This window comes from Ixodes scapularis, unplaced genomic scaffold (assembly GCF_016920785.2).
Source record: "Ixodes scapularis isolate PalLabHiFi unplaced genomic scaffold, ASM1692078v2 PGA_scaffold0__279_contigs__length_252992795, whole genome shotgun sequence".
NCBI classification, from domain to species: domain Eukaryota; kingdom Metazoa; phylum Arthropoda; class Arachnida; order Ixodida; family Ixodidae; genus Ixodes; species Ixodes scapularis.
Window position 1 is genome coordinate 38,075,637 of NW_024609835.1, and position 140,949 is coordinate 38,216,585.

General features: G+C 42.7%; 4 protein-coding genes and 1 non-coding gene across 11 annotated transcripts; 1 reads left to right on the forward strand and 4 right to left on the reverse strand.

Annotated features, from left to right (window-relative positions):
• Positions 1-11,365: 11,365 nt before the first annotated feature.
• LOC8052453 (cytochrome P450 3A11) lies at positions 11,366-54,655 on the reverse strand. Its single transcript, XM_040208483.2, has 14 exons — positions 54,460-54,655; positions 53,279-53,375; positions 51,835-51,887; positions 51,657-51,753; positions 50,340-50,456; positions 50,139-50,227; positions 20,712-20,857; positions 20,522-20,649; positions 19,673-19,811; positions 19,345-19,505; positions 18,547-18,638; positions 18,280-18,423; positions 14,872-15,034; positions 11,366-11,663 (listed from the first exon to the last, which is right to left on the reverse strand). The coding sequence occupies exons 1-14, from the start codon at positions 54,531-54,533 to the stop codon at positions 11,589-11,591; spliced, it is 1,575 nt and encodes a 524-aa protein (XP_040064417.1). The 5' UTR covers positions 54,534-54,655; the 3' UTR covers positions 11,366-11,588.
• Trnas-cga lies at positions 23,251-23,332 on the forward strand. Its single transcript has one exon. It is a non-coding gene; the product is annotated as a tRNA-Ser (tRNA).
• On the reverse strand, positions 28,128-39,638 carry LOC120838525. Of its 6 annotated transcripts, none has more exons than XM_042293461.1 (7): positions 39,449-39,638; positions 35,570-35,728; positions 35,310-35,425; positions 32,266-32,353; positions 29,386-29,475; positions 28,318-28,353; positions 28,205-28,223 (listed from the first exon to the last, which is right to left on the reverse strand). In XM_042293461.1, exons 1-7 carry the CDS (start codon positions 39,568-39,570, stop codon positions 28,220-28,222), a joined length of 615 nt encoding a protein of 204 aa, XP_042149395.1. In that variant the 5' UTR covers positions 39,571-39,638; the 3' UTR covers positions 28,205-28,219. The 6 variants fall into 6 exon arrangements, 5 of the variants coding, with proteins under 5 accessions (XP_040064425.1, XP_040064430.1, XP_042149395.1 ...); XR_005715129.3 differs by having other exon boundaries at positions 28,206-28,223; positions 28,318-28,542; XM_040208490.2 differs by lacking the exon at positions 28,205-28,223 and adding an exon at positions 28,474-28,542.
• Positions 54,656-59,693: 5,038 nt separating the features above from the next.
• LOC8025483 (cytochrome P450 3A11) lies at positions 59,694-91,248 on the reverse strand. The gene is made up of 14 exons (XM_040208497.3): positions 91,091-91,248; positions 87,952-88,048; positions 86,794-86,846; positions 86,615-86,711; positions 85,673-85,789; positions 81,247-81,335; positions 68,845-68,990; positions 68,655-68,782; positions 67,335-67,473; positions 67,016-67,176; positions 66,153-66,244; positions 65,885-66,028; positions 62,918-63,080; positions 59,694-59,870 (listed from the first exon to the last, which is right to left on the reverse strand). The coding sequence occupies exons 1-14, from the start codon at positions 91,162-91,164 to the stop codon at positions 59,796-59,798; spliced, it is 1,575 nt and encodes a 524-aa protein (XP_040064431.1). The 5' UTR covers positions 91,165-91,248; the 3' UTR covers positions 59,694-59,795.
• Positions 91,249-99,341: 8,093 nt separating this feature from the next.
• Positions 99,342-127,542, reverse strand: LOC115316523 (cytochrome P450 3A24). Of its 2 annotated transcripts, XM_040208488.3 has the most exons (15): positions 127,324-127,542; positions 125,819-125,915; positions 122,752-122,804; positions 122,592-122,688; positions 121,336-121,452; positions 115,029-115,117; positions 114,724-114,869; positions 113,873-113,988; positions 113,671-113,812; positions 112,663-112,823; positions 112,027-112,118; positions 111,648-111,791; positions 108,360-108,522; positions 102,278-102,378; positions 99,342-99,866 (listed from the first exon to the last, which is right to left on the reverse strand). In XM_040208488.3, exons 1-14 carry the CDS (start codon positions 127,395-127,397, stop codon positions 102,298-102,300), a joined length of 1,572 nt encoding a protein of 523 aa, XP_040064422.1. In that variant the 5' UTR covers positions 127,398-127,542; the 3' UTR covers positions 99,342-99,866; positions 102,278-102,297. The 2 variants fall into 2 exon arrangements, with proteins under 2 accessions (XP_040064422.1, XP_040064421.1); XM_040208487.3 differs by having other exon boundaries at positions 99,342-102,378; positions 127,324-127,541.
• Between the last annotated feature and the right edge of the window lie 13,407 nt (positions 127,543-140,949).

The following is a 140,949-nucleotide window of genomic DNA, read 5'->3' on the forward strand; positions in this document are numbered from 1 at the left end:
AAACGTCGTTCAATGAACTGACTGCCCCCCCATATTTCAGTATCAGGATTTCTCCTTCAAATAAAACGTATTTAAAGATACCTTGTCACCTATTTTTTTGGTCACACATATTCGAGTTGTTTTGCAATGCTCTTTTTATAAATGAATTTTAGTATCAGTACTTTAGCTGTCACTGCTGTGTATTCCAGTATTCGTCATTTCAAATGCTTTTTAGGTTATATCTGCCCAACCTTGTCACTCAATGAACAGCATTCCAGAGGCATCATGAATGCCTGGCTACCAATAACATGGAAGATAACATCTCGTCACAAGGGGCATGTCGGGAGGCACTCACTTGATCGAATGACGTTTTAGCGAACGCCCACGTTTCATCGAACGACACTTTAGCGAATACTCGGACGCCGCGAAGCGGCGTTTTCGGGTGGGCCAAGAGAGTTAATATTTTTGTAATGAGTTGCCGCAGACTGTCGCCGCGAAGCGGCGTAAAGCGCAGCGCGACGGATGGGTTAACGCGCGCCCCCGTTATTCGCTAAAACGACCATTCGCTCAAATGTCGCCATTCGCTAAAATGTCATTCGCTCTTGTGATATGGACCCGTAACGCCGAGGGCAACACCTTCCGTACTGGTAGGCGGTTCAGGGACAGCCTCTCATCCTCCCTGGCATGCCCGAAAGGCCCACCTCGTGGCACCAGCTTGAATACGAGCACGTGGCTCGCCAGGCCTTTCAGGGTGGACACAAGCTCCTGAAAAGTGGAAAGGACATTGACTTATGCATAGGACTAAGCAAAACTACCGTAAAATCCCGTAAGGATGCCCACCCAAAATGAAGAGATAAATTGGGAAAAACATGGGGTGGGCTATCCTTAAGAATACGACAGCAAAATTTATTAAAAAGAAACGCGATAAGCCACTGGGCTATCCGCTACAAACCACATAAAACGGGAACTGATACCGCGGATTGCGGACACGGCACATTTGCATTTATGATGCGATAAACACACAAGACTTTGCTAAGACATCCAGTGTCATGGTAAAAGGGGTTGAGGACGCAGCAGATTCGCTTTGCCGTGTTTTCACGATTTTAACGCGCAGGCTGATTCAGCTTTCAGATATTGGCCGGTTCTACTGCGCAGGTAAAATAATGAAGATTGAACACATACCTTATAGAACGGGTTTTATGAAACGAACGCCAACAAAGTTGTCACAGTGCGACGATGTTTCTTCGCTGTCCACAGAGGTGATCGCTTGCGCATGTACGTGCGAGTGCGCGTCGTCGGCTTTGGGAGGGTCGTCTTCCGAGCACCACTGCGAGCTCGTCGGGTCGCTGGGATTGCGAGGCCACGTAGTGCTGCTCAGTCCGTTATCTTTTCCCGCCAGCGGGACTTTGGTTTAAATAAGCCTCCAAGTGGATTTGCCATGACTCCCGTTGAAACAGTTCAAACCTGTGGTTCAAACAGTTCAAACAAGCCGCCCCGGCAACCTGAGAACCGTTGAAAACAGCGAGGCCAGTGTGGCGCCAGTGGGCAAGTCATTCGTGAAGCTATCATGATATAGGATGGTCGAGAAATAAACCAGTTAGCTGGGTTTGAGACGTCCCTTTTTGTGTCCGATCTTTCTACTAAAATGTTTCCAATTTCTTCGACCACAGTCTCAGGTGTTATATGACATAATTATCATCATCATCACCACTACGCGAACGGATTCCCTACGAGCGGTTTTCCCTACGCTGGCGTTGTCCCCAGATCTAGGCACGGGCAGATCTCTGGATAGGCGCTCGCCCGGGGCGGGTGCCACTTCCGAACTTCCGGTTTATCACTCTAAGCCCCTCTACCTCGTTGACGCCTGCACTGAAATGGCTTGGCGAAGAAACTAAATAAACGACGACGTGAGCCATCGACATCAGTGACAGCAACATCATATCGGAACTCCAGCAGTCCTTGTCGGAGGTCACACCTAGAGCACTATATAGCTCCTTCGGAGCAGAGAAGCGCAATCTAGAACGCCGCCTCTCGGCGACTAGCGGCGAACGCCCAGAGGTTCCAACTGCGGTCAGAAATGCATGGAGAACGTGAGAAAATTGTTGTTTCTCCACTATATTAGGAATGTACGGAACCGCAATCATTTTTGACATAATAATGGAACACTTCAGAATAATTTGCGCTAAGTTTTGTGCCCCGCAAGGACCTGACTTTTTTAAAAAAATTACTTGAGCGGCATCATGCAGCAGACGACATGGCGACGTCACACCATTCACGTGACCCGCTCCGGCCAACCCGAAAAGCCCATCTCCGCTGCGAGCAAAAATCGTCTGCTTCAAACGCCACTGCCTTGGAAATTGCCTTCTCAAAATTTGCACACGCATCCGATATTGTTAAAACTTTGATAAAGTGTTTAGTGCTTTACTAACTTCACGACAGACTAGTTTTGAAAAGTGTGAACTCGCCGTTCATTTTTTAATCAGCCGTGTTGTGTCGATCTCCATGTATTCTCCCATAGGGCGGGCCGCCTCCTGGAACCCTGAGTACCACGTGACTCGCGCCGAGCCGCTCTGTCGGCCATGTTGTCGAAAAAACACGGGGTTCAAAGGATTGCGTTACTCTGCTCCGTAGGAGCTATATAGTGCACTAGTCACACCAACTCATGTTTACAAACAAACCGGAGCGCCCCTAGCGGACGGCACTGGCGCCGCGCATGCGCGATGGGGGTGCGGGCAAGAAGCTCGCCGTCGCCCATAAACAAACCATTGAAATGCGATGTTGTCGGCGTCGGTGTGAGTCCCCGCGCTCTTTTTCGCGTTGGAATTGTTGATTCTACGTCTTCCTAACGATGTCTGACTACTTGAGCGGCGTCAGCGAAATTAACGAGGCTTGTTACACCGCAAAACTTCGCGTGAATAATCTGACATGCGGCGATTCATTCCGCGTGGACGCCGCAGAATGTACCCTAAAGCCTGATTCACATGATGAGATTTCGCTCACAATTTTCAGTAGCGACGTCGCTCGGACTGCAAAAGCGTGATTCGTAGCTGAGATGGTCGACGTCGATACTGAAAATCGCAAGCAGAAGCTAACCAAGTGAATCAGGCATAACATGTCGGTGTTGGCCTCTGGTAACAATGATCGACATCTCCTTGTATCTACTGTTTACGTCCAGCCTGCTTACCAACCTTCAAACTTAAGTCTTTTGAGGCCTGCACTTACTTCTTATCGCAAGTACCGGCCCCACGTTTGGTCTACGGGCCGGTGTCCTCTAAATGAGCAGACGACAAGCAGAAACGTTTGAAAGAGCTGACGACAGTTCGAGCGATCAGGCGACCGTTTGAACTTGAAGACGCACTGAACTTTGTCCGCAGGTGGTCCGTACAACTTGACGGTTTTCCGGCATTCATTTTGGAACAAAACAAATAAATCTGATGGCCAGAAGTATCCGTGAATTCAACCCAAAATGCTCCCGCCCAAGCAATCGTAGTCCGACGGCGTCTGGTTTTCCCTTTTCACGGCACATATCCACGTTCTCGGACGAACCGAGCGCTCGAAATCTGACCTTCAAATCTTTCTCGACACTTTTGGTACAGCCCCAGTCGCAGCAATTTGACGAGAAGGCAGGTTTTTGTCTGGTTCCTTTCAAAACAATGCAGGAATACACGTCTCACATGGGCACTTCCGCCCACAGCCTCGGACCGGAAGTGCGTCCGACGCGCCACCACCGCGGCGTGACGTAACAGAGATGAGTTTGTGAATACGGGGCAGCGACATCCGTGACGTCACTGCCGGAAACGTAAAAACAAGCAAAACTAACGACGAAAATAATCCCTGGAGAAGCCGGGGAGGAGGAAGCAGACGGCACGCTAAAGAGAGAAGGAGGTTTCCTCCTCTCTTCTCCAGCGTTCCGTCTGCTTCCTCCTCCCCGGCCCGTCTTACCCTCGCCCTTCGTTCTTAGGTTTTGCGAATCGAGCGACCTCTATCAGCCAGAAATTTCTGGCACCCACCTGAGCTGTGGAAACCGGGTGGTTTCCACAGCTCAGGTGGTTATCATTCAAGCCCGTTCTTGTTTCGCCCTTCTCACTCGGCCCTTCTCAAAACAACCATTCTCATAAAGATCTTCTCTCTTGGACCTGTCGCATTTGGTCGTTTCCCGTTTCGTCTTTCGCATTCCAACCCTCCTCATTTTGGCCCGTTCTCGTTTCGCCCTTTTCATCTGGCCCTTTTCAAAACAGCCATTCTCAAGAATATCTCGCTTTTACCCGTCGCACTTGACTCTTTCTATACCAGAATCGTTTTTTAGGGTAATATTAATAAATACATTGATATAATTTGTGTGTGTGCGTGTGCGTGCGTGCGTGCGTGCGTGCGTTCATTAGCGCGCGCGCGCGCGTGTGTGTGTGTCTGTGTGTTTGCGTGCGCGCGCGCGCCACGCTACAGGCATACTCTCTGCTAAAGATTTTAGCGGTGCGTCGAGGTCACCATGAAAAGCTACTAACTGACTATAAAACAGACCAACTATTTATCGCAGCCAGATCACATTCCAAAATGTCACGTTGTTTGAGGTCTCTCGACTTGCAACAACGCCACCACTTTTATAATCCAGTGGTTCTCAAAAGGGGGTCTGCGAAGGTATCCAAGGAGTCTGCGAAGCCCTGTCTCATCAGTCAGGCACGGCAATATTAGTCGTCTTTCTTCACGTTGAGAAGAAACGTTCCAATTTTCGGGAGAGTACTCTCGTGAGTATACCAATGAGATAAGTCTACTTCACACTAGCACTTAGTTATATCCATTCATTATATTATTATCATGATAGCCTATACCTTTCTATTCCCCTCACCCCGAACGAGTCCTCCATCATCTCCGCCTTTCTACAAAGGGTCCGCGAAACATCAATGGTTGAGAACCACTGCTATTATGTATGCTATTTCTGTTCAAACAAAATTTCCAAATTAAATGTGCATCGCTTTTTTTATTCTTATTTGCTTAGAGGAAGGGACGCAGGCGTCAATGTACGATTCTCAGCGCGTACCTCTACACATGACATATATCTAATGGTATGTTGGGGGCCCCAGCAAGATAAGGCTCATCAACAAAGCCGCGAAGGCATAGCGACGTTAGAAGCATGCCGAACTAGTGCCATTCGGTCGTAGCGCGAACGGGCATAATGAGAATGGGTCCAGTTGCGAAAAAACACGATTCGGATCTTATGAGAAAGTTGAAACCAAATGAGAATGGGTCGAAATGTGCAAGGTTCAAATGCAAATGGGACGTTTTGAGATACACCCGTGGAAACCCGGTCAGCGTGACTCCCCACTTGCATTTTGCATCCGGAGTTCGCCGGCTTTTCTTGGAAGTTTTTACTTTATTCGCCTGTCTAGGATGCTAACCTTTTGTATGTTATCCTGTGAGAACCTGGGTATACCAAGGCTCGTAGCCTACTCGGCCTTTGGAGGAAACGAACGAAGAGAGCGAACGCCAAGCAGCCCGCGACGCAGGAAGTTCGACGTTCTTGAAGGATTATTTCCGTTGGGATAATCTCCAAAAAGCCATCCCGGCTGTGTTCCGGGTCTTCGCGAAAAATAGCTAATAGGGTCGGGTCTGGGGTGTGGGGACGGAATAGACACGCTTGTTCATTTGCTTTGAAGTTGTGAAAAAAAGGAGCCCTCTCCTATATTTAGGTACATGGTTTTGCGCAAAAAAGACGGACACAAGAGAGAGAGACAAACACGAGCGCTACTATTTTACAGTACACCTCTTCTACATGTTCTCCAAAACACGCCGGATTCCGTCCGATCGTCGTGAAGTGACTATTGTCGACACCTGTATCTTGGATACGCTGTGTTATTTGAGACCTTTCTCAAATCCTGTTCTGATAACCAGGCACCGTGGGGTACGTACAATATATGTTGTTTGATTGATGAGACTCATTGAATTTCATGTTGTGGGCGGGGAATATCCATGCAGTTCGCATATCCTGTGTGGTCAAACATTTTGACCTTTATAGATTGACACGGCTGAGTGTACGGTGCCGTAAAACGATGAACATAAAATGAAACAAACATTCCAGTTGCACTTGTTCTGTCGCGCACGTACTCACCAAAACAGCTTTCCTTTCTTTGTTTTTGTTCCCAAAATAGAGCACTGCTTTCTTAAAGGGGCCCTGCAGTCATATTTAAGCGTCTACCTTTTCTGCGGTTTCCACGTCTCTTGGGGTTCGGGCAAGCCAGCGGGCACGGAGAGAGTAACTAAATATCAGTGCGTCATATTTTCACCGGGCGACGCGGAAACCTCCTCCACCGACGGGGACAACCCACGGTACCGAAAGCGCGCGAAATGTGACGTCTTTGGTCCTGGGCTTACTAGTGGTCAGAGCCGCTAGAAGCTTCTTTTTAGTCTAAATACAAAACATAAGTGGCGCGAACCGTTTCAATTATTTATAAAAGTAGTTTTTGTTCAGTATTTTAGATCAGAAAAGAAACAAATGCAGTTTATAAAGTACGGAAACAAGAAATGACTCGTCGACATAGCCGCCACCAAGCGATAAAAAAGGCGGCGCATACTAGAAAAGAGTAGTGGGATCAGGCGCCGACACGGAAAGATCCCGGTTGTACGCGGCGGCGCAACGGTCGTTTACGGACTGTAGGGAGGCTGTAGTGAGGGTGGGCGCAACTCAAAACCTGGAGAGCGTTTGCAATTTAATGGCGGCGCCAGAGGGAGAGGATTCGAGAAAGGATATGCGCCAGTGTTGCCTGCACGAGAGCAGGCGCCCGCTCTGTTGCAACTCTGTTGCTCCATGCGCCTTTCCTCCTCTCGCCTCCCATTGCAAGCAACGAGCGCCTTGGCGCAGCCTCTCTCGCTTCCTTCTCGCTCCGAGAATTGCAAACGTCGAGCGGAGAAAGCAAAGTTGCCAGACAAGCGGCAACGTCCAAGATGGCGGAATTTACCATTTTTCGCGTTAAAAAAATACTTAACCTATCGCAACAAAACTGGTGGCTATGGAAAAGTAATCATTTATACCTTGTGTAAATTATTCAAGCACCTTAATGGGCTTTTATGACCCGAGTTAGGAAAGAAAATGACTCTTTGCCCCATAGACTCCCAGCAAAATTTAGCAATTAAATGGCGTCCATGTCCCGTGATCGCCGATCTAGCAGTTGCACCCACCCTCACTTGAGCCTCCCTAACGGACTGGAAGATCCGACCGGCTCCGAGCGTTCCGAAGGCCTTCAGCGAGTAGCTTTGTCTTGCGTTTTGGCCATTTCGCGGTACGGCAGCGTGAAGTGGCTCCCATTCTGAACTGTTCTTTACCCCGTGTTTGCTGTCGTTTGTGGCCAATGAAGTGTCATGCCGAATTAGTGTTTAATCGCGCAGCAAATGCAAAGAAATGCAATGAGAGCAGCTCTGGCTGCCCGCTGTATGCAGCCTATCCAGAACACGCTTTAGTGGCGCCCTCTCGCGCCGTCGACACGCAGTGCGGCAGCCGTGAGCGCTCGTTGAGCTGACTATCCCTCCTCTAGTTCACGGCCACTCAAGCAACCAAGGACGTCATGAGGGAGGTTATTTTTTGCTTGTTTTTGTAATTTTAATTTGCCTATAACTTTTAAAATAAAGCGAAATTCGAGAAAAAAAAGGTTACATTACGTTACTACGGTCAGTGCGCTCAGGTTTGGTGCAAATTAAAAACCAGTAAAAAAGTGCTTGCAGGGCCCCTTTAAAGACCTCTATAAATTATGTTTGCCACAGAACACAAAATAAAAAAGAAAACGCGGCAACTCAGCCGCCACCAGCGTCCGGAATTGCGCCTACTCAGGCTGCCACAGCTCATTGATGAGGAACTCCACAGCTCAGCGCAGTCGGACAACACTGACGTACACTCTAAAACCAGGGACGCGCGCTGTAAATCGCTTCGTTCGAGACTGCCGCTGGAAAGTTCTATAGGTGACTGGTGCGCGACCGAAAAATCCGCCTGGTCCGGGGTCGAACCCGGGACCTCTCTATTACAGGTGGAGCGCTCTACCAACTGAGCTAACCATGGGTCAGTAGAGCAAACGGATTTTATCAGCTGCCACCAGTCGCGCACCAGTCACCTAGCTGTGTTTGGAGATTTCTGTTTGTCCTTGGTCCCTCTTGTTCCTCTGCTCCAGGGATTATTTTCGTCATTCTTGTCCAGCTCGCTTGCACCTTTGCATTTAATTGCATTATAATCATAAGCAAAACTATTTTTTTATTATTTTTTTAACGTTTTGCGGGTTGTTGTTGTGTCCAGTGTTGGGGCGGGGGGAGGCGGCGGTTGCGGCGTGTTATTGTTGCAGTGCCATGCGCTAAAGAACCGAGGACAGATTCACGAAACGATGTTACGCCAAAAATGTACGTATGACAACAGCTTCGGAGCAGTCTTTCTACGATCAAATCAACATGACCGTCAACGAAGCACAGTTACTTGGTCGCGACGACCAACGGGCATTTATTTTTCTACGTGCTCTTCCGGCGAGTCCCGATTTTAAGCAGCAAGAAAAAAGAAGGAAGTACGTGTCGCGGCTCTCCCCTGTGTCGCGCTCTCCCGTCGGCGCTCTCGTGTCGTACAGCCCAAAGATGTCAGCCTCTCGTGACCACCCCTGAGGAGGAACGAAAGGTCTCATATCCGTACCGTGACAAAAACAGAATTCGCGTTTTTTTTTTTTTTTTTTTTGTTTGATGATATGATGTGCACCATCTTAATGCAAAAAGTTATGAGCGAGTTTCAAAAATTTTAAATGGCAAAATGGTGGCCGACAATGCTTACGAATATATGGGGTTCGATGGCTCAAACTACTAAGGACGGACCCCATTTTCCTACTAAACGTTTCAGAAAATCACTTACGACTTTTGAGTAAGATAACGTTTTAACTGAGCAAATTTGGCGTCTGGTCGGAACCGCATAGCGGTACATTTGGGTTGAAGCTAGGCGTTCAACAACGAATTCTTTTCTGCGGCTAAAAAAAAAAAAAAAAAAAAAGACAAAAATACAGTTGTAAGTTTTTTTTATGGTTGATAAAACGGCGTTCGATAAAATGGAAGCGCATGAGCGGTTTTGCCGTTCTGTTGACCTAAGGGCGTACTCTCTGCTTGCTTTGCTGTTTTGACGCTGTGGTGTTCTGGGAACGTACCGTTTTGTCGCTGTGCCATGCTTCGACACTGTGCTCTCTGTCGTGGCGCCCAGATTCGTCTCTAGAACGCGTGAACATCACCGAACAGAAATGGGGCAGGCGGACGACTCCACTACCACCTGTAGGAAGCAAAGGCCTGCGCTCGACGTCGTCGTTAGTGGCTCCCCGACCCGCCCCAAGAAGCAAACAAGCCTAAGCACGACGAGAAAGCGACACACGCGTCCATCTTGGCTTCTCCACGAGCTATGCGAAGTGCAAGTTCGTCTGCTTCTTGCACAGGGGTTGCGATGATGTCAAAACGCAAAACTCTTTATGGATAGAAATTGTACTAAGATATTGAGGTGGGCTAGTTGGATATGCATGATGTAAAAATTAAATAGCGCAAAGGTTACACAAAGGACAAAGGACAGAACATGTAGGGAGTTGTGAGTTAGCGCTTGTCCTGTCTACATGTTCTGTCCTTTGTCCTTTGTGTAACCTTTGCGCTATTTAATTTTTACATCATACTTTATGGATAATTGAAAAAAAAAATATAGCGCGTAGACCTTAAGGCATTTGGCATTGGTGTATACCCACTATCCTCTCAATCAAAGCCAATCACAGCTCGGCATCGTTCTGACGTCACCACAGATCCAAGAAGCAGACGACTTGCTCTCCGCATAGCGTTGCGTTCGTTGTGAGACTTCGCAGGCTTTCTAGGTGGTGTTAGGGAGTTTTCGTAGATCGTTTTCGCCGCCCCGCAAACGGCTCTCCGCAACCCGCTACGATACCCGCAACTCTACAGTCAAGGCCATCGCCGCGCAGGCGCAGTAGCGGCTTGTTCGTTGCGGAAGGCTTAGCGGATGGGGAAACGCGGTCTACGAAAACTCGCTAATAGGGAGTTTTCGTAGACCGCGTTTGCCCCTCCGCTAAGCCCTCTGCAACGAAGAAGCCGCTACCGCGCCTGCGCGGCGATGGCCTTGACTGTAGAGTTGCGGGTATCGTAGCGGGTTGCGGAGAGCCGTTGCGGGACAGCGGAAGCGATCTACGACAACTCCCTATTGACTCCACCCGCAGTCACGGTAGGGCACTTCAAGCGATCAGGCGGATTCGAATAGAGCCATCAATTTCAGGAGAGAAGCATCGAGGATTTGTCATTTTGTCTAAAAATTGTCACCAAAAGCTTTGCAATAAATCAAGTATTAAAAAACCAAAAAAACCTAGATGAATTTTTATGGCTTTTTAGTGTTTACAGGCGAGAAAGAGAGGGGGGTTAGGTTAACGCGTTTCAGCTGTCCGTCCGGACGTAACGCCAGGCACAGTGAACCTTTATGTTACGTGGAACGTAACTTTAATTTTATTTGTGTTACGGCCGACGTAACGCTATACGCTGCCGCAAAAAAATGAGAATTTCCCTATGGACAGATGTCGAGTTGAAGCCATTTTTCAACGTATGTTAATTAGGAGTGTTGTGTTATCAGAATGTTTTATTAAATAGAAATAGAAAAGGGAATGGAAAAAAAGCTCATTCTTAAATTGCCTTTGTCTTCTGATTTAAAAAAAGAATCCTATATCAAAAGAACAAGAAGTGCAAAGCAACTTACGATCATTTTTAGAACTCTTACAAACATGTCAATAGTGAAAAATCTGTAGAAAGTGTCTTCTCCCTTTTAATATTAAAAAGAAAAGTGAGCTGTTACTGTTCAAAGCTTTCTTTCAAATTATAAAAAAGATGTCCTCAATATTGTATTAAAATAATAAAAAAAACTTCATTTTTTTTGTTTTTATAAAATATAAAAAATAAAGTAAATAATTTTGCTTAATTTTTTATAAAATCATTTAAACAAAAACACTATTAGTTGTTTTTTTATAATTTTTTTTTAGAAAATAACCTACAAAAAACGTTATTATAATTTCTTTTTATTTTTTTATAGATACACTTACAAATAATCTTTTATTTTGAAAATTTTTTTACAATAATAAAAAAAAGTGTGTTTTTAAAGAAATTCATTAGGATCCCGGAAAATCAATAAGAAGTAAAAAAAAAAAAAAACTGGTGAGGTTTGTTTTTGTAAGGGATACCCACTATATTATTTCGAACCAGAGCTCGTCGTTCTGCCGTTGCCACGCGCTCTCTTTTCCTCCTCTCCCTCAGCTTCTGAGGGAGAGGAGGAGGCGAGGTGGACGTTGGGCGATCCGCCGGAAGAGAATCTAGTCACGGAAAAATGGGAAAAACTAAAAAATAAAAGAAACAGTTTGTTTTATATAACCTTTATTTCGCACTTCCAAAAAGGAACATCCATATACAGCTACTCTCACGGTCGGTTGAACTTCTCTCCGATGACCCACTAATATACGGGATTTATCACACTTTGCATTAGAACGCTCAGAAACTCGCTGAAGTTGTGTGTCAATAAAACTGCGTATATGCAATTCTGCGAGTTTCGGCTGATACTAATCAGAACGCTGCTGGGAATATCAGCGTGGTTTTACGCCGACGATGATTTCCTTGGCCGTGAGCAGACCAAGATTTCTCGAGAATTCCAGCGGAACCTGGAACAAAAAAATCAGGAACATAAAATGTTTGGGAATTTTAAGCATAGCATCCCTAAGGTTCGTCAAGTTCCTTACATCCAAACGATGGACACGTTTAGCGGACCGACAAAGAATGGATCAGATTAAACTAACTTCGAGACACCATGCACCACAATTCGTCAAGAGAGCGGCCTATCATGATCACTCTTCTTGCTTCGCAGTCCGTTCTTCGGCGTTCTTATTGGCTGATGCAGCAGTCTCATTGGCTGATGCAGTAGTCTCATTGGCTGATGCAGCAGTCTCATTGGCTGATGCAGCAGTCTCATTGGCTGATGCAGCAGTCTCATTGGCTGATGCAGCAGTCTCATTGGCTGATGCAGCAGTCTCATTGGCTGATGCAGTAGTCTCATTGGCTGATGCAGCAGTCTCATTGGCTGATGCAGCAGTCTCATTGGCTGATGCAGCAGTCTCATTGGCTGATGCAGCAGTCTCATTGGCTGATGCAGCAGTCTCATTGGCTGATGCAGCAGTCTCAGGGGCTGATGCAGCAGTCTCATTGGCTGCGGTGCCGACGCTCAGGACACACCACATCTCGAGTTTTTTAAAAGGATACTGAACCAAGCATTTCAGTGTCTATAATAAGTGGCGCACGCTCTTTCGAAGGGCCAGCAGCCGCCGGTGTGCGCGAGCCAACGTTACTAAAACACTCAGTTGGGAAACTCGCCGTCGAAACCTGGGCCGTTGGCGTCCACCGAGACCGAGCTAAATGCGACAACAGCGCCACTCTTTGTCACTTGTTTGTACTGTGGTCACCTTGAGCTTTTTGAAAGCATGTTTTTGCGTAAAAACAAACGGAAAAGACTCTTTTTGTATGAAATTTATTGGAGTTTAGAACCAAATAATGGGCGCTTGATGTTTTTATCATCTTTAGTTCGCAAGGTTTTGCGGAACGATTACTATTGTTTTTATACAGCCATGCCTTAGCGGTCCTTTAGGGTAGCGCGTCCAGACCTAGGTGCATTTTAACTTCAGTATTTCGACGCGGCGCGTCCGCCGGGGCTAAAGGGGTGGCACCCCTGTCACCTCTTCCGCTGTATCTGTTCTAAAAGCCAAAATAGAACTCACGTGCAGTTCCTCGAGTGGCCGCTGCGGGAGGAATGGTGTCGTTGTGTTCGTCATTAGCTCGGTGCTCGGAGACAGATTGGGGCCACTTTTTCCAAGCTGTCTCTATGGGAGTTTCCCAACTGAGTGTTATAGTAACGTTGGCGCGAGCACACGCAACGAAATCGACGTCATAGTGCCCCATTTACGCTTAAGATGACAGTGAAATGTGTGGGCTTACGGGAAAAGGAGAAAAAAGACAAGCTTTTCATCTCCACAAAGTAAAAGCTACGCGCTAGTTAGATCAATTGATCGCCTATGTTTTATCACCAGAGTCCACTTTGGAGATAAAAAGCTTGTCATCATTCTCCTTTTCCTTAGAGCCCACACATTTCAATGAGCGAATGGGGCACTATGACGTCAATTTCGTTGCGTGTGCTCGCTCACACCGGCGGCTGCTGGCCCGTGGAAAGGTCGTGCGTCACTTATCATTCAGCAACGCTTTAAATTGTCGCTGACTATCACATCTATGTAGAGAACCTTCATGCTTCACAACAATGAATGGCGCCACTTTTCCCAGGATAGAGGGGCTTTACATCTATGGACAAACCGTAGTTAAAGCGAAGGTCTGCAAAGGTGGGCTCATATGAGTCGTCAATTACAGGGAGGGGGGGGGGGGGAGAGAAAAAACAAAACAAAACAACAACAACAACAAAAAACAGCATTACTAATTTAGATATTTTGATTTTTTATTACTAATATTTAGTAAGCCACGATTAATGTTTTGCCGAATATACAGTTAGGGCTAGGAAGTACTCAATTTAATCAAGAGGCAGTGTCGTTGAAGCGGCGGTCATATTCAGAAATGATCATATCGACAAATACATCGTTTGTACACGTATGAAATCATATATTTTTTATTCAATCATATTACGTTTTAGGGCCTACACAGCCGGCAGCAGGCACGCTTTGAACACAAACTGTAGCGCACTGAAACGCGATTGTTCGTGTTATATATGCGAGCAGACCTTATTAAAGGGAATTCTCGCGTTGACAACTGACGGTGAAAGATTTCGTGCCTGTTCCCATCTGTTTTTTTTTTTTTTGTTTTTATTTTGCGTGTGTATGTGTGAAATGTGACTGGAGTTTTTTATATTAATTATCCAATCGGCGCTTCTCGAAATTTAGACCAGATTACGTTCCCAGTTTTGTGATAATTGGAATTTATCAGCATTCCATTTTCTAATTCAAAAAATAAGAATGTAAAATTCATCGTGAGCATTTTTATTTACTAGGAAATTCACGGGATCACTGCTTCTGATAACATAAAAACATCACGTCCTCCTCAGAGGCAAGGAGAGATGGCCTCCCATCGTGACCCAGAAATAAAGTGACACTGACCAGTTTTCCTCGGAGGAGAAATGAGATTATATGACCTCTAATTAGGACTACCGCTGAGGCCTAAGGAAAAATGTAAAGTTTCTTTTGTTTTTTTTTCTTCTTTTTGTGTGTGTGTGTGTGCATGTGTGTGTGTGTGTGTGTGTGTGTGTGTGTGTGTGTGTGTGTGTGTGTGTGTGTGTGTGTGTGTGTGTGTGTGTGTGTGCGCGCGCGCGTGCGTGTGTGTGTGATATGGTTGAATTGACAAAAATGTTCACCGGCGGGTACGTTTTTCGGAATTTCCCGGGTTTGTCCGAAACTACGGAACCCCGCTATACGATAATGGTAACCACAGGTCTACATTAACCTATAATCAAGAGTTATGACTACAATCCCCAAACTGAAAATTATTAGGGAAACCTTTGTACGCAATGCACTTTTTCATCCGAGGGTAATTCGTTGCTATAGCTTGAAATGATTTACTTTTTTTGGAAGGCTCAGCCTGTGGCTGGTTTAGAATAGCAGGACAAGACCCTCCAACAAAGCTTTTTTGCTCTCCAATATTGGCAGTTCCCTCCTCTCCACCAGCATTCTCTTCAGCGTTCCCTTTACTAAATTGGAAAAAAAGAGGAGGTCTTTGTGGGCGGAGCTTGTTTTGCTACTCAAAACCTGCAACACACTATATGGTAACGATCTCGCAACCTGTCAAGTGACTGCAATAACACGAACTAAATTTCAGGCGGCTTACTTTGGTTCTGGGTGTGCGAACGAACTGCACGCTGTGGATGGCGTGTAGGAGACAAAGCTTGATCGTCTGCAGGGCGAACCTCATGCCGACACAGTTCCTGGGACCGGCTCCAAAAGGCAGGTATGAGTACGGTCGAATGCATCCTCGGTTTTCTTCGCTAAACCTAAACTCAAGTTTGAAGGGAAAAAAACAGACAAAAAAACACAGGTTAAGAAATTTCCCGTGACCGCCGATTTTATGTTGAAAACGCTCATATAGAATGACGATAAAAAAAAAAAAAGTAGGGGGGGGGGGAGAAAAAGAGGGAGAGTAAATGGACACCGCTATCACTCCCTCTCCATCGCCATCGCCCCGAGCGCGCGGCAACGCTGTCGCTCTTTTCCCGCGATAACTTAGGTTTTCGCGTACGAAGAGCAGAGTTCCACTCGAACAAAACCCTACCAACTACCGCCGAAAAAAAAAAAAAAAAAATAAAAATATTTATTAAAAAAAAGCAGTTTTAACAGGCAATTTTGTTAAAGCGGCAAAAAGAATAATGAATCAGTTACACCCTGCCTCATATCTTCAAATATGACTGATATAACAAGAAACATCTTCAAGATTTTGGGAAGTGGACGCTGTTTTGTAGCTTGAGGCAATCCTTCACTTTCTCTCTCTCTCTCTTTCGCCTTAATTTACCCTGATTGTATTAGCCGAAGTACAGACCATTGTAAACTTTTTATTTTAGACAAGAATATACGTTCAAAGTTCCTGACCCACGAAGGAAACACAGTGCTTGTATACAGAGCCAGACCCATCAAATTTATCAATATTAAACAAAATAGAAAAGAACACCGTGGAATAATGTGCACAACTCAATTATTTTGTTACTGTCCTCTTCACCAGTTCACCAAGAGATGATAAATGAGACTCTGACGATCTTTCTATAATAGAGCGTCGTCTCTCTTATTTTACAGTATTCTAGTGCGTAAGTTTCGAAGGAAATGAGAAATTTTTGGGTGGAACACACGAGAATCCTTTAAAGGCCGACCTACAGAATTGTCTTCTGCCGGGCAGAAAATCGGTTCCCTATTTCCTTCTCTCCATTTGCTCTCGCTCTCTTCTCTCCCCCTCTCCCCACAGGAGCGGTGCTCCGAGCTACTCTCCACAGAAAGGAGGAAGGTATCCTCCTTTCTCGAATGAAAAGGAGGAATTGAGGAGAGTTCCCTCCTTTCCGTTTGTTGGTCGGCCTTTAGAGCAAACACCACATAGAAGCAAGAAAAAAAGAAAAGCAATGTGTGTTGGCGTAGGACCGGTGCGTCTTGGAGGATGCACCCCCAGCTATGGACAAACAAGATGCTCGGTTCAGATAGACGATAGCGATGTCACGATCCGAGTTCTCATGAAGCTTTGTTCTGTTTATGACACGGTTGCTTACGTGAGGTTTGATTTTATTTGGAGGTATTGAAAGTACCGAAACAACTGCAATACGTATAAGTCGGAAGTCCTACTGAAAATTGGGCAAATAAATTGTTCGTGTTGTTTTCCTCATAACTCGTGGGTGCGTTACAGAGAGCGCAATAAGTGATACGCTGCGTGAAATGCAGTATTGAGCATGGCAAGTATCGACGCGTGCAATGTTTGTTTTTCTTTGTTTTGTAGGCTGAAATACTTGCGTGTTTGCGAGGCATACCCGTGCATATAACACGCGTTTATATTGCGTGCGATACTTTTCTTTGGGCTGTCCGCTTCGGAATCAAGAGACGCATGTATTGCTGCAGCATCATTATGCTTATATTTACCCCCTTGCGTGCAGCAAGACGGGACTTTGGCACCACCGGAACCAAATTGGCTGCACCCGGGGAGTTGCCGTGTACGTATATAAAAAGTGTGACACACTCACTATCACAAGGACAGTTTGAGATACTGCAAGAAGGCCTGAAAGCCCGCATAAAATGGGCCCTCCAGTTGTGAAACAAAAATTAGGTCGCGAAGGAGTAGTCCAAGTCCAGGATTAACGCTTGCTCATATTTTGCTCGTATATCTTCTAGTGTTCAATACTGAGCTATAGTATATAGCAATAGCAGAGCAGAATCTTCTCTGAGTTCTAGCAACTGCATTTGCTATATTTTGGTGAGGGGGAACGGGTGTAGGATCAATTGGTCCCGGAACTAATGGTCCCGAAACTAATGGTCCCGGAACACTAATGGTCCCGGAACAAATGGTCCCAGAACTAAAGGTCTCAAGTCCAAGGTAGGAAAAAATGGCCCCGTAAGAAGATTGTTTTGAAACTAAGATACCGTATATCATGCAATATACTTCACCCGTTATGCAGTCAGTGATTTCCTAAGGGAATAAAGGATCTCGTCTATATTTTAAGGACGGTTACTTCTAAGAAAGTGGTGGGGTCTTGAACTTAGTTTTATTCAAAATCGTTAGAATATTAAATGAAGTGTCCCAACTGTTATCTCCTAACTGTTAATTTAGTGACCTTATACGATATTATAGGAGTTATTACTATTTTCATATAGGACGCTTTAGAATATAATGTCAGTAGGCTCTCTTGAAACAAAAAATGAGTACCCCTAGTCCATATCACATGAGCGAATGACGTTTTAGTGAACACCGACATCCGCTAAAACGTTATTCGAAGAAGTGAGTGCCTCCCCCCCTAGTTATACTGTTCAAGCCATGAAACTCGAGTTACTCCCATCTCGTCATGACGCGTGGTGGTCGCACACATAACGACCGGAGGTCGATGCCTTTATAGGTGCATTAGGTTTCCATAGCGCAAAACATTTCTGAGCTTTCCAGAAAATTATAAAAACCGGTCGAGTTCGTACAACCGGCAGCCTCGAAGTTCGACGAGTGTTATTGGATGTCATCGGATTTATCCGAAAACGCAGAAGCCACACTGGCGATATTTATCCGGGACCATTTTTTCCGAGTTCGTACTTGGGACGATTAGTTGCAGGACGATTAGTTCCGGGACCATTTATTTAGGGACCATTTATTCCAGGACCATTCGTTCCGTTTCCCACGAGCAACATATATCTAACTGAAATGTGCCAACTAAGATCATAATTTAAAAAAAGTTAAATAGTAGGTTTGAGGTAGTTAATTTGCTAATCGACTTTACACTTTCTCTGACGTCCGCCGCGGACGGTAGCGTTATCCCAAAGGAATAATTTCTGAATTTCCAGGGTGCTTTTCGTAAAACTATTTCTTCTTAGCAGCAAAAAAAAAAAAAAAAAAAAAATCCTGTATATAAGTGTGCATTCCAAAAATACTGGTTATACCAGATATGGGCAACAGCCCTGGGCCGTTAATTACACCGCTCAATGATGAATACTCTATATCCTTTCTCTATCGGTCTGAAGCCTAAACATATGGTTTTCCGAAGTGAAATGAGAGCAGGTAGTGGGATACCTTTCTGGATCGAATTTGTAGGGATCTTCGAAGTTGCTGGGGTCGTAGTGCATCGCATAAATGGGAATGACGATCACGCAGTTCTTCGGCAATTTGATTCCCGTGTCCGTCATGACGTAATCTTCAACAGGCGATCTTTCCAGGCTGAATATAGGAGCATACTTTTATATAGAAATATATAAAAAAAATTAAGCATATAAAGCGTTAGAATGTAGTTATTCTAGAAAGCAAAAGGACCAAAAACGAGAGCGCTAGCAGCAAACATACCGAACCGCGGGTGGATACAGCCTCAAGCTTTCTGAGATGACGCAGTTGAGATAGTCTAGTTTCGACACAACGTCGAGAGTTGGCTCTGGACCCTGAAAAACAAAGCCACACAGTGCGATAAATAAAGTAATGCACGTAATACTGGCACGCTCACCGAGAAAGTTGAAGGGGAGCCTTTGGTGGGTGTCTCAAGTTATTCAGATTAAGCATACCTTCGGAGTACCAAGGCCTTGCGCTTTCCGGCATGGTATTATTTCTAAGTTCAAAATAGCTATTGAGAAAACCGCAAATGGAGGTGATGCCAAAAAAACTTCGAAAATTTCCCGCGCTCGCCATTGGGGTCCCGTACATGTATTACCTGCAAGTTAAGCAGACAACAAAAAACAAAAAAAACAACAAAAAAAAACACAATACTTTGCACATGTTTTTTGTTTGTTTGTTTTACTGGTGTGAGCTTAACCAGCATACATTTTGCACCGTCAAACTTCTTCTAACCCGTTGGAAACAAAATGTACAGCCTCTATTGTACCTTTCTACAACATTGGATTGGATTGGATTCTCCGGCTTCCAGGCTGACGTCACATTTTAAGTGTTGCTAGTAGAGCCTCTCAGCGTATTAGACCAAATCTGAAACTAATAACTTCGTAAAAAGATATTGTGACTTTTAATTTGGGTTAATAGTTCTGTCTCTTAATGTATTGAACGAAATTCGAGTCAAATCAGCAACTGTCAACACTTCGCCAAACAAGCATTTGTTAAGCGCAACGTTTAACTTGAGAAGACTAGCGGGAGCCTCACGTATTGTTCGAAGCACTCATCAACTTCGCGTCTCAGCTTCTCTTGCACATCCGGATGCAATGCCAGAAGGTAGACTGTATACGCAATCACCCAGGAGGTGGTGTCTTGGCCAGCGAGTAAGAATATGACACATTGTGCCATCGCCTCCATTTCAGTGAGAGCTGCAAGTAGTACATTGACACTCATGAGGTGCAATGACAATTGCAAAGACATTCATATTTGATTCTTAAGAAGACACACATTTGATACGTATATAAGTATCACGCGAAAGTATGGAGCCACACGAATCGTCGTCTTTACGGACAGTTTCACTCAAGTTCATACATACTTTTTCTTTGTGTTGCTACGTTGGATTTCTCATCCACGCCCAAACTGTACACATCATTTTCAGCATCTCCGGGGTCACTGGCATCCGAAAGTGCACTCTTTTGGGCATCCATCATAAGCTGAAGAAAATCGTGATGCACCTAAAACGATAAAAAAAGAGAAAAAATAAAAAAAAGAAGAAAAGGAACGCCCGAAACATTTGGTGTAAAGTGACGTAAACAACGTGCTCCCGTGCTCGTGTAGGACAAAAAAAAAAAAACAAAAAAAAAAAACAAAAAAAAACCGCATCTTTACGTGGTGAATAATGTTGATTGAGGCGAAGCTCTGGTGGTGCTTGTCTGCGTAGACGGTGAGCCACAGTATGCCGAGCCTTTCGTTCGTTGTCATCCATGTCAGAAAGAATGTGTGGTATGGAACGTGGTTATATACGCATTTGAGCATTTGACCGCAGCGTGACATGGATGAAAACGGACAAAAGGTTCGGCATGCTGCGGCTCAGCGTCTACGCAGACAAGCACCACCAGAGCTTCGCCCCAATCAAAATCATTCACCACGTGGAGATGCGGTTTTTTTTTTTTTCTGAAGCTTCCAGTGACTGTCGCAAGTTCGTCTGAATCTTTTGCAGGGGTTGCGGTGACGTCTGAACACCAAGCTCTGATTGGCTACGATTGAAGGATAATGGGTAGACCTCAAAGCAAGCTGCCTTGACGTACACCTGTTATCCTTAATCAGAGACAAGCAGAGCTCGGCGTTCTGACGTCACCACAACCTGCTGCAAAAGAAGCAGACGAACTTGCACTCTGCATCGGTGGATATGTTAAAAGCCGAGAGTGCATGGAAATATACTTACAACACCAGATTCGCGTCTTGATTTCATCATGTTTGCACACACATCCTTGAAGTACGAAAATCTCTCCGAGCTGAACAGTTTTATTTTGATGAGCTTCATCAAGAAAGGAAACATTCCGAAAATATAAACTGAAAAGTAACGAGAGGAAATTAGTTCCGCACCAAGGTGTGAAATGTCTTTGTATACTCACACATAAGTAGTAACGGAAGGTTAACGCTCATTTGGAATGCCTGGCTCGCTCTTGTGACAAATTCGTTGGTCTGGTTTGAGTGCGAGTCAAGCTTCGTTCCAAAAGCACACTTGGCAATGACGTCCAGAGTATAATGACCAAAGTACCTGAAATAATAATGTATTTATATTTTAGACTTGCCCTTGTGTTAGGAGGGAACACTAGTGGCTAAGGTTACGTAATTACGCGCAAAAATCTATTTCAAAGAAGAAAAAAAAAAAAAAAAAAACGCGAAGAGTCTCTGCGATTTGCGCGACAAAAGTGTCCCTGTGGTCGCCGTCATTTTTCCACGACTAGCCAAAGGACGGTCATTAAAATAAACTGCGAGCTGGGCTAATTGGTTCTAATACGCAAAAAAATATAAAAAATAAAAACGAGGACAGAGAAGAGAGGCACACAGGACAGGGCGTATCCGCCCTGTCCTGTGTGCCTTTCTTTTTTGTACTCAGTTTTTTTCTTTTGGCGTATTTCCGATCATGGTGCGAAAGGAGAACGCGGTAGAAATAAAACAGGAGGATAGGGGGAGGGCACGTACGTGGTCATGTGATCCTCTGACGACGTACGAAAATGGCGTCTTCTTTTGCAGGGGTCACGGTGGCGCCAGAACGCCAAGCTCTGATTAGCTCTGATTGGCTCTGATCAAAGGATAGTGGGTAGACCTCAAAGCAAGCTGCCTTGAAGTCTACCCACTATCCTTCAATCAGAGTCCATCAGAGCTCGGCGTTCTGACGCCACCAGAGCCCCTGCAAAAGAAGGAGACGAGCCTGCGCTCCGCATGAAAGAATGACGAAGTGCGTTGTTTTTCAGTCAAGACTGCACGCTTGAGCGATGTGCACCAACAACATTGTTTACAAACAAGCCTGCTCTTGCTCTGTGGCCATTGCGCGTGCGCAGAAACGAGAATCGCGTGAGGAGAAGCATCTGCGCATGCGCAGTGCCTACAGCAGCGCCACCGCAGTTGCGTGACGTCAGAGAGTTGAGTTGGTGAATAGGGATTCGAATTTCTATAACACCTGGTACGACGGTGTTGAAAGATACACTTTACTGCCGACGCTTGATAGTGAGGTATCCAGCAAACATTTATTTATGTGGGATCCGACCGATCCATATTTCCTAGAACGTCTTGAGTCAGCGCTTTTTCACATATTCTTCCATAGACCGCGGTAAGATTTGCCACTAATTAAAGTTGCCCCAGTGGTCCAATGATTCAGCAAAACCCAATGCGACTGCTCGGTGCAATCGCCGGCAGCCATGTTTGTTATCGTTTGACATCAAAGCAGAAGTAACGGTTTCGTGGTACGTTTGAAACCAATGACTCTATCAAGATCATTTTTTCTCAAACATAAATATATGTCGAACAAAAAATTGTTTTACGATGCTGAAAAATAATTTTAAAACCAACATACCAGGCGTCAATCGATCTTCAATCAATAAGAGCTGTGTAGGCGCTTATACTGTAAGCAATGGGCATTACTTAGAGAGGGCCGTGATTTCTACCTAAATTTCGTATCAGAGAGTGAATCTTTCTTTTTTTGTTCATGAATTTTTTTTTTACATACGTGTACCAACAAAATAATTTAAAAGTTTTTTTTTTTTTTTTTCACTTCATTTGAGTGTTTTCTAAGGGTGTAAAAATGTGAGAACAAAAATTACACTCCTGTATACACCCTTTTCGTACTTTTATTCTTAGTAATACATAATTTATAAACATAAGATAAGGTGCTGTGATATGGAACACCCTTCATATTTTTGAGGTGGTGATAAGGGGTGGGGATAGGACCCTTCGCATAAGGTGAAGCGAGGAGAAGAGTTTCAATTTTTGAAGAGCAATCGCCGCACTGGCACCTGCTTCAAACACATTAAGCGGAGGTTGTTTTAGCAACTATATCGGATAAGTATTACCTGCCGATGAATTTTACTTGTTAATACTTTCCTTTGACTTGAATATATTTTGTTTTACACGAAATATTGTCAAGAGCAGAGCATCATACATGAAACTTTCATAATTGCTAAGACAGTCGCCTGCGAATGGGTGTCTTTGTATTTCACGAGCATATATAACGTTGCATTAAAACTTAGGTTTGGGCTAGTTGGTCCATTACTGAATAAAAGGTTAAAAAGCGCGAACAAACGAGGACAATAAAGAAATTGAGCGCATCTCTCCACGTGGTGAATGATGTTCATTGGGGCGAAGCTCTGGTGGTGCTTGTCTGCGTAGACAGTGAGCCGCAGCATGCCGAGCCTTTCGTTCGTTTTCATCCATGTCAGAAAGAGAATGTGTGGTATGGAACGTGGTTATATACGTATTTGAGCATTTGACCGCAGCGCCCTCTCGTCTATAAACGTTGAGCTAATGCATGCAGAGTTTAACGCGATTATATACGCATTTGACCGCAGCGCTCTCTCCTGTATACATGTTGAGCGGCTACATGCAACGTGTCATCCATGACATCCTCAGCTCTTGAGTTACTACCACATCCTAGAGCCCCCTTCTCGTCCCGCAGTCGTGGCCGAGTGGTTAAGGCGATGGACTCGAAATCCATTGGGGTCTCCCCGCACAGGTTCGAATCCTGTCGACTGCGCAAACTTTTTTTTTTTCTTCATTTTTTTTATTTTTTTCTTTGCTTTACGCGAGGACGTGAGCACGTGAGCTCACGAGCACGAGCACGAGCACGAGCACGAGCACGAGCACGAGCACCAGCGAGATCGATGTGAGCACGGACGCCGGACAGACAAGGCTAGACCTTAAAGCTTCGCCCCTAAAACACGGACGACAGGACAGGCGCGTCTGACAATAAAGAAACCGGGACGACAGGACAGGCGCTTCGGACAATAAAAAAACACGGACGACAGGACAGGCGCTTCTGAAGAAGCGTCTGTCCTGTCGTCCATGTTTCTTTATTGTCCTCGTTTGTTCGCGCTTTTTAACCTTTTGTTCATATATAACGTGGTGGAGCAAAGGGTCGTCATTTTTCTTGAGTGCCGCATTGCATCTGTATTTGCTGTTTCTTTAAATGTGGGACACACATGTGGTGCTTTTTGCTTGTAAAGTCGTTGTTATCCCTCGGATGTATACATATAGATATCCCTCGGATGCTGCTAATGCTAAGGGCGTTACTTTGACACTATTACCGCGTTAGCGCTGCGGTAAGTTAACTTACACTCTTAAAGTGATTTTTTTTAGCTACTTCAACAAACTGTAATTTCTCAATCCCTGGATTTAACCCTATGCAATTTAATGTCGCGAAATTCAAGATAGTTAATGTGAAATTGTGAACCAAATAAAAATGACGCCAATACCAACTTCCATACATATCCCCGCTCTTCAGTGCCGTGACGTCAAGGCAGCCAGGCTTGCAGGTTGAGCGCGCAGTCTAAAGAATGGGCTGCTGCGCGGGTGCCACAGCGAGCTTCGAAAGCATTCATATGACACCATGAATCTGCTTGTAATTAGTTGGAAACAATTGTCATTGACCAAAGAGCGAACGCCTGCCTGCCATTTACGTCACTTTTTCATTGTTGCCAGTAGAAACTTTAAGTTTGAAAAACACGGTGAGGGCCAAAATTGCGAAATATATAACTTCGCTCAAAACGGTTATTTTGGCCGAATATCTGGGTTACTATTTCAACTATCATAGCTGATGCGTTTAGCAAATTTTCAGGCAAATCGGGGACCATAAATAAAATCCTTAAAATGCCGGAGTAGCCTTTAATGTAGATGGTCGAGCGTGTTGGTTTCTAATATACGATAACGAAAGAAGAACACTGAAGACAAACAGGCAACACAGGTTTTCGACTTTCAACAAAACGTTTAGGCGAAGCCAAGCCAGTAAACGTTTTGTGGAAAGTCGAACGCCTGTGTTGTCTGCTTGCCTTCAATGTCATTCTTTCGTTATCGTAAATTCGTCTTCTAGGGCTGTACATTTTTAGAGCGTTGTGTTGCTGCAATTGTAAGCATCGGTTATTTGTGTGCCTAGAAATATAGAATTTATAAAACTATATGTACTCATCTTGACAGCGGCGTAGACTTTCCATTTCCCGGGGAGGGGGGGGGGGGGCAGGTTGAAAAGTTTTCGGGGGGGGGGGGGGGATGTTTTTCCGCGCAATTTTTTTTTTTACACCGGCAATTATCAGTAATTTATTTGAGGGTGTACATCTTACAGCGTATGTATATCGGCATGTGTCCGTCGCTCTGTGCGTTATTCTGTTTGCATGCCACTACTAGAGGCTCGTTACATGGCACGTAAACAGCGTCTTGGTTAGGATCATAGCCCGGGGGGTGGCGCTCTGCCCCCCCTTTCCTTCCTTCCCTCCCTCTCACCCCCCTCCCCCCCCTCCCTCCCTCCCTCCCTCCCTCCCTCCCTCCCTCCCCCCCCCCCCCCCCCCCCCCCCCCCCCGGATGTCACCAGGGGGGCACGAGCCCCGATGCCCGCCGTAGTCTACACCTACGCATCTTGACGTACTAACTGGTTGCTGAGGCAATTATCTGTGTTTTAGTATAGTAAGGTCTTTAGATCAAACGTTCTTTCTTAAACTCGAAATTCGCGGGCGCGGTTGAGGCGACGAGAATGTTTCACTGATGCCCGAAAGAGATGCCCACCGTGCCCTCTGCATTTATGCCTTTTATTTTTAATGAAGTAGAAAGCATATGATTGTGTTGCACCCGAATTCCGCAAGCCTGAATTCCGAGTGCTCTGAGCAGTGAAAAAAACGTCTCGATATATTTATGTTCCATTTATCTTGTCCCCGGGGCACGGTACGACGATAAACTTTGCCAATGCCTAGCCCAGAACACAATGAGGATTGGGAACGGCCTAGCTTAAGATTGGCATTTTACTTTTTGGAGCATGGAAATAGAAGAGAGAATAACACGCAGAAACCTTTGCGTCCGTGATCCTCCCCTCCGATCTAAGATTCCGGGGCTAAACTGTACATTACGCGAGTTTGCCTGCACCCCGACTCTGACCGAGTTTTTATTGCATTCACGTTTAGAATTTTCTGACTGCTGGACAGGAAAGTGAAAAACAAATAAAATAAAAGAGGATATTTTATGGGGTTAACCGAACGAGCCTCTTTGTGTTTGTCTATTGAAGGCGGAAGGAGAGGATCATTCATCGATATAGAGTTTGATAAATATGCGTATCGTACACTGTAAAAAATAACCGTCAAATTTACGACGGTATACGCGTAATACAAACAGCGAGTACGCCGTGAAAAGGAATTACCTGAAATGCACCGTAAATGAGCAAAAAGGAGCAAGAGGACGCAAAACTTCACGGAGCAAGAAAACAGAGGGAAAAGACGTGCATCGCTAATTGTTCACCACGCTTGACCTTCTGAAGCAGGCACGGGTGCTGCGGGAACCCAGAGAGGGGTCCTCTCGCCCCTTCCCCTCCTTTCTTTGTCCTTCCTTTCAACATACGACGCCGCGCCAGGCGGCCAGGCCAACACCTCCTAGAAATAAGGCCGTAACGCTCCGAGTGGGTACGTCACAATGTCGGAGGAAGGAAGGCCATGGCGCAACTACGTGAGGAAATTTCAGCTGTCGGACGCATATCGACGTGAAAACAAATATTTCTTCTCGAGCGGCGCGTTCGTGTTCGTGTGCATGTTCGTGCGCGTTTATCCGACATTAATACACGTTTTAAAAGCGCAGTCCTGCACAATTATTTATATATATATATATATATATATATATATATATATATATATATATATATATATATATATATAACCGGCTCCGAATTTCCGATCCGACATCATCCTTCGTACGGGCTCCGACTCAGGTAAATTTACGTTGTGTGTGAGCTGCTGACTGTCTGCAAAGGAACGCTGAGACATTTCAAAAAGGTAAGGAACCGAAAAAAAAAAAAAAAAAAAAATCCAGGCATCGCCGCAGGAAGGGAGCGTACACGAGAAAGAGATGGGTCGAGAATGTTAAGCCTCTCGTCCCACACTGCTGGTGCTGCTCTCGTGTGTTTGTGTGCGTGTGTGGCTCTTTTGATCCTCTTACCCGTCGTTTTTTTTTTGTCGTCACCGCAGTCTCGGGTAGTTTTTTTTTTTTTTTTTCTCTGTGTGTGTTTGCTTGATATTACGGCATTTACGTGGATTCGCGAATCAAGTCCTGCTACGGTTTGAGTGACGTGTGTGGCAACTAGTCAACGATGACACTGGCCGATGACCTCTCTCTCTCGACAAAGAGAGACTTCTAGAAGTTCGTGTTGAAATGTTTTCGTGATTGATCGTGTGGGACATGTGGATAAGATCGACAGGTGAGGAGCAACTTTTTTTACGGGCTTTCTTGGTCATGTAAGACGCAAGTAAAGTGCTGCAGTCGATATTCTTTTTTGTTTTTTTAAATCTCGTGATAGAATGGAATTTTGTTCTTCGTCGTTATCCGTTTGCTATTGCGTCGACATTTGTAAATATGCGTGGTAATATTCTAGTTTTTACTGGAAGGTAAATAACAAGTTTGTGTGATTATTGAAAGTGCGTTATTTGTGCTTGTGTGTTTATTTATATTAATGTTATTTTGCTGCGTTTACCGCGTTTATACTAGAATAAGGTAATAGGATTTTTGTATACAAATTAGGTTATATTTTATTCTTAGGCAGCTTGAGTGTAGAGGGAGGAGTAAATTAGTTGACTGTAAATAGTAAGCACCCCTCCCCTATGAAAATGGTTAATGCCATTTGAAAGTCATATTATTGCCAAATGGCAACAGCTGTTTACAAATAGTCAATCAGCAGGCAACAGATGTTAATCGTCATTGAGACGTCACCCTGCTGACCCGGATAGCCATTTCGCCACCGTCAACTTTTTGCCGTTCTATTGGTTATTGTCGGTGTATCATCAGTGTATTTACATGTTAACGTTAAATGGCTAAAGGAGGCAATCAAAGGACTATACATTTTATAGTCTTTTGACTGCCTCCAATAGCCAATTAGCATTAGCATGTAGATACACTGGCAATGCACCGACAATAACCAATAGAACGGCAAAAAGTTGACGGTGGCGAAATGGCTATCCGGGTCAACAAGATGACATCTCAATGACGATTAACATCTGTTGCCTGTTGATTGACTGCTCTTAAACACCTGTTGCCATTTGGCAATAATACAAAATGGCATCAACCATTTTTATAAGGGCATAATTATCACATAGATGTCATTTGATCGAATTTCGTGACCATTTCGCCATTGTCAACCCCTCGTAAACTCTAAGCTGGCCAGCCGAAAAACTGCAATAGTTTACATGGCCTACCATTGATTCCATGCCTGATACACATAGTGCCGGCTTGCAATATGGGAAGAAAACAAAGATTGAAGGACAATTTAAAGACCCAAAATTTATTTATCACAATGTCATAAAAATGACGTGTTTTTTTTTCAAGACTAAGTTAATCACCCAAATGTAAACGATGAGTGAAAAAATAACCTTTCTTTGCTTCCTGACATGTCTGTAAGGTGTCAGCTGAAAGAAGAAAAACATTATAAATTAAGTGGGCATATAACCAGAAATATTCTTGCAGCACATTCAAAAATATGCACAGAAGAACCTTGCTCACATGTTTTCTCGGCTGTTATGTTCACGGAAACCGGTCCTATCGAACGTCCAAAAGTATATATGTGTTAGAATTACAGGCTTCATGAATTTCCTTCTTGGTTCTTATGCCCAAACACTGCCACTCAAGGTGGCCGGCATGACTACTAGGAACACATACCCTGTTCCTTTTGCTTTACTCCCTTTATTTTACCTCCTTGCCTCTCTGCACTGTGTTTCTTGCTTGGTCCTGTATGACAATAAGAGATTCAGGCTCTCACGACCCTCCATTTTTCTTTACCACCTCCATGCCACCATGTCCAAGCAGTGCTGATTGCATCAAGCCCCACTGCTTTGATGTGGCATGCAGGGTGCAGTGATTTGTTTGAGGCAGCTGTGGTTTACCTCGATGGGCTCAGAATTTTTGCATCCTTATATTTCAATATTTTTTTAACTGCAACTATAGACAACGCATCACTGCGATGGCGCGGCTGTCGGCACAGCACATGTACACACATGTCTGCTCACACGAATCTAGTTCCTGCCTATGCAGTGCCCATAGCTGCTGTGGGCAAACACAAGCTTGTCTGTAAACAGTGTGTTACTTATAGTTCAACCACAATTTTAAAAAGTGTTGAAAAAATTGTCAACATATAAAATAAGGCAATCTTTTTTACAGCCATAAAAGCTAAGGTAAGATAAACAGAGAATACAGCTTCCTGAAACATCTATAGCTATCCCAAGGGCATTATCAGTTGTTACATCTTCGCTCATGTCATGATCCTTTATTGTGACTGCATAAAGATGCAGCAGCAGGGTTCTACTGTATTTCACACAATGTTTGAATGTGCAATAGCTTTAACTTCCACAACACATCAGCCAACCACAGGTTGTCAAAATGTCAACTCCACAATAATGTAGTAAGTATGAATACAATAATAATCCCTGGAAAAGGGGTACAAGGGGGAGAAAGGTCAAAGAGGAAACTCCTTTGTCCCCTTGTTCCCCATTTTATTTGATGTGATTATTATCGTCATTCTTGTCTCGAATGAAAGGGTCTACTCGTGTCTCTTAAGAGAGGGAAGCAGCTTACCTGGAAGAGCATAGCGCCCCCGGGACAGAAATCGAGAGAGGCTGTCCTCGACTTGCTTCCCCACATTGCTGTACTCCGTGAAGGTGCGAGCTGAAAGAGCAAATCAGAATTGCAATTTAAAATGATAATAGCCCCTAGAAAGCTACACTCAAGTATTGGTACCCTTTTCCTCATTGTCCAGTTCTGCCAAAACGGTCATTCATCCATTTGGATGGTGAAATTCGTTCATGCGCATGCAGCTTGGGGGCACTGCCATGTTGTTATTGCGTCATTACTTGAATTTAATGAAAATATTCACTTCACCTTAGACAAAGATTTATCTATTACTTTTGATAAGATCTTTGGATGCTTGGCAATTTTAACAGCAGCCTGGGGGGCGCACTCATAGATGCACCACTCTTCAATCAGTTTGGGGAGTGCGTCTTTAAACGCTCACTCTTTTTATCGTACGGGAGGAAGCACCATCTATCCCCTAACATCGGAAATAATTTTCCTTTAGAAATTAAAGCTATGATGGTAGCACAAGAAAAGTTTCGTACAAAAAGATATAGGCAAAATAGGGACAAAAAATTTTTTTTTTGGTCATGGGTCCCCAGTCAAGAGGTCAAGAAATAAATTAATCTTGTGTGTTAACATTTTTTCCAAAGCAAAAACATGACAGGACTATGTTATCAAGGGTATAGCTCTTTTTACTGTAGTCATAATGAGCTGGCATAGCCTTTGTCATTTGCCCAATAATGCTCAACAAACACAAAACTAAAACAAAAATTCTCGCAGACCAAGAGCCATTACTACATGCAGTGCAAGTTTTGAGGGTAAACATTTTGGCAGAGGCCTGCCTGGTCGGGAGAAAGCTTAAAAACTCAAAAACATCCGTCCCCACACCCGCATCTGTGTTCCCTACATAAAGGGGACTAGCGAAGCGCTGTCATGTATGCTGGTAAAAGAAAGTATTCAGGTGTCCCACAAACCGGTATCAACACTTTGACGTATGATGCTGCGAATTAAAGGTCATCCCTCTAAACAAAGAGCGCAGGGCATTGTATATTCAATTCCATGCCACCTACATTGGAAAAACAAAGAACTTCCCAGAAAGAATTCAACAACACAAAAACAACTGCAAATTCGACCACGAGCGCAGCGCTGTTGCAGAGCACTGTGAGGACAATGAATGTCGCATCAACTTTGCCAACACCCCCATAAATGTTGAGACAAACTTCTGCCAGCAGCTTTTTATAGTCATGGCATATCCAAACAACACCAGGAAACATCAATAGGTCCACTGGCACATTGCCATCATGCTACATGAACGGACTCAGCCACCTAACAAAGTGAAAAAAAAGAGACTATCGTAGAAGAAAACGAAGCTGTTGTCCCCTATTTGGAAGCAGTCACCCCTGAAGAAAAAAACAAGCTGTTTTTGAAACGTTGGGACCTTGTTGTAGGATGTGGTTGGTGATTTTTTTCAAATTCCAATGTATGAGTTTTGCATTTGTTTGAGTCATCATTCACTTTTTTACCATATTTACCCGCATAATGAACACACCTCTTTATTCTGAAATTGACATATATTTCGGGGGTGCGTTCATTATGCAGGGTAAATTTCTGCATTTACACACTTTGTGAAAATGTAATTTTAGGTGGCAGTATGACACGGCAAAGTACTGTGGCATGTCTCCACTGACGGAGGCGCATTGACGGCTGGTCGTGGGCGCGCTACAGTAACCATGTTCTACAATTTGAAAACCTTTTTTTAGGGTGCTTTCGGTGTGCCTTCTGTCAAAGGAAAAGCGCCCTCCTAGTGAATAGTAAAAAAATCTTGCATGTAAGAAATTTAGGTGTCCAATAAAAGCATATGACCACATAAGATCATATAAAAACCTTATAAAAACGTTTAAGAACAATATAGGAAATATATAAGATTATATAAGAAGTTTTAAGAAACTGAAAAGAAGTTTCTTATAACTTCAAATATAATTTTATATTGTTCTTATATGTTTTTATAAGGTTCTTGTATTTTCTTATATGATCTTATTGGATCATACGCGTTTGTTGGACATAAAATTTTTTTATACATTTAAGATTTTTTTATTAGGGAAGCTCACTCAGCATGGTGAGTGACGCGACCGTCCTTAGGCCTAACCACTTTCACGATTTCACTGTCCGAAAGCACACTACAGATGACCGCGTGATTCACTATGCGACTCATCGTTGACATCGATGCATTCGGTGGGCGAAACATGTCCAAAGCTGGGCAATTCCTCGACCCCAGCTTTGTTACGTGTATGCGCCGCTCGGTTTCACTCTTGATCACATCCGCAACTACACACTTGCAGCCATGAAAGCATGTACCGCTATGCTTTGCCTGGTTTGAAGTGGCCTGGCCGCTTGGCGGCGAAAGAAAATTGGCTTGATGGCTAGCCGAGTTGGACGTAGTTTGAGACTCATGGAGCGAGTAGACACGGTAAATAAAAACATACTAAAAACTTCTCAGGTGTTCCTCAAGCTTTGAGTACTGTGACCTATTTAAAGCTTGAGTAATTAACATTCACCTCTAAGCTGACTGTGGTGGTAACTACGCACCCACCGAATCAATCAACCACCTTCTTCTCGTTCCTGACCCCGCCTTCTGCACATGGTTATGGGCGGGAGTGTAACACATGGCGAAAGGTAGACATATGACTGGTCCAACGAGCATGTAGCTTCTACTACGATTTCAGCTGGTCATTCAACAGAGTATAGTGATGCAGCACAAAAACATTTGTGCCATTTCAGAATGTCTGAAGGAGAACACACCCTCAAACATCCTGAAACTGTAGAGAGTTTCGTGCAAAGCCACTCGATTTGATTGGCCAAGCAGTAAATAAAAGGTACATTCACCAAAGCACTGTGTCGCCCATGATAAGCCTGCAACTCCCTTCAATAATTGGGAAACAACCAAAAAGCCACAGGAATGTAACACTGGATCCTGAAACAGAAAAAAAACAGCAGAATGCAGGAATTAACGCAATATACAAACAGCTTCGGCGAGTGACACTTAAAACTAGCTACAGTTCTTTGGGCACAGTCTTTTTATTACAGATAATTGTGAGTCCATTATTTTTCTAGCCCCGTAAACCTTTCCCATTCGAAGGTCTCCGACGTCGGTTTCGCAAACTTCATAAAATCTGCCATTGCTCCATTATCAAGTTCTAGAGCAAGTGCCAAGTTAAAATTTCAATGGTGGAGGCTCACAGACATTAAGCACCTGCTTCAAGCCCCTCGGCTGTCGAGAAAACACTATGTCAACCGCTCCGAAACATAGGTTTTGTGCAGAAGAGAGATTGAAGTATGCTACTGATTCAGTAGAACTACATCATATTCATCAACCATTGTTAGCCGATTCACTATGCGACTCATCGTGAAAACGAGACTTGGACTTGGCCAGGGCAATATGTTTTACAGAGAAATGTTTACCGATTTGACGGACGCTGTCATTTTATTAAGCAGCCTTATATATTTGCTCTTTATGGAGCAGATGAAGAGGAGCAAAACACAAATAGTGCTATGGACAACGGCAAGTTGAAGAAGTGATAGGACAAGCGCTACTTGTGGTTCTTCAACTTGTCCTCGTACTGCCATTTGTGTATCACTATTGTTTGAGCAACTTGTCAAGCGGTTCAATTTAGTACCCGTGAAGCGGCTTGTCAGTGGCCTTGTCACTAAAGCAGGGAACATGCAGCCAACAAATCACTTTGATGGTGATGACCACAACATTTTCATGTCATCTCAGAAAAATCGCCCCCCCACCCCCCCCCCCCCAAAAAAAAAAGCTGATCCTGCACTTATGTTGCAGAATGTGTGCATCGTCTGACGGCAGAGACTGGAGGGTCACACTGCAGTTCTCTTCGTGCGTTACACTCCCAGTTTCAATGCGGTGACCAATAAATGTTTCGGTGATGCAAAAAAATAGAAAGAAAAAAAAAGACATTGCTCTGAATATTTTGTTGTTCCCCTTATTTAACTTATCAAAACAAATTTCCCGTTAATTGGACCTCAAGATAAACGTGACACGCCGACCTATTAAGGATAACAGCAGTCCAGTCCTCGTCAAATTAACTGAGGGCAATAAAAAAAGAAACGAGGAGGTCATGCAATAATTTTATAGGGGAGTGGCAACGGTCCCAGGAAGATATGCTTCAGTTTGTGCAGTATCATTGATTTCCTCATTAGACAAGTGTCATCAGCTTTGGCCACTGCTCATGCATTACATTTTAGAGTGAAGCACACTGTACAATGGCATGTTTACTCCATGACACGCCAACCTTTTGCTGGGTTCCCAATTATCCTGAATAACACAAAAATTTGCAAACAAAAGAAGCAGTTAGATCAATAGGTCACAAAAGTCTATGTGAAACGAGCAGTCTAGATCAGTGCATGCAGGGTGACTCCATGTGGGGCTGTATAGGAGCTTTACAACCACCCCAATAGCTTGTTAAATGAAACCCAATTATCCTCTGCTAAATGTGTGAGCTACATGGTCTTGGTAGGCAGTTCAAATTCCTCACTTACCCCGCATATAAGTCCTAGAGTTGTATTCACACTGCTTGCATTTGCTTTGGCCTCCACCCCCCCACCCATTTTCTCCCACACTAGGTGGCAGAAACATTGTTCTTATTCTGCATGTGGCTGATTATTAAAAGCCTTTTGGCTTTTTAATTTAAGTAAATGCACATATTGAAAAGGAGCTTATTGCCTAGTAATCAGGTCTACGAGAAAATTTTGAAGTGTAGAATCTATGAAGTTTGCTAGACCTATGGCGGACAATATTTACCCTCCAAATCAAAGCAGCACCAAATGTGTCAGCCATGTGCCCATGACAACTTCAGATGAGACTAATGACAAATGCATAAAGCATATGATAATTACAGAACGACCCGATACTATGACCCAGAAAGTTGAACAAGCTTACGTGAACATGCTTACAAAAAGATATCTAGAATGCCAAAGAATCAATGGAAATAAAAATAGGAAGACTTGACTGATCCTCTATGAAGTCCCGATCTTGGTATCAATAGCATGCATCGATGCTTACAATCATGCTCTACGGTGTGGCCAGAAAACACACCTGAGTGAAGCTCCCAATCATTATGCTCTTAGGTGGACAAAAGGCTCACTTCAAACAGCTTTCAGCAATAAAAAAAAAGCATGCCAGATACTAACATAACATGGTTTCCCCAAAAATAAAACATATAAATCTCCAACATCTTTAGGGGCTAAGGAAACAACCAAGGACGCACAAAAATGAAGCACCTCATCCCAAAGTGAATGGAACGCCAAGGTGCAACACATCACTCTCCTAAGCAACTAACACTACTTACAATTTTTGAACACCTTCCTGGTAAACTAAGAGCGGGAATATTAATTATAATTACATGTGGTGCATCGCCTTCAGGATTGCTGGATGATATGAAACTCTGGAAGATCTTCAAGATTAAAGTGAGCAGAAATTTTTTACTTGGCCTGAAAATGTCTCATACTTCGTATCTTGTTCAGAGTTAAGCAATAACACCATAGCTATCTACTAACACATTACGCCTAGAAAGTATCACCTACGTAAGACAAGAATGATTCAGACACTACCTATTGTTAGCGCCATTTTGTAAAAGAGACTTGCACAGTCTGCTCACTTTCCATGTGGCACACCCATGAGTTCTTTCGCCGGGCAGATGTGCCAGACGCATATTAAGTCTCTCACACCGGCCTCCATGTCCACAACAAGGCTCTAACATTTCAGAAGTGTGGTCACGTGGCCATGCCCCTCTGCAGATTGACTGCTGCGGTGACATGTAGCTCAACAGCGGTGGACTTCTCCTACTAGAACCTCAACATGGAAGGAACGAATTCCCAAGGGCTACGGCAGAATGTGCGGAACTTGAACTGACCGGCTGTGGCAGCGAACCCTCTCCAAGTCCCAGCCACCATTTCAACAGGGACGACGGGGAGCACAGGCTTTGTCAGTAGCGACGGCACCCCCACGAGCCAAAGTCCGTGGCAGCACCTGCGACAAAGAGCCCTTGCATAATCCCTGTCACCACTCCGGCTGGGATCACAGGGAGCACAAATGATGGCGGTGGAACCACCACGAGCCAGAGCTACATGGCAGCACCTGCAGCAGCGAGGCCCCCACGAGTATACCACTCACCATCTTGAATGGGAACTCGGGGAGCGCAAGCGTTGGGAGGTGACGACAGCGCCACCACCAAAAATGATGTGGCAGCACAAGAACCAGGTTCTGATGACAACAGGCGCTGACATCCAAGTCAACTTGGTGGCTGTCCAACCAAACAGACGTGACGCGTACCTGAGAAGGCAAATAATGTTTTGTAGTGATCAAAGTGGCCAAAAAGTTGCCAAGCGAAACTCAGCATTCAACTCTAATGATGAGCCACGCTGTTTCGACTATGATCGACATATGTCCGCGAATCGCTCTAAACCGTAGAACTGTGAAGGCTGCATCAATTTTAATGGACATGGACAATTAATGGACCATTTTTGTGTGCAGGGAACAAACTGCCAGCGAAAACAGTGATGAAAACTCAAGTGAGTTACTCCGACACTGCTAAATAAATAGGACAGCTTACCATCATCTCCTATCGATATCTGCCATTAAGCCTGTACCTCGGCACTCTAGGTGATGTCAGTGGTGTCCGTTCAGGGAACTCAAACTAGTAGTTCACTGAGCAACTCCTCCTTGACCAGGCCTGCAGCGATTATGAAAATGAAGAACAGATATATTACATTACATAAATGACACAAGATAGAAAAGGCACAGACAGTACCATACCTTCCAAGTTTGGGGACACCAAATTTGGGATAATTTCTAAGCAGGGGAGGGGGGGGGGGGGTGTTTTAAAAAGAAATATTGAGAACAAATTTGCATGAAGACAACTTCATTATATTTATATATTGCACTGCCTATGCTCATGGGATTGCAGCCGTCCACAGTGATGGCAAAAACTCTTCTGTAGTACAAAAGAGAGGGGGAGGGTAATTTCTCTTTTCGGGAGGTTTTTCTGTCAATCATACAAACTGATCAAAATTTAAGAGACTTCTGGGTAATACGGGGAAGTTGGCAGGTGTGCAATACTATACAGACACAATTTGCTACCGGCAATGGCAAAAGAGAATGCAGGTTGGATCAGCTATGAATAAAGGTACAGCTGCAACGGAAAAAGAGTAGCACAAGTGACCGACGACCGGAGCGGCAAAATCGCGACACGCGGCGCTATTGTTCCCGATCGCGCCGATAGCGAGAGTGCCAGTCACGTTCCACGTCTCATTGCGGGGAGTGGCCGGCAAAAAACAGCCCATCCTAAAGCCCTAATTTTAACAGCTATCTTATCTCTCAATTTTCTGCCGGCCACCCCCGCGTTGAGACATGGAACGTGACGGTTCCCGGACATTTCATCGAACGCCGTTTCATCGAACGCCGTTTCATCGAAAAAATGGACGTTTCATCGAACGCCGTTTCAGCGAATCAATGACGGCCGTTTCATTGAATGTCTTTTAAATAAAAAGTTTGAAAGATGTTTTTGTATGCGCGGATCGAGGGCATTTTCGTGTCACTCACCCATTTCATCGTCAGGTTTTTTAATGTCCAAACTTGTAGCTGTTATAATTTATTTTGATGCAAGTAACCCATGAGGATATTTGTACCGACCTTTATGTTTGTTTCGCACATTGTGCTTATATGTTCACCCCCTCTGTATTACCCGATGGGCCTTGAGGGTATTGTAACAAATAAATAAAAAGTCGCACTCCCAGTAAGAGCGCACTCCAACTCATGGAGGCCAGAAGGCGTCTTAGGTTTTGCGCAGGTGCAACAACTTTAGCCATGCGAGCCTCCTAGCCTCTCATGTCTTTCTATTGATGCTTTTTTACTGCCCGAAGCTTGCGGGCTAGGTGCTATTTATGAAACTACAATAAAACATTGTTTTTTGTTTGTTTTTTTCGTTTTACGACTCAATGAAGTCAAAAGTAAGTACGTCACTTCAAATTTTATTTGAAAACTTTCGGGGGCTCATGTGTTCGTGCGACAGCCATTCACCGTTTCAAATGATGAGCAATTGCTCTCAAAAAGTTCCCCACAGCCATGGTCCGCGTCGGTTCTCATAAAAAAGGCGGACCTTCTCATTCCTTGCCGCTATGGCCATCTTCTGGCGAGGAGGCTCTTGGGAACTCAGCATCGCCTCCAGCTTGTCTTCCGTCAGTTGATGTTCTGTGGCGACGCAAGTCAAAAACTTCCAGAACCTGGGATGGGCACCTCCGACCAGCTTCAGGAAGCGGGAATGCCACCCTGGCGTTCGATAAAACGGCGTTCGATGAAACGGCTTCGATGAAACGGCGTTCGACGGAACGGCGTTCGATGAAATGTCCGGTCCCAGAACGTGACTGGCACTCTCGCTATCGGCGCGCTCGGGAACAATAGCGCCGCGTGTCGCGATTTTGCCGCTCCGGTCGTCGGTCACTTGTGCTACTCTTTTTCCGAAGCAGCTGTACTTTGAACAACATATACAATATAGGGTGTACTCACGCAAGGCTAGCGAGCGGTGCACTCTGGGTACATCGCCGTATTTGTGTTCGTGAAAGCAGACAGCGGAAAGCGCACAGCCTGACGGGCCACACTATGAAGCGAGCATTCTACGGTTCAGGTGACACCACGCATGAAAAAGATGTCGCTCTTGTGCGACAGTCTGCTGTTGCACAAGGAAAAAAGATGAACTGGAGAAAAAAAGACAAGGACAGCAGGCGTTGCAGACTCCCAGTTTCTGCAAATCCCGAGAGTCCGAACATGCGTGCAAAATGGTTTGGACACTCCACTTGAAACGAGAATGACTCACTAGCATCATCGGGCAAAGCCCACACAAAAATCATGACAAGTGGAGAGTATGTGAGCATGTTAGTGAAGTTAATTAGTGCCCGTCTATTTTGTGTGTCCAAATAAATAAATAAATAAATAAATAAATATATATATATATATGAGTAAAGCTATACGCACTCCGGAATGCACTTCGGACGGAAATCGCTATACGCACTCCGCTTTTCTCGCATAAAACGAGTGGTCACAACGAATTTTCTAAGCGGAGGCATGGCATAGGGGTCAAGGTGTCCGCTTCAAACGCAAGTGGACGCGGGTTCCATCCGCAGTGGGCCTGCTTCTTCTTTTTTTTTTTTTTTTTTTTTTTTTTTTTTCTCTCAAACATTTTGTTTTGTCGAGGCATTTGGCGATATTTAGGACATTTCTTTTTTTTTTTTTTGCGATAAACAGTAAAAAAAAAAAAAAAAAAATCGAATGTTGTTGAGAAACTTCGCAAAACTAAATGGTATGGGACTCCCTTTCGAGGTGCGATCGGGGACAGCGGGGCTTGGATTGCCGGCTGGACGCCGCGAAGCGGCGTGTACTGGTTACGATTTGTAATTAGCAGCCGATACTGTCGCCGCGAAGCGGCGTGAACGCAGGCGGGGGGCTGTGTTAACGAGCTCCCCAGTGATACACGCGCCGTTCTAAAAGGGTGGCCCGAGCGGCATGATCTCTCGGAGGAGCGCGTATAGCCATTTCCGTCCGAAGTGCACTCCGGAGTGCGTATAGCTTTACTCTCTCTCTATATATATAGTATAGCGCAGTAGATCAAAAGGCTCCAACCACAATGTTTTCTTTTTTTACGCGTTTCGCTCGCGTCGCTTGAGATCACCCACAGCGATAAGACGCGCGGGCCGACAAAGAAACCTGGCCAGTACAGATATGGGTAGGCAGCGATGCGTGCCGACGCGAAGTGACGACCCACGTGCGATAAAACGTTTGACAGGTCGACCGACGTGTTGGGTGACCGAATCATGGCTTCGCGATTAGAACTCGCAACCCGTCGGACGGTTTGACGAAAAGCGCGAGGAGAGATGCTCGCCTAAGGAAAATACCTGTCAGAATACACTTCTCGGGCGCGATTAGGCAAAGGCAGGGCAAGGAAACAAACCAAGGAGATGCTTGAACGGAAGCTTAGGAGGACAGAGAAAAAAGGCTTACCTTCGAGAAGCACCGAGGAATGAGCCAATTGAGCAGTGCCCATAACCTCCAGGGCTGTTCATTCTTGCTCGCGTGGTGCCTCGCCACTTATTAGTCGCAAAATCCATTCTCGGACGCGGCATATCGGATCGATATGAGTTCTACGTAAAAATAAAAGACACACCAAACCGCAACAAAGCTTCGGAAGCTTCGACGCACATGAAGTTCAGGGTGGATTGGATTGGCTTGTAAAAGACTTTGTTTCAAGGTGCATAATAAATGCGAAAATAAAAAAAGTTAACGTAACATTATTCGTAAAACAGTGGCGAACCGAAACAATAAAACGTTTTATCAAACTTAAAAAACTAAAACAAATGTATTAAAATAAAAGTTTTATACGCGATACGAAACTTCGCTTAGCAACACAACTACGACGGGATTTTAGTTTCGGTTTGGAATCGGAGGCTGCGTATTTTCGACACCGATTGGATATCCAGGGGGCATGGACAATGGCGTCACGGACGTAAAAATAGCAGCTTTTATTTTGACATCTTAGTTATTTTTACGTCAACAACACGTTTGCTTTGGATGCCGCTGACTGCATTGTGAAATGTCGGTCGCTCGGCGTGTGTGTGGCCGGGTGCTCGGCTTGGCGGCTCGGCGGTGTCCGCGCTGGTGCGTGTTGTCAACATTGCCGCCTGTACTCGTCGCGTTCTTAGGAACATCAAAATAAGCGTTCTCCATTTTCAAACTTCGCCCGGTGCCGTCCGTCACTCCTGTTGCAAATGAAGATTACGTGTACCGGAGGCGACAGAGCCCAGCCGCAGTAATTTCGTACGCAGTTTTCTGGAGCTGTACTTGTGTGCAGTACGACGGATTATCACCCTTGCATAGAATAGCTGCGAAGGCCGTGCAAGCAGCGAGCGAGTAGCCTTGACTGGCATGGCTGCACCTAGTGCCACTAAATAAGCTACGCTTCAGAGTAACGGCACTTGGCCATATTGTGTCTTAAAATCATGGTTGCCAGTTATCTGAAGCTTTATCTGAAATCACAGGAAATGCTTTTCCGCCCTCCACAAGTGTTTAAACCGTTCGCGACAGAGCAAAGCAATATTACATGACCTTCCTAACACCGAATCTAGTGCTGAGGAAGTCGCACTTTTGAATCATGACGATCGGCCGTTGCGTCTGTTCTGCATACGAGCCAAAATGGCGGCGTCCACAACAATGTCGGGGAACGGAGTGCCGATACTCTAAGCGCAGCTTATTTAGTGGCTCTAGCTGCGCCCGATGCTGGAGCGCTCGTGGCGCGCGAGCCAAAGCAACGAGCTCGCGCTTTTAGCACTGTGGTCGACATCATTTTTTTTCAGTGTTAGTCATAAAAAAGAAATGTCGTAAATATCGCCAAATGTCGCAACAAAACAAAATGTCCGAAAAAAAAAAAAAAAAAAGGCGGCCGAGGTTGAGGTTTTTAAGTGTCTATGAAGTAATTTTTTTTTTATTTATTTGTTTGCCAGTTTTTTTGCGCCCCTCTTTAAGTACTGTCGCATTTTTTTGTATTATTTTCACGTTTATTTTTCGTTGGTTTTACTTGGATATTATTTGCATAAGCATTTTTGAGCTGACTCCGCACCTGTGGATATTGTCATGATGGATTCGGGAGCCCGTATTCGGGTCTTATAAATTTTGAGCCATTGTAATTTCAACTCACTGTAAATAATTTAGGAAAAAATGAAACGTTTGTCTGTAAATATGGTTGTATTAGCGCGTGTGGATGTAGATTGTAGTCATATATTAACACTATTAAAATATTCAGATATGGCTAATTGTCATATTTTTATTTGCCTGACTAACAAAAGTGTGTCAACCAATTTTATTTTAGTGATCTGGTGTCTTCGTGTATATAAACTAATTTATTATTATTTATTGAAAATATAAGAACGTAGGATTTCATTATCCCAAATTGTTAACTTCTCTCATTAATTTCAGAAAATTTGAAAAAAAATGTACAATTCGTGACATATATTCGGCGATTCAAACATTTGGGCAAGGAATGAAGAAATGCGTTGCATCCTTAACATGTTGTTTGAAGTTATATAGACGAAAATGGTCGCTCCCAGAAATAAGTAATTGTAAAGTAATTGCATTACTTTTTGATGTAATTTGTAATTGTAATGAATTATTTTTCACATAGTAGTAGTTGTAATTATGGTTAAGCTACTTTTGGAGTGAAATGATTGTAATTGTAATTAAATTAAATTTTGGAAGAAATTTACCATGTATGGTTTTCTGCAATTTGCCGCGGAACACAAGAGCCAATTGAACCTCTAGCGTATATTATAACTATGGTTTGTACCTAAAGTTTGATTTACTTGCAGCAGAATTTGGCCGGTATTGCACTGCCACCGGGGGCGCTTGATTGACAATAGGATGAGTATAAAAAGACGATACCCGAATTCTGTATTGACACCTGCCAATAAAAAGACGCTAAAGGGTTCTTTCGCCATTTGATTGCCATTGTAGCGCCTACCACGTCAGTGCCAAACTTCAATAAAGGGGTAATACCGTGTCCATAAATTTCAAGCGAGAGCAATCGAATGGCGATAGGGGCAATAGAATGTCAGTCAGATGTATATTGAATGGCGGAAGCCATTTTTATAGGGGCTGCCACACAGAAAAGTTAATATATTTGGATTAAATAATACGGGATTTAATGAGCTCGCTGTCTTGAGTGATTATGTGAGCATCGCAAGCTGATTTGTCGGCCCCATATTGTCATTCGATCGAAATTACATTAATTTTATTTCAGCGACTGCACGCGATAACATCGCTTACATGATCGTGACACTTGTCGAGCCGGGTCCGCGTTGGCTACGTGTACCTGATTCTTAACTGATCTGTATTGCAGTGTCCAATCACTGCGTGTCTCGCCATTTTGTCGAAATATTTCTGTATAAAATATGCATTCCTACAGCAATAATCTGTGACTCAATATTTTCTGCTTAAATAAATCACATGCCTTGCACCTACGTCACATGATGACGTCGAACAGCGGTATCCAACATGCTGGTGGTTCACTCGACAGCCCTATCCACCATGCTGGTGGTTGACTCGACAGCCCTTCGCAGCGAGAGCAAAGGTAAACTGCGCCGCGCTCGGGTGTAGCAATTACTGCTTATCCTGACGATCGTCCGATCGTTTCGTCGGCAAGCCCCGCGAGACAGAGTAGCCGTGACGTTAGCGAAAGTACGAGCAGCAGGAAGGGGAGGCAGCCGCGGATTACCGAGTTTGCGGGACGCATTTCGTAACGGCGAGCGACGGCACTTTTCTACCGTTGTTTACGTTCGCGCACGCCTTTGCATCGGTTGCTGCCCGTTCGTGGTGTAGATGGCCTTTATATTTCGTTACACAACGCCGTTTCCACGCTTCGAGCGCACCGCAGAGGCTCCCGGGCCGAGCACGGGCGATTGTCGCGAAGCGAGCGCGGCCAGACGGCGATCGGTCGGCGGCGGCCCCCGTCCCGTGTGCAAGCTCGCCAAGACGCCGCCGCCGCCGCGAGGCATCGGTTTGTTCCATCCGCGAGAACGGTAATCTTAGCAAGGAGCGAAAGTATGCAGGCGAGCCGGTTAGGAAACATCATAATATAAACCCTCTATTATTTGATTTGTCCTTGTCTCAGGGATTAGATTATGACGGTAGTCTTGCGTTGTTTACCACACTCTCAAGAAAAAAGGATGTTAAAGGGTGTATCGTTACACCCTTATTCCATATAATACACCCCAAAACTTCATTTCGACGTACAGCGCCCTATAGTCGAACAGACGGCCCTAAATTTTACGAGGGGCTATATATTGTTGCGATTTAACATTTTAAATGGCTAGAATACGTATCAAACACCATATAAAGAAAACACAGAGTTTTTACAGTAGGGCCAAGAAACCCCCGTATATTTTTTTTGTAGTCAGTAACACGTATATTAGCTATTTTAATAAGTTGTACCACACGGCTATCAAGCCCCTCGTAAACTTTACGCCGTCTGTTCGACTGTAGGGTGCTGTACGCCGAATTGAAGTTTTGGAGTGTAATATATGGGACAAAGGGCGTAACGATACACCCTTTTACACCCTTTTTTCTTGAGAGTGCAATATTTCGCAAAATCGTAATACTTTTTCTACAAGCGACTCCTAGAGCCGCTCGTCAAATGTTGAAGCACGCAATTCAGCTCTTTTTTTTTTTTTTTTTTTGTGACACGAGTTTTTTATGTTTTAAAACTGCGTCGGCGACATATCGGAACTTTCTGCTCGTAGCGCCATCGCACCAATGCCGAAAAAATTCTGCATGTACTGGCTAAACGTCATCATCATAAGCTCGGCACGTTTTTCCAAGTTCACATGCAACATAACTGGTACCTTCGTTGAAAATATGGTTCATGTCAGCGCAACATCTTGGTAAGCGCATCCGCGCGGTGTGAAGTCAACCACCAGTATGGTGCGGGGCCCCGTTCTTCCCTAGCATAACGTCACTTGCAAGGCATACCTCGTGCCATTTCGCATCGATTATTTAGCGGTGTGATGTTTTTTCCGAGTAATAAAATGTTTTCTAGACCCGTTGCAAAGTGCAGCTTTCGGTTTATCTAATAAGATACGGGTATGTGACTACGACGGTCGATCCACGCGCGTTGCCTTCGCTTCGATGCACGCCCCCGATGGCCTTCCTTTGCGACGTCACGAGAAGAGCCCTACGGCCTTATTTCTAGGAGGTGTTGCGCCGCGCCAGGCCGCGCCAGGCCAGAGCCGCGCCAGGCGCGCCAACGCAGAAACGTTAACGGTAAAAAAATAAATAAAATAAGAGCAAACAACTGAGCAACAAATGGGTGAGAGACATGGAGGAAAGAAGGCGCCTGTTGGGACAACGCGGGAAAAGTGGAGGAGCTCGGTTTATTTTCCCTCTGATCTCCGCGCAATTTTTTCCTGATTCGTTCGTGGCATTCGCGGCTTTTTGTGCACCTGAAACGTTGGAGCGGAAAGCAACTGGATACTCCAGGCAGGTATTTACTATCAATCTGTTCCTTGCTTGGCAAGGATAGTGTAATGGTGGCATAACTATAAAACACCCGAATAAGCGGTTTACTCGCAGAATTTGTAGTAAGCTTACTGGTTGCGCAAGACACTTCGATGAGCACGCTTCCGTGTTTGAACGAAGGATGCTGTCGTCAGTTTGTTACGTATGATGCTCTCAGGTGTCATATTTGGAGAAGACATAGGCATTCGAACGCTTAAGGGTAAATACGGTTTGCTTCGAGGAGTTTGGAAAGCTTTCAGTGCACTTTGCTAGCATGCTTAGTCGAGTGCCGCAAAAGGGAGGCTGTGCTAAAACATGCGAATGGTCACATCACCGACGGTAATTTGGTATCGTGCCTGTGCTCCAACTGTCAGAAGGTATTCGGTGTGAAATCATAGTTCACGGCACATTTGAACTGGGCGCATTCACGAGTGACGGGTGTGTTAGGCGACGGCGCATCGCCTGAAGACCCGCTTCAGGTTGAGGACCCCTCAGTCGGCTAGTGCGGATACTACTGAAGACGGTGCTGGTAACGTGATAAATTCCACTGATGATAATCGCGACTTGTTAATGTCTCTGTCTGCGAGAAAAAAAAAACAAAAACGTAAAATACGATTTTTTTTTTTTTTTTTTTTAAATTTGAGGTTGAAGTGAAAGTTTCTTATGTCGGTATCAACAGTTAAAAAAGCCATTGAAGAATTTCAACGTCGACATCTCTTGTACAAACAATGCATGCTCGGGAGACTTGCTGAAGGCCTTCAAAACGTGCTTGGTTTAGTCGAGGCTACCCGGGTTATGCGTGACATTGAGTACAGTGACATGAACCTGAATGCTACTGTCTTTCTTCCAAAACACATAAGGTCGGCATATTTGAGAAAGCACTTTCCTTACATGGAAACAGTGGGTATGTACATGGGACGTAGCCGTGGTGAAAAGGATCGGTGTGCTCCGCATGTCCCCGTTAAGAGGACACTAACTCCCTAGAAAACAAGTCAGTGGGCCAGGTATTTACCGAGCCTCGGAACGAGTCCCACTTACCCAGTCTTTCGGAGGAATTTTGTGATTGTGTCTGTCAGTAAGGCCAGTCAGTAACTGACATGAATCAAGATGCACCACCCATCATGGTGAGCATTCACTGATCACTTTTCAAACTCAGAGTCATCAATATTGCCTATAATCTTGTGATGATTTTGAGCTACAGCAATTGTTCTGCAGTTTAGTACATTTTATACCTACCTTCACGCCCTCTGTTTTATCCTTTTTTTTTTTCTAGGGGAAAGCATCTACTCAGTCACCATGTACTCGATCTCCTTTGATGAAATAACCGTGATGGACGAAATTCCCATGTTCGACCACGCACTGGCTGCACTATTCAGCGCCTACTACGTTTTCAACATGCGTGCACAAAAGAGATTTGCACCAGCTTAAAGTTCGTTCAAAGGTATGAACTCATTTGTGCTTCTTGGCATAATTTTTTTTCCCTTTATATACTTCATCTGATCTAACATACATTTCAGCAATGGCTCCAGACGTGAGCTCCTTCTTTTAGAATGTATATTGGTTGCATGAAAACTTGTGCAGCGAGAGTTCTTATCAATGATGAGGCATACTATGGTGAGATAGTGAAGTAGAATAAAAAGCAAGTTTGATTATTTTATTTCGTGATCTCTGTCCTTCGCTTACTCAAGTATATTTAATAGTGTGCAAATACAGGCTACCAAACGATCTTTTTAATCTGTGGTACTTTTCGTTTAAAATAAAAAAAAATCTCTCCATAGCGCTGTCTCCGTTATAACTTAGGATGCGCTATATACTTTAAGAAATCACTGTACCTGCCTCACGTGCACCGGCGACTAGCCTTCGTTCAAAAAGACATAAAATGCTAATTCAATATAACGAGGCTTTTATTTCCACTTTTAATTTTTACAAAACAAAAAGACAAATCAGTTCCAAGGGCTGCTGTTGCAGCTTTAGATCCAGTAGATACATTTTTTCTGAACTTTATCATTTTCAATATCCTGAAGATGTGGAGGTCTTGTTAAAAAAGGTTCGATTGAATATTAATTTTACACAATAACAGCAGTGTGTCCATTCTGAAATGGGCAAGTTGCTTAATATAAAGACAACTAGTTTCAGAGGAATTTATTAGTGCAGAACAAGAAAAAAAAAAAGCGATCTATAGTACCGTTCTAAATCCGGTTCCCTATGTAGCAACCTTCGTTAACTGTAAAATGTTATAATGTATTACGTGTTGCTTTATAAAAGACTATAGACCTTTTCTGTGTACTCTCGTCCTCAGCCACCTAATTGGCGTATCCGGTATGGGCGAAGAAAAAATAATCCGACGTTGCAACGTGCAAATAGTAAAAAAATAAAGGGGAGGCAAAACGAGAAAGTGTGACAGTTACGCTTATATCCTTAATGCCTTCCATTGGCGTGGCAAAGGCAAAACAATGTTTTCGCCCATACTGGAAGTGACGTCAATTCAAGATGGCGGCGCACTTGCAAAAAAGGTCTATATAGTTGAGAAACGGCAGATATTCCCTTTCGTTCTTTGTTTGCATTTTACAACATCAAAATATGTAATTCGGTGAAAGGCTGTTCGGTCCTTAACCTGGTGTGAGATCGGTAAAAAAGTGTCCATGTGAATTGGGAAGTTCACATGGGGGAGTTTCATTAACCTACAAGGTTGAGTGCCAGGCTACTTAGACATCATCAAAAGATCAGTGCTTCAAAAGCTTCAGTCACTGGAGAGTTTAGGTATTTATTGTCTAATTGTTTTTTAACTGGCGTAGTATGAACTGCGGTAGTAAGAAACTACTACGTATATCTGTTCTTACAGATGTTGGAACCAACCCTGATCGAGGAACCCGAATAAGAAACAGGAAAACATACGCAAACGAAGAAGTTCTTCGGTGAATTGCCGACATGTCGGAATATAAATGGGAATGCAAATAAATATAACATATTTTTTACTTTCCTTTGACAGCACGGGTCACGAAGGTTAATGCATCGGATGCAGCAAGAACAGCCGACCTTGCCGCAGACAAAATTGTATGTGCATTACTCTTTGATCACTTTAGATGTGCGTGATTAGTCAGTTGAACAGTGCAACACAGCAACCCCCAAATACTCTGCCGAGCTTTGTTTTTTACGCTGTATGTTTTACGCTGTTCAAACGACTATAATGGTGTGGTCCAGTACCAAAGTTTTCAACGTTTTACGGTCGAATAAAGATCTACTAAAGAAAATTAAACGGTGATCGTAGAAATTTACGGCCACCGTTTAATTTTATCGTAAACCAAATTTACAGTGCACCGTTATTTTTACTGTACAATTTTGGCAGCATCAGTTGCCTGGTATTTGACCGTACATTTTACGGTCCATTTTTTACAGTGTAACTGTGGCTATACTGTAATACTTTGTACGCATTTTTCTTTTTTTTTTTTTAATTGTCTATTTGGCACATTTTGTCGTAAGGGTCGCAGGCACGAGCTGGGGTGAATATCACGCTGGGGAACTTGTGTTGAACACGTCTTCCTCCAGAAGAAACTTAATACCTTTATTAGTTACTTTTTGAAAAAAGAACGAAGATGCTTTACAGGTTTTTCTCTCAATAAGTTACTACGTAATAACTTCGTTATCAAAAATTGACTTGATACATGTAACGCATTGAATGAATAACACGTTACACACGAGTCTGGTTTGTATTGTGTGTTTTAGCGCCTGTAGCATTGGGAGGGGGACGGTGAAGCCCCATAACGTGTGCATATATTTTTGGGATATTGGAGACGCAGAACTTGTAGATGACGCAGGGAATACTACGAAACGAGATCAGATTTTTACATTAAAAAAAAAAGATGTTTAGCTTTTAGCTTTTAAGATGTGGCTCTCCTCACGGTTGAGGATTTGCTCAGCCTAGTTTGTGTTTCGCTGCGTACTGCGGCTTACAAAGCCCAGCGTTCAGCGACGAAAGGCAAAAAGAAATGAAGAGAGAGGGAAAATAATTATCTATAACAAGATAGAAAAGGCGAGGGAAATCACAAACAACTCACGCATTAAAAGCGTATCGCCACTTCGGTAAAAAAATTGTAGCAATCACGGAGGCACCTTCCAGTCTGCAGCAGCTATCGCGGATGATCTAACGGTTGTCCATGTCGTATAGCTTCCGCCACACAATATGCGTACGCCCAGAAACATCCTAATCAGTTATTCTCATCCCTCTGTTTATTATCATTAAGCTCTGCCTTGCTACAGATGAACTACTAGCCACAAGAATTACTGGAATAACCAGAATATATCGAGAAAAAAAAAGTCGCTCTTCTCGGCGCACCGCTCCAAAATTCATGCGCAGGGTATGCATAATATTTGGTATTCTAAATAGAATTGTAAATTGCGCGATAAGAGCGGCTGATTAAACGCCGTGCGAAAACTAAAGAGGAACGGTCAAAAATTTCGAGAATCGACCATTGTTCCCACCGTTTTCTTATTTGTTCCTGTCTTTTGACCGGTGTCTACGCTTTCTAGATCTTACTTAAAGGTGCAGTAAAGACGTTTCTGATATATTCTGTACTTGGTGATAACCTACCTTGCGTGCTCCAAGCATCTTATAAATCCAAAAGTTATGCTTGTGCAACGTCTATTTCCCTACTAAAAATGTGGTCGAAGTTCTAGCAACGTCCCTTTCTGAGCTAGAAAAGGACGTGGCTATAGAACTTCGATCAGATTTTTAGTAGGGAAATAGACGTGGCACAAGCATAATTTTTCGATTTCTGGGCGGCTAAGATCCCGTAGAATGAGTTATCTCCGAGAAAAGACGAACTCAGAAACGCCTTTAGTCCACCTTTAACTTACCCCAGCTCGCTTTCGCTTTGTTTTATGCTCACATGCTCATTTTCCGCTTACAAAAAGCACAAGAAAAGACGTGTCTATTAGACGAAATGTGTCACATTGATTCGAGGTCATCACGCCACCTAAGTCTCAAAGGTAACGGCGATGAAACATTAATGAAACGGAAAAGTTTACGAAATTTAGAGTCGACGTTATAATGAGCGAAATTTATATTCCTGCAAAGGTAAAAAAGAAAAAAAGTCGAGTTTCGCACTTTAGCAAAACATAGAAATATAAATTCAAGATATTATCACCGACACTCCACTGCGAAGGACAGCGAAATTGAAGAGCACATATTTGGAATCCCCTTGTTAACTTACAAATGCAGAAAAAAAAAAAAAGAAAGAAAAGAAGTTGACATTTATTCATCGGACACACCCCAGCGAAGGACAATTGAGGGATTAATGCCGACTTCATGGAAATCTTTTAAAGCGGAGCTAAAGTCTCGGTTACCACGGCGCCTTCCCTGCAATAAGGCTCCGCCAGATTACGGACACCCCGGCCGGGATTACAACCCGCCAACTGGAGATGCGGATGGATGGTAAAAACGAAGTGACTTCAGCGTTAATAACAATAAATATCATTATTAACTTCAGATTTAAATTAGTATACAGAACCGAATATAACGTGAACTAGGGGGGGAACATGTTTGGCATATAAGGACAAACGTGGGTTTTTGTTGGAGGTAAAACTTGAGGAATAGTCGAGTTTCCCGAATTGTTATATATGTTTTCAATGGATGAGTGTGAGCGGCACTTACTGCTTGGCGTCCAGCTCTTCTTCATTCCTGGCTGCTTCTTGCAGATGCTCACAGGAAACCTTGGCACATTCTTGGATCAGCTCATTCATCTTAACAACACAAAGCACATAGGGATATGTAAAGCTACATGTAGTGAAAAACTAGAATGCGATAATAATAATAATCAAAGACTCAATGACAATCACGGTGTAGGCAACACACCTTGCGCAATCTTCCGGTTGCAAAGGCAGGGCTGGCGGCCGGCCGAATTCTTCGCCATTGTTGAGCAGGAGCCTGAGTCATCGTATTATTTAGAAGGGGATCATTCAAGTCGAAGCGCTGCAAGACATGCGATTGGTGTACTCCTTGCACTGCTTTCACACAACGAAATAGACGACGGGATCTAAGAGCAAGTTCTTCACTGTACTTCGCAACCTTAGAGCGCGTCAAGGTGTTCGTCATCTTTCCTTTCGTATGTTATCCCCGAATAATCCAATCAACCGCGGAGTGCGCGCCGATGTCTTGTTGGTGCACTCCTGGCCTCTGGCTACGCACTTTGGCTTACGATGAAACGAAGCATAAGCAGAGGTAAACGCGCAAGCAGCCAGGCTCGACTGAACGCTTAGTCAGGAATTTCTTGTCAACAGAGATGATTCTATACATCGTCTCACCCTACGATGGACTAAAGGCAAAAGCTACGGACCGCGAGATCCAATCACGAGCGACTTAGAAATTGCGTATTGCGCTTTGATGCACGTATCAGTGCCCGCGTCTCGGATCACTGATGGGGATTGGCGGAGAGTGGTTCGAATCGAAATAGCACTGAGTGACTCAACAATTTTACATTGCCAAAAAGAACTGTTTGCAGTGTCGAAGCTATAGAAATGATGCAGCGTTTTTGGGTTCGGAGCATTATTCGTCCATCCCTAATAAGTGCTACGCATGTCGTAGTCTAGCGTGGAACGTGATTGGACCTGGCGGCCCGTGGCTTTGGCCTTTAGTCCATCCTAGGATGAGACAAACTATAAACGTTTTCACACACAAAAAAAGAAAACCCTAGGACAAGAACAATATATCTTGTGAGTTCATCCCAATTTCGCTTAAAATTTGTTTTACTTTTTTTTAAGTAACGAGCTTACATAAAAAATATATAAGTATTTTTTAAAGTTTTCTTTTTTCTGTGAAGAGTACAAGGTAATTACCCAAAGCAATGATTCGTAGGAACATGATTGCTCCGTCAGAGACAGCGCCTGCACTAGTATGCCCAAATCGTCGACCATCGATCGTAGCTACTGTTTGTTAATGCCATGAAGGATTACCTGCTTTACTACCATGAACTGAGTTTACTTTTCAAAGTAACGGGCTGACTTTTGTAAACACTATACAAGGCCTACTATAACGTTCCAACAACTATTTAAATTTTATAAGTGAATTTGCTTGATAAAAATGTTTTTGGATCTGTGAACTGCATCTGCCTTAATACACAATTTGAAACAAAGCGCCAGCTTTACATAAGACTACGGAACATGTGCCACGTACTCTTCTATCTGGAAGCAATGGGAAATCTTTCACAAGAACAAGCTTCACAATATCTGGTTCAGCAACGATGAGCGATGGCTGTGGTCCTTCAAACGCACTGGAATGAAATGTTTCAGCAATACTTAGTATGACTTTTGTTGAACATAGGAGCACTATTTGTGACTCAAAGTTTATTTACCCGAACAGTTTCCCGTACTTCTGGGTCATCTCCAAATCGATCTCGTGGCGTGACTGTAAAATACATGGCATTGTTAGAACGGCGTACTGACTGAAATTTACCACCCCTACAGCACTTCACTTATTTTTACTGAATGTTAATAAAACTTTACAATTCTGTCGAAGAACGAACAAATATTCGGTTTTCGAATTCATTATCAATTTTAGTAGGCGTGATCGCGAACCTACACTTCAGTGTGTGCATATCAAAGGGCAGGGCATGTGCAATAAATACAGCTTTTACGTACAAGTGACGTCAGTTCATCAGTGTTGCTTATATAAGAAAAAATTGTATCAAAGCGTGAAACAGATGCGAGGAACAGTAATCTTTACAAGCAAAAGGAGAATCTGGCCACGTGTCACGTCATTTGCACAATGCAGGATGAATATTCGTTGAGTCCTTTGTACTAAATTGACCTTTGTTGTCATGGTACTGATCAGTATGACACGAGGGTGTCCGTTTCAAAGCTATCAATTATAAGAAAAGGAATTATTCATAAGCAATGTTTCGAGGATTTTTATCTTTGCTTCACGCGGTAATATTCGAGTGCATATCAAAGTTCCGTCTTATGAGCTTTTTCAGTATCCGGCAGGTTTGCGTTGAATATAGTCTTTAGAAAACCGTATTAAAGGGAAGCTACGGAGCTTTTTGAAAAAAATATGAGTGAGAAGTGAATTCTAGTGTATTTTTACCCCGTGAACCCGAATACCCAAACCATTTGCGGCGCAAATATTGTTAAACGCAAAAAAAAAAAAAAAAAAAAAAAAAAAAAAACCACGAAAGACAGTCGCTGTCCGTGACGTCATCGACGAATCCTTTGGCTGCCCGAGGCTAGGGAGGCGGGGCTTCAGTCCTATTTTGAAATTGCTCGTATGGCTCTCCGGCGCGTCGCATTGAAATATAATTGGGGTATCTGTTATTCTAAAGGCCAAATGAACGTAATTCAAGAGTTTTTTCTGAAATGTAGAAGTGCCCCATCTTGCCTTTAACTGCCGCGTGAATCAGTTAGCAAACACTTATACAAGTGCTAACCATATCGAGTGGATTTCATCATTTGATGGTGACAAATCATTCGAAGTGGAGCGTATAGCTTTCCGACGTATCTTCTAATACTGGGATGTTGAATGCGGCAGCATCCAAGGATGGTATTTTTTCTTATGTCCATTTTGCCCTTAATTTTTGATGAAGCGACTCGATTGCAAGGACAGTACCGATATAGTTTCTGTAGTTCCTGGCAACTATTCGACCTTATGACCTTGGTTCATAGCTCAGACCAGACAATCAGATAAATCAGAATTACTAATTGTGCTTACATCAAGTGAAAGCGAGATGTGTGTGCGTCGGCCAAAAGCAAAACAGTGACTGGTATTATGCATAAAAGCAGATGCTCAAGCTTTATACACACCTTGGAGAGAAACTTCAGTAATGGTACGAAAGACAGGGAAAACTTTTGGTGTACAATGTTTTGATCTTTCCAGTAATTCTTGTTTCGAGACAAATACCTGTCAAAAATAAATAAATAATGTAAGTGCAAAACACATCTTAACCCTCCGTTGTGGTGTTTTTAAGATATCGTTCTGAAAGTTGTCATTGACTACTTTTAGTGTAGACTAGTGGTACAAAACTTGAATTCGTCACTTCTGGAAAATGATATCAGCTCACTACATAGAACTTAGACGCTCTTACAAATATCAGCTCATAGGTGTTTGTTATATTGGGCAAGAAAAAGTCAGAGTGAACAAATTCTAATTCTAATGTGTCAGCTGATGCGAATAATTGAAGAGAAGATTAATTGATTTTAGGTAATCAATTCCATAATGATCACTTTGCACTTTCTACCTAACATCCATCACGGTCAATAACATTACCCCGAAGGAATTATATTTTTATTTCAAGTGATTTTTAATTATATTAGCCGGAGGTGAGACATCCCGGTATATTGTTATTGAATGTGTACTTAATTCAGCCCTCTGCGATACACCAAGCTGAATTAAACAAGTCACTTTGGTTAACAAAATAACTCACTATCCTCAGGATACAATTATTCAGGTTCCAAAGTCTTGCCTAAGAACACGAAGTTGCTCCTAGCTAAACAAATAAAAATTAAATCTGAAAACAAAGCTGCTCGCAGGTGTTTTTTGTAACAAATTTCTTGGCTGAGACAACATGGGTGCTGATCGTTTTTTTTACATATCGTTTGCCTTTCTGCCTATCCAGAGAGCGAATATGGAAAAGCGAGGACGACCGGTTAACGGACACGCAGCTCCATCTGGTGAATACTCCAAGAAACGGAGCTAAAAGCACGCATCCTGCTGTTTCGTGCACAATGCTAGTCAAGATGTCAACTCATAGATGTCGCATGTGATAACATTCGATGCTGTCATGAAAATAAAACGTTTAGACAACAACGTTGAGGCGTCTGCAGAAACTTTGGTTTCTAGTTTATAAAAACAAGACCACAAAGAAATTGAGAGGGCGGGAAAGGACGGAACGTATCGTCATGAGAATGGACGACAGAACGGTCAGACGTAGTCGCAGAACGGTGCACTTTTACAACACACACAAAAAAAAAACAAAAAAACTTACATGTACAACAGGGTGAAAGCCGACAAAACCACAATCATCCAGTTTGGCAGAATGTAGTACCCGAGCAGCTCCATGGCTTTCCACTACCCACAAGCAGCGAAAAGAAACACGCACACGCGTCGGAGTCCTGAGCGTTTTCTACTCAAGCGTACTGTTACCCAAGCAACGGAACGGTGCGAGAAAGAAGGGTTGGGGGAAGGAGGGGGGGGGGGAACTGATGCTTTCGTTGTTCATGTAGCGCCGCGCTGTTTTCTGCCTCGAATATCCGCTTGATCTGCGCACGCGTACGTCGAGCCATTTCCTTTTATAGAGTTTTGTTACTAGCGGCTCAAGGTTTGCGGCGCTCGGGGACGCGGCCGACGCGGCGTCGCGCTTCCTAATGACTTAGGCTTGACGATGAGGGCGACCCTAGTGACGCCTTCTTTCCGACAGAGTTCCTCCACGTGAGACACTGTTGAGTAACAATGCGCTCAAGCGATGCTCGCGCGCGCGGTAGAGATGTGGTTGTGTATCGGCGGGATCAAGTCGGTCAAGCACCGAAAGGGGTTCTTTTGAAAGTTTAACAACGTCTTGTGAGAAACTTTTAGAAGATTGAACGTTTTGGCAGGCATGCGTGAGTCGGTGTATTTATTTATTTTTATTTTTATCCTCCGGGTCGGAGGGCGTTACAAAGGGGAATATGTTTCACAAAAGAGAAAAGAAAGACGAAATCATACTTTCTTTGCATATGAAAACTTTTTTAATGTGCTACTCATTTTGATTTTTTTTTTTAAATTTTACATCTACGTCGTATTGATATTAAGTGTCTTAACTAAAAATTGAGAAAACACTCTGTAATCTGCACTAAAGCGTAACTGAAGCCATGCAAACTATTTTAAATCGGGGGAAATCGACCATCGTAACCCGGCCTAGTGGCAAAATTGAGAACTGCACCGATGGGGCAGTGCTCGGCTCACGCAGCCGAACGTTGCGTCAGTGTGAGGCCAGAGCTCATGTTCAATCAGTGAAGCCGAACGCGACGCCGGGCGCAGTACTCCTAAACTCTTCATCTTTCACGACTGATCGCGGTGCAATATTGACCACGGGTCTTGCCCAATCTTTGCGTTCCGCTCAATCGGGAAAGATTAATTAAATAATCCAGTGCACATGCCTTGTGTTCGTAAACACAGAATTCTTGGGAAAACAGGCTGGACGTAGTGCCCCCTATTGTTCGATCTCCTCGCCAATATATCGCTGAACGCCGGAAAGATCCAATAAAGCCTCAAACATTGTGTAATTTACCTTAACATGCAAACTAATTTCTAATTCAAACTAATTTCTAATTTCATGTCCATTATGCATTTCGCACACCAAGATGCAAACTATCCAATATCGTGCCTGAGAAAAACCCATTCTATCACACTTCTAACTTTGATGACAGTCTTTTATTTTGTTGGGGATAACGCAAACAAACAATCACGATAATCTCTTGTTACCATCTCCTTTGCGCTCTCAACTTCAATGCTTCACGTTGTGCCACGTATAAGAACTAAAGCTCCGGGCCAGATTACTTTACATAGGTCGTGAGGCCTTAGCTTAACCTATATACATATATGAGTCAACTATTCCTCACAGAGATGCGGCAGACCTTATGATCTGGCACATCTCCGCAAGTATAAAGTGACACTAGCAGATTTCCCGCTGTAAAACGAGCCGGAAAAATCGACGCCTCCGCATAGGAAGTTCAAACTTTCGCCGAATGTGTACTGAGCAGGTTAGTTTTATCATGGGAAATTTTAAGGCCTAGTTATTTTCCTGTAAAAAATAAGACCATCAAGCTTGCCAAGTCTTTGTTAGGCGCGTTCGTAGACGAACGAGTTAGCGACACCATTAACTTGTGGCGCCATCTCCCGATAGGCAGAGCAAGCAGACGACGCACTCTCTTTGTCTGATCAAAACGATTATCGCGAGATTGCGTCATAATTTAAAAGCGTCCCTAACTCGGTCGTCAGTGAACGCGCCCAGAAAGGACTTGGAAAGTTTGTTGGTCTAAGTTTTGACCGGAAGAGAAGTACGCCTTGAAATTTCATACAACGAAACTGACCCGGTCAGTGCACATTCAGTGAAAGTTTGGGCTTTTTGAGCAGGCATCGTTGATTTTTCCGACTCATTTTACAGTGGAAGATTCGCTTGTGACGCCGCATATATTGATTTTTTTTTTTACAAAATTTTTCATATTGCAGATTATGCCACTACCGTATTTGAATATTCTTTTTTATTTCTAATGTCTTGACCTGTGTAGCCATCGTTGGGCGTCAGAAACCGCTAAAAAAGCAATAGCAAATCTGCCAGATTCCGCTAAATTCTAAAACATAACTACTAACTTTCCCCAAAAAACGTACCTTCCAAAAAAAAACAAAAAAAAAAAAACAGGGTGAGTTTTTGTATGATATAAGCCTTTATCAGTTTTGAAAGCTCACCGAAACTGTGAGAGCTGGAATAACATGTAAACGAGTTCTCGAAAGAGGGTAACTAGAATAATAGAGGCTTCAGCGCTGCGGTTGTCATCAAGCTTATCACAAATGAGGCTAAAAGTTTTAATTATTAACAATGCTGAAAAAAAAAAAAAAGAACGCACAGGTCAGGGGAAGACACACCGAGCATGTCTTCGTCGCCTGTTTTCGTCGTCTTACACCAACTCCACAAGACCGCTGGCACTTGTTAAGGGACCAGGAAAGTGACTTGGTTGCACATGTATGCGTTTCAGATGTCCCCGATAGCACTTACAACCTCAGTAAAAAGTTCTTAATCAGAACAAATTTTGTTGTGTCGATTCAGCCCGCTTTTACGGCGAGGATAGCGTTTGTTGTCTAAGGCTTCAGCATTTTCCTCAGCCTAGATTTTACAATATTAAGCTGACTGAACGTCCTCTCAACTTCGGCATTTGAGCTGGGCAGTATTATGAACGGCATGGCAAATCCGGCCAACTCGGTGAACAGGTTTTGCCACTGGCAAAAGAGTGAACGTCACGCCAAAACGACTGCGTTGACGATATTTGCTCCCATTGAACACGGGTGATTTTGCTCCACTGGTCTTGAATGTTTTTTTTTATTTATTCAGGGGAATTGACACTGCTTGAGCAGAGGAATCATGGCTCCCTCAGCACGCACAAAGTGTTTTGGACCGTTAAAAGTGAAATCATCTGGAAACTTCGACGTCGTCAAAAAGTCGCTGTCTGATTTGATATACTAGCGTGCTAATAAATCTTATGCACTTTTCTCGCATCGCAACTTGATTAGCGAGAGAAAACTCATCGGTCTTCATGTTGTCAACGTATGTCCCAGACAGGTAGCCCAGCTATAGGGTGGAATTCAAGTGGTCGTCAAGTAGGGACGTCAGAACGTCCATCTGCTGTGTCGGAATTACCCACCTTTTGAACCAAGCTTGAGAGGGAAGTCGTGATGCCTTTTAGCAGCTTTGTTTGATCGACATCTTTCGTCTGTAATGCCACGAATGACTTGTCTTGCATAGAAATCGATCGCTGTTCTGAAGACTCACGGATTTGTTTATCCATTGAGCTTCAGGGGGGAAGTATGGCTCCCGGTCGCTTGTTGGGTAAGTCTCAATTTCTCTGTTTTTAGAGGACACGGGAATTGTGTTTTGAAGGAAAATTTTTGAATTGTTGCACTGCGTGAGGCATCCGCGAGAAATACGTCAAGTATGAAAATATAATGCTAAAATATTTACTAGCCTCAAGACTCAGTTTTTCCCCGTCAGGAAAAAAAAAAAAAATCCGCTAAATTTGGGGGTTTTTGTCTTTTCAGTTAAATTCGCTGAATTGGCATTACTAGTCTTGACGCACACTAAAATTTGATGGTTTATGTTATAAGTCCAAAAAACTATCTCTTGATGATCTACGGCTTGGGAGGCCAGGGCCGTGTTTTGTTGCCCACTTAATGTTGTTGTTTTTTTGTTATTTGCGTTGTATAAGCGACGTCCCCTTTAATCATTTATCAAGTTCCATCAACACACCTTTTTTGTTTTTTTCCTCCGTAGTGCTTCTCGACGAGCAGCTAGTAAAAAGCTAAAAAAGGTGTGTTGATGGTTTGAGGTTTGGTTTTGCTGTCCATCCGGACGTAACGCCAGGCACAGCAAATGTTTATGTTTCGTCGGACGTAACTTTAATTTTATTTATGTTACGTTGGACGTAACGCTATACAGTGCCATAAAAAAAAATTAGAATTTTCCTATAGAGAGATGACGACTTAAAACCATTTTTCAGTGTGTTAGAAGTGTTGTGTTATCAGAATGTTTTATTATATAGGAACAGGGGAATGAAAAAAGGTCTTTCTTAATTTGCCTTCGTCCTTTTATTAAAAAAAAAAAGAAAAAAAAAAAAAGAATCCTAGATTAAAAGAAAAAGAAGTTCAAAGCAACTTACTATCATTTTTAGAACTCTTACAAACATGCCATCAGGGAAAATTTGTAGAAAATGTCTATTCCCTTCAATATTTAAAAAAATTGAGCTGTTGTTTTTTAAAACTCTCTTCCAAATGACAAAAAAGATAACCTCAATATTTATATTAAAAAAAACATTATTACGTTTTCTCTTTTCATAAAATATAAAAAGATAACCTCAATAATTTTTCTATAAAATAATTTAAACGAAAACATCATTAGTTGCTTTTATATTGTGTTTTTAGAAAAAAAAAACCTATAAAAAACGTCAATACAATTCTATTTTATATATATATATATATATATATATATATATATATATATATATATATATATATATATATATTTATAAATAAGTTTACAAAAATTTATAATTTTTCTTTTGAAAATTTTTTTTTTTACAATAATCAAAACGAATTGCGTGTATAAATAACTTCAGTAGGATCCCGGAACGTCAATAAGTAAAAGAAGAAGAAAAAAAAATTGTTAGGACCCTGTTTTTGTAAGGGATACCACTAATAATTCGAACCATTGCTCGTCGTTCTGACTTTCCCGCTCGCTCTCTTTTCCTCCTCTCCCTCAGGAAGAGGAGCAGGCGAGGTGGACGTTGGGCGGTCCGCCGGAAGAAAATCTAGTCACAGAAAAAAAAAAAAAAAAAAAGTAAAACAAAGGAAACATTTTGTTCTATATAACCTTTATTTCGCACCTCCAAAAGGAACATCGATATACAGCTACTCTCATGGTCGGTTGAACTTCTCTCCGACGATCCGTTAATATACGGGATTTATTACTCTTTGCGAAAGAACGCTCGGAAACTCGCTGAACTTGTGTGTAAATGAACTGCGTATATACAATTCTGCGAGTTTTGGCTGATACTAATCAGAACGCTGCTAGGAATATCAGCGCGGTTTTACTCCGACGATGATTTCCTTGGCCGTGAGCAGACCAAAATTTCTCGAGAATTCCAGCGGAACCTGGAACAAAAAATATTGGGGAATTTAAGGTATAGCGTCCCTAAGGTTCGTCGAGTTCTTTACATCTAAACGATAGACACGTTTTAGCGGACCGACAGAGAATGAATCAGATTAAACAAACTGCGAGACACCATGCACCAGAATTCGTTAAGAGAGCGGCCTATTATGATCACTCTTCTTGTTTCGCAATCCCTTTTTCGGCATTCTCATCGGCTGATGCAGCAGTCTGATCGGCTGCGGAGCCACAATAACACGCTCAAAACACGCCGCATCTTGCGTTTCTTAAAGGGGCCATGAAACGAATTTTGGGTTGGGATGAATGATTTTAAATTGGGACTTTACTAATCGCATATCGTCTAGCTGGCCAAAAGAAAGAGGCTAGAAAGTCAAAAGCCAGCTTTTCGGTACGAACATCTGAAAATATAGCGGGCTATTTTGTACCTTCTTGCCTTCGAAAGCTCTCCGCCTTTCCACTATGATACATCCGCGGTTCCAAACGCGCGTCACCGGCGCCAAACTGACGTCAGCAGTGCCCAGTTCACGCATTGGACACGAAAACTGCGTCACTCGAATGTATGCGCTCGTCAACAATCAATCCGTCGACGAATATTTGGATTCGCGTTCGTGGCCAATGAGTGCCCTGACGGAACTTATTGTCACTGGGGAAAGACAAGTTCTATGGGTGTGCATAAAAAGCACGGTGGAACCTAGGAGTCATCGCACCGGTGCCGAAGGAATGTCACGACCACGTGATTTCACAATTCGCATTTGAGTTGACGATTAAAGCTAGGGAGGAGGAAGTAGGAAAATCGTTTCATGACCCCTTTAAAGGGATACTGAAACAAACAATTCAGTGTCTCTAATAAGTGGCGCACGTTTTTTCCACGGGCCAGTAGCCACCGGTGTGCGCGAGCACACGCAACGAAATTGACGTCATTCGCGCTTAAAAGCCGGACAACCAGAGCCGAGATCCTGCAAGGCAGAAAATCGGCAACGGTGGGCGGGGTAGAAGGGGGAAAGGAGGAAGCGGGGGGAAAAGTGGAAAGCGCGGACTGGTCGTCGGTCTTTAAGATGACACTGTAATGTGTGGGCTTCGGGCCGAAAGAGCATAAATACAGGCCTTTCATCTCTGTAAGTGAAAGCTACGTGCTTGTTAGACCAATTGATGGCCTATCTTTTATCACCAGACTTCTCTGTGGAGATGAAAAGCTTGACATCATTCTCCTTTTCCTGGGAGCCCACACATTTCAATGAGCGAAGGGGGGACTATGACATCAATTTCGTTGCGTGTGCTCGTGCACGCTGGGGGCTGCCGGCTCGTGGAAAGATCGTGGGCCACTTATTACAGACACTTAAATGTTTGGTTTAGCAGCCTTTTAAATTGTCGCTGACTATCACATCTATGTAGAGCACCTTCATGCTTCACAACAATGAATGGCGCCACTTTTCCCAGGATAGAGGGGCTTTACATCTATGGACAAACCGTAGTTAAAATGAAGGTCTGCAAAGGTGGGGCTCATATAAGTCGTCAATATCAGGGGGGGGGGGGGGGGGGCGGGGGAGGGGGCGGAAGCAAAGCAACAACAACAACAACAACAACAAACAAACAAGAACAAAACAAAAACAACAAAAACAGCGTTACTAATTTAGATATTCGGATTTTTTTGATTATACTAATATTTAGTGAGCCACGATTCCTAGTTATATTGAGCCCTTCCTATCCCAGTTAGGGATAGGAAGTGCGCAATATAACAGAGAACCAGTGTCTCGTTAAATCGGCGGTCATATTCGGAAACTCACATCGACAAATACAGCGTTTGTACACGTATAAAAACATATACTTTTTATGCAATCATGATACGTTTTAGGGCTTATACAGCCGACAGCAGGCACGTTTTGAACACGACCTGTAGCTCACTGATTGTTTTTGTTATATCTACGAGCAGAGCTTATTAAAGAGCATTCTTGCGGTGAAAACTGAGGGCGAAATATTTTGTGCCTGTTCCCATCTGTTTTTTTTTTTTTGTGAAATGTGAATGGTGTTTTATATTTTAATTTTCAATTCGGCGCTTCTCGGAATTTAAATTTGATTTTGTTCCCAGTTTTGTGATAATTGGAATTTATCGGCGTTTAATTTTCTAATTATAGTTCTACTCTTTCATAATTACAAATTAAAATATCTAAAATCTCCACACAAAACCCAGAAAAGAAGAATCTAAAGTTCATCATGAGCAATTTTTAGCTGGAATTTCACGACATCATTGCTACCAATGACGTAAAAACAGCTCGTCCTTCTCAGAGGGAAGCAGAGATGGCGTAAGCTTAACTTGAAGCTGGAGTAGTCGCCTCCTATCGTGACCCAGAAATAAAGCGACACAGACGCAGTTTTCCTCTGAGGAGAAATGAGACTATATGACCTCTCATTAGGACCACCGCTAAGGCTTACGGAGAGATGTAAAGTTTCTCATATTCTTTTTTTTTTGTGTGTGTGTGTGTGTGTGTGTGCATGAATGCGTGTGTGCGCGTGTGTAAGTATAAACCTGTTTTTGTGTGATATCGTTGAATTGACAAAAAAGTTCACCTGCGGGTACGTTTTTCGGAATTTCCCGGGTTTATCCGAAACTACGGAACCCCGCTATACTATAATGGTAACCACAGGTCTACATAAACATTTAATCCAGAGTTTGACAACAATCCCGAAATTGAAAATCGTTTGGTAAACTTTTGTACGCAATGTACTTTGTCACCCGAGGGTAATTCGTTGCTATAGCTTAAAATGATTTACTTTTGATGCAAGGCGTAGCCTGTGGCAGGTTTAGAATAGCAGGACAAGACCCTCTTACAAAGACCTCCGCACGCCATGATTGGCAGTTTCCTCCTCTCCACCGGCCTTCTCCACAGCGTTCCCTCTACTAAAGTGGAAAAAAGGAGGAGGTCTTTGTGGGCGGAGTTTGTTCTGCTACTCAAAACCTGCAGCAGACTATGGTAACGATTTGGCAACCTGTCAAGTGACTGCAATAATACGAACTAAGTTTCAGGTGGCTTACTTTGGTTCTGGGTGTGCGAACGAACTGCACGCTGTGGATGGCGTGTAGGAGACAAAGCTTGATCGTCTGCAGGGCGAACCTCATGCCGACACAGTTCCTGGGACCGGCTCCAAAAGGCAGGTATGAGTACGGTCGAATGCATCCTCGGTTTTCTTCGCTAAACCTAAACTCAAGTTTGAAGGGAAAAAAAATACACACACACACACACATACACAGGTTAAAAATTTTGTCGTGACGGCTGATTTTATAGTTGAAACGCTCATGTTAAATAACCGTAAAAAAAGAGGGGGGGCGAGAGAAAGGGAGAGTTAAGTGGCAGCGCTATCACTCCCTCTCAATCGCCATCGCCCCAAGCGCGCGGCAGCGCTATCACTCTTTTTCCGCGATAACGTGGTGTGTTGCATACGAACAGCCGATTTCGCCCGAACAAACCCTAACAACTACCGCTCCCCCCCCCTCAAAAAAAGAAAAAGAACAGCAGTAGTAACAGGCTCTTTTGTTAAAGCGGCAAAAGTAATAATGAATAAGTTACACCCTGCCGCATGTTTTAAAATATGACTGAGATAACAAAAACATCTTCAAGATTTTGGTTAGTGGAAGCTGTTTTTTTTTTTTGGGGGGGGGGGGGGGGGCGGCTTTAGGCAATCCTTCACTTTCTCTCTCTTTCTTTCTCTCTCGCGCTTTAATTCTCCTTGATTGAATTAGCCTAAGCACAGACCACTGTAAACTATTTATTTTGGCAAGAATATACATTCAAAGTTCCTGACTCACGAAGGAAACACAGTGCTTGTTTGCAGAACCAGACTCATCAAATTTATCAATTTTAAACAAAATAGAAAAGAACACCGTGGAATAATGTGCACAACTCAATTATTTTGTTACTGTCCTCTTAAGTTCACCAAGATACGGTAAATGAAAAACTGACGATCTCTCTATAATAGAGCGGCGCCTCTTTTATTTTACAGTATTCTAGTACATAAGTTTCGAAGGAAAAAAGAAAATTCGTGTGTCTTTCGAACACACGAGAATCCTTTAAAGCAAACTCCACATAGAAGAAAAAAAAAAAAGAAAAAAGAAACGCCATCTGTGTTGGCACAGGGCCAGTGCGCCCTGGAGGGCACACCCAGCTATGGACGGACAAGATGCTCGATTCAATAATACGTTAGCGATGTCACGATCAGAGTTCTCATGAAGCTTTCTTCTATTTATGACGTGACGTTTGATATTATTTGGAGGGAGGAAGTACCGAAACAACTGCACTACGTATAAGTCGACGGTGCTACTGAAAATTGGGAAAATGAATTGTTTGCATTGTTTTCCTTATAACTCTTGGGTATACGTAACACAGAGCACAATAAGTGATACGCTGCGTAAAATGTAGTATTGAGCATGGCAAGTCTCGTCGCGTGCAATGTGCCTCGAACATAGTTTGTTTTGTAGGCTGAAATAATCGTGTTTGCGAGGCTTACCCATGTATGCAACACGCGTTTGTATTTCGTGTGATACTTTTCTTTGGGCTGTACGCTTCGGAATCAAGAGACGTATGCATTGCTGCACTCTAAAAAAAAAGGTGTACTGTTACACCCTTTGTCCCATATAATACACCCAAAAACTTCATTTCGACGAACAGCGCCCCATAGTCGAAAGACAGCCCCAAATTTTACGAAGGGCTTGATAACGGTGCGATATAACTTTTTAAATAGCTAAAATACATATCAAAGACCACATAAAGAAAACACTGAGTTTTCGCAGTAGGGCCAAGAAAACCCCGATTATTTTTTTTTTAGTCAGTAACAAGTACATTAGCTATTTTAATAAGTTGTACCACACGGCTGTCAAGCCCCTCGTAAAATTTGGGACCGTCTGTTCGACTATAGGGCGCTGTACGTCGAAATGACGTTTTGGGGTGTAATATATTGGACAAAGGGTGTAACATAACACCCTTCTTTTAGAGTGTGGCATGCGTCATTACACTTATATTTACCCCCTTGCGCGCAGCAAGACGGGACTTTGGCACCATCGGAACGGAATTGGCTGCACCCGGGGAATACGTATACGCACCGAAGGGTGTGGTGGGTGTTGCCGTATACGTATATAAAAAGTGACACACTCACAATCACAAGGACAGTTTAAGCTACTGCAAGAAGGCCTAAAAACCCGCATAAAATGTGCCCTCCAGTTGCAAGTGCGGTTGCGACTCGAAGCGAAAATTACGTGGTGAAGCAGCAGTCCGTATCCAGGATTAACGCTTGCTCACGTTTTGCCCGAATATCTTCTGGTGTTCAATAGGCTCCTTGCACTGACGTCACATCGCACACATTTGAACACCAAGTAAAAGGAGGAGAGGGAAGCTGCTTTTGTAAGAATTTTGAGTGACAGTTTAATCTTCTATAATCTTCTGGGAGGAGAATGGCGACGCCTGTGCAAATCCGGGAGGCACAAAGGAGGATCCTGATAAGAGGGGAGCTCCTTCTTCCCCTCTTCTCTGGAGGGCAACGGAAATGACGTCCTGTGCAAGGAGCCTATACTGAGCTATATATAGCAATAGCTGAGCAGAATCTTGAGTGAGTTCTAGCAACTGCTATGCCATATTTTGTTGACGGGCAACATATCTCTAACTGGAATGTGCCAATTATAATTTAGAAAGTGAAACAGTAGGCTTGAGGTAATTAATTCGCTAATCGACTTCACAATCCCTCTAATGTCCACCGCGGACGGTAGCGTTATCCCGAAAGAATAATTTCTGAATTCCCACTGTCCTGCTTTTCTAAACTATTTTCCTTAGAAAGAAACATCCTGTATACAGGTATACACTGAAAAATACTGGTTATATGCGTATATAAGCGCAACAGCCCTGGGCCGTTAATTACACCGCTCAATGATGAATACTCGATATCCTTTCCCTATCTATCTGATAGCCTGAACATATGGTTGCCCAAAGTGAAATGAGAGCAGGTAGTGGGATACCTTTCTGGATCGAACTTGTAGGGATCTTCGAAGTTGCTGGGGTCGTAGTGCATCGCATAAATGGGAATGACGATCACGCAGTTTTTCGGCAATTTGATTCCCGTGTCCGTCATGACGTAATCTTCAACAGGCGATCTTTCGAGACTGAAGAGGGAAACACATTTTAATATAAATATATAAAAAAAAATGTTAAGCACATTAAGCGTTAGCATATACCTATACTGGAAAGCAAAACGACCAAAAACGAGAGCGCTAGCAGCAAACATACCGAATTGCGGGTGGATACAGCCTCAAGCTTTCTGAGATGACGCAGTTGAGGTAGTCTAGTTTCGACACAACGTCGAGAGTTGGCTCTGGACCCTGAAAAACAAACAAAGCCATACAGTCCGATAAATAAAGCAATGCAGTTAATACTCGCACGCTCACCATGAACGTTGAAGGGGATGCTTCGGTGGCTTTGCGAGTTACGCAGCCTAAGCATATTTTCGGAGTGCCCAGGGCTTATTTATTTTTTATTTATTTATTTATACTACCGGCCGCCGTGGGGCGGCCGGTAGTATAAATAAATAAAAAAACCTTTCCGGCATGATATTATCTTTAAGTTTAAAATAGCTATCCCGAAAACCGCAAATGAATGTGATGCCAAAACCAACATTGCAATTTTCCCGCGCTCGTCATTGCGGTGACGTCACTGGTTGTATAACCTGCAAGTTAAGCAGGCAGTCTAAAAAAACACCATATTTTCCGCATGTCTTCGTTTGTTTTATTGGCATGAGCTTAACCAGCTTGCATTTCACACCGTCAAACGTCTTGCAACCCGTTTGAAACCAACTTTACTTCCTCTACTGCCCCTTTCTACAACATTGGATTGGATTGGATTCTTCGGCTTCCCCTCTGACGTTACATTTTACGTGTTGACAGTAGAGCCTCTCAGCCTATCAGACCAAATTTGAAACTAATAACTTCGTAAAAAAATTATTGTGACCTTTAATTTGGGATAATAGTTCTATTTCTTAATGTATTGAACGAAGTTTGAGGCAAATCAGCGACTGTCGAAAATTCGCCGAACCTTCCCTTAAAATCGTTTGTTTCGTGCAATGTTTAACTTTAGAAGAGTAGCGGGAGCCTCACGTATTGTTCGAAGCACTCATCAACTTCGCGTCTCAGCTTCTCTTGCACATCCGGATGTAATGCCAGAAGGTAGACTGTATACGCAATCACCCAGGAGGTTGTGTCTTGGCCCGCGAGTAAGAATATGACACATTGTGCCATCGCCTCCATTTCAGTGAGAGCTGCAAGTAGTACATTGACCCTCATGAGGTGCAATGACAATTGCAAAGACATTCATATTTGATTCTTAAGAAGACACACATTTGATACGTATATAAGTATCACGCGAAAGTATGGAGCGACACGAATTATCGTCTTTTCGGACAGTCTCCCTACATACTTTTTCTTTGTATTGCTACGCTGGATTTCTCATCCAAGCCCAAACTGTAGACGTCATTTTCAGCATCTCCGGGGTCACTTCCATCCGAAAGCGCCTCCTTTTGGGCATCCATCATAAGCTGAAGAAAATCGTGATGCTTCTGAAACGAAGTAAAAAAAAAAAAACAAAAAAAAAAAACGCCTGAAATATTTGGCTAAAGTGAAGTAAACAATGATCGTGGCGCTCACAATAGGCCCTTTTCGAAATCCGCGTGCCGATTGTTTGAAGATCGCAACCCCTGCTCAATGACGGAACGACTGACATCGTGCAACGTGCAAGTCATTCCATAAGCTAGCGAACGTTGGAGCGCGGCCAAGGCTAGGAGCCGACGAGCCAATGAAACAGCGTTTTCTTTTTTATGTTTTCTTCTACTCCAACCAAACGCATGCGGCGAAAACAAGGCAGCTTGCACCCTGGCTGCTTTACTGTTGTGTGATCAGAATATTTGTAGGCATAGACGTTTTCAAGTACGGCCTCTGGGCGGCGCAATCTGGCTGCTGGTGTGGGTAGATCGTCTGACTGTCAAGCATTTGCTGAGGCGTAGCCACGGCCCAGCAATGCTTGACAATCAGACGATCTACCACACCAGCAGCAAGATGGCGGCGCCCAGCTAGGCTGTACTTGCAAACGTCTATATAGTCACTGACAGCTAGCTAATAATAAACGCGGGGCGTGACGGGTCCCAATCGTCTTATTATCGCCCAACAGCCAATCAGATTGCGGAATTAACCGATAAGAACCCTGAAGAACAAATAACGACGCACGGTTTGGAGTATATTACGCCGCGCCCCGCGTTTCTGAACAACACATTTAAAAGAAAGCCTAAGTGGTGAATTTGCCGGCGTTTCTCAGAGAGACGACCGCAGATTAGACACGAGAGCTGCATCAGCGCTCGGTCGGACCTCGTGTCCAATCACCGAGGACCCCAGTCCCTGCCGAGCGCTGACGCCGCAGTCGTGTCCAACCTTCACCCTACGGTCGCCCCCTGAAGGGACGAAGAAAAATTCATCACTCAGGCTTTCTTGTCTTCGTCTGGTTCTTTTGCAGGGATTGCGGTGACGTCGAAACGTCAAGCTCTGATTGGCTACGGTTGAAGGATAGTGGGTAAACCTCAAAGCAAGCTGCCTTGAGGGCCACCTGTTATCCTTCAATCAGAGTCAAGCAGAGCTCGGTGCTCTGACGTTACCACAACCCGCTGCAAAAGAAGCAGACGATCTTGCGCTCTGCACAGGGTAAATATGTTAAAGGATGAGAGCCGTGCGTGCATGGAGACGTACTTACAACACCAGACTCTCGTCTTGATTTCATCATGTTTGCGCACACATCCTTGAAGTAAGAAAATCTCTCCGAGCTGAACAGTTTTATTTTGATGAGCTTCATCAAGAAAGGAAACATTCCGAAAATATAAACTGAAAAGTAACCCGAGGAAATTAGTTCCGCACCAAGTTTTGAAATGTATTTGTATACTCACGCATAAGAAGTAACGGAAGATTAATGCTCATTTGGAATGCCTGGCTCGCTCTTGTGACAAATTCGTTGGTCTGGTTTGAGTGCGAGTCAAGCTTCGTTCCAAAAGCGCACTTGGCAATGACGTCCAGAGTATAATGACCAAAGTACCTGAAATAATGATGTATTTATATTTTATAATTGCCCTTGTGTTAGGAGGGGAACACTCGTGGGTGAGGTTGCGTATTTACACGCAAAAATCTATTTAAAAAAGCAACAAAAAGAAAACGCGAAGGGTATCTACGATCTACGCGACAAAAATGTCCCCCCCCCCCCCCCCCCCCCCCCCTGTGGTCTGTTTTCCACAACTCGCCAAATGACGGTCATTAAAATAAACTGTGTTAAATCTGCGTGTTGGACTGGTTGGTTCTAATGCATATTGAGAAATACAAAAAAAAAAAACCGATAACAAAAAGAGAGGCACAAAGGACAGGGCGTATCCACCCTGTCCTGTGTGCCTTTCTTTTTTGTCCTTGTTTTTTTTTCTTTTGGCGTATTTCCCACCATGTGAGAAAAGAGAACGCGGTGAAAATAGAAACACGAGGATAGGAGGGGGGGGGGGGGCAAGCGCGTGGTCACGTGATCCTTGCTGCCACGTGACTTGCCCTGACGACGTGCAAAAATGGCCTCCACTTTTGCAGGGGTCAGGGTGACGCCAGAACGCCGAGCTCTGATTGGCTCTGATCAAAGTATAGTGGGTAGACCTCAAGGCAAACGCCGAGCTCTGATTGGCTCTGATCAAAGTATAGTGGGTAGACCTCAAGGCAAACGCCGAGCTCTGATTGGCTCTGATCAAAGTATAGAGGGTAGACCTCAAGACAGACGCCGAGCTCTGATTGGCTCTAATCAAAGTATAGTGGGTAGACCTCAAGGCAAACGCCGAGCCCTGATTGGCTCTGATCACAGTATAGTGGGTAGACCTCAAGGCAAACGCCGAGCTCTGATTGGCTGTGATCAAAGTATAGTGGGTAGACCTCAAGGCAAACGCCAAGCTCTGATTGGCTCTGATCAAAGTATAGTGGGTAGACCTCAAGGCAAACGCCGAGCTCTGATTGGCTCTGATCAAAGCATAGTGGGTAGACCTCAAGGCAAACGCCGAGCCCTGATTGGCTCTGATCAAAGTATAGTGGGTAGACCTCAAGGCAAACGCCGAGCTCTGATTGGCTCTGATCCAAGTATAGTGGGTAGACCTCAAGGCAAACGCCGAGCTCTGATTGGCTCTGATCAAAGTATAATGGGTAGACATCAAGGCAAACGCCGAGCTCTGATTGGCTCTGATCAAAGTATAGTGGGTAGACCTCAAGGCAAACGCCGAGCTCTGATTGGCTCTGATCAAAGTATAATGGGTAGACATCAAGGCAAACGCCGAGCTCTGATTGGCTCAGATCAAAGTATAGTGGGTAGACCTCAAGGCAAACGCCGAGCCCTGATTGGCTCTGATCAAAGTATAGTGGGTAGACCTCAAGGCAAACGCCGAGCTCTGATTGGCTCTAATCAAAGTATAGTGGGTAGACCTCAAGGCAAACGCCGAGCCTTGATTAGCTCTGATCAAAGTATAGTGGGTAGACCTCAAGGCAAACGCCGAGCTCTGATTGGCTCTGATCAAAGTATAGTGGGCAGACCTCAAGGCAAACGCCGAGCTCTGATTGGCTCTGATCAAAGTATAGTGGGTAGACCTCAAGGCAAACGCCGAGCTCTGATTGGCTCTGATCAAAGTATAGTGGGTAGACCTCAAGGCAAACGCCGAGCTCTGATTGGCTCTGATCAAAGTATAGTGGCTAGACCTCAAGGCTAACGCCGAGCTCTGATTGGCTCTGATCAAAGTATAGTGGGTAGACCTCAAGACAGACGCCGAGCTCTGATTGGTTCCGATTAAAGGATAGTAAGCAGACCTCAAGGCAAGCTGCCCCTGGGTGATTTCAGATAAGATCGACCACAGGATGGCTAGTCGACATTTTCAAATCAACTGATGTTTTTATATGTTATTGTCTAGTGTCTGGTATGAACGAATCCAAACTTAGTTTTGACTATAAAAAATACTTGGGGACAGGAAAAATCGTAAGGCATGAGGTGGTGGACAGTTGCATTAACGCGCACTGATGGAGGGGGCCCGTTTGAGAGGGAATAACTAAAGCGATAACATTAGGAGAACTCTAATACGTTTCAGGCGCAAACTATGGGTATAGCTTGCTTGTAATATAAAGTAATCATATTTATTTAAAATTTATTTATTTTTCTAAAAATTGACAAACATGCCTGCTCGAACGACAAATGGCAAACTTTGGAGGTCTGTATCTCATGAAATAATTTAATCATTATGATATAATTTGCAGATATTATTCTACTAATATATAGCTAATATTTAAAAAAATAACTAAGGTATCTGTGTGATACAATAGTTAGGATATATTTAGTCAAACATGGAAAAACAATCAAACACAGAAAAAATCCGATGCGAATAAAAAAAAAACACCACCCTCGATTTTTTTTAAATTTAGGTAACCTGTTATACTCTATTTCGGCATTCATTTCCATTAAAAACATGTTGCATCATTTTATTGAGAAAGAAGATACAACTCCCCAAAGTAGGGTCCTTTTTCAAAGCCTACACTTAGCAGTGTTTTATACAAGAACTGACTCTGAGTTCCAGTTTCATGAAACCAACACACATCTTTTATATATTTTCATTCAGATGAGGCCAATGATAACCAAAGAAATCGTTCACACACTTAAATTAAGGAGAAACTACTGTGTACAAAGAGGTATCATATTACGGACTAGTGAACCGAGAAAAGATCATGCAGCCATCGGCCACTAGGAACTTTGTTTACTTTATTCTCCTGCGACACTATATGCTATTCCCTCTTCCGCTCTACCGTCATCTCTCTCTCTCTCTCTTTCTCTCTCATATATATCCCTGATATATATCCAGAACAAAAACATGTTCAAGCATTCCCTTTCTGCGTGGTAGTGTTCTGTGGCTAGCAAAAATCATTTCCTCGCTAAGCTCACGATTATGGCAAAATAGTTGCCGGAAACCGCAGACGACACTCGTCGCTAGTTCTGGCAAAACGGCCGATACAATCTTTTTTTCGCATTTCCCCGCTCGCTGTCAAGGACAAGGGGGTTCGCTTCAACCAGCAAAACATGGCCGCCGACGCCTGTTTACTGAGCAGTCATGCCTGTCGCCATCTCACTCGCTGGCGTCACGGGCGATAATATCAGGCACAAAGGGGCACACCAACCGGCAGCATTATCCCCAAATACTCGAGCCTCGCGTAAATACATAGAGTGTAAACGCTGTCGCCATGTTATCGTAGTAAGACCGCCCCCCCCCCCCCCCTCCCCCAACGGGGGACTGCAGTACGCGACGGCGTACTAACACAACGGCGACGATATCGACATCGCGGGCTCCGAATTTTCCCATAGTTCTACTCCACGGGCATTTCTCGAAACGCTTGATATTGTGTACGGCCGCCTGGAAGGATTTCAGGCGCGTAGTTAAGATAAGGCGGTTCTCCGCGGCAAAAGAAAGCAATTTCACAAAAGCTTAAAAGCGGCGGCGACGCGTGTGCGGTGAACGCTTGTAGTTTTGGTGTAGACAGGGTGTGTGTGTTCTCGTTGTTGACACCAGCCGGCGATAAGGCACTGCAGGCGGTAGCTCAGTACAGCAAGGGCTAATCCGAGTGACCATCAACGTAACCCCACCGCCAACCCCTCGCGAACCGGTCGCCGACATGGCACAGGCTGTGTCATGAACCACGTGGTAGAAGCTCGGGTGCTTTCATATCAGCGCGTGGAGGGACGACAGTGCGATTCCGGAAAGTCTTTTTCGAAGGCCGCTGACCACAATTTTTTGTCTGGAGACTTTCCCTCTTTCTTCCTTTGACGTGGATCAAGCTTTGCCGACAGCCTCAGTTGTGACCTCTCTTTTCAAATGTACGTTTGCAGTGAGTGAGCTCCTCAGCCTCGGACTTGTCACTTGTGCACCCAGTAGTTCTTTCACTTGGCAATTATATGCCATCAGTTGAGGTTTAATTTCTATTATTTATGTATGCATTATGAAGACGTCCTGGAGCTCCGAACGAGTGTTTTGTGCAGATTACTTTTGCAAACACAAAAAGACTATACCAAAGCAGCGGAATTTTCGAAGTGTTGGCGAGTTGGACCTAAACTCGTTGAAGCAAATTCTTCCGCCTGACTGTTCCACCAAAGTGAGTGCGACGGACTACCTGTGCTACCATTGCTTCATGCACATCACTAAGGAGATCGCGATGCGAAGCTCAGAGCAGTGCCCTGACATATTTGTGCCAGCTGAAGAAGCAATTGAAGATCTAAATCGCAGCATACTACCTACAGATGTGTCGCCGCTGAGACAACCAAGCGTCGTAAGAAGTCGGGACAGGCCTGCCTATGTCAAGAGAAAGCAGACAGAACTGGAGCAGGTTGCTGTCAAGAATATACGCTCAAGGCTACGTATTGCGTACGACAGGGACGCACCATCGGGGTCGTCCGAACCAACATGCTCCACATGCACTGAGTGGGTGGACAACTTTCGGCAGGCCTTTGAAACCGCCACCTCTCTCCGGGAACGTTGTCAACTGCTTACACTCCTGCCGTCAACACTGACGAAGAATGATGTTCAAAAGATGAGTCCACAGGCCTCAATGTACCTCATCAGTAAATCCCGAAAACTCAAGGAAAAGCATGGCGTGTGGTATGAGCCGGATCCTTACACGAGGTGCAAGGTGAGCCCTGAGAACCTATCTGCTGCCCTAGAGTACTTCACGAAAGACGAGCTACAATGTTCGCGCCAAAGTCCCAACCAGAAGGACGTCATCTCTGTCATGCTCAACGGAGAGAAAACGTTCGTGCCAAAGCGCTTCATGACACGCTCAATACGAGAGGCCTTCCGTATATACAAAGACAAGCATCCCAATTCCGGCGTTGGGCTAACGAAATTTTATTCGTTGCGCCCTAGATCGGTCCAATGTATTCCACACCAGGAAGTGTGCGTTTGTGCGCGCTGCGCCAATTATTATCTTTGTATTGCCGCTCTAGAGAACGTTACAGGCTCAACATTCAACACTGGTGAAATAAACTCGGCATTTCTGTGCGACCCAGCAACAGAACTGTGCCTTCAAGGAGACTGTGATCACTGTCCGAAAGGCCAGTTTCTTACACTCCAGGAACTTGATATCCCGGAGGATGAAGAGATTGTGCTTGCAACATGGGAGTCCGGCGACCTTGTGAAAAAATCTTTGGAACCTGAGACTTTCCTAAAAGTCATCCAAGTGACGGTTGGAAGTTGGGTACTTCACAACCATATCCGGCAAACGCAAGGTAAAGCGATCTACGATGAAAAACAGTGCATGCAACGCGGGAGCATTGTCTTTCATTTTGACTTTGCTGAAAACTGGACCATCGTGCTTCCTGACGAAGTGCAAGCATATCACTGGAAAAAAAAAACAAGTTTCGATATTTACATGTGTAGTGACGACAAGAAAATCTACAAACAGCTTTGCCATCATCAGTGAGGACCTGTGTCACGACGCCGCTCACGCTTGCTTGGCTCTAGAAAAAGAGAAGGAGTGGGTTGAAGACAACGTTGCGGTATACTCGTACGTGACGTACGTAAGTGACGGCGCCGCCAGTCATTTCAAGAATCGCTACCAGCTTCACCAATTTGCAAAGGACGATTGCCCACAAGCCCAGTGGTTATTTTCTGCATCTGGACATGGGAAAAATGCATGTGACGGAGTTGGCGGACTCGTGAAGCACCAGGCCACGCTGAACAACCTGAGAGAACGTTCAGTAAGCGCAATTCAGACGGCCAGGACAATGGTGAGCGTTCTATCAAAGAAACTGAAAGGCGTGCATCTTGTATATCTGGACGAAAATGAGGTTGTTCGGTATCGTGAACAAAAAAAAAGAAGAGTGGCTGACGGTGCGCGCCTTCCCTGGCATTCAGTCTTGGCACGTGTGGCGGCTCAGCAAGTCATCAACAGAAGGGACCTGTGACGTATATGTAGCACGGACAGTCGGATCTGCTTGGAAGCAACTTTATTAAATGGGTACAGCGAGGAAAACCTTAGCGTAAAGTGCCGAATTTGATTTCCCAAGGACTGCTCATTTTGAATGCAGGGACATCTTATTTATCACATTTTTCTTCACGGGGTATTTAACCTACTGTTTTTGTTGGTGGTTACTAATAATTTTTATCTGATCACTATAAAAAAAATCCCAAAATGTTATCCTCGAGCAGGATAAAATATATCGGCTTGCCACGATTCATTCATACACCGAGAGCATCGAAGCTGCTCCAGTTAGGCACTATGGCATCCGTCACCTGAAATTGTTTGTAATCGTAAATACACAGCCAGCCTAAATATCTTACTATTATATATTTGTTTTTGTGTGTGGAAGTAAAGTTATTTATTTTACTCTAGGTGTAAAATATACCGGAAGGTACAACTTCTCACTGCATCATCTTTTCTCAAATCATTAGTCTCTAATATGATACCACTTTGTACGCTTATGTAAAATGCTGTATATAGTTTCTCCTCCCTTTACTGTGTGACCGATCGCTCTTTTTATCAATGACCTCATCTGAATAAATGTATATAAAAGATTTGTGCAAGTTTCATGAAACTGGAACTCAGAGTCACTTCTTGTATAGGACACTGCTAAGTGTAGGCTTTGAAAAAGGACCCTACTTTGGGGAGTTGTTTCTTCTTTCACAGTGCAATGATGCAACATGTTTTTAATAGAAATGAATGCCGAAATAGAGTATAACAGGGTACCCAAATTTAAAAAAAATCGAAGGTGGTGTTTTTTTTTATTCGCATTGGAATTTTTCTTTGTTTGATTTTTTTCCCATGTTTGCCTAAATATATTGTAACTATTGTGTCACTCAGATACCTTATTTATTTTTTAAATAATAGCCATATATTAGTAAAATAATGTCTGCAAGTTATGTAATAATGATTAAATTATTTCATGAGATACAGATTTCCAAAGTTTGCCATTTGTCGTTCGAGCAGGCATGTTTGGCAATTTTTAGAAAACTAAATAAATTTTTAATAAATATTATTACTTTATATTACAAGCAAGTTGTACCCATAGTTTGTTTGTAAAAAGTTTTAAAATTCTCCTAATTTTATTGTTTTAATTATTCACTTTCAAACTTGCCCCCCCCATCAGTGCGCGTTATTGCAACTGTCCACCTCTCCCTGCCTTACGATTTTTCTTGTCTCCAAATTTTTTTTTCTGGTCAAAACTAAGTGTGGATTCGTTTATACCAGTCACTAGACAATGTCATATAAAAACATCAGTTGATTTAAAAATGTCGACCAGCCACCCTTTGGTCGATCTTATCTGAAATCACCCCCCTTCAGGTCTACCAACTAACCTTCAATCAGAATCAATCAGAGCTCGGTGTTCTGACGCCACAGGAACCCCTGAAAAGGAGACAAACTTGCGCTCTGCATGGAAGAATGACGAAGTGCGTTGTTTTTCAGTCAAGACTGCACGCTTGAGCGATGTGCACCAACAACATTGTTTACAAACAAGCCTGCGCTTGCCCTGTGGGCATTGCGCGTGCGCAGAAACTAGAATCGCGTGAGGCGAAGCATCTGCGCATGCGCAGTGCCGACAGCAGCGCCACTGCAGCTGCGTGACGTCAGAGAGCTGAGTTGGTGAATTGGGATTCGAATTTCTATAACACCTGTGATGGCGGTCTTGAAAAATACTCTTTATTGCCGACGCTTAATACTGAGGTATGCAGCAAGCATTCATTTATGTAGGGATCAGACCAACACGTTTTTCCTAGAATTTTTTGAGTCAGCGCTTTTTCACATATTCTTCCATAGACCGTGGTAAGCATTGCCACTAATTAAAGTTGCCCCAGTGGTTTAATGATTTAGCAGAACCCAATGGCGACTGTTTGGTGCAATCGCCGGCAGCCGTGTTTGTTATCTTTTGACATTAAAGGAGAAGTAACGATTTCGTGATATGTTTGAAAGCCATGACTCTGTCAAGAATATTTGTTTCTCAAACATAAAAATATGGTAAACAAAAAAGTTTTACCACACTAAAAATAATTTTAAAACCAATATTCCACACGTCCATCCTCAACCAGTAAGAGCTGTGCCGGTGCTTAGAGAGGGCCGTGACCTCCACTTAAATTGCGTATCACAGAGTGAATCTTTCTTTTTTTCTTCATGGATTTTTTTACATACGTGTACCAACAAAATATTTTAAAAGGTTTTTTTTTCACTGCATTTCAGTGTCTTGCAAGGGTGTAAAAATGTGTGTTAACAAAAATTACACTCTTGTATACAGGTTTTTCGTACCCCTTAATCTTAGTAATACACCATTTATAAACATAAAATAGGGTGCTGTGATATGGAACAAACTTCATATTTTGAGGGTGTGATAAAAAGTGGGGATAGGACCCTTCGTATACGGTGAAGCGAGGAGAAGTGTTTTCATTTTTGAAGGGTAATCGCCGCACTGGCACCTTCTTCAAACACATCTAGCGGAGTTTTTTTTTTAGCAACTGTGTCCGATAAGTATTAGCTGCCGATGAATTTTGCTTGTTGATACTTTCCTTTGACTTGAATATATTATGTTTTTCTCGAAATATTGTCAAGAGCAGAACAACATACATGAAACTGATAATTGCTAAGACAGTCGCCTGCGAATTAATCTCTTCGTATTGCCCGAGTATATATAACGTGGTGGAGCAGTCAAAGGGTTGTCATTTTTCTTGAGTGGCGCATTGCATCTATATTTGCTGTTTCTTTCAGTGTAAAATCAACATGTGGTGCTTTTTGCTTGTAATTTTGCTGCTAACCCTCGGATGTATACATATAGATATCCCTCGGATGCTGCTAATGCTAAGGGTATTACTTTGACACTCTTACCGTGTTAGCCCTAGAGTAAGTTACTTTACACCCTTAAAGTGAATTTTTTTTAGCTACCTCAACAAACTGTAATTTCCCAATCCCTGGGTTGTACCCTTTCCCTCATGCCATTGACTTTCGCGAAATTCGAAATATTTATTGTGAAATTGCGAACCAAATAAAAATGACGCCAAAACCAATTTCCAAACATACCTCCGCTTTTCAGTGCCGTGACATCGACGCAGCCAGGCTTGCAGATCGAGCACGCGGTCTAAAGAATGGACTATGCCGAGCATCAGTTTCGTGCTGCTGCGCGAGTGCTAGAGCGAGCTTCCAAAGCATTGATTTGACACTATAAAACTGCTTGTAATCAGTTGGGAACAAATGTCATTGCCCAAAGAGCAAACGCCTGCCTGCCACTTGCGTCACTTTTTCATTGTTGCCAGTCGAAACTTTAAGTTCGAAAAACACGGTGAGGGCAAAAATTGCAAAATATATAACTTCGCTGAAAAAGGTTATTTTGGCCGAATATCTGGGTTACTATTTCAACTTTAATAGCTGATGCGTTTGGCAAATTTTCAGGAAGTCGGGGACCATAAATAAAACGTCGGAGTAGCCTTTAACGTAGATGATCGAGCGTGTTGGTTTCTCATTTACGATAACGAAAGAAGGACACTGAGGACAAACAGACAGCACAGGTTTTCGACTTTCAACAAAACGCTTAGACGAAGTCAAGCCAATAAACGTTTTGTTGAAAATAGAACGCCTGTGCTGTCTGTTTGCCTTCAATGTCCTTCTTTTGTTATCGTAAATTAGTCTTTTAAGGCTGTACATTTTTAGGCTGTACATTTTTGTCCGCGTGGCACGGTACGGTGATAAACTTTGCCAATGTCTAGCTAAGAGCACAATGAGGATTGGGAACGGCCTAGCTTAAGATAGGCATTTTACCCTTTGAAGCATGGAAATAGAGGAGAGAATGACACGCAGAAATCTTTCCGTTCGTGATTCTCCCCTCTGATCCAAGATGCCTTGGCTAAACTGTACATTACGCGAGTTAGCCTGCACCCTGACGCTGGCCGAGTTTTTAGTGCACTCCAGTGTAGAATTGCTTGACTGCTACACAGGAAAGTGAAAGAAAGAATGAAAGAGGATATTTCATGGGGTTAACCGAACGATCGCCTCTTTGTGTTTGCCTATTGAAGGGGAAAGAAAGGACCATTCATCGATATGGAATTTGATAAATATGTGTAGCGCGACTGTGGCTATACTGTAATACTTTGTTTGCATTTTTGTATTGTCTATCTGGCGCATTTTGCCGTGAAAGTCGCAGGCCGGAGCTGGGGTGAATATCACGCTGGGAAACTTGTGTTGACCACGTCTCCCTCCAGAAGAAACTTAATACCTTTATTAGTTACTCTTTGAAAAAGGAACAAGAGTGCTTTACTGGTTCTTTCTCTCAATAAATTACTAGCTCATCACTTCGTTACCAAAAAAAAAAAATTAGCTTGATACATGTACGCGTTGCATGTATAACACGTCACGTACGAGTCTGGTTTGGATTGTGTGTTAGTGTCTGTAGGATTGGGAGGGGGCCGGTGAAGCCCTATTATGTGTGCAATTTTTTGTGTATTGGTAGCACAGTATTTGAAAATGATGCAGGAAATATTATGGAACGAAACACGCACTTTACATTAAAAAAAGGTTCCGCTCCTAGTTTTTACGATATGGCTCTCCTTATGGTTGTGGTCTTGCTCAGCTTAGTTTGTGCTTCGTTGTGTACTGTGGCTCACAAAACCCAGCCTTCAGCGACGAAGTGAAATAAAAAATGAAGAGAGAGTGAACATAATGATTTGTAACAACATAGAAAAGCCGGAAGAAATTACGTACAAGCTCCAGCATTAAAAGCTCATTGCCACTTTGATCAAATTTGTAGCAATGACGGAGGCACCTTCCAGTATGCAGCAGCAATCGCCAGATGATCTAAGAGTTCCCCGTGTCGTAAAGCCCCAGTCACACAAAACAAAATGGGTACGTCCAGAAACATCATAATCAGTTCTTCTTGTCCCTCTCTTTAATATCAGTACGCTCCGCCTTATTATAGATGGACTACTGGCCACAAGAATTACTAAAAGAACCAGAATGTACCCCAAGAAAAAAATGTCACTCTTCTTCGGCACTCCGCTCCAAAACTCATGCGCAGGGTATCCATAATATTTGGTATTCTAAATAGAATTGTTAATTGTGCGATAAGAGCGGCTAATTAAACGCTGCGCGAAAACCAAAGAGGAACGTTAAAAAACTCCGAGAATAAGGACCATTGTTCCCAGCGTTATCTTCTTTGTCCCTGTCGTTTGACCGGTGTCTACGCTTTCTAGATCTTACTTGAAGGTGCAGTAAAGACGCCTTTGAGATAGTCTTTTCTTGGTGATAGCTTACCTTACGTGCTCTAAGCACCGTGTAAATAAAAAAAAAGACGTATGCTCGTTCCACGTATATTTCCCTACTAAAAATCTGATTGAAGTTTTAGCAACGTCCCATTTGAGCTAGAATGGGACATTGCTAGAACTTCGATCACATTTTTAGTAGAGAAAAGGACGTGGGACAAGCGTAATTTTTTTTATTTCTGGGACGTTAAGATCCCGTAGAATGAGTTATCTCCGAGAACAGACAATCTTTAGTCCACCTTTAACTTGCCCCAGCTCGCTTTCGATTCGTTTTATGCTCGCTTCAAAGGTAACGGTGATGAAACATTAATGAAAGGGAAAAGTTTACGAAATTTAGAGTCTACGTTAATAGGAGCAAAAGTTATATTTCTGCAGAGGTTAAAAAAAAAAAAGGTCAAGAGGTCTGCATTTTAGCAAAACATGCTAATATAAATCCAAAATATTTTCATCGACTCTCCACCTAGCGTAGGTAGCTGGTGACAGCGAAATCGAAGCACACACATTTGAAATTCCTTGATAGCTTACGAATTAAAAAAAAATTGACATATATTCCAGTTTATTTATACACAGATATTAGTTTCTAGCAGTCAGTAATATGAAACACGTAAAATTTGTGGGTTTTACATGCCAAACCAATGAAGGGCCTCGGGCACGCCCCAGCGAAGATTAAGGGATTAATGCCGACTTTGTGGAAATCTTTTGACGTGAGCTGGAGTCGCGGTTACATGGCGCTTTCCCTGCAATTAGGCTCTTTCAGATTACCGACAGCCCGCCGGGATTACAACCCGCCAACTGGGGATGGGGATGGATGGTAGAAACGAATTGACTTCAGCGTTAATAACTATTAACTTCAGCTTTAAATTATTATAAACGACCGAATAGTACGAAAACAAGGTAGGAACATTTTTCGCATATTAAGACAGACGTGGGCTTTTGTTGGAACTAAAACTGAAGGAATAGTCAAGTTTCCTGAATTCTTATTTATGTTTTCAATTGATGAGTGTGAGCGGCACTTACTGCTTGGCGTCCAGCTCTTCTTCATTCCTCGCTGCTTCTTGCAGATGTTCACAGGAAACCTTGGCACATGCTTGTATCAGCTCATTCATCTTAACGATAGAATGCATGTAGGGATATGTAAAGCTATATGTAATGAAAAACTAGAATGCGATTTAAGTATAATAATAATAATAATAATAATGTTTATTTACGCGTGTAGTTCACTTGATAGTGAGGCGGGTCTGTCAAAGCCAGACAAAAGGCTTGTTGGACAGGACCCTACAGTTTGTGATAAAAAAAGCGTCCCCACACCCGTAAACTTCCAAGCTCAACATACATCACAATATAAACGATGATGGTCACACAAACACATGCACATACACAGCACAGTTAAACACTTGCACTTATACATCGGAGCATTTGTTTCAGTTTGTTTAGTGAGTCCACAGTGTAAACATCGTCCGGAGGCTATTAAATATATAAGGAACATAAAAATTCCGAATTCTTTTCCCGTATTTTGTCACAACAAAAGGCATTTCATAGCGCTCGGTGTGTCGTAGCGATCTAGATACGACATGGGGTACTCTGAAATTATCACACCAAAGGTGTTTCAATACATCGGTCTGAACCAATAAGGAGTGGAACAGTGGCAAGCCCAAGACTGCTATGATCTGTTCTTCAGTTTGCGATATGGAACCATAAACAATGCTTTTAAATATTCCTTTTAAGACTGAGTCTATTTTTTGACCCCATCGTCCTGGGCTGTGACCAAAAATAGTTATTCCTTAACGCAAAACACTGTATGCCAAAGCGAGAGCTATTGTCTTTTTCGTTGAATAAGGTATTAAAGATCTGGTATTGTACAGTAAACAAGAACATTTCTCAGTCGTTTACAAAGTTTTGAAAGATGAGAATTCCACGACAAATCACTTTCGAATTGAATTCCTAAATATTTAACTTGATCTACATAAGATATGGGACAACAGTTACAAGATGTACAAAGAGAGGTATGCATATATATAGGATGATTGGGCTTAAGAGGATTACGAAAGCAGACAAGCTGAGTTTTAGGTGCATTTATCGTAAGACAATTTGTCTTAAACCAGTCATGAAGTTGACAAGTGGCCTCTTGGAGTAATGCGATTGCAACAGAATAATCAAGATGTTTTGAAAGCAACAGTGTGTCATCCGCTTGTTAAAACAGAAGTTCGGGCGAGTTGGTAGTTCATGACGCACCAGGATACAGCGCACCCGTAACAAACACTAGGACAACGTTCACAGTCACACCAAAAGAAAGGGACACTTACACAGCGCTGACTTCAACTCTTTGTATATTCCCGCCTTTTCTCTTCTTTCACGTCTAATGCATAACCTAGGCCTCATCTTTTTCTTTCTTTGCTAAAGGTTAACTGTAAAAGTTTTAAGCCAGAAATTGAAAATTAAAAATTAAAAGGAAAAATTAAATGAAAAATTAAAATTGAAATTACTGTAGATCAATGATGCAAAGCTAAGTAATCCAGCTCTTTTTGTGACAGCGCTATAGATGGATTACTAATACACCTGCCGTTTTGCCTGGCAATGTTCTCCGCTTCTATTATTTCCCTTGTGAGCTGGTCTCGACTCCTTGCCAACACCACACACTTGTCAAGTTCCGCTGTGCACCCACAGTCCCGAATGTGTATGCCAACATGTCCAGAGTTCTTGTTGATGGTGGACAGGTTGTGTTCTCTAAGGCGGTGGTTTAAACACCTACCCGTCTGTCCGATATATGTTCTTCCACAGGACAGGGGGAAGGAGTAGACCACGTTTTCAGTGCATCGAACGAACTTATTTCTGTGATTCGTTGTGCAGGACGTCGGTGTTCTTGAAGGAGTGTTTACCCTCTTGCACAGGCTGTAGAGCTTGTTCGGAGCGGAGAAAATAACGTCCGTGCCTACTTTGTTTGCTATTTTCTTGAGGCCATGAGAAAAATGATGGAGATATGGCACAATCACTGGTCTTTTTGCCCTGTCCCGATGACTTTTCTTAAATCGCTCATCATGCTTAAATTCTCTGAAAAGTCCTTCCGCCACTGATGTTAACAAGGATGGTGGATATCCAGCGCGTTTTAATCTCGACACTTGCCCATCAAAGCTCCTTTGGATGGAATGAAAGCATGACTTCGTAAGAGAGTTCTTAAGGCACAACCGCGCGATGCCTCTCTTTACGAGTTTACTCAGCGCATTCAAAACTCGTAAAGAGAGGCATCGCGCGGTTGTGCCTTAAGAACTCTCTTACGAAGTCATGCTTTCATTCCATCCAAAGGAGCTTTGATGGGCAAGTGTCGAGATTAAAACGCGCTGGATATCCACCATCCTTGTTAACATCAGTGGCGGAAGGACTTTTCAGAGAATTTAAGCATGATGAGCGATTTAAGAAAAGTCATCGGGACAGGGCAAAAAGACCAGTGATTGTGCCATATCTCCATCATTTTTCTCATGGCCTCAAGAAAATAGCAAACAAAGTAGGCACGGACGTTATTTTCTCCGCTCCGAACAAGCTCTACAGCCTGTGCAAGAGGGTAAACACTCCTTCAAGAACACCGACGTCCTGCACAACGAATCACAGAAATAAGTTCGTTCTATGCACTGAAAACGTGGTCTACTCCTTCCCCCTCTCCTGTGGAAGAACATATATCGGACAGACGGGTAGGTGTTTAAACCACCGCCTTAGAGAACACAACCTGTCCACCATCAACAAGAACTCTGGACATGTTTGCATACACATTCGGGACTGTGGGTGCACAGCGGAACTTGACAAGTGTGTGGTGTTGGCAAGGAGTCGAGACCAGCTCACAAGGGAAATAATAGAAGCGGAGAACATTGCCAGGCAAAACGGCAGGTGTATTAGTAATCCATCTATAGCGCTGTCACAAAAAGAGCTGGATTACTTAGCTTTGCATCATTGATCTACAGTAATTTCAATTTTAATTTTTCATTTAATTTTTCCTTTTAATTTTTAATTTTCAATTTCTGGCTTAAAACTTTTACAGTTAACCTTTAGCAAAGAAAGAAAAAGATGAGGCCTAGGTTATGCATTAGACGTGAAAGAAGAGAAAAGGCGGGAATATACAAAGAGTTGAAGTCAGCGCTGTGTAAGTGTCCCTTTCTTTTGGTGTGACTGTGAACGTTGTCCTAGTGTTTGTTACGGGTGCGCTGTATCCTCGTGTGTCATCCGTATATTGGTACAATTTACATGTTGAAACTGAGTTGGACATATCGTTTACAAAAATATTAAGAAGAAGAGGTGACAAAACAAACCTTGGGGAACCTCAGCCTTTAAGGTAACTCGGGAGCTTCGACTATTACCTATAGAAACTAGCCGTGTCCTCTCAGTTAAAAAGTTCCGAAGAAGAAAGAGGAATGGGCCGCGGAATCCAATGTTTTGCAATTTTGTTCGTAAAATATTGTGACTCACTGTATCGAACGCCTTTGCTATATCAATAAAAAGTGCGCAAGCAATCTGATGCCTCTCGAAGGCTAGATGTAATTCATCTGCAAAATCATCCAAAAGTGGCTGTGTCCCACGTCCGTTGACAAACCCATATTGACTGGGCGACAGAATATTAAAGTGATCAAGAAAGGCCGTCATAGTTTGAAAAATATGTTTTTCTAAGATTTGGACAATATAGGGCAAAATGGAAATCGGTCGATAATTGTCAAGTTTTTTATGCTCCCCCCCCCCCCCCCCCCCCCCCCCCTTAAATACGGGCTTTACTAGCGCACTTTTCAAATCAACCGGGATCATCCCGGAGGATATGAAACCATTTAACATGGTGAAGGAGCACAAGTTTTATAAAATCATAATTTCGGCGCCGATTATTTGCACTGATACCATCGATATCGGGCGCCTTGTTAGTTTTAAAACTCAAAAAGCAAAGTGCGTAGATCAAGTTCAGGCATTTCGGGAAGGAATGCCGAGGAAGCATTTGAATCAAGAAAATCTGCTGTGAACATAGCATCCCCATCCCGAGCTACTCCAGAAAATGTAGCGAAGAACTTGTTGATATCCTCTACTAGTTTTTTCGTATTCTTACCAAACACTTTCTCCAGGGAGACATCCATCGATCTCTCTACACCCGTGCCTCGTAATTGATTTATTAAACTCCAAGTCTCTGAAATATTTGACCTTGGTTTAAAAATTTATCTCAAAAGTACTTTCTTTTTGCTGATCGAATAAGCGCGGTTACACGGTTTTGCATACTACGGAATTCTTTTTTAAAGTTGTTATTGGTTGGAGATCGCCGACATCTAGCCCAAAGAACATCTTTACAGCGGATAGCTGACAAAATGTCACTCGTTAACCATTCTTGTTCGCTTCGACGCCACCTCAGAGTGATAACCTTTTAATAATAATAATAATAATAATAATAAAAGACTCAATGACAATCATGGTGTAGGCAACACACCTTGCGTAATCTTCCGGTTGCAAAGGCAGGGCTGGCGGCCGGCCGAATTCTTCGCCATTGTTGAGCAGGAGCCATATTCATCATATTATCCAGAAGGGGGTCATTGAAGTCGAAGCGCTGCAAAACATGCGATTGGTGTACTGCTTGCATGGTTTTCCCACAAAGATGTAGACGACAAGATCTAAGAGTAAATGCTTCACTGTACTTCACAACTTTAGAGCGCGTCAAGGTGTTCGTCATCCTTCCTTTGCGTGTTATCACCCAATAATGCAATCGACCGCGGAGTGCGCTCCGATGCCTTTGTTCTTTAAGTCCGAGTCTGTGTGCATGTGTTGGTACACTCGTGAATTTTTGCTACGCGTTTTGACTTATGATGAAACAAGGCACAGACAGAAGAAAACGCTCGAGCAGTCAGGCTCGAATGGACACTTAGTGAGGAATTGCTCGACAACAATTATGATTCTAAATGTTTTCACACACACACAAAGAATTTCGCTTAAATTCTTTTTTACTTTTTTTGTAGTAACGGGCTTACGTACAAAAATATATATATAAGTATTTTTTTTTAAAGTTTTCTTCTTTCTGTGAACAATACAAGCTGATTACCTCAAGCAATGATTCGTAGGAACATGATTTCTCCGTCAGAAACAGTTCCTGCACTAGTATGCCCAAACCGTGGACCATACTAGTAGCTACAGTTTTTTAATACCACGAAGGATTACCAGCTTTAAATTCATTAATTCAGTTTACTTTTCAAAGTAACTGGCTGATTTCTGTAAACACTATACAAGACCTACTATAACGTTCCAACACGTATTTAAATTTTACAAGTGAATTTGCTTGGTAAAAATGTTTTTGGATCTGTGAACTGCATCTGCGTTAATAAGCAATTTGAAACTAAGCGATAGCTTTACGTACGAAAACGTAACATGTGCCACGTACTCTTCTATCTGGAAGCAATGGGAAGTCTTTGACGAGAACAAGCTTCACAATATCTGGTTCAGCAACGATGAGCGATGGCTGTGGTCCTTCAAACGCACTGGAATGAAATGTTTCAGTCATACTTAGTTTGACTTTTTCTTGAACATATGAGCACTATTTGTAGCTGGAAATTTATTTACCCGAACAGTTTCCCATACTTTTGGGTCATCTCCAAACTGATCTCGTGGCTTGACTGTAAAATATATGGCATTGTTAGAACGGCGTACTGACTGAACTTTACTACACCTACATCTCTTCACTTATGTTTACTGAATCTCAATAAAACCTTAAAATTCCTTCGAAGAACGAAAATATATTTGGTTTTCGAATTGACCATCTATTTTAGTAGGCGTGATGGCGAACCTACGATTCATTGTGTGTATAGCCAAGGGCAGTGCATGTGCAACAAATTCAGTTTTCACATACAAGCGACGTTAAGTACGTCAGTGCTGCTTACTTAAGAAAAAAGTGTATCAAATCGTGAAATAGATACCGAGAACAGTCATTTTTACTAGCAAAAAGAGAAGAGTCTGACAACGTGCCACGTAATTTATACAATGCACAATGCATATTCGCCGAGTCGTTTGCACTAAATTGACCTTTGTTGTCATGGCACTGATCAGTATGAACCACGGTGTCCGTTTAAAATCTATTCATTTCAAGAAAAGGAATTAGTCATTAGAAACGTTTCGAGGATGTTTATCTTTGCTCCCGCTGTAATATCCTAGAGCATATCAAAGTTTCGTCTCAACAGATTTTCAGTGCCCCCCCCCCCCCCCCCCCCCAAGTTTGCGTTGAATATCGTTCTTTTTTTTATAAAACCGTATTAACTCTCGCTTGAATCAGTTAGCAAACACTTTACAAGTGTTTTATCATATCAAATGGATTTCATGATTTGATCGTGAACACCCCGCACGTTTCACGCTAGATACTTTAAGCGGTTATTAATCTGCCTAAAGAAGGAAGCGTTTCCCTGCAAATTATTTGAAGTGGCTCTTCTAATCCTGGGATGTTAAATTCGGCAGCACCCCAGGACGGTATGTTTGATACGTCGATTTTGCCCTTTCATGTTTTATGAAGTGCCCCGATCGCAAGGACAGTATGATCGATATAGTTTCTGCAGTTCCTGGCAATTATTCGACCGTATGACATTTGTTTATAGCTCAGACCAAACAATCAGATAAACCAGAATTACTACATTGTGCTTACATCAAGTTAAAGCGAGATGTAAGTGCGCCGACCAAAAGCAAAACTGTGACCGGTGTGCACAAAAGCAGATGCCCAAGATTTATACACACCTTGGATAAAAACTTCAGCAGTGGTACGAAAGACAAGGATAATTTGTGGTGTACAATGTTTTGGTCTTTCCAGTAGTTCTTGTTTCGAGACAAATACCTGTCAAAAATAAATAAATAATGTAAGTGAAAAACATATATCAACCCTTCGTTGGGATGTTTCTAAGATGCGGTTCTGAAAGTCGTCACTGACTATTTTTAGTGTGGACTAGTGGTACAAACTTGAATTCGCCGCTTCTGCAAACGGATATCAGCTCACAACATGAAGCTTAGACGCTCTTAAGAATATCAGCTCATAGAGGTTCGTTTATTGGGCAAAAGAAAGCCAAAGTCAAGAAATTCCAATTCTAATGTGTCAGCTGGTGTGAATACTTAATAATAATAATATTCAGAAGAAGAATAATTTTTATTCCATGCAATGTACACGTACAAAAACAACCCGACAAAGCCTCATTGGGCTTGTCTGGCAGCGTCTGGCAGTCAGCAGACGAAACACACACACACAAATAAGTACATGAGTTAAAAACGAAACAAATAAAATCCGAAACCAAAGTGAACCCTCGCTTTCTTAAGTTTATACCTTGTTGTGGCATTAATAACACTTGACGGGTGTTTATTAAAGCATGCTGGGACATAGTACAATCGGGTTCTTTTACCATATCTTGTAAAACACCGAAGTGTCCAATAACGCTCTTTCGGTCTCAGATTACAGGCGGGGACGTACGGAGTCTTAAAAATGCTAGCCCAAAAATGTCTACGCACAACAGTTTCAATCAATAATGAGTTAAAATTAGGTATAGATAAAGTAGCGAACACATCAATGATTTTATGAAGGCCTAAGTCATAGGAAATGTTAACATAGAACGTAAATGTCGTTAATTCTGGTTTGCCGACGTTGGGCACAATGACGGTACACAGATATGCCATAACGGAGTACACCGTAGTCCAGAGCACGTATAATAAATCTCCGGACTGATAACGGCATATAGTATCGAATTTTGTACAGCAAACATGACACTGAACGAATTTTCTTACAAATATGAGGAAGATGGGAGTTCCAGGAAAGATCATCCTCGAAAAAAATACCAAGATACTTCACAGTTGATGTATATTTTACCGGTTCACAAGCACATGATAAACAATGGGACGCATTTAACAGTAAAGGATAGGTGGGCCCAACGTTTTTCGATGGGTTATGAAAACAAATGAGCTGCGTTTTTGAAGCAATAACAATCATTAAATTAGCTGCAAACTAGTCCACAATTTTAATCGTAGCAGCATGAAGAGAAGAGATTGCATCTAAATAATTGGTAGCTCTGTATAAAAATAACCGTATCGTCAGCTTATTGAGACAACGAAACTGGCACAGCGTTGTGGAGGTCATTAGCATAAATATTGGACAATAATGAACTCAGAACTGATCCCTGCGCTACACCAGCTTTGATTGACGAAAATGTGCTCTGAAAATTCCCAATTGAAACACGCTGTGGTCGATCACTTAGGAAGTTTTCAAGGAGTACTAAAAAGGAGCCACGAAATCCTAATTTCGAAAGTTCCATGAGCAACAGTCGAAGGCATGCGCTGCCAAATGCTTTGCTGACGTCCAGAGACAGTGCGCAGGCAACCAGATTCCGTTCAAAAAAATTAATTCAATATAAAAAAAAAAAAAAATCCTCCACGAGCGTCTGTGTCTTTTGACCTTGAATGACCCCATACTGATGAGGAGAAAGAATACTGTGTTTGTCTAAAACACTTGTCATAGTAATGTACAAATGCTTCTCTAACACCTTACTAATACACAGCGAAATTAAAATACGTCGGTAATTTTCTATGCTTTTACGCGCACCACCCTTAAAAAGCGGAGTGACCACCACAGTTTTCATTTATATGGGAATGATTCAATTTAAGATACCATTATTCAAAAGCGAAACGAGGACTTCAAAATGTCTCCGTAACTCACTAATTGAGATGCCATCAATGCCCGGAGCCTTGTTAGGCTTAAGGCTAAAAATAATCGGCCTAAGGTCGTTTTGGGACAATAAAGGCAAGAAAGTCCTTATTGAAGAGCCGATTAATGGATTTTTCGTAATCAATTTCATAATTATCACCACTTTCTACCTCACATTCATCACGGTTTATTACATTATTCCGAAGAAATTCTATTTTTACTTCAAGTGCTTTACTGATCTTAATTAAGCCCTCTGCGACAAAGCAAGCTGAATAAAAGGAGTTACTTTGGTTATCAAAAGAACTCACTATCCGGTGGCGTACCAACTTGTTTATGAGTGCAAAGGCAAATTAGACCTCCCCCCCCCCCTCCCCGCCCAGGACCGGGGGGGGGGGGGGGGGTGGGGGGTGGGGCGGTGCTTTTGGTATCCCTTGGGCGCTGCCGGCCAGTGTTTGTCCTGCCAAGTGGCGGCTGTTTCAGCCGGGGCGAAACACGTGCCTTGCCCCCCCCCCCCCCCCCTCACACACACACACACACACACCTTGAGAACTGGGGGAGGAGCAGCGCTTCCCTCCCGGTTGATACGCCCATGTCACTATCCCCAGGATACAGTTCTTCAAGTTCCTGATTTTTGCCTACGAACACGAAGTTGCCTCCTAGCTAAACAACTAAAACAAATTCGCGAAAAAAAAAAAAAAAAAAAACGCTGCGCCCATGTGTTTTTTGTAACGAATTTCTTGACTGAGACATGTCTGCTGATCGTTTTCTTACAAATCGTCTGTCTGCCTTTCCGCCTATCTAGAGAGCGAAAGTGGAAAGGCGAGGACGACGATGATTACGGTTAACGGACACACAGCTCCATCTGGTGAACACTCCAAGAAAGGGAACTCGCTTAGTTGGTCAGAAGCACGCATCTTGCTGTTTCGTGCACAATGCTAGTCAAGATGCACACTCATTGATGTCGCATATAATAACATTCGAGGCTGTCATGCAAATAAAACGTTCAAATATGTCCAAACAACAACGTTGACGCGTCTGCAGAAACTTTGGTTTCTAGTTTGTAAAAACATGACCACAAAGAAATTGAGAGGGCGGGAAAGGAAGGAACGTACCCTTCGTCATGAGAATGGACGACAGAACGCTCAGACCTAGTTGCAGAACGATGCACTTTTACAACACCGACAAAAAACTTACATGTACAGCAAGGTGAAAGCCGAGAAAATCACAATCATCCAATTTGGCAGAATGTAGTACCCGAGCAGCTCCATGGCTCGCCACTATCCGCAAGCAGCGAAAAGGAACACGCACACGCGTCGGAGTCCTGGGCGTTTTCTACTCAAGCGTACCGTTATCCAAGTAGCAGAGCGGTACGAGAAAGAAGGGTTGAGGAGGGGGGACCGAAGCTTTCGTTGCTCATGTAGCGCGCTGTTTTCTGCCTCGAATATCCACTTGATCTGCGCACGCGTACTTTAATCGAGCCATTTCCTTTTATAGAGTTTCGTTACTAGCGGCTCAAGGTCTCGGCGACGCACTTGGGGACGCAGCATCGCGCTTCCAAATGACTTAGGCTTGACGATGAGGGTGAAAAGTCGACCCTAGTGACGTCTTCTTTTCGACTGAGTTACCTCCACGTGAGTCACTGTTGAGTAACAATGCGCTCAAGCGCTGCTCGCGCGCGCGGTAGAGATGTGGTTGTGTATCGGCGGGATCGAGTCGGTCAAACAAAATCAGGGGTTGTTTTGAAAGTTTAACAACGTCTTGGGGGAGAATTTTAGAAGATTGAACGTTTTGGCATGCATGCATGAGTCGGTGTATTTATTTATGTATATTTTTACCCTCCGGGTCGAGGGCATTGCAAAGAGGAATAGGTTTCACAAAAGAGAAAAGAAAGACGTAATCATACTTTCTTTGCATATCAAAACTTTTTTAATGTGCTACAAATTTTGATTTTTTTTTAAATCTTACATGTACGTACTATTGATATTAAGTGACACAACTAAAATTTGAGAAAACACTCCATAATTTTCATTAAAGCGTAACTGAAGCCATGCAAATTATTTTAAATCGTAGGATATTGGTTTGGTTAATAAGGAGATTCGACCGACGTGCCCCTAGTGGCAAAATTGAGAACTGCATCGATGGGGACAACAACAACATATATGATTTGTTCGTGTTTTGAAGCAGCGCTCGGCTCACGCAACCGAACGTTGCGTCAGTGTAAGACCAGAGCTCTTGTTCAATCAGGGAAGCCGAACGCGCCGCCGGGCGCAGTACTCCTAAACTTTTTACTTCATCTTTCACGACTGAGCGCGGTGCAATAATGACCATGGGTCTTGCCCAATATTTGCGTTCCGCTCAATCGGGAAAGATTAAGTAAACAATCCAGTGCACATACCTTCAAATCAAATCAAATCAAATCAAATTTTATTTGACACCACATCGTACAAGGATGGTGATGTCGGGAGCACAGACAAAAAGCCACTGGAGTGTGGCTTGACGAGGTCTGTGCCCCCCGATTGATCTAATTAGCGACAGCGGCTATTATACAATAGTAAACAAGGAACAAGTAACAATCTATACAGAAGTTTGCAAAACAGAACTTAGCATATGTTAGGCCAATAATGCAGTGAAAACAAAAACCGGAAAAACAAGGTTGCATAAAACGAAACATAATAACATCGAAAACACATTTACTTTCTAATGAGTGTGGGAATTGAGTAATGATGGCAGTGCGTAAAGAATTGATTGAGTACCGTAATTTGTACGTGCAAAGGGTATATTCCACATTTCACTGTGACGTGTGTTATAGCTGCTAGCGTTTCTTTTTAATTTAGATAATTGCTCAATAAAATTGTTATTTTGTTTTTTCCCGCATAGTATCGCCTGAGCAGGTCATTATATAAAAACTGTACAGCACAAACATTAAGACACTTAAGAAGTGGTAGTAGTTCTGTGTGAGCATCGTAGGCTGAACTAGAGATAGCGCGAACGGCTTGTTTCTGTAGTAAGAATATTTTTGAAGTGTTTGTCATGGTTGTGTTCCCCCAAACTAAATGACAGTAGGTGCATTTATGCTTTTAGCACACAAAATATAAACTATCCAATATTGTGCCTGAGAGACACCCCTTCTATCACACTTCTAACTTTGTTGGCAGTCTTTTATTTTGTGGGGATAACGAAAACAAACACGACAATCTGTTGTTGCCATCTCTTTTGCGCTCTCAACTTCATTGCTTCACGTTGTCCCACGTATAAGAACTAAAGCTCCGGGTCTGATTACTTTACATAGGTTGTGAGGCCGTAGCTTAACCTATATAAATATAGGAGTCAACTTTGCGGTTCCTTGCAGAGATGCGCCAGACATTATGATCTGGCACATTTCCGGAAGTATAAAGCGACACAAGCAGATTTCCCGCTGTAAAACGAGCCGGAAAAATCGACGCCTCCGCATAGGAAGTTCAAACTTTCACCAAATGTGTACTGAGCAGGTTAGTTTTAACATGGGAAATTTCAAGGCATTGTTATTTTCCTGTAAAAAATAAGAACATCATGCTTGCCAAGTCTTTGTTGGGCGCGTTCGTAGACGACCGATTTAGCGACACCATTAACTTGTGGCGCCATCTCCCGATAGGCACAGCAAGCAGACGACGCACTCTGTTGTCTGATCAATACGATTATCGGGAGATTGCGTCATAATTTAAAAGCGTCCCTAACTCGGTCGTCTGTGAACGCGCCTAGAAAGGACTTGGCAAGTTTGTTGGTCTAAGTTTTGACCGGAAGAGAAGTACGCCTTGAAATTTCACACAACGAAACTGACCCGCTCAGTGCACATTCAGTGAAAGTTTGGGCTTTTTGAGCAGGCATCGTTGATTCTTTCGGCTCATTTTACAGTGGAAGATTCGCTTGTGACGCCGCATATATTGTTTTTTTTTTTACGAAAAAGTTTTCATATTGCAGATTATGACACTACCGTATTTGATCATTTTTTTTATTTCGAATGTCTTCACCAGTGTAGCCTTTGTTGGGCGTCAGAAATCCGATAAAAAAGCAATAGCAAATCTGCCAGATTCCGCTAAGTGATAAAACATATCCACTAACTTTCCCAAAAAAGCCTACTTTACTAAGAAAAGAAAAAAAAAAAACAATTTTGTGTGATATAAGCCTTTATCACTTTTGAAAGCTCACCGAAATTGTGACTGCTGGAATAACATGTACACGAGTTTTCGAAAGAGGGTAACTAGAATAATAGAGACTTCAACGCTGCGGTTGTCATCAAGCTCATCACATATGAGGCTAAAAGTTATAAATATTAACACTGATGAAAGATAAAAAGAACTCACAGGTCAGAGGAAGACACATCGAGTATGTCTTCGTCGCCTGTTTTCGTCGCCTTACACCAGCTCCACAAGACCGCTGGCACTTGTTGAGGGACCACGAAAGTGACTTGGTCGCACATGTATAGTTTTAGAAGTTGCTTCACCGGCGGATAGAGGGCGTTGGTGCACTCGGCGTCATAGATTTAATAAAATCATTGGGTTTTAGAGACAGCGAAGGGAGTGTGGATTTCAAGACTGTAGAGATTACCATCAAAGATTAAGTGAATGGTGGCAGAAAGCGAGAGAAAACTAGGTATTGTCTTATTAACTGATGGCAAGAGGGTTTTTATAGCCTCATTTTAAGCTTAAATGGTAAAACAAAATGGCTAGATGGCGTAAGCTACCGCCCGATCCAAAGGGCTCAGCCGTATCCGTCGGTCGGTCGGTCGGTCGGTCGGTCGGTCGGCCGGCCGGTTTCGGTTTTGGTTTCAAAGTGAACGCGGCAATGTAGCTGTTTTACGTTTTTTTGCGTAATCTTGTGATACGATTATTTTACTTGTAGCACACAACCAATGAAACAGTGGCACTGAGCCACTTTGAAGACGACGAGGTGTATTTGAGCCTAAATCTAAGGCTTTTTTTTATCACCTTTTTTGATGCATCTGATTATGGTCGGTTGCGAAGCGGCTGACTGATGTACAGGGAAGATTACCATCGTCTACGGCCGTGCCCGATGACCACCAGTTTCCAGAAAAACAAACTAACAAAGATCGAGTCTAACACGTGAATATAAAGAAGCATATCGACAGCTTGATTAGCAATCTGCTGAATCAGCTAGAACAGATGAACTCGCGAGTTTACTACTCACTGTTTGGTTTTTGTGGGCACCCAACCTTGAGTGAACTTTGCAAACTAAAAACGTATCGTGTAATGACGCAGATAATTGATATAAACAAGTAGTGTCGTCTCGGCCTCTTTTTTTTTAATTCAGTACTTGGGCATGTTTTAACAGGCTGAGTAGGAAATTTCTTATATTATCAACCCTGCTAAAGTACTCATAAGCAGCATTTCGCGATATTGACCCTTGGAAATCAATTATTTTTATACGAACATCTGCTTACTATAAGTGACAGGCCCGTCAAATAAAATCTGACATTTGTCTTCCGTAAAATTGGCCAAATAAAGTTAAAGGGTGCGGTAGGAGGAATACCTTGGAAAGTTTGGCTGAATTCTAGCGCTGGCCACACTTCACAGACCTGTGTGAACAGATATTTCTTTGTTTGAACAGATTCGCTTTTTAAATTTCGGCGTCGCCAGCCACCAAAAGTAGAGCTCTATTCGCCATCGACTATCCTGGACTTAAGCAATTGTTATGCAAACGGCCTCTTTTCTTCTTTTTTTTTGCGTTAAATATTGCGGATTTTAGATACTGACAAAAATTAAAACAGCATACGCAAAAAAAAAAAAAAAAAGCGTCGTCATTATTGCGCATATCCCGAACCCAAACCGCGTTTTGGATTAGCAAATAGAAACGACGTAATTTCTTTGTGCACGCTATTCCAAAAATCGCTACTGTTGTGGCAGTTTCTTACGCGGGAAGTCCCAACTGGTTATCCAAATATAATCAATAAATCACTTAAATGGCTGTCAAAATGGGAGTGAGCACGGTATACATTTTCTTAAACTTCATAAGTAAACCGACCAACCGAACGAGTACATCGCAAAACAAGAAAAAAAAAAAGGATTGAAAACTTTATACACATATGTAGGTGTGCTATTATGAACAAACAAATCGCCTGATGTTGACGTAGCAGTACTTCTAGCCTCAGATGAAATACGAGTTAAACGTTCGTTGTCTAAGTTGTCATAAGGACCTTTGAACCCTCGTGATGTCTTAGTCGTCGAGTAGACGTATCGGGCTACAGCTTCCGAAGTCAGGCAAGAAAGCGCGGGGAAACGCCGACGAAAAACACGATTACAACAAAAACAACGCATCCGCCAAGGCGCGGGAGGGGAGAGCGGAGCAGCAACTCGAAGCAACCTAGTGGCTGCCGCGTCACGTGATTCTAAGATGGCAGCGCCCATGCGGAGGAGGACGAAAAGGCTTATACGTTTCAGATGTCCCGATAGCACTTACAACCGTAGTAAAAAGTTCTTAATCAGAACAAATTTTGTTGTGTCGCTTCAGCCCCGCTTTGACAGCGAGGATGGCGTTTGTTGTCTGTCTTCAGCTTTTTCCTCAGTATGGAGTTTACCATATTAAGCTGACTTAACGTCCTCTGCACTTCGGCGTTTGAGTTGGACAGCACCAGCAACGGCATGGCAAATCCGGCCAACTCGGTGAACAGGTTTCGCCACAGGCGTTCTTATAAGAGTGAATGTCACGCCAAAACGACTGCGTTGACGATATTTATTCCCATTTAACACGGGTGATTTTGCTCCACTGGTCCTGAAGCTTTTGTTTTTTAAAATTTATTCAGGGGGAACTTACATTGCTTGAACAGAGGAATCATGGCTCCTTCAGGGCGCACAAAGTGTTTTCGACCGTTAAAAGTGATGTCATCTGGAAACTTCGACGTTGTCAGAAAGTCGCTGTCTGATTTGATATACTAGCGCGCTAATAAATCGTATGCACTTTTCTCGCATCGCAACTTGATTAGCGAGAGAAAACTCGTCGGTCTTCATATTGTCAACGTATGTCTCAGACAGGTAGCCCAGCTATGGGGTGAGGTTCAAGTGGTCGTCAAGTGGTCGTAAACTCTGGACGCGGACGCAAAACCAGCCGAAATTGGCTGGTTTCGCAGCAGACGGCTCTTCGCCAGGAGACAACAGCCAGATCCTTCGGGCCTCGCATTTGGCGCAGTAACACAAATGCTCCCGTCACGTGGGGTAACGTGCTTCGCTCCAACGCTCTTGCTAGGTCGCGGGCGCCGTAGCCTCCACAGTTCACCAGCCGTAATGCTTTCGTGCTGCGTCGAGGGCGAGAGCCCCCTAACGGCACAACAAGATACCAGATTCGTCAAGGCAGAAAGCATGACTGTCTCCGCTGTCTCGACCGGCTTCCACGACGGTAGATGACGGCAGTCAGCTCTCCCAATTGAAATGGAAAAACCCAGAGGCAGCGCGCGTCCAGCCGTTCAAACTATGAAAGAAGCAGTCGACATCAACTGCAGACTCGTGCCTAGCTTAAATACTCTACTCAAGATACTGTATTTTAAATATTATTGTTAGCACTTCAATATCATGCAGATATGTTTCGTCTAGAGTATTTACTACTCTATCTTAATTACATCTCTCACTATCTTGTACTCAGTATTTCAAATACATTTTTCAACCTTCGAAAATTGTTGTCGCCGAAACAATCTTTGAGTATTTGGTTTGTCAGACTCCAGGGCGAAGCTGAACCGATTGCAGACTTGGAGGCAAGCGACCAAACACAGGACAGGAAACAAGGCACGAGCAAAACGCTTTCTCCGAATGCTAACAAAAAACCAAATAAATAGCCCCGAATAGCCCAGCCTTATGCGTCTTCCCGTCCTTTTTTTAAAGTTGCCTTTGCTTGGTACTTACGCTTGGAGGTATAAGGAAAAAGCAAAGTGCTGGTGACGTAATCGGGATTATATACATTTTCTTTGAAGCTAGAGTGGTTGCGTCAGTGGAAGATTTTGCTCCAACGCTGGGTACGGTCAAAACGTCCCATTTTGGGAAATCGCTGGTTCAGGGGGTTGTGGCATCAAAATGCGCGAGCGCGTTTTTAAGTAAGCGCGAACACTCCCTTGGCCACGGAAGCAAGATCCTGCTGGCTTTATTGAGCAGCAGTAACCTATATTGGACTTTCCCAGGGTTCCTTGTGTGCCTATTGTGGCTTACCTTTGGCTGCTATCGTTGAAGCGCTTTTTTTTTCATCTATTTGCGAATGCTTACATTGTTTCGTTCTGAGAATCCTACAACCCAATTTTACGTCAGTACACTCGCTTGTGATACTTGTGTTTCCTTCTTTACATTCCTAATATTTTTTGGAAGTTTAATGATACAGGCGCTCTTCCTCGCCCTTTACTGGATAGACATAATACTGGCGCTTGGTTTTTGACCAGCAACAGAGGCTGCATGCTGTCCTCTAGCTGATATTTCTCCTGTGCGTGCGCCTTTGTCATTCACCCGCATACTCATCATCAAGTCTGGTGGCCTGAACAGCTTTTCGTTTGACTGTTAGGGACATGTAATGCCGGACTATGTGACAAATCCGCCGAATCGCTTCAAAGCATATTACGAACTTATTGCGGAATGCGTCATGAGCCGAGCCTGCCGCCAAACTAAAGCACGCCAGTTGCCATGCGTACAATGCGTGAGCCCCCTTGTTCCTAGAATCTTTCAGTACCCGTTATGTATCATGTCCCGGACTATTTTAAAGTAAACTTCGATTGCAAGAGCTAAGCCGCGTCTTGAAAGCCATTAAAATAAGAGCAGAATGTGATTTTCATTGAAATCATCACAAGTAGAGCACACCATTTGACATTTTTTTTATATTACCAGCTTACAATCTAGTTGCCGAGAATCTTCGAATGTAAATCAATCACTTTTCAAAGTATTTGTACTTTACTCAAGATAGTTCGTTGTAAGAGTAACTTAAATACTACTATAAATACATTTTCAAATGGGTATTTAATATCTTATTTTAAATACCTTTATCGAGTATTTGGCGCAATACTGGCATCAGGACCACTGGAGTTTCGCAGCGTAAGATGTATTGTATAGTTCGCGTAAATTATTTGCCGAACTTGTAGAAACTACTCATTAAAACATAGCCCTCACTAACTCCACTGCTGAACTAATTTAAACTTGTCTTGATGATTCCCGTTAACCCTGTGATAACATGAGTGCGTCGTGTGTGCAGCACTTCCAAAACCGCAGAAAGCTCCACGTCAATAAGCATAACTAACTATAACGCCTGAATAATACGCACACGACATATTCTGTTCTTCCCAGGTTTATTAGAATTATCAGAGCACTTTTAAAAGTTATGATGGCCCATGTTTTTGGTTCTTTATGCCCTTTCCACCCTTGTCCCCCATCCCCCCCCCCCCCCCCCAAAAAAAAAAAGAAGAAAGAAGTCTGTTTTCACATGCTGATGAGTTTGCGAATTCCTTTATTTGGCAAGGTTTTCAAACATTTTGTTGGACAGTTAAGCAATAAATGTGAATGTTTATTGCATTTGAGCACTTAAAAAAAATGGATACCCATTAATTTACTGGCGATATTTGCTACGGTGCCCAATGAATACGACCCCAAGAAATGGCGTCGCACTCAGTGGGCGTCGTAGCAAAAGTACCTCTGGAAACAAAAGTTGGCAGCTGTTTGGCAAGAGAGCAAGGTATTGTTTTCGAAGAGTGTTTCACGGAGAGTATATCTCTTGACGCTAAGCAGTGGAGAGACTCGACCCAGCGATATCTATTCCTGAACTCATTATCTTTAGAGTACTCCAAAGGCATCAACCGATAAGAAGCAACAGCATTCGGTGCTCCAAAGATAAAACCATGGTAGAGATATCCACCCGCAGAAAAATCGTTTTTGTTGGCGTGTTTTATGTAGCGCTGCCATCACGCACAACAACTTCAATTGGTGCTTGTGTTTTCCCGGTGACGTGCTTCAGGCCCCTGCAATTTTGGATCAGCTTTAGTTAATGTAGATGCAATGGTGTAAATTAATACTAACATTCTATCTTAAGCTGATATGTTTTCCTAGTTTCTCTCAGTGTTGTGCTGAACATTAGCTGAACAACCATGAGCGTCGCTGACATCTCACTTAAAGATTTGAAGTTTATTTGTTTTTTCTGAGTCCACGCCACGTAGGTACTCTTAAGAATATCGGAACTTTAGAACAAGTGAGAAAAATGACACCGGGTAAGATATCCCTAAGTTCTATTTTTGTAGATTTTCTGAAACGTGTCAAAACCCGAACCCCCAAAAAATGTTCGCAGGCAGCCGAAACGAAGAACTCAAGCGATGCATAAAAAAAAAAAAATTAAGAAGAAAGAAGCCTCGGGTAGGCTTTACAAGTGGCCAAGTCAAACTTATATGCAGTGGAAACCAGTTCTAGAATCTGGCGGAAGGGCAAATAAATCAACAAGGTATTAATTTGGGGTAGTTGCTACATAGTTATAAAAATGTAAAACAGCGCCAAGAACACCAAAGACCCCAAGGAGTGCGTGCTCTGTTCCCTGTGTACTAGGCCTATCTTAGTTCTGTTCTACCTTCTTAAAAAAAACAAAAAAAAACAGACGCCTAACTCTTCCTATCTTTAGTAGCTATATTGAATACGCTCGATCGTTTTAACAGTATATCAGTAGTTGTGATCGTAAATTGAGCTTCGCAATCGCCATAAAATATAAAAAGAAAACATTTACCATTATCGGTAAAGGGGCGGCGCAACAATTTTTGTACTTTACGCGAATATCGTTTAGAACGAATGTCTGACGTCTATGACCAATAAAACACGCGGTCGTTATTCTTTCCATGCCATAAACGTCGCAGAAAAAAAGAGCAGCGTTTATTTTTTTAACTTTCAGCCAGAAGAAGAGCCAACGTGATCTGGAGCCGATTATATGCCGCCAATGTTGATCATAGCGACGCGTTGAGGTTGGTAGGGCACAGGAAACGCGCTGAGTTCCAGACATTGTTAAGGTTCGGCTATTGTCGTCGTTGCCATGATTGGGCTCGAGCCACACACGAATGCTTGTCGAGCTATTGATTATCACAAGCCCAAATCGAGCGCTGACGGAATGCTCAGGTTCAATCTATGAGCCGCATTCAAAAATCGTCACTCGGCCGTACTGCGACCGCCCAGTTACATCATAAAGTTTTGTGAATGAGAAACTGAAAGAATACGCTTGGTCTAATCCTTAAAATTACACCGCAAAAAGAGGTTTCTTGGTCAATGGAGTACCACTAGTGCCAGTACCACTAGTGCCAGTAAACTCGTGTAAAGTGAAAAAAAAAACATTTCAATGTAATATTGCTGCACCGCGAATTTAAATGTACTAACAACCTCGAATTTTACCTAAGAAGTAAGAACGTTTCTGTAATTAATTTAATATGTTTGAATTACTACCGAAGTATCCTCGTTCGCACGAAATTATACAAATTTAAAAATGGTGAGAAAGATGGTTTTCTATTTGTGCGAATTTTTAATTTGTCCTCAAACGAACTTATACGAAATCGGACTTGATAGATCTTTCTTTTTCTAGCACTGCGCGTTTATCTATTTTCTTTCTTTCCCAGATGCGAGAATATCAATATAAAAATCTATATGTGCAGCTGTCAATGACACACACAAAGAAAAGCTAAAGCTACCGCGGGTCTTTATTCCTAAAGCCTTTTTGGACCGTAGGTCAAGAAAGTTTGTTTAAATGGACTTGGTTTCACTGAAGTCGTTCAACATATGCCGTTAATATAAATGGAATTAAAATATTAACTTGCCAATTGACAATACCGCAATTTAAAACACTCTTGAAGACACCAGTTACATTTTATTCGAAATGAAAAAGCAGGGGCCATAATTGAGTCGAAAGAAAGAAATTAAGAACTGACTTCACATTTTTTTATGTGTAACATTGTGTATCAAGAAACTTCGTATCTATGAGCTTATTTGAAAACACCACTGAAGCACAAAAGAGTAATTTTGTCATAAAAAGAAGCAAGCACAATCAAGCATTATTAGGTCAATACTAGCACTCTCGCTAAGTCACAAATATTCTAAATGAATGCGGCTATGACATTAGAATTCTAATAATACCCCAAACTATTGCGCTTTGTGACATATGCTTACATTGCAAAGGAAGCAGAACTCAAAATTGAATACATTTTAAAGTACCACAGTTGCTTAAATTGGAATAAACAAGGTTCGTATGACCTAGTTTAAAATTCTCTAGATGTCAAGGAGCATGTAGGAGGAAAAAGGAGTACAGAAACAACGGCGATAGCAGCAATTATAGTGTTTGCCATGAGGTGGCTATAATATTGCCGGCATATTTCAACAAAGGCATCAGCCCGAACGCGAGACGACGTACAGGCGCCCGCAGGATTGGCTTCACGAGTCTCTCGAGCGAATTCCAACCGTGATATCCTTTACAGACAGGACTCCGTATCCGTTGTAAAATTCAAGGGGGACCTGCAAAGCGTTTCAAATTAGGAACAGTTGGCGAACAACACACCATGTTTTTCCAAATGGAAAACAAACAACAAAAACACAACAGTGACTGAGGCTGGCAGAACGGCGATACCCCTAATGTTCAGGCTTGAACAATAAACGACCGAACACCCATGCACAATAACGCGATCAGTCATTTAGGTAGGTCCGCTCGTTAAAAAAAAGAAAAAAGAAAAAAACAAAAAAACAGTGTTCGTTTGCTGCCGGTAGCCAGCGCTCTATTGCCGGACATGCAGATTAAAATGCCAGTGATATATTTGGGAATAGCGCTTCCTGAATTCTTGGTTAGCGTCATCATCTCATTACACTATTTGTCGTCTTCATAATTTTGGAAAACAGACTTGAGAAATGCATTGTAGACTTCACGCGAAATCGAAAATAGGTATCGTTGAATTTATTGCCGATCAAAACAACATCTGATATGTGCTTTTTTGTTTACAATATTGTTCACAAATCACTGTTGGAATGAATAACCGCTTTGAAATTGAAAAAAAAAGAAAATAAACATACAGACTTGTAAAATTTGTCGGCCTTTGCGCGGCACTACATGCTAACATTATACATTTATATTTCCAATTTGTAGCTGTTTGAAATTTTCAAATCACTTGCACTCTCATACACGAATATTTGCAGATATTAATATAGGCATATCGAATCCTATTTGCCAGGGTGGCGTAATACTTTACAACAGAGGTGCTACTTAAAGTATTATTTAATGGAGCTTTGTAGGGGATTCTTTTTAGGTGGTTGGTGTCATAACAGTCGCAAATTGCCCGTGTAATTCTGTTGCTACGTGAAATGTTCTTGGGTTAGCGCTAGTAACCTCCCGCTAAATTTAGCGGGGCAACAGAATTTGTGTATAAATCCTGTGACGCGAAGTCATGTGACGTCATTTCTCTTGCTAAATTTAGCGGGGAAAGGGAAGTGGAGTTGGAGGTCATATGACATCAATTTCCCCCCTAGATTTAGAGGGTAAATTAAACTAAGGTAGCGTATTCGGCGAGTTGGTAAACGTTATATATGATGAACACAGCTCAAACGACGATGGCGAAGTGAAGAATCATACACGACAGGATGAAGTTGTACGACAGCTTCGTACTGTCGTGTATGTTTCTTCACTTTGTCTTCGTCATTTGAGCTGTTTTCATAATGTATAAGGTAAACTTAATTTATATGTGTAAGCCACGTTACGTCAATTTTCCCGCTAAATATAGCGAGGAAACTGAATTTGTCTAGATGTCACGTGACATGAAGTCATGTGACATCATTTTCCCAATTAAATTTAGTGTACAAACTGAATTGGCGTTGAGGTCACGTAACGTCAGGTTTCCCACTACGTCTAGCGGGGAAACTGAATTCGTGTGTAGGTCACGTGACAGAAAGTCATGTGACGTCATTTTCCCCGCTAAACTTAGCGCGAAAACGGAATTGGTCTTGAGGTCACTTGACGTTTATGTTCCCGCAAAATCTAGCATGGAAACTGAAGTCATGTGAGGTCCCAGGCCACGTCTTCAATAAATGTGGCTTCACGAAATCCGGAGCAACTAGCCAAAGAACTTTTTACGTTAACATTTGTTTGTGAAAGGTTGAGGCATCATAAAAGTTGGATATGAATTAAAAGGGCTCTTTCAGGAATCAAGCAATACACTTTCATTGGTTATAGTAATTCTAAAATCGGCTGCATCTGAACCGTCTAAGGAGTAAAATATTATAACTAACATGTACATCCGCCCTAAGTTCATGTGTAAGATACTCTTCACAGCGTAGTTGGTCAGAACTTAAAATATAATGGAGCGGTCTTAAAATCGAGTTTAAATGCATTTTTTGCTCGGTCTCACCATTGGCGAAGTCGTAAAAGGGGTGGAGGGAGAAGGGATATACATTTTGCACCCTACTTTATGTAATTTCATGTTCGCCTGGGGCGCACGGAGCACCGAGAAAGTGCAATACCCAAGGCCGCGCCACCGCTTCAGTGCAGCACAAGATGCACGACCAAGCGAACTGAAGACTCTTACCGTGTGACGCGCCGCAGAAGGTCGCTTCAATGGCAGAACATAAATGAGCGGATGCTTAAAAGAGAAACTGCTAAGCAAGGGTGGCGGCTCCCGCCATCTAACGAAGAAACTAAATTTACAATTGGTATTTGAAATGGCTTCTTTAATAGACAGTATTTGTTACTTAAAAGAATTTACTCGCCCGTACAAGAAATAGTTGCATAATTTGATAAAACGTTTATTTCCATATTTGGTTGTTTATTTCCTTTTAAGGCCGAGGCAGTACAGAGATGAGTGGGCGAAGAAAAAAAGATTCGCCTGTAGTTTCGAGAATATCTATCGAATCCGCGATGGAAATATCTTTCACTCCCGGTTCTTCCGAAAGAAAAGCAAGTCGGTTTCCGATCTCCCGGTTTTATATCAGAACGTCTATGAATCAGCATGACGACTTCAGCATCGACCTAGCAAATATGTATGCGATGCTGCACAATGATCGAAACGTAAGATGGCCGATCAAGTTCCTCGGCCGTCTTCTGCGGTGATGCTCCTCTAGAAAGTACGTCTGGGTAGAGCGAGGATTCCTCGAAACTTGATATAAAGTCGTAGCGCACGAACCTCGGCAACCTGAAGTTCCTTCTGAACAGCAGGAAGCATAACAAATCTATGTCTACAGGGTGTCAGAAAAGAAAATTTACACGGTCTTTTTTACCGCAAAAATGAACTAGGCATCGCGAACGCTCATTCTCCGCCCAAAGGTGGCGCTAGAGGTCACAACCAGATGGCAAAGTTTCAGCCCGATTTGATAACTTAATAAAAAGTTATAGGTGATTTTCTGAAAATTTCAATGGGAAAATGGCGGCCGACGGAGTTTTCAAACACATGGGGCTCTATGGCACCAGAAACCGAAAACGGGCAAAAATGGGCTCCATTTTCCCATTGAAATTTTCAGAAAATCACTTATAACTTTTGATTAAGTTATCGGATCGGGCTGAAACTTTGGCATCTGGTTGTGACCTCTAGCTCTACCTTTGGGCGGAGAATGAGCGTTCGGCGATGCCTCGTTTATTTTTCGATAAAAAAGACCGTGGGAGTTTTAAAAACATACTGTGTTGTAAAGGTTCCTCTTCCCAGCATCTTTGGTGCAGACCAAAAAGCGTGACTCCGGAAACTACTTTACTTGCAAAAACGCTCTTACCAAAAATCACGTTTTCGTCGTGCCAGACACTCGCCCCATTTCTAGTGAAAAGCGTCTGACTCGCAACTAAAGGGTCGTGGGTTCGAATTCCTCCTAAAATTCTTAATTTGTATCTTTAAGGCTCAATAAATACTTTTAAAAGTGAAATGATTCGAGACATACGGCGACCTTTAATTCGCATTACATGTCATGTTTTAATTACTCTCATTCCACGGATGATGTCACGTTTCACGTGAGCATTGTGGGTTGCTTGAAATTATTGCGCCAGGGTATGTAGCTCTGACGTCATGAACCTATCGACCAATCAGGATTTTCCAGTCACGCCACCGACATCGGCTTTTTGCGACATGAGCTCCTTAACGCTATCGAGTTAAAATCATCACTTAGCAGACGTGATGCTCATTTGCAAATTAAATTGACCGGCATCTTGTCAAGAACAAACCTCAACAACCGGGCTATGCCAGCTTATTCTGCATAAGAAAATGTTCACTTGAGCAAGCGCTATTTTGGGCTAGATTCGATCTGAGTGCGAAGGTGCGTATAGATTAGAGTGAACAATTGCGATTACTTCTTGCTGCATGATTAGTGGCATGCATGCGGTGCTGAGTGTAAACAATGTTTTGTTAGAACAACAGGCATTTGGATTGCCACTCTGTGTTTCTATAAAAATATAGACTGAAAGGATTGTTACATTTTGAAAATTTCAATGCTTTTAGCTCTGATGTGTCGTCATCATATACATATATATTGTGAAGTGTATTTCGTGAACCTTATTTCATATTTAGCATGAGCACGAAGTGCTTATTTCATAATTTTATGTGATGTAATTCCTTAGTTCAAGGACACAATCACGATATCCTTTTTAACACTGCGACACAAAGTTGTACCAATCACGGGTATTTTAGGCGACCTACCACACTTTGCGACAACATTTTATATCGTGTAAATAGATTAGCTTGAGCTTTAGAATTTCACTTATACACAAAGAAAGCATAGTAAAATACAGTATAGTTTTAAAATTGTAGCTGATCTATTTACAGGTATGTACCAACCAGCTCAACTCTTTACTCTTGTACTTAAACATTTTGATTCAGGCAAAATATATGTGACTGGTAAACAAAGGGATGTGGAGTCGTATGAACACGTTGTGTATGTTAAATTGTTAATGCAGATTTTTTTCTACTCTTGCGTCGAAATTAAATAACTAAATTTAATATTTTGGTACCTAAAAACAAAAGTAAATTGCACGGACGATCGAAGAAACTATATAGTTAATCGTTTCACGGCGTAAATAATGTATATGGCCAGTACAACGCCAAAAATATATTCCCAATTTAGCTGTTCAAACCGGTTCGAACCGGTTCGAACCGGTTTGGACCGATGTTTTTTGCTCCCCGGAACTGAACCGGAACCGAACCGAAAGCCGTGAACCCGAACCGGAACCGAAGCGATAAAAATTTCGGTTCGACACTCTGATCCATAGTACTATCGACTGCACTATGAATAGTCAACTATCGATAGTCAGCTTCCGATAGTACTATCGATAGTACAATCGATAGTTTTCCACACTATCGATAGTTTTAGAAAAACTATCGATAGTATAGATAGTAAATTTTTCGATAGTTTTGCATCACTACGACGAGGCGGAGAAGCGAGGAAATGGAGGTGCTGAAGAAAGCGGAGAGCGTCAGCTTCAAGGTCGACGGTGCGGCAGTTGTAACTTGCACCGTCTCTTTGGGCGGTGCAGTTCATGCAGCATGGCACCGGCGCCGTGCGCCGCAAGAAGTCCCAGACGAGCGTAGTGCCGTCGCACTGCCACGACCAACCGAAATTGAACCGTCCGCCTTTGCGGCGCGTTGCGCTCTCGTGCGTTCCAGACGAATGTGGCATAGTTTATCGAGACATGCAGATTTGCATAAGTAATGACTTTGGACACCTAATATAAAACTCCTGCTTTGGGATGCAGTTAATATATTTTCTATCACCACCTCAGGTTTTCGCTCTAAAAGTTCGGACCTTGTTAAGTTTCTTTAAGATATGTGTCTAATGGCAACACAAGATAACTATAGTTAACTTTTACTAAACCTGTAGTTTTGACTTTTACGATTGCCCACCTTTCACCTGCATTAAGGCTAAAATTCTCTGCATTTCTCAAAACTTAACCTTGTTTTGCATTATTCTGCTTACAGCGCTATTATGCATAGCACCGTTCATTTTCGAAGCTGAAAATAATGTTACACGCGAGCTACGGTAAACAGCATCGACATTTTCTGGCATATTGTCCATATAGTTTATTATATGTCATATTAATCTAAATCGAAGAGCACTGATCGTTTTAATGGCAGCTTTTCTGATACTTAAGTTCTAATGTCTGATTTTTTGATTTGTGAAGGAAAGACGTGAGGAATAGGGAAATTGGGTTTCCGTGGTGTGTTTTGGATTTGGTGTTAAAAAGTACCAAGAATATAAATTGCGACTTTTTCGAACGTTGTGAGTCATTTGCGTCCTAATACCTACAGGGGTGCTTCATTCAGACAAAAAAAGCGAAGCTTAATTCTTCCACTCGATTACGACTTCTCTGCAGCGGCCCCCTCCTTACCGAATACTGCTCAGTACAGCACTTGATACATGCCACTTACCTGACAATTTCATATTATATCATGTTAATTTGCATTGAGCTGAACGCCATTTCACATGCATTTTTAGGCTCAGAGCATTTATCGAAGTTCTTATGTCGCAACAGGCTTCGGTACCTTTGTTTTTGGCGTCTTCACGAACTTCACGCTTCGTAGAGCGTAGAGGAGTGCCATTTTCACTGACTGGAGTGCGAGTCTTCTGCCCAAGCAGTTTCTTGGTCCGGTGCCAAATGGAAGGAACGCGTAAGGATGAATGGAATCAATATTTGCAGCGGTGAACCTGTTGACAATTATAAGAAAACGTTATTCAGGTAAAATTTACTTTTTTCTTTACAGGAAAACACGTTTCAAAGGTGTATTGTCCGTTTTTTTTTAGGAAAGAGGTTAGAAATAACTTCCCAGAAAGTCAGCGAAAGAGATATTTATAGAATGTTAGTGTGCTTACAGACAGGTGGAAAATCAAGTAGGTTCGCTTCTTTGTGCGACAACGAGAGAGACGTGTAATCTATGATGAAAGGTAATTGCTGTCCGGACTGGGAACAGTCCGATGGTTTTAGTGCTATATTTCGCGAATAAGAAAACGTTATAAAACAACCTTTCTAGGAAGCTCAGCAGGTATCTAAGAAAATCGATATTTACGTATCTTCCATGCAAAATAGATATTGAATATTTAGAGGAAGTCCCCAATGTGGAGTATAGTTATATGAGAGTTGAATAAAAAGTAATTCTTCCATAAGCATAACTCGCGATTGAATAGGAATATTTCACTAAATAATATAGATAAGTAATATTGCGAATGGGCGCCATTTAATTAACTATACCCATTTCTCAGCATAGTCACCAAATAATTCAATACAGTTCTGCCAATGATAATCAAGTCTTGAAGCCGTGACGAAAGAATTTCACTTTTTATCGTAGCAAGTTCTATACAGGCATCAAAAACGTTTTTATTGAATCCATAGAGATATTCACCAAGGTCTTTTTAAAGTTTTGAGCAATGATAGAAGTTGCAGTGCGCGACATCTGGAATAATGAACGCGTAATTGGGGTGAGATTCGGTGTCTCAGTTGCTTCGCCCGAGGTGTAAAGTGCAGGGCGTGGTATTGTCATGTTGTAGGAAAACGTCTGGCTAGTTTATTAAATCCTGCTTAATGCTGGTTTAAAAATAAAAATCCGACGTTCTTAGTTGATTGTTGTTACTTGTTCTAGGAAATTATCGTGAATGTCATCATGCTCTTTATTGAGGTGTTGCCATAACTCTTTAAGCTGAAGTTCTTAATTTGATTTTTTTTTCTCGTGCGACCTTCAAGTATTTTTGCGCAACGAGGCTATGTGCTCACATCAAAACAGTCCCCATAAAGGGCATGCAGGTTTTTGTGAATATTTACTAAATAATACTTCATACTCTAGAGAACTGGATGACCAAATGGGGCCTAAACTTCCGTGACAAGTGTCCTGCACAGGTTTCTATTTCTTACAGTATAACTCTACAACCGTTCACTGTGACGACCTGACGCCAAATAAGGCGCTAGAAGAGAATTTGAACATTTTACTACTTTCGGGGGGTCAGTGCTGCAGTCTGTTTAAAGCGTACGAAGGTACGTATTGAACAGATGGCAGCGCTCTGTTCGACCCTCGTAAATTGACTTTCACCTAAAGGCAGAAAAATTATCCTTGTCCAGGTTTCAGTAGCGTAACATTTACAAGACTAGAAAAACAATCTATACCAACCGAGCTAACGGAGAGTTGGCTGACGGCCAACTGTTGGTTAGCTCTTCGTTGCAAGTGCGCATGCGTTTCTTTATCGCGCGGCGAGGGGGAAGCCGGCCGTAAAGGCGGGGACGCTGGCAGACGACTAAGGTGTTCGTAACTTCCCCGCAATTCGTGTTATAAACGCCCTGTCCTGTGTTATGCACACAGGACAGGGCGTAACTCTCAAGTGAAATTTATTAGATAAACGCATAAAAATTGCAAAATGCTGAACATGCGCAAAGAGAATAAATACACTTAGACTAAAAGCCCGAAGAAGCCGGACGATAATGGTGAATGGCAGAGGCTTGGCTTATAAAGGCATGTTCCTTATCGGAAAGGGCTATAAAAGGAGCGCTGAAAGGTCGACCCATGTGATTTAATCACGAATGATTAATGTATTTCGCGTTCTAGTTTAGTTTTAAAACTCCCCACAATCTTACTTCCATGAAAATCTGGGTGACAACACTGTACAGCCCAGTGGTCAGATGGGGATTGCCTAGTGGCAGGTTATGCTCTCTAATTCTATCATTGACGAACCTCTCCGTCTGGCCCACATACACGCTTCCGCATGACATAGGAATTTCATATGTGACCCCTATGGCGCACTCACGGAGCTTAGTAGCATGACGTTTCTTGCACACTCCTTCTGCCTTCCCTGACTTTCCTGTTTCTTTTTTTTTTATTATTTTGCATAACGTAGAAAGTTTGCTCGGCGCGGAGATAACGACAGGGATACAAAATCGATTCGCCACCTTTTTCAGGTTATGTGCTACCTTATGCACATAGGGAAGGACAAAGGGTCTGCTGTCCCTCCTAGCACTCTCGGCTTGCTCTCCATAGCTGAGCTTTTTCAACTTTTTTTTACCGAACCCTCCAAAACGTCGCATAGAGCCCGGAGAGGGCAACCATCTTCCTGCTATCTGACTAGGTGGGACTGGAAGGTAGAACTCATTCTGTGAGTACAGGATTTCTTCAAGGAGGCATTTGGGCACATGGAGGTTATTCCCCTTTCGCAAATAAATAAAACAATATATCACTGGGAGTGAAAAATATTCGAGCTTAATCGCTGCAATACATACTGCATAATATGTTTTCGGACTGCACCGGATATTAAATGTGTTAGCGGAGCCAGAGGTCGTTTTTACGTGTTGATAAATTTCCTCCCATAGTAATTTTTCTTTTATTCAGTCGTGGCGGTCCTATATTACTTACTGTCCTTGTCTTATCCCCCCCCCCTGCTAAATCGCCCCGACCCCTGAAGCTGCCCCCTGCAACTTGCAGGCGACGGCTCTATGGGGGGCGAGAGGGAGTGGTACTGGGTGGTTTATGAACCAGAGGTTGTCAAGAAAGACAACGATAATGTTATTCCCTTGCCCAAGCCCGACGGCACGAGATTAAACAACATTTTCCCCTTTGCTTGGTCTTGTTTTAACAATCTCTTTTGTCCTTTACACAGAACGCACTACACCTATTTCAGCTATTCGAGGCATAACCTTTAGTGGCTTCAAAATTCTCGATGTTGGCATAGTATAGTGAATGCCATACCAGTATAACTCGTTGAACAGACAATCTAGGTCAGAACGCAGACTCGTTTGGTAGATTTATCAATAGTGTTATGTTTAAATAGAGAGAAAACTTTAAGTTTGCTCTTACCTGTCTGGGTTGAATGTGTCTGGGTCAGGATAAAACTCAGGGTCATGGTGCAGCGCGTAAACGGGGATGGCAATGGTGCATCCTTTGGGAATGAGTATCCCCGTGTCACCGAGAACGTAATTTTCATGTGGTGTCCTTTCCAATCTATTTAAAAATATATACGACATTATAACAATGCGTCTTGTTTAAAGGTCATCAGAATATTTGGAAATTAAATTGAGAAGTTATGAAAGCCGCATATCTTAAGATACCTCGTGTCATAAAATGAAACGAACTTATGGTTTTTAAGAACCATCATGAAATACATTCAAAAATTTCCGAAAAAGTATGAATGTATAATGATTAATTGAGCGAAAATAAAGAATGCATACGAAATCACCTCGATCCAGGGGGATACATCCTGAGACCCTCACACACCACAGCGTTGAGGTAGTCAAGCTTTGAAACAATATCGTAGTTAAGAGAGTCACCCTGTAATAAAAACGAGGAAATACTTGTAGTGCCAACTACTTTCTTTTTAGACAGCTATGTAGGACTGGCAATATAATTCTTTTTTATGCGTTTTTATACTAACAGATTAATTAATTTTTTTACCTAAGTCCCAAGACGCAATAGTTTTATAAGAGTTTCTATCATACGGTTTATTACACCCAACATATGTTACAGCTCACCTCGCCTTACTTGGGAAGCAGAATGCTTTCGAAGGATATATATATATATATATTACAATGACTGGGGCGTGAAACCATCATTTTCCCGCAGTTTATATTTGCAGATTCGTATTTCGTTAGGTGTAAGATTACGAGAGAACTATTTTGTACTATTTACTTTACTAATGAGATTATCTTAAATGAAGTAAAATACTTTTTAGTGTTGTGTCGTCTACCCACAGTCTCAGGGTTTTTTCAACCAAGTTAAAGGCAAACTGCGCCTTTATAAAAAAAAAATAAAAAAAATATTTTTTCAAGAAATTTTTTTTTTTATTTTTTATACAGATTGAAGCGTTTATACTTACATGTTTTTCAAAGCATTCGTCGACCTCTTTTCTGAGCCTTTCTTGCACGACAGGATTCAAAGCGAGAAGGTAAGTTATGTACGTAGCCACTGAAGATGACGTGTCTAGCCCCGCCAGAAACATTATTATACACTGGGAAAGAACCTCGTCTTCTGTTAAACCTGATAGAAAAACACAAAGGTGAAGTTAGGGTGTGAAACTAATTCACCAATGAAACCACAAAAAATATTTGATATAAAAGATATTTGTTAACTATTTTAAAACTAACTTTGGTAAATCTTCCATCTTGGACTACCTGTTGCTCACAGAAACGCTATCATGAATGAGAAGCGCCTCCAAAGTTTACACTGATGAGTAATATATGTCAGAATTAAGAAAAAATAATAATAATTTCGACATAGCTGTGCAGGGAAAAAAAGTTTGAACGGCATGAATCACCTTGTTTTAGGAAGGAAAGAGGAGCAAGGTTATGAAGTAAGCAATGTTAGTGAGATAAATATTATGTGAATGATCGTGTTTGTCAAAATCTGATGAACTAAGTAAAAACTATTGTGATAACAAAATTTCACACTCACAGCATCTTGATGCGTAAGTTCGCTAGCTACTTCATATTCACCACCCCGACTTCAACAATTATCAATACGTGGCAGACATTTTTGAATACGGGAGGTTGAAAAAAGAATAATAAAAGCCCTAGTTTATACTAGGAAAGTAGTCTATTAATATCATCACTAATAATTGGTGCCTTGAATACGCTGAGGGATCTATCGTCCTAGAGCTCTCGTTTAGGTTTTGGGTAAGTGTAGTCCTTCTCAACCGTACCAGAGACCCTACTATACGCCCTGCTTGCTGCGCTTTGTCTGGGCACTCCCCAATGTTTATATGGGAAGCATAAGCATACAATTTATTAGTAATGGGGTGCTTGTGCGTTCCATCTCAAGTTATCAGCGTGTTTGGGTGCGGTTACAAATACCTATAAATTTATAAAAATGCAAGAATAGCACCTACCATGATTTGACATCTGCGTATGTGGATTGGAGTCGGAGTCACCGTGAAATAACGATTCTTTGCTTTGTACATTGTTGTGAGTTGTCTCACCGTCCTGTGTTTCCTGAGCATCTAGGATCATTTGCAGCAGGTCCTCATATTTCTGAAAAATGGAAGTGCGCATAGAACCGCGGCGTAATTTTCTTCGCTTGCCTTCACTTACACATTGACTTGTCTTCCTGGCCTCTATAATTCGCAGGGAAATTTTCCTAAAAAATTCAAACGCTTTCTCGTTGAATCGCTTGACGTGAAGCTCCCCAATGAAGTTCTGGAAAAGAACTAAAAACAAGGTAGAAAAGACCATATTAACTCAACAGTCATTAAAATAAACGCTTGTAATGTGCAGGGATGATCGGAATTTGGCTTATTCACTGCGATTATTAATCCGTGTCGTCTATAAAAAAATGCGCGCTCTAATGTTTATTAAAAAAATTTGACGGTCGATATGCCTCTCAATTCTCGCGTCGCCGTTCGAGTGACGTACTCCGGTAAATCACCTGGTTTCCCGTTTGGTTCTCTTTTCAGAGATCCCAACCGCTTGCTCCGCGATTGTCGACTCTTTAATGATTAGCGTCGTCGAAGGTCGCCGCATGCGCTCGACAGAAAAGAGGTTTGCCACGGGGCTGGCTGCGAGTGTAGCAGCCGAAGGGGCAGGTTTTGTTGACTTCCGCGTGTCCACCAGAGACGTGTCACTGTAGTTCTCGTAACCGCCACAGGCGGCTGCAGATCGAAAAATAATTAGTTTTTACCTTTGCGATTACGCAGCGGAATAGCAGTTTTTCGGGGCAAGGTGACGCGTTTTTGTTTCTTGTAATTAGATAGACAATAAAAAAATTTCGAACAGCAGATTGTTTTAACAATAAAATCTTTAAGGGTGCTGGTGTGCTGGTTAAAGTTACATTTTTAACCCTCGAGAAAGGGGGAAAGAGAGGGCCATGACAACGCACTCTCTTGGGTTAAAAACGTCTAAAATCAGAACGTTGACTGAACAAAAAAATCGACAAGATCATTTACCTTGAAGTGCGATGGGGAAAGTAACCCTTGTGAAGAAGGGGTTTTCGCTGTTATTCACAATTGCTCGCATCTCTTCCTTTTTACCTTCCACGTCAACTCCGAATGCACAGCTTGAAATTACCTTTAGAGCGTACAGACTGTAGATCCTGCATTTAAAAGGTTTCGGTGACTTCAAAAGTTGAAGCTGGCGAATTAAAAAAAAATATGAAAGAAGGAATACATTTTTTTGCATTGAATATTTAAGACATATTTTGAGCAGCATGGTAATTTATTTTAACAGAACGGATCAGAATGGGCATACATACTTTTTAATATTTTCGTCACTCTTCCTTTCTGCAGTGTCTTTCATGTGCACAGCCGCGAGCCTTGCGCATTCTTGAATCATGTCGTTCATCTGAAAAATATTGTTCCTATTATCACAATACGAAACTTATATTTAGGTATCAGAATTTGCACTATTACTTCAAAATTTTGATATTGCGATATTGACCAAACACAATACACTCTTGAAAAGAGCTGGTGATATGTACTAGGCGAAAGCTAGTAACTGCTAGTCACATATGTACCAGGTACCTAGTAACAGTAGGTAGTAACGATCAAGCTAGTAACGGCTATTAGGTCAAGAAGCTATAACCGGTTTCTAACCAACCCAGTATTTGTGCCAGTTACTACCTTTAGGTAGTAACTGGCACAACCTCTCACAAGACCCAGGTGGCGATAGTTAACGTCCAATTCAAAATTTAGATAAAATTATTATCGCTGGGATCGATTTTTTTTTCACTTCTTATATCCCCGTTCGCACAAGTATAATTAATTTAACACAAACAAGAAATTAGAACACAGATGACACACACGCACAACACGGACGCGACGACACGCTAACCCAATCGCGGCACCCAATGACTGCCCATATTTCTTACTGATCATATGGGGGAAGTCGGTTGGTCAGTGACCACCTCGTCCGTGAACGATGTTACCAATAAGGTGCTGCTTTCGCACTAATATTGTTCTCCAATGTTGTTGATAAATATTGCAAGGAAGGTTTTTCTTACTATGAAGTAGCGGTACCCACAGTAATTATTTGGGGCAGTCTATAAGACAGTGTGACTATAGGTTCCCGGCCACCATGTTCTCGCTTCCCGGCATAACAACTGTAGTTACTACTGCATTTTGACGAACGCAGCGCGTTTGAGGAGTAGATAGTAAAAAGGTAGTAACGGTCTGAAAAAAATAGTAACTTCTGCATTTACTAACGTTTTACTACCAATCGCGCGTTCGCATTTGATGTAGTAAATTGTAAAAGGTAGTAACGCTCAGAAAAAGGTAGTAACTTGTCTGGTGTTTCCACGTCAGATTGTACAATGACTGTCCGGTTCATATTATTTGTCTTTTTGTAATAAATATATGTAAAAGCCATGTTCTTTGGAGAAATATTCAGCTATATGTGAACGACGTGGAAAATTTTTCCCCAGATGCATAAAATTGAGACGCTCAAAATGTAGACATTGCCGTGATTTCAATATTGTAATTTGCACAGCCGCCAATGCCACACCAAAGCAGGCACGCAGGTATACACATTTTCATTTTTGTTATAAACAATTTACAACATGCACACCGAATATTAAGAATTACAATTATTTATTTCTACGAAAAAAGAAATGGTTCGAAACACGTAAAAAAACACATTTTAGGGACACTTTCACAGATTTACCAACATATATAACTTCATGCAAAACGTCGCGTTTTGCATGTGAAGGTTTGTTGTCGCATTTCTCAATTAGAGTTCATATGCTACTCAATATTTTGCCTTCATAAGACAGTTCAAGTGGCTGCAACGAGATAAGGAGGACGAAAATAACCCCTGGAGAAGGGGAACAAGAGGGAAAAATGACAAACAAATCTCCAAACACAGTTAGGTGACTGGTGATTGACCAAAAAAATCCGCCCAGTCCGGGTATCGAACCCGGGACCTCTCCATTACAAGTGGAACGGTCTACCAACTGAGCTAACCAGGGGTTAGACGTCAGTAGAGCAAACGGATTTATCAGCCGCCATGTCTTAACACCAACAAGGGTGAAGCTTGCAAATTTAAGGTTATAATTATAATGCAATTAAATGCAAAGGTGCAAGCGAGCTGAACAAGAATGACGAAAATAATCCCTGGAGAAGGTGAACAAGAGGAACAAAGGACAAACATAAATCTCCAAACACAGCTAGGTGACTGGTGAGCGACCGACCGGGCGGATTTTTTCGGTCGCTCACCAGTCACCTAGCTGTATTTGGAGATTTATGTTTGTCCTTTGTTCCTCTTGTTCTCCTTCTCCAAGGATTATTTTCGTCATTCTTGTCCAGCTCGCTTGCACCTTTGCATTTAATTGCATTATAATTATAGACATAAGGAGAGTTTAGAAAAATAAAACATGAAGTGTTGTTTTCAATATTGACGTGACTTAAGTTTTTCCACTATCCACAAAACTAGAATATTGACTAAACAAATATTTTTATATATTCGTAAGCTGCATTTCCAGACAGACAATAAAGTTTATTGTCTGTCTTGAAATGCAGCTTACAAATATATAAAAATATTTTCTTAGCCATTATTGTAGTTTTGTTTTAATGGAGAAACTTGTCGCGTAAATAAATAAAAAACTGCATGTTTTTTTTCAAACCCTTTTTATCTCGTTGCTGCAACTTCAACTATCTTGTGATGGCAAAAATGTTGAGCAGCTTATGAACTCTAATTGAAGAATGCGACGACAGACCTTTACTCAAATTGAGCTAGATTGTCCTTGTTATGGGGACTTTGTATCACGACGTCGGCTCCCAAGAGATATTCTCTAGAGCCGACAGAGCGTGTACTGCGGTGCTGCTCTATTGCAGGGTGTAGAACGTCGTCATAACTTAAAACCATGGGAGTAGGAATAATATTAATAAAAAAGGGCAACATAACACAAACTCCCCAAAACAGCTGAGTTCATTCGACCAAACCAAAACAAGAAAATATAAAGAAAACAGAACATGACATCGCGAAGATTTGACCAGACGTGGCTTGACAGGCTAAATTCCCACAACACTGGATACGCTTCTGAAAACGAGCATCCGCCGCCAAGCACCCGGAAAGATAATCTCCGTCAAGGCTACGAGAACCGACCAATTTCCTAATGTCAGGGTGCTAGCTGGTCATAATGTTTCCTAACCAGCTCGTTTGCGTGCGTTCACTTCTCGAAAAGACATACTGTTTCAAGCTTCGTTTTATCTTTCAGGTTCTTTGTGATGCATTTTAAGCCTCCACCCTCCCCCCCCCCGCCCCCCCGTGCCCTCTTATTTCCTAAGGAGTTTTGGCAGACGCCACTGCTGCCGGCATGCCGGCAGTTGCGAACACATTGCCTTGAAACTCAAGCGCGCACACAGGGTCAGTCACTTCGCAAACAAAGCGAGGGAAGTCTTCTTTCAGATGGTATCTCCAAATACCAACGTGAAAGTTTCTGAATGCCTCTCTCCAAGCTCCTAATGTTTGGTTAGTGTGGTTAACCGAAAACAGCAAGAAAACGTCCTTGTGGTTACCAAAGTCCATCTGTATTCCTTGACCGTTATTTTTGACGTTAATACTTTGAAATGATAAACCAATGCTGTTTGCTCTCCACCTCAGAATATTTAACTCCAAGATAGCGACCCCCCAGATACTATTTCTATCGCTCTGTTTACGCGATGACTGACCTTCCTTTTGGGCGCGCTTGAGTTTTAAGGCCATCTGCCATTCCTATTGTTCGCAACTGTTGGCAGCTGTAGAGTCCGCCGATACTCCTTAGGAAATAAGAGGGGGAGGGGGGGGGGGGGGCTGAGGAGGCAAAACAAGGAAAGTGAAAGATAAAACAAAGATTGGGTCAGTATGACTTTCTGAGAAGTGAACGTATGCAAACGACCTAGTCAGGAAATAACATAACCTAACACCCTGAGATTAGGAAGCTGGTTGTGATCTCGTAGTCTTGACGGAGATTACTTTTCCGGGTGCTTGGCGGCGGATGCTCTTTTTCGGGAGCGTGTCTAGTGTTGTAGGGATTTAACCTGTCAAGCAACGTCTGGTCAAATCTTCGCGACGTCATGTTGTGTTTCCTTGATATTTCCTTGTTCTTGTGTGGTGGAATAAACTCAGCTGTTCTTGAGATTTTCTGTTGTGTTGTCGGTTGTTTTATTCTTCCTTGTCCCATGGTTATAAGTTACGACGACTTTCCATGCTCTGCTAAAGAGCATCATCATTGTAGACATTTTGTCGGTCCTAGAGATTATCTCTTTGGTGCCGACTTCAAGCGGCAAAGCCCATATAAGGAAGACACGCTAGCTCATTTTAAGTGAATGTTTGTTGTCGATTTTTTTCAATTTGAGGTCATATGCCACTCAATACTTTGCCATCACAAGTTAGTTCATGTTACTACAAGGAGATAAGGAGAATTTAAAAACAGTAAAAGATAAAGTTTTTTTATAACTAGTAACGTGCAGTTTTGCTACTTTTAGAGGAATGACTTACGTTTCTGAATTAAAAACAAAACTACTGCAATGGCTAAGCAAATAGTTTGTATATATTCGTATTAAGCAGCATTTGACGGCGCACATTCATACTCATTTTGCGACGTTTCGCATAAAGTTGTTTGTTGATAACTTTTGGATGTCTGTCTAAAACTTGTTTTTACGTGTTTCGCAGTTTTTGAGTAAAAATATATCTTTGTAGTTGTTAATATTTGATGGACATGCTGTAAATTGTATATAAATAAATTTAAAAAAATTAACTACATGCCTGCTTAGTTGAGACATAGGCGGCTGTGCACGTTACCATAATGAAATCTCGGCAATGTCCACGCCTCGAGCTTCTAGAATTTATATGTCTGGGCAAACGTTAGCTACGGCGATCACATATAGCTGAATATTCCTCCCAAGAACATGACTTTCACATGTATTTATTACAGAAATATAAAAAAGTATGACCCGGACAGTGATTGTACGAACTGACGCGGAAACACCCTGCTGCAGTTACTAGCTTTTTATTAGCTTTTTTTTAAGAGTGTAGGAACAATTTGTGTAAGAATATACTTCGGCTTAAATTGTACGAAAAGCAATTTTTAACTGCTAAAGACTAGTGTGTTTATTTGCTACTTATGAGATATTCCTTTTCATTAGTTTACAAATTGGTAAATGAGGACACATGTCATTGAATAATAGTGAATCACGACGAAAAATAATTCCGAATGACGTTGGGGACGTTGGGGAAGAATCAAGCGTCACTATCTATGTTGCAGATGAACGGTGTTTAAACGACATCGCGGTTATGAAGGAGGGAAACGTCGAACAACAGAGTTTGGAAGGCCTGCGTACCTGAACGTATATTAGACTAGCCACTACTTCTCTACCCAGAGCCGCATGCTCCTGTGGCTTTATTAATTTATGGCTTATGATTTTAACAATTGTCTAAATGGTTAGGTTTACATTTGCCTCCAGGATACAAGTATGCTATCGTTCCATAAAGATCGGGTTGTTTTACGACTGGAAACAGTAGCTGTTCTAAATAATCCCTGATCCATCTGTCGGAAGCGTTCTTACTTATGAAGTTTCTTTTCATCTGGCACTGATGGCATGTCATGAAAAATGAAATATCCTGGTGAGTTTTTATCACCTGGCATTTTAAACACTTTTGAGATGCTCCAGGGTGTAGAATCACATTTGTGATTTTGATTACCTTTGCCGTAAATATGGGTGATGTTCGCCTAAAATGCAAGAATACCCAACAACATACAAGATGCCAACGCCGAGATATTACGGTTCCTGAAGATACACCCAAATATATCGGGTGTGTCAGCGGAGACTTAATAAAATTTCTACCTAAAGGGTGGTTAACAAAAGAGAGTAAAAGAGCCTATTCGGAAGCAAACTGTCAGCCACGCCGGATGTGAAAGATTGCAAAAAACAACAACTAATTAGTTGTTCTTCTTAATTAGTGAAAATAAATATATGGCTTAAATTAAAAACTAGCATGAGCCTCATTACAAACCCCTAAATCAGTAAATTGTGGCAGGACTTAGAGGATGTGTGGAGCGCGGAAGTACGCTGAAGTCACCATTCGTGCGGCAGCCACAAGGCTCACGATGCGAAAAAGCGGATGACAAGAATATCGTTCCCGTTTTCACATACGCAGCTTCGTGCCTGCCGCATGTGTGGTACTTTCAGGGCACCGTCCCGCCTCGCAACGTGCTTTAAGGTTTCCTAACATTTTAGTTAGGATTTTTCAACAACTCTGAGAAAGTTTGTAATTAGAACGATATGTTTATTTTTAGTAATTGAAATGTGAATGAGTAAATAACGGGTAATAATTTAGCTAAATAGCATGTTTTTAATCCCCGATGTCTGCCATTTGTTTCCTAAAATAATTTATTTTTTCTCAACCACCCTTTTGGTAGGCAATTTTTAAAGTCTTCGATGAAAAACAAACTGGGATCTCATAACAGTATTAAATAGCACGCTCCCCATTCTATACAACTTGAAAGTTTCAGAAAAGGTTGCAATTAAATTGTGTTGACCATACACCAGGGAACATTCAGGTTGGAATATAATAAATGAATTTACCTTACGGAGTTTTCCAGTTGTGAAAGCCGGAGAAGTGGTGTTGCGAAGTCTTCGCCAGTTTTCAAGTGGGGCAAATATTATCATGCTCCTCATCAGACGGTTTTTGAAAGACATTATCTTGGAGAAAGACGACACTGGTTTAATTGTGAGTAAATGAAAAGGGGCCAAAGAAAACTGTAAAGTTAGTTCAGGCATCAACCAAACGTGAGTTGGATATAGCAGCTTGTATTTAACATAATATTATTTAACAACAGAGAAGCCTTAATTGTTTTATTATTGTGCTGCGAAAAGTCTTGTAGATTTTGCTAGAACTAACATTTTCGACAATAAATGGTGGAATAAGTATACGTTTATTGTAATAAACAAAATCATTGGTTTCTGCTCTATATTGCTCCCTGCTAGTTTTATAAAAACATTCAAATAAATGACTTCAATTATCTCGGGAGTAAAAATAGACTAAACATTTAAACAAATATTTATTGTTGCACTCAATCGAGGACAAGTTTAATCAACGTAGGTTTTGTGATTGACGAGAAGTGAACCTTTATGCTACTTCCAGAGATTGAGACTGCAAAACGTGCCCATTTTATGCAGCTAATGAACTGTAACACTTGATAAAAGATCACCTAATACTGAAAGAGACGATATTGAATATATGTTTTATTAGTTTTTAATGCAACTTTAACTATTCATAGTGTATTGTACTTCACCACAACGACCCATTAAGAACAAATTTATTTCCCTAATCTAAAGCATTTACTAAATAATTTGGTTACACAAGTGACCAGTAGGTCGGAAGATAGAAAATAAGTGACATTGTTCATAACTGAAACTTCAATCGGAATTAAACATCAGCTGTTTTTTTTTTCTATGGAAAGTAAGAGACCATTATGCCAGTGTTTACCCTCATATGATGCCAGTGTTTACTCATAAGACAAATGTCAAACAAAAATACTTAACATTCGGTCGTACTGTTTCATAAAGTATTACAAGGGAAGGTGATTGCAGAATTTATTAAGAAAACTTTAGGCGCAGCTGCCTCTGCAATTATACTGTTTGATCAATGCGATTAAAGTAGTTTAGTTCATATTAGAGGTTGTTTATAATTACGCTGTACCGAATGTTGTTCCCGAAGTCCTCCCATTATTTGCTGATTATTTTTTTAATCAAATGCCCCAGAAGTAAATGTTAGAATAGAATTTTCGTTTTTCCTAAACTTCGCACTAGAAAGAAAATATTAAAATAATTCAACATACCCTTCGATTTATTAATGAAGAGAAGTCCTTCACAAACACATACTTCAACAACTCTGGCTCCGCAACGTAAAGTGTAGGTCGTCCGTCTTCAAAGGTACTGCAAGTCAAATTATGTGAATCCAAACAAAATTGTTATGAACGTGAACATCTAATCTCTTACCCGAAGAGTCGGCCATGCTTTTTGCACAACTCTTCTTCCACTTCGTGGAATGGCTGTAAATGTAAGCGGAGTTAAGAAGTCGAGCCTGCCATCAACAGAGTCAATGCGCAATTGGAGATTGCAAATCAGTTCCAAAAAGAGTGAACGCGTAATCTTTGGTCTAATATAACTCAGTGTAAAATAAAGGCACACCTCACCTTGTCACGCGAAGGACCGTACTATTTTTTGAAAGAAGTGTTACATTTATTTTTATAACAAACACTAATTGAAGGTGAACTTAACCTTTAGACAATTTTATAGTGGCAGACTAAGTTAGTGTTAGGTAAGGAAAGATTAATGCGAGAACCGCGTTAGGTTCTCGCCTAATGGTTGGCGTTTCTTAAATGAAGGAGCGTGGGATCTAGGAATGTCGGACCAGATGCTGCGAGATTTTACAGCACGGACCACTTTAAAACACGAGGGGTAAAAAAAGTGTCATGTAATAAATTCGGATCACGTGAACATAACGTACTCCCGTGGTCATTCAAATATTCACGTGACCCCACCATAAATCAAGTCCCTGAGTTCACTTTCCAGCAGAACACGGAGAGGGACAATGACGGCGAACAATAAAATGATTCCAGCGAATGACGAAGCTCAGAACGCAAGGCAGAAAAAATGCGACGTGAGCAGGAACATTGATCATGACCTTTCACTTGCGATATCCTTGTGCTCATCGCACTTTTCAGATTCAACTTGCTTCTGGATGTTTAGCCGAAAATGGGGTATGAAACTTGTATGTTGCAAAATGCAATTGCATCCGCTTTCGCAGAAAATTGCTAGAGGTCCAGACGATTTTCTATTAGAACGCTTATATTGCCCTACTTGAGGTACAATGCCTGGGAGGCGTCTCTGTCCGATCTGTTTATCGCGTCCAAAAAAGTGGTCCATTGATTACCGCCTTATGGCGTCACAGAAATGTAAGGTCGTCGCCGCCCGCGGTCCTGGTGAAGTCACAGCGGCGGTGGTAGATGTGGGAGACGCCTGCTCTGCAATAGGCCGCTCTCCACTTTTGCAGTCCACGGAAGTTTCGGGAGCCAGGAGTAGGGAAGCCATTATGACAGCGACAGTGGCGTTCGCTCGTATTTTTTCGCCGGGACTTCTTGCACCAGCGACTAGGATCCCGACATCCGACAGCATAACACACCGGTTTTTTGTGACGCCATTTGTTTCTACTTCGGGAACACATTCGATGCATGTGCGGAATAGGACGCTAAGCACACATCATTCTGAGACGCGCTCCAGGCTCCGCGCTTGAGGGTGTGCAATATATAGGAATAATTGCTTTCCTAACTTAGCGTGGCATTGTTGTTTTGAATAAGTAACCATAAAAGCCGGCCTAGGAGCGCTAGTTCGTCTGCTCTTTGCACAGGGGATTGCGATGATGTCATCGCAACTCCTGCGAAAGAAACAGACGACTTGCTCTCCGGATTGCTAATTTAAATGAGAACAATTTAGAGACACACCTCGAGACGCCAAGGAAGTTTTATACATGCCTAATATCTGTTCTAGTTTAAAATATGTAAACCTCTGATTAATAAACTGGAAGCAATTCAAAATCAACCTCTTTGTTTTGCTACTAACTCAGCAATTTAATGTGTTTGGTACTGAATTAATTAAGAGCAAAAGAAACCTGTCATAGGAATCGAGCTCCGCCACCAGTTATCGTGATATTCGTTCTTAAATCATGAAGTGTGCAAAGGAATTGACATCACAAAATAGCCTTTAGCGGAGAAAAAATGCATCTACATCGACATTCCGAAGTGTAGATCACACTAGTAAAATACGTGAGATAGTGCGTCGTACATTTGTCTTAAACGCGTCATTTTTTTTTTACCGAACAATGAATCAGGTAAACAAACTTCCCGACGCCGTAGTTTAGACCTCTGATGAGAACTTTGAAAATGCGTTCATGCAGCATCTACATGAACGTAACACGACGATTATGAATTGTATTGTTTTTATGCCGTAGGTACAAACATTCTTTTCTGGTATTGAGTTTTTTAATGGTTATGTGTTAATTATTCTTTTGCGTGTTGAAATGTAAAATTGTAAAATGACAAACATTTATTAATTTGTTTGCTTGTTCGCGGTTTTAGTTTGGACAGAGCAAATTTCTGTACTTTGTTCATTCATTGATTCTCTATATCTTGCAGGTCCTTGGTGTTTTTTGTGTTGATCTTGAATATCTTCAAAGATAATATAGTAAGAATGCAGGCGAGCTGGTGAATGTTAACCATGTTGAACAAACCTGAGACTGGGGCAGAAATGAACATATAAGTTGAAGGAACAAAAAAGGACAGGACAACGCTTTCGACTTATATGTTGATTTCTGCCCCAGACTCAGGTTTATTCAACATGGTTGAATATGTTGTCTGTAATTTAGCCCCTACAATAATCTCTGACAAGCTAAGTGTGTGCAACTGAGAAAAAATCTAAAAAAGTATATATATGTATTTTAAAGCGAATGTTTATCAAAATGTTGTGCTAAACAGCAGGCTCAGCGCAACGCTGGTCGGTAAGCTTTTCGTTTATGAACTCAAAAAGAAAGGTTGGGAGTTTGACATATTTGTTTAAAAATCTGCCAAGTAATATTGAAGGACTTCGCTACATGCAATTCGAGTTTGTATGGGCTGCCCTTGAATCTTAAAGTTCCCCACTTGTGCGCTTGGCTAAGGGTGTGTGTGTCTGTAAAGGACACAGGTGGCGTGATGACCCCTAACGGTTGTGACACATTTGGTTTTGTACATATTCAAATGTTGGTCTAATCGTTTTTCCTTGTGCTTTCTGTAACCGAAGTATAAACATATTATCAGAAAACGAAAAGAGAGCGATCTGCGCAAGTTAAGTGAGAACGAAAAAGCGTAGACACCAGTCAAAAGACAGGGACAAATAAGGAAACGGTGGGAACAATTGTCCTGACCCTCGCAATTTACGATCGTTCCTTTTTAATTTTCGCTCAGCGTTTAATGACCCGCTCTTATCACAAAATTTACAGTTCTATTTAGAATTCCAAAATTATGCATACCTTGCGCATGAATTGGAGCGTTGTGCCGAAGAACAGTGAAAGTTTTTCGTAGGGTACATTCTGATTCTTCCAGTAATTTTTGTGTCGAGTAGCCCGGCTGTAATAGGGCAGAGCGTTAGAAAAATTAGCACACCGAGATAATGAGTGATTATCCAAACTAAAGTGTATTCATGCCGCTGTTAGCTATGCCAGAGGTTGGTGCTGGCCTTGTGCTATCGTTAATATTTCTATATTTCCTCTCATGTCACTCTTCCTTAAACCTTCGTCGTATTTACTTTTCTCCGCGGAGCAACGTCAGCTTCTTTTGGTGGGTTGTCTGAACAGATTGATATTTTAATGATTCCTGTACTCTGCAACGCAGTTAGCGCAAGCGTGACATAGGCGATTTTTGTTTTGTTTTGTATCGCACAGTCTGTGTCCAAAAACACTCATCTTTACCGCACCAGTTGGTGTTTAAGATGAGCACGCCAGTTGTAATGGCGACAATCTTTCAGTTTTGACACAAATATAGTAGAACCGGCGATTATTCGTTTTTAAATATGTTGCGTGCTGTATGCATTTGCGCCCCTTACGTTAATGTTTACAGTTTATTTGTAATTCTGCGTCGATGTTCAGAGCAGAGACATTAAAAACACAGGCGGTACTTTATGAAACTGCAATGACACTTTCACGAAAATAAAACAGAAAAGGTTGTTATAGAAAAAGTTCGTATTGCATAGTCTGTGTCAAAAAAAAAAAAAAAAAAACACACAACATTACCACATCAGTAGGTGTTTAAGATGAGCACACTGATCGTAATGGCGACACTCAGTTTTGACTCAAATATAGAAGAACCCCTTGCTCAGTTACTTCGTCCCTTATAATTGATATGCGCTCACAAAAGCGCCATTCCCATGGCTAGTGTCTGGATTTAATTGAGATATAAACTCAAATATTATAGCATTATAACGCAGAAGAATAGGTCATATTATAGGGGCAGGTATTATCCGCCAGCAGCTAGAGCAAACTGGAAACCCAAGCTATAGTACGTCCCTTTAAGTTACGGTTCCTGACTGAAGTTTTTTCTTTCACGTAAGTCATACTACGAAAACTTAAGAAATCACAGAAGTATAATAAAAGAAGACAATAATAGGCTCAGGATAAATTAAGGCGAGGCTTACGTTTTATAGAAACTAGCATTAGTGCATTTCGCGCGAAAAAATAACCATGGTTATTTGTTTTAATATACTTCGGGTCACATATGGGACAGACATATGCCCTTGGTTGCATGCTAAGTCAATTAGCATGTCATTTTTAACGTTTTAAGGGGTCATAGATGTCTGCGGATAAAATAATTATCTATGTCAAATTTATTTTGTTGTGAAGGGCAACAATGAAGCTGATTTTTGTCAACGGAGAACAATGAAACGTTCACATTGAAAGTTTAATGCTCATTCGCAGGCACCCACCTTCACCAAGAAAAAAAAATAATTCTAGACAAAAAAAAAAAAAAGCTTGATACTCACAGGTAGATTACGATGCCCAGCAGAGCTAGCCCGATGAACCATTCCGGAATAATTAACCATCCAAGAAACAACATATTTATACGAATAGGTTGACTAGCTGCGTTTGGAAGACAAAACTGACGACGCAGCAACTCCTATGGCAGTCCTATCTCTAACACACTTGGAGCAAACATCTTATCTAAAATAACACCTTATCACGCCACCACTCATAGGAGTCCAGATAGGTATCCAGTGCTCCTCTCGATTTTGACCTCATGGAATGACAGCGGGACCTGCTTGATTCTGTAACGGTGTCACCTGCCAAAGTTTGATGATAAACCAGTCTTTGTTCAATTCTGCCTCGAGACAGCAATTCCCCTGCCCTACTTCAAGATCCCATGATATGGTTGCAATATAATAATAAGGAAAAAAGAAACTGCCACGCCATGTCAACAAGAAAATAGAAGCCCTTCTTATGAGTTATGAATGCGGAAGAATTCTTGGCGCCGAAAGAGCCGAAGCGGCCGCAGCGCCAGCAGGGAGTGCGGCGATGCGGCTAGCAGACGGAGCGGGAATTTCCCGCTCCCCCCTTCCCCCCCCCCCCCCCCCCCTTTCCCCCTTTGGCCGTCCGGCCACACCTGACCAACACCACCTGACACAGCTGCCGCGGGCGAGCCACCCTCTCCCTCTGTACCGGCGCACTGGCCGCAGCGCCATAGGAGATGGCTTTTTTGTGGCGTGGCGCTCCTTGGAAGTATGACACGTGAGGAGAGGGCATTTCCAGCTCCCCTTTAGCGCCCCCCTCTTCCGGGCCTCGGGCCACGCCTGACACGTTACCCGTGAGGGGGAGGGGGAGCGGAGCTGCCGAGCGTGCCACCCTCTCTTTAGTTGCCCGTTTTTCGCAGTCACAAACAACGCCGGCTGCTCTCCATAGGCGTCGCATTAGTTGCCCGTTTTTTGCGGTCACAGACAACGCAGGCGGCGCTCCATGGGAAACTTAAGGCTTTCGCATTAATAAGAGCTCACATGATAATATCAGTGTCGTATGTCGTACAATAAAATCGTGCAGGAATCATTGCTGTTTTATTCTATCGTAGGCTCTCATATCATACAATGACAGTAAAATATCGGCGAAATGAAGGTTGCTGAGAAAAAAAAATGAAGAAAGAAAAGACAGCTGCATTGATGGACGCATATCACGCACTTTGGGGGCCGAGACGAAAGACGCGGGGGAAGAGAAACTTAAAAATAAATGTAGGTCTTCTAAATTTATAATCAAGGCTTTTTCCATTTAAAAGAAGCCACTTACATGGTGCATTCTTGTTTTATTTGTGATGAACGGCCCATCGGGACGAGAGTGCCAGAGGTAACTGCACATCGAAGACCATTAGAAAAAGTGGCGACTGAAGTACGAATCTCCAACGCCTATTTTTGGTATCTATTTAAGACGTGATCCAATATTTTACTTGTCGGGTTATTCTGATAAACCCGGAGAGCTCAGAATGTGACGTGCATACGTTATGTGTGCGTACCGATCTATTATGCTAGGTTGTGCCGAGCGCTGGGTGGTTTTGGATGCGGTTGCACAAACGACCGTCTGATATGCCACCCGGGTTTATCAGAACGTGTGGAGTGTGTGAGGAGTCAACTTTAATGAGAAGTCTTCACGGGTCCTGCTTCTTTTGAGGATTCGTAAAGGGCCTTGAGTTATTCGTGCACCAGCCTCTTTGAACGCTCGACGCCCTTTGTGGTAGCTGAAGGAGTTGCAAGGGGAGGAGGTTAATCTAAAGCCCCTTTATAAAAGTTGAGATTAATGTTTCTTCTGAGCAAAGACAACCATTGTTTTGCAAACGCGCAAAAAATGTGCTGCGCCGCCATTCGCTTTCGAGGGCTGCTCATTTAAAGCTGATAAAGAACAAAGAGCGGTTTGGTGAAGATGCAAGAATCAAAGAAAGAATAAAAACACTTAGGGACAAGGACAGACAGCACAGTTCTTTCAACTGGCAACAAACATTTACTGATAGTACGTTTGAAGGAGACATCAGTAAATGGTTGTTGATAGTTGAAAGAACTGTGCTGTCTGTCCTTGTCCCTGAGTGTTTTTATTCTTTCTTTTATTCTTGCATTCAGTGCTGCACCGCCATTTTCCGCAAAGAGCTGCCCGAGGGATTATCCTCGTGAACGACCTCAAGGACAACGTCTAGGACGAACTGAAGGACGACTTCTAGGACGACCTCGAGGACAATCTCTCGGACGACCTCAAGTCGACCTCAAGGACGACTTCTAGGACGACCTTAAAAACGGCACCTAGAGGACGTCGTCCTCTAGCATCGTTTTCGGGGACGACTTTCAGGACGACGCCTGGAGGAATTCAGCCTTTCCACTGTGGCTAAAACCAGAGTGGAAAGGCTGGAAAAATAGCCGCCATCTATGAGCGACGGCGGTAGCTGTCCAGAGTTTTGTGTCCAGATTTATTTGTCCACGGACTCGAGACTGGGGAAACTAGCCCTTAACAACTCCGCCTTAAAAAAAAGAAAAAAAAAAGCGTTTGTGTTTTTGCATTTTACCGCTGGGACATTGTTTGGTGCTGCCAGAGAGAGCCCGTGCGCGTGCCCTCCTCTCTGATCTTTTTTTCACTTTAAAATGGCCACGTTCTTTCGCGATTTGACAGGCTTCCTAGATTAAAAAAGGCTATGATCCTGCACGTTGCTTCCCAGAAGACATGAAATACCGTTAGTCGCTACTCCATCAAAAAGTACTGGAAATATGTCAATCGTTCTTTTCTCTCGGAAAGGAACTAAGCCGGTACTTCGTTACCGAAAAAAGTAAGTAGATAGAAGCAACGTGTTAGGTATAACTCGTTACGCACAACTCTGGTCATGAATTCTAGAATCCCACTCGTGATCTCGTGTGATTACGCGGGGAGCTACTCCTCGTCATTCGGAAGTCACTTGTGCGCGTCGACGGTAACCTGCAGGTTTTTGTGAGCCATACTTCGTACTGCTGCTCATATTGTGGCGCAGAGCTTCGTATCAAACGACCGAAGTTCGAAATCTGCTGAGCCGCGGGCTAAACCTCGCTCGTTACAATCAATTACGGCTGATTGTGATAACGTATGGTTTGACTAAGTACGCTTTATGTTGTCATGGACTGCGTGTGATGCTTTTTCGTCCCATTCGCGCGTTATATTTTTTGCATAAATCGAGCCTATGAACACACTGTCAGTGGATATTTTGTATCCGTGATATTTTCATAGTTTGGAGCGAGTTCTTGATTGATGGGGTTAAGAATAGCTGAAAGAAGGACTTGCTCTGAGAACTTGTTTTCAGGAGATTGAGTTGAAAGGTTTCCCCTGGCAGGCCCGGTAGTCAGACGTTGCGAACAAGATTTGAACGTGACTGTGAACTGTAATATTCTAGATGATTGAAGTGCCGTCCCTGCTTCATAGGTACGTCTGGCGGACATTTCTGACCCAACTTAAGTCCTTTCTCCAGGGGTTTTTGGAAAATAAGTCGTGCATATAGTAGATGCTGCTGTTTGCTAACAACAAAGCCGAAGGCGCTTGCTGCTTAACAAGAATCGGGGAACAATGGCCAAAGAGACGGCGCAACGTATCACTGCGACTCGGATAACATATCAAAGTCAAGTGGATCTCCAAAGACAAACGTAACTGACTGGGACTTTGCTGAGATATTTCTGTCTAGGCAAAAGACAGAATGGTAGGTTGTGTAAAGCTATGGCCATGTTTGGTGCTCGAAATCAACCACGCAAAATAAAAACTGCAAAATAATACTTTATGCATGATATTCGCGGAATTTCCTGCCGTCATGACGAAGCAAAAAAAAAAATACTTCTGATTTACCTGCGTTTACCATGCTTCTGCCTGGGTGCGCGCAGACTCTTGGTTTGCAAGCGAGCAATTGCATGAGAGCTGTGCTCTAAAAAAAAATCATGAGCAATTGCACTCTGTCAAAGTGGATTACCAGCAAAGTTGTTTTAGCACACGACACAGACCCGCCACGAGGAGCCGGAGAAAACTAGACACGCGCGACAGGACCGCCACCCGGCGGAATGTAGACATGCGCAACGGGACCTCCACTCCGGTAGAGCGGAAGGAAAGGAAACTAGGCACGCAAGGGCTTGGAACGACGACAAAGAGAGGGCAGTGCGAGCGTAGACATGGCCGACGAGGCGCGCACAGTGGCGAAACTTTGAGAAACCTTTATTATCTACCCGAGAGTCTGCTGATCTTGAAAGTGGTGCCTATTGATAACTAATAGGCACGCAAGGGCTTGGAACGACGACAAAGAGAGGGCGGTGGGAGCGTAGACATGGCCGACGCGGGGCGCACCGCGACGAATATTTGAGAAACCTTTATTATCTACCTGAGAGTCTACTGATCTTGAAAGTGGTGCCTATTGATAACTAATCTACTCATTAGGCCTATTGCTAAATTACCCAAGCATCAAGGAGAATTCAGGAAATGGCGTTGTTCCACGCGCCGCACTTGTTGGCGTCTGCAGCAGTAACTGTTCTAAAGCAAAAGCATAGCCTCCTCTATACTGACAAAGCCTGGCATGCATATCGCCACGAGAAGCGGCCGTCAAATTTGAAAAGGAACAGCAGCAGGTGACGGATGAGAGGAGAGCCATGTGACGGGCGCCCCGCTGCGGCGAGACGCCGAAACACACTTCTCCCGAGCGAGGGAATCTCCGCTCGTGCTCCTCGCGTTCCTCGCGCTGCCACTTATTTTCTCGTCGTGTTTGAAAACCATGTTTCAGGCCTCCTCTATACTCACTTGTGAGTATACAGGAGGCTATGGCCATAGTCTCCTCTATACTCCCAAAGCCTGGTAGTTCGACGACGGAGCCATAGAGTGCCCGGTTTCAGATTTGGAGCGCGAGGATCTGGTAGCACAGAGCATTTATCGGGAAACCTGGATGTCAGCGCACAGATTTTGCAGCGGCGATGACGCGAAACATGGTTTTCAAACCCGACGAGAAAAGAAGCGGTAGCGCGAGGAACGCGAGGAGCAAGGGCCGACATTCCATCGCTCGGGAGAAGTATGTTTCGGTGGCTCGCCGCAGCGGGGCGCCAGTCACGTGGCTCTCCTCTCATCCGCTGTCTGCCACTTTACCGTTTCAATTTCGGCGGCCGCTTTTCATGGCGATCTGCCAGGCTTTGTCAGTACTCGGGAGGAGATCGAACACTCACACTTCTAGCGGTATCCTTCAGCTGTGGGGACAAGCCGTATTTTCTTGTTTGTTTTGAAAAATCAAAAATGACAATTCGAAGGTCATTCTTTGCGCGACTAAAGCACTGGTCAGAGCGAAGCGCTCGTGCCCAGACCGTATACTATAGGCCCGAGCTTCCGTTTTTTTTTTTTGTTATGCTGTGTTGTTAACACCGGGCTGTGGTAGCAACAACCTCGCTAAAGCACCACCAATAGTTCGATCTCCTGCGCAATAGAGGATTCTATGCTATGGCAAAAACCTAAACCAAATGGTATCTTGCACGGGCGTTCGTCAACACTTTATTTTGGTTACTGACTTCGAATCTTATGTACGGGTAAGGCGTGCGCTTGCGGCGCCGTCGTCAGCAACAGTAACTGTTCTAAAGCAAAAGCTAAAATAGATGGCATCCTGCACACGCGTTCATTTTGGTTATTTTCTTCGAATATTTCATACGGGGAGGCGTACGCGTGCGGCTCGTGCAGCGGTGCGAACGTTGAGTTTTAGTCAGTGCACACGAAAAATTTACGGAAGCCTAGCGATAAACAGCTGCGCTGTAAAATACCTCAACGTCTTGTCTGGGTGCCTTCTGGATATCGCCAAAAAGGAAATGTCACAAGTGATAATTCCATATTCTCGGGACAGTGGACTCCACCGAAGTCGCCGATCTTGGGGTATCACAGGATGGCACCATTGCGCAGATGGTACTCACATACTTCTATAATCGGCCTACAGATGGCGCAGCATGAGACACCAGAGGATGCGGCCCCTCGACCGACCATGTTTGTCCGACAATAGGTGTGAACAGGGTCACTGCGGCACGTAGAAGTTCAAGACGATTTGGTGCTCTGCGGAAGAAACCTTGAATGTCAACACAAGCAAGTCAAACTAATTGCAAGGTGTACATTACAGGGAGTTGGGCCGCGCCACAGGAAGTGAAATAAATAATTTCGCAAGATTCTCTGCGAGAACGAAAACGAGAGTCTGCGAACCCTGAGTGGAAGCTTGAAAATTACTTGCTAGCAAGAAAACAGTACGTTCAGATAAACTCTAGTGCATCCTCGCTAGTCCCTGTGCTATCGGGCGTCCCACAAGGGTCAGCACTTGGGCCTTTAATTTTTTTAATTTTTATAAACGAAATCACTGCCAATATTCCTGTGCGAGCACGTTCATATGCGGACGTTGTTGTTATCTTCCCTGAGGTAAATAATGTTAGCGACCAGACATTACTTAACACCTGCTTATTCAAGATCCACGATTGGTGTGACTTGTGGCAGATGTCACTAAATGTTAACAAATGTGTTGGAATGCATATAACTCGTAAAACTAGCTTTCTTCCCTATAATTATTTCATTAACAATACTGTCCTAGCCGAAGTGACTTCCTATAAATACCTCGGTATAATCATTTCAAACGACCTGCGTTGGAATACTCATGTTAGGTACATTGTTCGCAAGGCAGTAACTAAGCTCTGGTTTCACCGGCGAAATTTAAAGCAAACCTCATCCGACGTAAAATTAACAGCCTAAAAAACGTTTGTTCTGCCTATATTAGAGTATGCGTCCGTTGTCTGGGACCCGTTTACTAAAACCAACAAATTTTCTTGAATCCACTCAGAGAAAAGGCTTGCGTTTCATATACAATAAATTTCAGAGACAATTCCCGGTTTCAGAATTATATGTGTGTTCCAGCATTAGCCCATTAACCCATAGACGCATGTTTCAAACATTAAATATGTTTGCTCGACCTACTAAACAACCAATTTAATATTGACACCTCTACATATATTTCACCTGCTCTTCATAATTACCCCACGCAAAATTTTAATTGTAGATTATTACAAGAATATAGCTGTAGAGTCGATGTATTTAAGTTCTCGTTTTTTCCAAGGGCCACTCATGATGGTTTATATGACTACCCAGTCATATAATAAATGGTTTATCTATCTGAGTCATCACTCATTTGCTAGCCTCCGCAGTTTCTGTAACTCCTGCGGTTGACGGTATTTCTTGTAGGTTTTGTTGTTGTTGTTTGTTCTTCCTTTAATTTTTATTCAATGCTGTATAATGATGACACTGATTGTCTTTTTCACGAGTGCGAAAATGACTAGAAAAGTTTCAATCAATAAAATTAAATAAACAAATAATAAAGAGTTGGTTCGACAATTAAAGAAACAACAAAAAAACACATTAAGAATCTTATGATCTAGATGGTTAATTAGCATAAAAAAATATACTTCGAGAGTGTTCTCAAGAAGTTATATTGATGTATTATAAAAAGTAGGGAAAAGGGATGGAGTGAAATATTGCACCCCCATAAGATGGAAAAACGTGAGTTTCCACCTTGGCCGCTTCAACGGTCCATAACTTGAGAACCAAATATCCGACGAACTTGCCGTTTGCGTCTTCTTTTATTATAGGAATTTCCCGAGAACATGTACTTTTTGATAAAAAAAATAAGAAATTAGACCCGAAATTCGTGCCTGAGTTGAAATGAAATCCCCCATATACACAATGAGAATTTCCTTCTTTGTGGTGTCTATTTTATTTGCTCTTAGGTCTCAGGTGTTCATAATATTGTACAATAAATCATTTTCTGTTGTCATGTATTAATAACCTGTGTAACAAAAATGAGCCAGAACTGGCAATTTTGGAGACTTCATTTTTGCTTGAGGTAGTGTTTATTGGGGAGCGTTTTGTAACATAGGTATTAAAAACAACACACGACGGTAGTCATATCTGGTAAGACTAACTTCGAAGAAAAATCAGATGAAAACCCCAAGGTGTTAGCCTACATCAACCATCACTTTGAGGTTTTCGTCTTCATATTTATGAAACCGTTCGTAATAATATACTCTTGCACCCTTGTTTCTCGGTGTGCCCACGCCCTTGTAGTTCGTCCTTGGCATAGTTGTGGGTGGTTAGGTATTCCCGATTCCGTATCGTTCATGACTTTTTGAGTGAATTTCAGAGAATAAACACTCGCAAACCAGTTTTACGGTCAACTTCCCCAAAGTAAAATTAAAATGTGCGAAAAAAAAAAAAAAACTATACTATTGCAAGCTAAAAGAAGGAACTATTCGCAGATCAGGATGGTACTGTCAATTGACAATTGATCTTTTTTATTATTAGGAGGACAAACTTGAGTCATTAAAACTGTATTGATTGTGGTACCTCTCAGCCCCTAAGCTAAATAAAAAAAATATTGTGTTATATTAAACTTCACACTGGTAAAATGTTTCGTATAAGTTTGAATTGACTACTTCCATAAATCCCTGCATGCAACGCGGCGCGCGCTGTAATCTGGGAACTAGTTGGCCAGGGAGGAGAGTGGCATGGTTTCGGTCTTGATCGACACGTCGACAAGGGATTATTTACAGAGCGTGGACTATTAACGGCCGTTATCTCATGTTTTCTGGTCCCGAGAGCGTCATTCGTGGTCTCTAAACTAACCTAAATGGCCAGACCTTGAAGCTTTAGCACAAGCGCGAGACGTACAGCTTGTCTTAACACATGCTTATTGTATTTTTGTACATGAGCATTTCTGTTAGCGTTTCGAGGTATGTAGACGAGTCAGTGCTAGGAATCTTGACGCTGCGAAGCTCGGGGATATTGCTTGTGTACGAATCAACAAGCTGTAGCAACCAATAAGTATGCATACACCAAGCTCGCGCCTTTTTCATTAGTGTTGTTGAACAGGAAGTTTGTTTCGTGCGTCCTAGACGACATCTAACTTTTTGAAATGACTGTTTTTCTTAATACGCCTGAGTACGCGAGGTAAAACTCGGAGGCACCATTGAAAAGCTCCATTTGAACACACTTCTTTTATCTGTACTACCCCGCAGCACTGCATGAAGTGAAGTCCTCAATCCGCTTGCATTCCACTAATATTCAACATCGCGTATGCGCATAAAGTTATACTGCCAGTCATATAAGCACATTCACACACACAAACCGTTTTAAGACAGCACAAGTCGACCATTTGTGTGAAGAATGTCGCACCGTTCGCCGAAGTGCGCCGGACGGGCATTCATTTCATTCATTCATTTGCTTTATTTTCAGTGCCACACAAACAGCTATACGCCTTTTTAGTTGTGCACTACGTCTAAATAAAAATAATTCGCATCTCAAGAACAAATGTTGACATGTCAGAACGAAAGGAAGACATCGATGCACTTTCTAAATGTTCGTTCCCATACAAAATATCAATACCAAGTTCATCTGAGTTGGATTTGAATTTGTTAAAAACCAGTTGCAGTTGGGTAATAGGGTCAGCATTGTGTAAAATGGAAGGATAGAACAATGAGCGTATGCGAATAGACCGTTGAGGAACACGCAAATATACACTGTTCAGTAACGCTGTGCAGCCAACAACACCATTAACAACTTTATGCAAGAACATGAAATCACGCGTCATTCACCTGTTACACAAGGAGCGTAAGCCAATTTGTTTACATATTCTCTCAGATTCATAAAATACCTTGGACTGCAAGTAACGATCATAAAAGACACGTATAAATTTTCTTTACACTCGCTCAATATTAGATGAGTTATATTCTCCAATGCTGTTTCATACAACTGAAGAAAACCTGAGGCGGCTTAGCACAAGAGAGCGAAATAGCATTAAAAAACACAGTGGATTTCTAAAATTTCTCGATATACGCGTTATGATACCAAAAACATTTAGGGACGAGTTTACAATATTCATGACCTGGTGATTAAACGAAATTTCAGTGTCTAAATATACACCCAAATCCCTAATCAGAGACACACGACTGATAACAGTTGTGTCTAAAGCATAGCAAGATTGCAAAATGTCACGTTTCCTGCTGGGAGAAATAATTTTTGTTTTCGATTCGTTTAATACAAGGCCATTGTTTAAGTACCACAAAGAAATAGAGCATACGTCACGCTGAAGCCAAAGCAGTCCTCCATAGTATTTGTCTGTCGATACAATTTTATGTCGTCGGCAAATAACATTTTTGAGTATTTTACACAAGAAGTGAGGTCATTTACGAAAATTAAAAAGAGAAGAGGCCCAAGATTGCTTCCCTGTGGGACTCCCAACGTAGCCAAGAAAGGATTCGATAAATAACTTGACACACGTACCAAGTTCTCGCGTTTAGACAAGTAACTCTCAAAAAGATTACAATACTTGGGGCAAAAACCATACATATCTAACTTGCCAATAAATGCCGGTGATCGACTTTGTCAGATGCCTTCGTCATGTCAAAGTAGACCACATCAGCTCCCTCCCGGTTATGAACAATGGGCACAACATCATGCAGAAAAGAACACAAATTCGTCTCCACCGAATGACCTTTCGAAAATCCGTGCTGTTCGGGTACAATTTTCTCACGAAAATACGCATATAGACGGTTGTGTAGTATTATTTCGAAAACTTTTGACAGTGTGCAGAGCAGTGACACAGGTCGATAATTGTTCAGTTTACTTCGGTCACCCGACTTAAACACTGGAATAAGAAGAAAACTATTCCACATTGTCGGGAATACACCCGATTCCAGAGATAAGTTAAAAATGTGATGTAAAACGGGACAAATCGTTTCCGCACAGCCCTTCACTATAAAACTCGGGATCCCATCTACACCCACAGATAACTTCGGCTTTAGCCTTCGAACAGCCTCCATGACTTCGCACTCAGTTATCGGGTTGCAAGACCAAAAGTCGCCGCCTCTGATGTCCGGACTTGTCAAAGGTATGTCAGCGGCAGAAAAACAAGCACTAAAATGCTTCGCAAACATGTTTGCTACCAAAGTTGGTTCAGAACAATAACCATTGTCATCTCGCAGTACAATTGAGGATGAAGTACTGCTTTTATTTATCTTTTTTACGAACTTCCAAAGGTCATGCGGTTGCTTAAGAAGTGTTTCCTCATCAGCATTTTCCTGCTTTTATTTATCGTTCTTATAGAGCTGCTTCGCCAACGCTCGAGATTGGCTAAAGATTTCATAGAATTTTTGCAGTGTTGTCTTTTTGAAAAGACGATGAGAATGCAGCTTTCTTCTCAGGCGTTGCCTGAGTGACTTCGAAAACCACGGAGGATATTTAGTTTTTCTAGAAATTGTTTTTGGGTATATACGTGTCTAAAGCTTGCCCATGTGTTTCCGTTAGTTTGTTGGTACATGACTCAACACACATATCTCCTAGAACAATGCTCCAATCAAACTCTTTAAGATAACGGTACAGATTGTAATAATCGTCTTGTGGGTAACAAAACCACGACTGCTCATAAAAATATGCCCTTTTAACTTGGGGATGAAACGATACTACGACCGGCTTGTGGTAGTCGTTCACGCGCGAGAGTGGATCCTCGGCGGTGCAAATGTCGATTGCTTACGTAGCCAGGGCTAAGTCTAATACATTTCCAGAGCAGTTTGGCGCACTTTTGTATTGCTGAAAGCCATTAAAATGTACAAAGTCTAGCAGACAGTTTATTTTTACTTTTGTGTTCGTGTTGTTCGCTGACGCAATACCAGTCTCCCAGTCGAACCCCGGTAGGTTAAAATCACCATAGATATGTACATTGAAGTTAGAAAAATCTACCTTACTTCCAAGAAAATTAAGATGTTCGCAAAAAACACTTTGATCAGATAGGGGGGGGGGGGGAGTAATAATTACCAATCAAGTAATTCAATCCATCATTTGTCATAATTTCAAGCCTAACACACTCTGAATACGCTTTCAAACTGCCCCTTCTGTGAACATTTAAACTTTTAGAGCGCAGCTCTTAGGGGCCCGTTCCCGGCTTGAGCGGCGTCGGCGTCGGCGTAGCCAAGGTCATCCCAAGGTCAGGCGACCCCCCAAGGTCATACCAAGATCACGTGGCCCAAGGTCACCCCAAGGTCACGTGACACTCAAAGTCACGTGACCCCCAAGGTCACGTGACCTCCGAGGTCACGTGACACCCCCCCCCCCCGAGGTCATGTGATCACCCCCAGGGTCACGTGACCCCCCCCCCCCCCGCCGAGGTCACGTGACCTCCCCGATGACATCGTCACTGATGACGTCACCGGCATCCGCATCGTCATCATCACTGATGACGTCATCAGTGGCGTCACTGATGACGTCACCGGCATCCGCATCGTCATTGTCATCATCACGGATTACGTCGTCAGCGACGTCACTGATGACGTCACCGACATCCGCATCGTCATCGTCGCCGATGACGTCATCGGAGTCCGCATCGTCATCGTCACTGATGACCTCACCGGCATCCTCATCGTCATCGTCATCATCACTGATGACGTCATCAGTGACGTCACTGATGACGCCACCGGCATCCGCATCGGCATCGTCATCATCACGAATGACGTCATCAGTGACGTCACTGATGACATCATCGGCATCGTCACGTGACCAACAAAGGTCACTTAACCCCCCCAGTACCCTTCCCTCCTCCTCCTCAAGAGCTGCGCTCTAATTCGGTGTTACAGGGAGTTGTAAACGGCTTTCACTTTTTATCTACTGCAGTTAAGATATGGTGCAGTTATCTACTGCACCATATCTTTGGCCAGTAAAATTATAGTCACGGTCGCGCCTAAACACATTGTACTTGGGAGGAAAATACTGACTGCTCGATATGCCATCAGCAAGCCACGTTTCTGTTAGACAGATTATTCTGTACGGGCACATAATCACTTCGGACATAAATTCAACTGCTTTCGTTGTTAGCCCCCGAACATTTTGGTAATACAATGTACACTTTTCACTCATGGCTTTCCGTCTTTTTCCCCAGTGTACCGAAAAATTACCTAGAAAGGCAACCAACAGGCCAGATTGCTGCCACGTTGATTTTATCAAAATCGTCCCAATCAACAGAGATGTGGAACGAAGCGTAGCCATCGAACTTTGATGGTAGCTTCGTGCATGCAGCAGGTTTTTTTGCCAAGTACCGTTGTTAGTAATTCTGTTAGGTCATCTGACGTCGTTGCGGGGTGTAGTCTAGTTACAAAAAGTGACTTAGTCCTCGGTGGTCGAGACACAGACATGATCTTACTTTCAGTGTTGGCTCCCGTGGTGGGCTTGGCCCTCCTTTTCTTGACGAGAGTGTAGCCATCCTTGTCGGTAAATTGACGATTTCCTCTGCTTCCCGCATCTGCAGCATCTCGACGGACGTTGTGGAAAGGAACAGGTTGACATGCTCGATTTACAACGTCACCAGTCACACCAGTCGCATTTGCAGGATCATCTCGACGTTGTCCCGATGACATGACAACGGAAGTGGTTGCCTCCGCGTATGACGATACCGCCGATGGCGAGCCGAGGGATTGCGCATCTTTGATGGCATCAGCGACAGTCTGGTTTACAACTGCTTCACGAAGTTGGGCGACTTCCGTCGTAAGCGCGCTATTATCCGCTCGAAGAAGCCTTATTTGAGAGGTCAGAAGATCCAGTCT

Excerpts from the sequence above, each read along its gene's own strand:
- LOC8052453 (XM_040208483.2), bottom strand. The coding sequence starts at position 54,533 with ATGGAGCTGCTCGGGTACTACATTCTGCCAAACTGGATGATTGTGGTT. Across the intron at positions 50,228-50,339 it reads CAACCGGAAGATTGCGCAAG|ATGAATGAGCTGATCCAAGA; the intron begins GTGTGTTGCCTA and ends TGTGTTGTTAAG. Across the intron at positions 11,664-14,871 it reads TTCGCACACCCAGAACCAAA|GTTCCGCTGGAATTCTCGAG; the intron begins GTAAGCCGCCTG and ends TTTTTGTTCCAG.
- LOC120838525 (XM_042293461.1), bottom strand. The coding sequence starts at position 39,570 with ATGCCGCGTCCGAGAATGGATTTTGCGACTAATAAGTGGCGAGGCACC. Across the intron at positions 35,426-35,569 it reads CCGAGTTCCCATTCAAGATG|GTGCTGCCACGGACTTTGGC; the intron begins GTGAGTGGTATA and ends TCTTTGTCGCAG. Across the intron at positions 29,476-32,265 it reads ATGGGCGACACAGTGCTTTG|CTCGCACCTTCACGGAGTAC; the intron begins GTGAATGTACCT and ends TTGCTCTTTCAG.
- LOC8025483 (XM_040208497.3), bottom strand. The coding sequence starts at position 91,164 with ATGGAGCTGCTCGGGTACTACATTCTGCCAAATTGGATGATTGTGATT. Across the intron at positions 67,474-68,654 it reads CAAGACGAGAGTCTGGTGTT|AAGCATCACGATTTTCTTCA; the intron begins GTAAGTACGTCT and ends ACTTCGTTTCAG. Across the intron at positions 59,871-62,917 it reads TTCGCACACCCAGAACCAAA|GTTCCGCTGGAATTCTCGAG; the intron begins GTAAGCCACCTG and ends TTTTTGTTCCAG.
- LOC115316523 (XM_040208488.3), bottom strand. The coding sequence starts at position 127,397 with ATGTTGTTTCTTGGATGGTTAATTATTCCGGAATGGTTCATCGGGCTA. Across the intron at positions 114,870-115,028 it reads AGTGACGAAAATATTAAAAA|GATCTACAGTCTGTACGCTC; the intron begins GTATGTATGCCC and ends TTTTAAATGCAG. Across the intron at positions 112,824-113,670 it reads TACGCAGATGTCAAATCATG|GTTTAACAGAAGACGAGGTT; the intron begins GTAGGTGCTATT and ends TTTTTCTATCAG.